General features: G+C 38.4%; 2 protein-coding genes and 1 long non-coding RNA gene across 4 annotated transcripts; 2 read left to right on the top strand and 1 right to left on the bottom strand.

Annotated features, from left to right (window-relative positions):
• Nucleotides 1–42,237: 42,237 nt before the first annotated feature.
• Nucleotides 42,238–52,478, bottom strand: LOC108963328 (uncharacterized). The gene is made up of 5 exons (XR_003945719.2): nt 52,213–52,478; nt 50,307–50,372; nt 47,465–47,609; nt 42,794–42,867; nt 42,238–42,648 (listed from the first exon to the last, which is right to left on the bottom strand). It is a non-coding gene; the product is annotated as an uncharacterized LOC108963328 (long non-coding RNA).
• Nucleotides 52,479–52,621: 143 nt separating this feature from the next.
• UFL1 (UFM1 specific ligase 1) lies at nt 52,622–72,119 on the top strand. 2 transcript variants are annotated; one of them, XM_030235517.2, is made up of 19 exons: nt 52,622–52,745; nt 53,423–53,568; nt 54,438–54,466; nt 55,204–55,301; nt 56,111–56,225; nt 56,456–56,586; nt 57,203–57,261; nt 60,535–60,681; nt 61,777–61,952; nt 62,626–62,805; nt 63,119–63,239; nt 65,498–65,620; nt 67,330–67,450; nt 68,349–68,512; nt 69,391–69,521; nt 69,663–69,743; nt 70,486–70,571; nt 71,010–71,190; nt 71,882–72,119. In XM_030235517.2, exons 1-19 carry the CDS (start codon nt 52,669–52,671, stop codon nt 72,092–72,094), a joined length of 2,379 nt encoding a protein of 792 aa, XP_030091377.2. In that variant the 5' UTR covers nt 52,622–52,668; the 3' UTR covers nt 72,095–72,119. The 2 variants fall into 2 exon arrangements, with proteins under 2 accessions (XP_030091377.2, XP_050828320.1); XM_050972363.1 differs by having other exon boundaries at nt 65,480–65,620.
• Nucleotides 72,120–74,048: 1,929 nt separating this feature from the next.
• FHL5 (four and a half LIM domains 5) lies at nt 74,049–100,362 on the top strand. The gene is made up of 6 exons (XM_009093488.4): nt 74,049–77,331; nt 89,657–89,838; nt 92,044–92,218; nt 94,463–94,632; nt 96,880–97,066; nt 98,291–100,362. Exons 2-6 carry the CDS (start codon nt 89,680–89,682, stop codon nt 98,440–98,442), a joined length of 843 nt encoding a protein of 280 aa, XP_009091736.1. The 5' UTR covers nt 74,049–77,331; nt 89,657–89,679; the 3' UTR covers nt 98,443–100,362.
• The last annotated feature ends 43,817 nt before the right edge of the window (nt 100,363–144,179 follow it).

Here is a 144,179-nt window from a genome sequence, read left to right as displayed (position 1 = left end):
ACTGGCAGGGGAAAAAAAATATTACCATAATGTTTAAATCTAAATATTCAGTGAATTCTCCATTGGTTACAGTGAATCACATTTTTCTGTTTCTCTAACATACACATGCAAGGTTACTGTGGTTAAAACTTCATGAAACATCCAAGATTATTATCTATCTGAGAGTATGAGTGTTGCTTTTGGACATTTTTTTGAAATTTTTGTCTTTTTGCAGTTTCTTTTTGAATTATTAGTTTGAGCAGCTTGAATGTGAAGATAGCTACACAAGTGCAACCACAAGTCTTCTTAGAACTCCTAAAAATCTTTGAAGATTTTGCTCCTTTGTGTGATGTATTTTAACTCAGCATGACCTGAGTGATTGACTTTTAGTCTGATTACTTATGTGGGATTCAAACACTAATGTTGCTAAAACCTTTAGACCTCACCATGCTACCATGCAGTCTCCTTACACGCTTTTTTTTCTGATCTAGATGTAAGAAAAACCCTTTCAAAGAATAAAAATCCCATCATTTGTTGCCATGTCAAACAGTCACGTTGTTAAAACTTTCCTTATCGAGCCATGACAGGAATTGTGCCTTTGTAAAAAGGAAATTGAGACCCAGAATGAAGCCAGAACTGCCAACAGAAATCTGGTATTTTTAAAGGGAACCTGTCATGAATTCTGACTATGCTGAATGAAATCACCTTCAGCCTCTCTTGCTTATAAAGCACTCCACTTACCCAGAAAAATACTTAACTGTGTTCAACAGGTGGGCCAGGTTTTTTGGTTTTTCATCCATCTGTCTTTCCATTCTAAGTAAACACATCATCTTGTTATTGCAGTAAACATTCTTCTCAAATGGACCCAAATCCTTAAAAAACAAAAGGAGTTTGACCTTAATAAATCCCAATAAAGGAGACTAACCCCAACTCAACTTTTGAAAATTACCCAACGAGTAATGGCATAGAAGTGGCCTGGAATAAAGTAAAGTCACAGATTTTTCAAGAGCAACTTTGTGTTACTGTAAGTTTTTACTGATATGAAAAAAAACTAAACTAAACAACAACAAGTAAAACTGCCCACAAACAAACAACTAAACTCCAAACCAAAAGCAAAACAGTAATAGATGTTGAACTTTTTAATTTAGCTCTTACATGGCTGGCTAGCTCAATGAGTTCATCTAGTATTAGATTTATTAACATTTGCTATTCAACAAATTGTGCAAGCACAAATCATTATCAGAAAACCTGAAATGATTACCAAACGGAGCAATTGCAAAAATATATTCCTTAGTTTTGTTTTCCAAATTCAAAATATAAGAACTCTATTGAAGTGCAAGATACATTGACTATGTTCTGGAAAGACAGTGAGGTTAAAGAACCTGCATACATGTGTCAATAAATAATAAAGAAAACTATTAACCTCTTTTGTATGGGTCATTTTTTTCTGCAGAGATATAATCTGTGCATTTTTATTATGGCAGTTATGCTATTGCTGCTGGATTTAAAATCCTGTATGCCTCCTATCATTAATTATTTTTAATAATTATATAAATATACATGAAGTTAAAATTACCAGTTTGTACAACCATAGCACTAACCATCCAAATTAAATAATTAACATTGTGAGTATGAAAATTTAAGCTTCCAACAAAGGACAAATCATTTATTTATCTAATTAATTCTCCCTCAGCTTTATGTGGGCATGAATACCACATAAGCTGTGCTGTCCTACCTTCACAGGTTTTTTTCTATACCCACTCACATTGTCCAATGTAAATAGACTGTAGCTTGAAATAATTATGGACAAGAGGCTGTAATAGCAGTCTGCTCATCACTGTGTTATTTTTGTCAAGAGCAAAGAAGTTGAAACTGAGCAGTCCTGAAATTGCTCGGAATGACTCATGACAGTGTGAAAGTAAATTATATTCTCCTCATCTATTGAAATGGGGGTAGTGATATTTACAGTGTCTGGTTTTGTTTATGAAGTGATTTGGAGATGAAAGGTTCAGTTTCACACGGACTCCTTCCATTGTGCCAAAAAAATGTCTTGCATTTCCTTTCTGTGGAGCCATATGTCCCACAAGGACAAGGATTTGAGTGTCAAAGTGCTCTGCAGATACAGTCCTTACCATGATTATTAGGTTAATAACTATCTGAAGCTGCTCTGACAAATTAGAGCACAAACTTTAGTAACAATATCATCCTGAATGTCACTGTATATACACATATTTCCCTAGTATTAATATTACCTTCCTGTCTGATGTAATGCTGTTGCTGTGTTTTTGTTTAAAGTTTTAAGAAGCATCAGAAGAGAGTTTCATAAAATCAGTGTCAGGAACATATCATGAATGTATATGAATTCTGAAGTATTTCAGCTTCAGAAACAGAAGTCTTCAAAACTATTTTACTTGAAAAACTTCCTGTAATTGTAAGTGACAATTGTCTCTTATCCCTTCTGTGGAAAAAACGCCAGAAGGCTACATAGCATTTTCAACCACATATCCTTAATTGCAACACATTACACAGTGGAAGTACTGGCAGCTGCACCACCTTCTCAGAAATTATGTAGTCCGTGTCTTTGTCTCAGCAGATGGTATTTTTATGACCCTCAGTTCCTATCCTATGCTCAGAAAGTCTAGAGGAGAAAATAGAAACCAAGAAAAACTGGGAAAATAGGAACCAAGCAAAACTGGGAATTCTCATTTTGCATTTCAAAAGACAGTAACCAAAGTTTTCCAATCTTAATAATAGCTTTCATGTTAAGAATTATGGGACTAAATGTTCTGATTTCAGAGATACACAGTAATGTGTTAAATACAGCGACGTGGAAATCCTGTCAATTTATGTAGGTGCCCTACCAAGTATTTGTGACTTAGGCAGAAGAACTTCAAGGAAACAAGTGTTGTTTGCAAAGAAAGCCTCTGTAAGATCCCGGAAAAATACACTACTTCCTGCTGTTTACTTTTTATAAGGCTGAGTTCCAGAAAGGGTTTTCAGCATCCCACATCAATTCCACATAGTATGGTCATTTTGCACATATAACAGATCATATCAGATTGTTTCACCTTCACAAGTATGGATTTGATCAATCAAGAATACCAAATATATACCTCTCTTTATTTTTATCTTATCTCAATCTACATGCTTAATCAAATTTCATTTCGAGCTCATTTTGCCTGGAGTAAATTTCCTTCATAGCAGGTAGCAGAGGGTACCATAGGGTGTCATGCTCAGAATATAAAGCTGAAAAAGGAAAAAGGAAGAAGGGTGTGACCTCCAGAGTGGTGGCATTTGTCTCCCCAAGTAGCTGTTTTAAGTGATGGAGTCTTGCTTTCCTGGGGATGGCTGAACAGCTGCCTGCCCATGCAAAGTGATGAATGAATTCCCTCTTTTGATTCGCTTGAATGTGCAGCTTTTGCTTTAGCTGTTAAGATATCTTTATCTCATCCCCCAAGTTCTCTTGCTTTTACTGTTCTGACTTTGCCCCCGTCCCACTGGCAGAGAAGCGAGAGAGCAGCTGTGTGGGACTTGGCTGTTTTCTGCATTAAATCATGACACATTTTGAACTGGTATTTTGAAAAAGGGATAGGTGATTCAAAATTCTTCATTTTTTATATACTCAAAGATACCCAACTGAGCTTAGCTGCAATAAACAGCAAAAAGACTTAAAAGTAGCTCCACATCTTTTAGTTCATTATCAGTATGTGAATACTCTGTTTCATACTGTACACCATTTAATAGAGGCCTTTCCCTACAAATACAGATGCACCACCAAATGCTCAGTTCTGGTCTTTGTACTGATGTAAATCTTCCATAACTCCTCATTGGCAATCTCTTTGGATTTCTGTCAGTACAACTAGAGGACAAATATGGCCACTCAAACTGAATATTTTATACAGTCCTCTAAAACTTCACTCAAAAAAAAAAATAACCTGTGGACAGATTCTACCCCTTTATCAGCTTGTGAGAAATAGAACATAGCAAACAAATAATTTCCCAGCTGTTAGAACACCTAAAGAAACTGTCATTCTGATAAATCCCAAAGTACTTTTTGAGTAAACAAGTGTTTATATTTAAAAGCCACAATGTCATTCTAAAGAACTCTTTCTATCCCACTCATTGCTCATGGTTAGAGCTAATTGGAAGCAGTTTCTCAGTCTATTGATGATTAATGAGCAGCATTTTGGTTTTTTAAGCACAGTATTCTTTGTCCAGTGTAGAAAGGCAGAAGAAATTAGTGGCTTCTTAACTTAGAATTTCAGAGCAGAGAATAGTTTACATGGTGAAAAGGCAAAGAAGGACACACAACAAGCCTTGTTTAGACAAATCCCCCACTGAGAGTTATGAGAGTTTGGAATCACAAGGAGTAAGCAAAATCAATTTATTTTGGTCTAACTGGAGTAAAGTTATTGATTTTATTTAAGGATTTGATCTTCTATGCTCATTAGTTGCCAGCATGAAAAATTAATCTCATTTGACAGGAGAGCATTGAATGCAGAGATTGCAAGACTGAGTTAAAAAAGTAGAGGGTAAAAGACACTCTGTATTTACACACTCAGAATTTCTTGGTGGTGTGTGGGATGTCTTTCATTCTTTCTTTTTTAAAAAATATAAAACCATGAATATCTATACAAAGTTTAGCTTTCTTGCCCAGCACTGTACCTCCTTTCATGCTGTCAGCACAAAAATTATGACCCATCCATGTGTTTGAATAGATGTCTTCATAAGCTCCTTAAAGAATGATGAATAATACCATTCACATTTCCGTAATCTACAACCAAACTAGAAAAAAATGGTCAAAAGTTCTGTCCAAGAAAAAGAGACAATAAAGAAAAATATAAGTTAAAAGAGCAAGATGTTAAGTGAACTATATCCTGATGGAGCTTCAGGGATAATACGGCTTCTAGCTTGCTCTGGAAAAAGACAGTCCACTCTAGCCTTTGATTTTGAAGCTACTGAAAGTAGCAGATTTCAGATCAAGACCTGGAATTTCATCTCCCAAAGATCAATAGAGATTGGGAGTAGTCAACCTTATCAAACAGATCCTGGTGTGGATTTTCTGTACATCTTATACTTGCCCTCCAGTAGCTCTGGATGATGTAGATTTTGAAGAGACGTCAGGAACGAGCTTGCCTTGAAGGAATCATAGATGAAACTGCATTTTGGTTCAGGATTGTGGAAGGGCACCCCTCCTCATTCTCTCCTGCCTTTCATGGTGTGAAGTCATCAAAATTTCACCTGTACAGAGCAATATACAAATGTTCATAAATAACAAGCACTGATGGAACTTGCCACTTGAACTAGGTATGAAAACAGTGAGTGGGATGAAGCCTTATAAAGTTTCAAAGATAATATTGTTGCAGACTTTTCCACTTTAATTCATTAGTTTGTATTTGATCCAAGTCTACTGAAATAAATAGGGCAGGAGATCTTTCTCCTTTTTAATACTTTTATTAAGAATCAGCTGGGGTGGGAAGAATCGACCGGTGGCACTCACGCCGCCACTGCTTCCAGGAGTGGCACGGCAGAGGAGGAAAAATGCAGCTTTGTCTGCTGGTCTGCAGGCAGAGCTGGGGGTTCTGTCCTCATGAGAGCACCAGGAGATTCCCACTTTTTCAGTTTGTCACTCAGGGTCCTCTTTCTGGCCGACATCCTTTAGGTTATGGTGAAAGGTAAAAAGGGTCTCAGCAGGCACTGGATTCTGTTCTTCACATCTAGACTTCACTTTGATCTCTTAATTCTGTGTTGGCTCGTTTTTAGGGGTTTTTGTTAGGTTTGGTGAAATATTTCCTCATTTGCATGTTAGTCCCCTCTCCTTCACTTGGGGTGGGGGGGTGCCATCCTCCAGGCAGCAGCAGTGTGGTACAAAAAAGGGGAATTCTCAACAATAGGGAGTTAACAACCGATTACAACATGAAACTATCAACAATGAACAGTTAGAACTCCCCCCTGGCAGCAACTGTCCCAACCTGTGAACTCTGCAACTTTTAAAAAATTGGGTAACTCTCCTACTCATAATATCTATTACTTGCTACTGTACTAACTTCCAAGGGTTTTTTTGAGGGCAGGCAAAGTCCTTGTGTCTTATCACCTGAAGTGTAGATAAAAGATTATTTGTTATCAACTTGAAAATATGAATTATAGCTGATGGTCTGAGAAACCACCATAAGGCAGATATTCTTATGATAAACACATTCCCTCAGCAACTAGATGACAGTGACACCAGAAAACCACAGAACCTAGTTTTCCCTCTCAATCCCAAAAGCTAGCTCTGCTTTCCAATGCTAGGGCAGGGTAACAGGCCACTGCCCAGGACCTCACATACAAAGCAACTGTACTGTTCCAATGTGAAGCAAAAATATCTCACACTTCATGCAAACAGAGCAGACCCAAGACCCCAAGCAGGAAGATGTCCCAGGCAGCACACTGCTGAGAGTGAGTTGGATACAGCTCACTGCTCACCATAGCTACTCCAGAGCCCTGAAAAAAACAAGCTCTCTTTGCTGCTGCCATACAGGAGAGGCTGAGAGGTGAAGGCCACTGCTTACAGTGCTCCAACCTCCATAAAGTCTTCAAACCCTGTGCTCTGCCATTGCCTCTTGTTTCAATTGAAACAGCAAGATGGTTTTTTCCTTGCCTCCTCATCCACCTCTGTCCCCTTTCTTCTGTTTCTCGTGCTGCTCCGGCAGGAGTAACACAGGGTCAGTCAAAACCTGAATTGTCTTTTTAGAGCAGCATATTAAATTTTGGAAATAATGCTGAAAATCACTGCACTGCCTCTAAAAAAAACATAAACTCAGAGCCATGACTTACTTCTGTGCAACACAGCACTGAATCCTGCCCTGACCTTAAAGTATCTTCTAAACCTCCTGTCTTCAAGCAGATTAGCTGGGATTGAGCATACACTTAATTGCTGTCTTGAGCTAGACTACATTAAACCTGCAGGTCTGTCAAAACAGAAATATTTTAAAGAGCACATGAAAAAATAATCCAAAAGAGGGACACTGTGAAATTCCATCAGCCAGAATTAATTTTTTTCCTCCTGCATGTAGAAAGTGAACTGGGTCATTCAGCATTCAGTGACTTTTTTTCTTACATGCTTTACCACACACAGCGATTACTTCTCTAGATTTAGATCACAGTCACAGGAGGTTTAGTAATTTAATATTTTAAAATGAAGTGGCTCTTCAAATTAAAGGGGCACAAATATGGTTTGAACATGGCAAATGCTGATCGTATAATTACATGGCAATTAATTTTCATGTGGTATCTGTGTGATCATGAGATAAATATATGGTTTTTCTGTCTTCCAAACAGCACAGCACTTTACCAGTTAATTACTTTTATATCTGCTTAGTGTAATTACACTGTAATCCATGAAAGTCTGTACATATTCTGTCATTACTTCTTGTTTACTAATAGCAGTACACAACTGCCTTAGGTCAGATCTCATCCCTTCCTCAGTATCCTGACACATTGGCAGGTAGCTCTACAGAGGAAAAGGAATGCAGGAATTCAGGAGGATTTCTTGGGTGCACCACATCTTATATACAATGTGCAATGTGCTCTGGTTCTGCTAGGATTTCTTGCTCTGTAGTGTAATGAGATTTCCAAGATTATTGCTAGAATTAGAATTTTTGTATTTTGGATGTAGGACAAAGAGAGGGGCTGAATAACTTTGCATCCATTCAACTACATTTTTTTCCTGAATTGCTTTATTTAAATACAACAATACTTAACATTTTCTATGCTTCTTCCAAACTTCACATATCACCAGTTCATGAAAGTATCCCAGTGTCTCAAACAAAGAAGTAGTTCAGTTGAAGAAAAATACTCTAAATCTCATCAAGCAACTTCTCCATGTTCAAGAGAAAGATCCTCCCACCTGCAGCTGGAAAAGTGAGGGAAGGGCAAGAATGTGCAGTTGTTCTCTGTTCTCACTGGTGTTCAAATTTAGCAGGCTGCTGTTGCAGTATGAGAGATTACAATGATAAGCATTATCCCACATGTGATATGAATGGAGAAAAGACATAATAAAACTACAGTAGCTCTATATAACTTGTGCCTTGTGGTTTGAATATCTGCTATGGGCTCAGTCTGTGTGTATTGTTCTTACTGTGCAAATGCAACTTTTTGTCAGGGGGTGAGAAAATGCTGCAAGGCACTTGCATTTCATTTCCATTTCCATTTATTTACTATATCCCCTAATTCACACTCATGCTTAGATATGTAACTTAAGCTCCCCTCACTGACTGACATCTTATCTAGAGCATTGTGCATTACCATGTTTTGGTAATGTTGCTTAAACATCATATGGAAAAAAAAAAATGGGCTGAAAGACAGCATAACTAACAATGGGAATATTTAACCTATTATTAAATCAAAGGGGTAGTGTTTAGGAGGTTCCAGATTAAAATTTTGAGGACTAGGAGATACCCTTCATCATGAAAGCAAATGCCAAGAGAACTGACTTTCAACAAGCTATGAGAGAGAAATTGTTTTTTCTAGGGTCATGATTCATAAATCATCTTAAAGGCAAATCATTGTGACTTCTCTGTGGTAGCAGTTTCAACATCATAAAATATATATCATTCTAAAGCAAATGGCAGCTTGCAATGTCTTTGTTCATGGCACAATAATTCTACATTTTTACACAGATAATGAATTTTCAATGTATCCAAACTTAGAGCATCAGACTTCAGAAAATCCTTGTTATTATGTTTCACTTGCTAAAGTCAACAGAAAACCCTTTTAAAATGTTAATTTGTGCACTGGAAGTAAGACATGATTCACCATCTGCCGCAGAGGTTCACTGGTTATATTTGGATCCATTAATCAGCTCATAGGTTGCAGATGAGTAAAGGTGAGCCACCCCCCCAGTGGAAGCAGCTGGCCCAAATCTTTGCCTGGTTTCATGGCCAAACTATTAGAGTTCATTCTGACTCAGAGAAATTGCATAGTATGGAAAAGATAAGTTAGTCACTCTGTCTGCAAATCACCCCACCCAGATGGATCCTTGTTGGATTGCAGGTCTGGCCCTGCCAAGCAAGCAGGATGACACCCTGCCTCCCTCTGCCTCTGGAGTTCAACAAGACCTTCAGGAGACTCAGAGAATTTAAAACCCTCTGAGGGCCTTTGTGAACAACTCTCCACTTTTTAAGTTTGAAGTTAAAAGGTTCAAAGGCGGCAGCATTTCTGACCTTTAGCAAGGAATTTACATCACTTGTGTCTCTCCCTGACTTTTCCTGATTGCATCATTGTTAAGCATGTCTGCTTCCCTCTGTGTTTCTAATTGGTTTGTCTGTTGGAGATATTTACAACAAAGGGAACTGCTTTTCAGCCTAGCATTGTCTGAGCAGCACAAGAGATCTCAGAGATTGCATTATCCTTACTCAAGCATCAGTTTTCTGGGTGCATTTCAATGACATTTCTGAAGCTTGAAGAAGAGACATAATCTCGAGATGAAAGACAGTAGAGAATCTGTTCAAAACCTTATCCTTTCTCCTTCAGGTCTACTGTAGCATTTTCCTTTAAATCAGGAATGCATTCTTTTAAACAAATCACCAGATTGTAGCCATTTACCATACTTTGATTCACAATGCAAAGCAGACTCAAAACACGGGAGCAGGATTTGTTTCACTATATGTCCAAAACAGGAACTTCTAAGTTTAAAGGCACAAGCTGACATCAGTCTGAGAAGGACTAAATACACTTAACAGACCACAAAAGCACACACAAACAAAAGTATTCAGATGTATTTTAAAGTATTCTTTTGTCTCCTGGTGGGAAAGAACATTTCAAAAATTGCTGGAAGCAGGAATAGATCCTCAGCTTCCATTAGTCCATTATCTCAGAGGAATTGTGCTCCAAAGTGAAGGAAACTGAAAGCTGAAGCCCATCAGTTAAGTAAACTGTAAAAAAACTCTGGCAAATTTCCAGATGATGGTTGTCTGTCAAGAATAGCTCATGAGATCTATCCCATAGTCTCATTACAACTTCAGAGAAGCATGATACAGTGTCTCAGGAGCTTTTCTGATTCCATATTGTTATAGATGGATAATGAGATGATTGGCTCTTGCAATTAAAAGATAACTACTGTGTGAATATTAAGAAAAGCTTTAGTGATGTATAGTTGTGTTATTGTAGTTTAGATGTCCTCTGTTCTCCCCATAGTTCCCTTTTCCCCTGTATTGTGGCCATCAGAGAGCCAGGGTGGTCTAGGACAGGTAAAAGAAGGTGTGCATGTGTGTCCCTTACCTGGGGCAGTTGGGAATGGAAAAGCTTAGGGGGTTGCTTAGGGGGTGCAGCATGGCAACACCTGACTTTAGTCAAGTTACAAGAAAGCAGTTTCCACCGATAAATGGCAAAGAAGAGCTGACTGACAGACTTTGGCAAGGGCCAGGGCTGGCTGATGCAACCCCCAGGGGTATAAAAGACTGAGCATCCACCTTGAACCAGCTATGTGGTGTGTATGAGGGCAGTTCCTAGTGCTGCAGCTTTTCTCTTATGTAGTCATTTGTTGTGTTTTTGTAAGGTTTAATAAACCTTTTACATTTTCAAAGTGAGCAGTTGTTTCTCACACATGCGAAGAATAATCTCTGTTAACCTTGTATTTAAGATGTTAAGTACATCTTTCTAGTTTATATTAAAAAATTACATTATGAAGCTTTAAAATTTGACTTTTATCTCCCTGGAGTTACAGATACTCATCTGCTTCAGTATCTGGAGACCTGTTTTTAAGAAAGCTTCAGAGAATCTACATGAAGACAACTTGAGGTTGAATATCTTATGAATAAGAATTCAGTTTCCTGTGATCATAAATGACAAATCAAATTTGGTTTTTCAATGATAATTTCACATGTTTGGGAATATCATAAGAAATAAGGATCTGTAGTTCCATACCATGCCTGACACTGTAGTGAGAATATCACCAGGATATCTCATTAAATATACACCTGAAAACCATATTGAATTTACTGTTATTACTAATAAAAAATTCAATAAAAAGACAAAGTGAAAATTCACAAAACATCAAACACTTTAGCTTAAAAGAGAATGAGCCAACATGTTCTTCATTGCTTTTCATCATCATTTTGCTTTGTCAGTCTTTAATGGCAATCTGTCACTGACAATAGCTGGCATACAAACACCTACCACACACTTAATGTAAGACTGTGCATGTGCATTTATTGACATGAGTGGGAAAGAATCTCTTACACCAAAAGCCATGTACACTCAGATATATAGGTAATCTGAAATGATTTGACAAGACTGTAAATAAAGTGTCATTTTCCTTCACAGGAAACAAAGAGTGGGAGAGATCCAGCCTCAGAAGTCTCTCTCACTACATTTTGTCTTCCTGGTGAAATTCTACCAAAGAATGAAGGAAATAATTTCAGCCACTTTCTCATTTGCCTTTTTCTCACAGAATATTTTGCAACCAGGGTAGCCCATCCTCAGAGTTCTCCTCTGTAAGTAGGTACTACGAATTCCTTGCTCTCAAAGCTCTCACGATAATTATCACATTGCAATTAGGATTATTCCACTCTTAATGATCAGTATCTAAGGGTAGGCTTTTCCTTTGCATCAAGATTCATCCATCTCTCAGCTTCATTTTCAGAGGAAGAGGCTCCTGTGATCTCATCTCTTTGTGTTCATCTGTGTACCTACCCTTGAAAAAATCTCAACTCAGAGGCCAGTTTCTACCAAACTTAACAAAGAGGCAAAAGTTCAAAGATATTCACTTCTGACATGCTTGAGGGTTGAGATGAGGACAAGGTAAGTAGAGGAGACATTTCCCATTTCCACTGCATTCAATTCATCCCGTATTAGATGTCAAAACAAAGAAAAAATCCATAGGAAATCGGGACTCTATTCTTACTAGGGAAACTTCTGTCACCAGCAAAACATAACTAATTTCCCTTACTGTGAAGCAGGGATTGTGGAGATTTAGTTCTGAGAGCATAAGAAAAGAGACAAGAGATTATAGCCTTTCTTTTCATGGTAATAAAACCTTTGTTTATCTTGGCCTGCTTCTGCAATGTGAATCTCAGCACAGGAATTCTGCAAAAACCAAGGACTCTACCGTAAAATTCAAGTTCATCCTGTTCTAGAGAAAGCGAGGTTTTATTTTATGGAGATGCAGAAGTTACAATATAAAAAAGTAGCTGGAAGATATACATGTGAGTCCACTGCTTACTTCTTTTATGAGTTAATATTTCTTCTTTGTACTAATCAAACAATGCAAATAAACCCCTCAATATATGTGAGTAATTTATCTTAGAGATTAAAAATAAAATTTTATATTGCATTGTATTCCAGATTATTTTTATATATAAGCAAGCATGGCTTAGCTAGGAAGTATACAGGTGCTGTGAGAGAACTAGGGATAGGAAAAACCTCAACAGAAAGGCAGGGAGAGGTCAGAGGCAGCTGAAGGAAAATAATACTTGGTTCATTCCTCATACCCACATGCAATGACAGTTTATAAGAAGGACTGTGACTGGCTTTACATCATGTGTCAGCTTTCCTGCCTGCTCAGTCTTTATTGCTGTCAAATTTTATTGTTCGGACTGACATACAACTGAACACGACTTTAAAGGGTTAGGGCATTGCATTCAAGTGCAGTTCTGGCTGATTTAAATCAGGAAGTTCCAGCAGCCCTGATTCCCCAACCTGTTGTTTCCCTAACCCTTACAACTCCCAAGCACCTGTGGCACCAGAGGCAAACATGGGAACTGCACAAATGCAGTCAGAAGATGGGACCCTGACATCCCTACTACAGCCAGTTTAAATTCTGGTGGAGACACTTCCCGTGAGCATGCTCAAATGCAGCTAAATGCAACAGAGGAGAAGGATGGCCAACATGCAAGGGCAATATCAGGTACCCAAGCAATTATGCTGAGCAGTATTCATGTCCACTGATCATAGTCATAGAATAATTGCTTTCCATCACAGATTTTTTTCCAGGGGTGTCTCATTCTTTTCCTGTACAACCGAGATCTTTCTTTAAGAAGCCCCTGCAATAAATAATAGCTCCTTCTTCTTGTGCTCTGTCTTCACAGTCACCAGGTCTGGCTGAAGGAGTTGTATGCTTTGATTGCCAGCCTCACCCAGACTGATGTAAAAGAGGTTTCCCTTACATTTACATAGAACCACCTGTGTTTCAGTTTGTGCCCCAGTGCCTCTGAGCACCACAGAGAAGAGTCTGGCTTTGCCCTCTAACACTGTCCCATCAGGTGCTTACACACATTGCCCAGATACATCCCTTCCTTGGGGCTGACCAGCCCCCATTGGAAAGATCTGGCAATTTCAATCATCCTTGTTGCTTCTTTCTGGACTCTCTCCTGCCTATCTCTTGCACTGTGAAAGCACACCTGGACAGAGCAGAGCTAAGTAGAGGGGAAGGATTGCCTCCCTCCTCCTGCTGGCAGTGAGGAGGCTGCTGGCCCTCCTTGGTACAAGGACACATTCCTGTCTCATGTTCGAGCGGTTATGCAGAATCCTTGTCCCTTCCCTGGAGAGCTGATCTCCATCTGGTCAGCTGCCAGCATACACTGGGGCATGGAGCTATTCCTCCCCAGGTGCAGGACCTTACATATCCCATCAAAGGATTAGAATGTAAAAGAATTTAGCACACAGAATCATTTAAAAGGCTGCTTTATGTACCTCAGAATATTATGTACTTGAGAGGGCAGATGCTGTCTGAATACGCACAGGTAATTTTCATACTGTTAAATAAATATGTCTCTTATGTTAGGACTCCTTCTCACCTCTTACAGAAAACACAGGAAGCAGTAGAAGTAGCTCAGATATTGCCTGTCCAGTCTGAGCTCTATTGCTTTCTTAATGAAAACCAAAAGTGAAAAAAAAAAAAAATGGTACTGTGTGACAAAATCCCAGTTTAGTTACTCGGTTAAAATGTGAGAATAGTTGCAAATTTAATTTAAAAATATAGATTATTTTTCAATTTTCAAGGCTTCCATTTGAATAGGCCTAAAACATCAGATTATTAAACAATTTTACTCTTGTATTTTCCCAGAGTAAAAGGTGGTAGCAGAACCAGACATCTGGTTCACTAAGATGGAGAATGCTCTCAGCCCCCACTTAGACAAGCTTCTTATTAGATGGAGTCCCAAATGCTTTACATAAAATACCACGGAGAGGAGCCCAACTCAGCTTGCTTTCCATATGGGAAGACACAGACAGGAGACTGACAGAACATGATACACAGGGATTCATGGGGTGGTTGGTTTATTAGGGTTTTTTTGGTTTTTTTCAAAATAAGAATATGGTCTCCAACTGTTTTTTTTATTTTCAGGAGAGCTTTCTTTTCAACTCTGTTTCTGTCAGTGGTTCTTCATTCAGGAGAGAAATACCCACAGCCATAGAAATGTGTAGTCTGAAAAGATAATAGGACAATTTAGATGGGATAAAATACCTTGATGCTTTTACAATGAGCCTTAGAAGCTCAGCTCTCAGTGCCTGAGACAGCAGCTGCTGAGCAAGTGTCATCCTCTCAGGCACTTGGTACTAAAAGTTTCACATTTAATCAGCCTTTTAAAATTATAGGCATGGAAGAATTTGTGTGTAACCATGGGGCACCTCTTGCAGAGTGGTGCTTTTGCCATGCAGACCCCCAGCTCCTTCCCTTGTTCCTTCCCCCAGTAGTACCCAGCCACTGACCAGGACACGCAGCATTTCCTGCCTCACTCCTTGGCCTTGGAGAGTTGTAAAAACAACTAGGAAAACCATACAGAAAATTCCTGAGTGTTGTCCCAGAAGCCTGAACAAAACATTTCCATGTCTTTCCATGTCAAGACAAACCTGAAGCCAGAAAGGGGAGGTATGAGCCTGGTGGTTTCCCATGAGTCTATGGCTGTCCTTGGATGACACAACATGTTCTGAAAACATGAATTCTGATAAAGGATTTCCCTGAACTTCATTCCTATATATTTGTCCCAGGTAGATCCTTTGGTGTCTTTAATAAAATTCATCTGTGGCTTTTACCTTTCCTTTACTGAAGAACTACTCTGTTCACTTTCTTTGTATCTTTCTATTTCACAACAACTATAGGGTATATGTTTCATATCTTTATCTGTCTGTCAAATTTAGTTAAAATTTGCCACAGAGATTATGTGGTTTTTTTGTGGGGGCTGCCAAGAGCAGCTGACTACTAAGCATTTTCTGTGTGGAATCTGGATAGAAATATCTAAAAATATACAGTACCCTCAGGAACCATGAAGCTTTACATATGCTAGATGATGGAATTATCTAATTTCTACTTTTTTACAATAAAATTAGAGGAAAATCCAAATGGTCCAATTAACCCATGAAAAAACAACTTCCTTTATTTAACACTTGAAATTTTTGAATGAAGCCTCAACAGCAGGTTCATTAGAAAAGAAGGGTTTTTTCCTTTTCTTATGCCAAACCACAGAAAGCTACCATTGTTAGAAACCTTTGTCCTTTTAACTTAAATACTGACCCAGAAGTCAAAACTGCAAATTGCAGTCTACTTACAAAAGCAGAACTGTAGATTGTGCAGGTGTTAAGTTTTTAATCTCTAGAATGTCACACTCCAGCTCAAGTCACTATTCATTAAACAGGAGCTGTTAATGTTATTTGTTGCCAGCATGAGTTGTCACTATTTGACAGTCATTATCTTGCACCAAAGCTCTTTAGACTTTTTTGGACCCTTTCTCTGTGATAATGTTGTATTTTTTTTTTTTTCTGTTAGCAGTAGCTCATTTATCATTTGAATTGGGAATTCCCACAGAAGCCTAGCTTCCCATTGAGTTATTAGTTAGGAAGTAAGAGGGATGTAGTAGTTTTGGATGAAATTTGGACCATCTTATCTTTGAAATAGGGTAAAAACTATATTCTCCACCTAGACTGGTAGTTCCCCTTAACAATGTTTCAAATATGGTTGTGTAACTTTCACTGACCAAAGATTTTTTTGTAAAAGTAAGAAGGAAAGGAAGGAAGGCATAACTCCTAATGTCTGCAAAATTCATCCCTTAAGCAGTAGGAGGAAGACAATGTTAAAAAAACATTTACTGGGATGATGGAGAAGGCAGGAATAAGGTGATATAAGGTAGTCTGTGACTCAGGTTGTCTTTTCAGTAGGGTTTTGTAGCCTGTGAAGTATCACATTATACTGAAAAAATAATATAAGGAAAATTCTGAATTTCTAATCTTTTAACAAAGCAATTTCTTCTTCCAAATTAATGTCAAAATATTGAGGATTTTTTCTCATCAAAAAGTTCATAAAATCCCTGATTCACAAATAGCTAAATATTGTGTTATGAGTCAGTTTGACATTAAATTGGATTATCTGTCATCCCACATGGTCTCACAGGAGCTGTACCATCTCCAGTTCATAATCTACTTCATAAGCAGTGCTCAGTGTGAGGACTTCATCTTTCACAGCACACTGACACTCGTAATTCCTCATGCGTTTCAATCAAAGGCTGCCATAAGGCACCCTGGGAGTTAAAATCCATCTGGGCAACATAGATTACAGAATGCCTGGAGGCAGGACTCTAACCACCTAATGGACAGATGTTATGAAATTTCACTGACAGGAGGAGACCCCAGGTTAATTCTGAACTGAAGCTACTATTCCAAATTTGACAAAAATTAGGCATTCCTAATGGATTTTTTTTTAATCATCAACATAAAAACATGGTTTTATAGAAAATGTACGTTGTGTAGAAGATGGCCTCCTCTAGCTGAAAGAAATAAACCAAAATTTTTTTGTCCACCTCCTGGTATGGTGCAAGTTTATGATTTTAGACTAGTGCAGGAGAATGTCAGACAGTTCTAAAGAACGGCAGAACCTTTTCCCTTTGATTCTTTGGTTGTGTAGAGACTTTAGACAAGGCACTGCCTCAGAAAGGCAGGACAGCATTAATAGCTGGACTATTTTTAAAAGTCAGATGGCAGGATATCAGGCAATGTCACTGAAGTATTCTGATGTTTGATAACTCTATAAGAGGAGTCATCTATTTCAGGCTAGATTACAAATTGATTGAAAGCAGCTAATTCATCTGAGCAACCCAATTATGTGAGCTACACAGAACCACATCAGCAAAGAACTATTACATATCAAAGCATAATAAAATTGAGGGCATGTTGAGAGCCAAGGGTCACTGAGGTGTTACCTTATGCTTTATCACCACTTTACAACAAAGGCAAAGAAAGATAATCTTCTAATCAGCCCAATATGAAAATTCAAGATGAGAGGTCTTTTTATGCTCTTTGATACTCTTCCTATGCAGCTGCTTTTTGAACACCAGATTTCTTTCCCAAAATGAATATACTTTACAGGATCTTTTTCCTGCTTGTTGTGGGGTTTTGTTTGTTTGGGGGCTTTATCTAATTGTTTTTGAAAATGTGGATGAGACCATGAAAGAATCGTCTCTTTTCTTACACAGCATTCTGTTCTAAGCAATATCACTCTTTATTGCATCACATTTCCTATTTGATCTAATAGTAGCTCATTATTTCTTAATCATGCCTCTTGCCTTTGCTGTTATGAAAAGGTTGGAACAAGATGCAGGTAAGAGAGAATTAAATTATAAGAGTATACTTAATGTCCCTTGGTGAGGCTAGAATGAAAACAGGCCTTGTCAAACAAATAAGATTTGAAATTGCAGGTTTGATTGATGAAGATAACTGCACAAGTATAATTGAATAGCTAAGCATTGACATCTGAAATACCAATTTAAAAATTAGCTGTATTTATGAGGAATGAATTAATCATCCAACTAATACACCTTCAAAAGTCAGTGGAGAACATTGCCTAGCACTTCTTCTAAAACAGACCAGGAAAAGCTCTCCTGTCCATGACAAACACAATGCAATGCAAAAAGCAGTAGCATTTTGTGGTAAAAAATGTTACAAAATTAAAACATCTTGTGACAGAGCATAGTGTCCTTCTCCCCCAGGGAATATTTAAGTCTATACATAAAACAAGAAACAGGTATTGAGACTATTAAGGTATTAAGACTGACTACAGTAAGGTAAGAGATTACATTTGGGATAGGGGTAATTTGGGTTGAAATCCAATTTTAACCTGAATAAAAGATATAAATCTGCACTTAGACTTTCTCAATTCCTAACAGGTGGATTTATCAATACTCTGGAATGCAACTCTTTAGTTTTTATTACATATTCCCGAATCTGAGAAACCTCTCTGTAATACTTACCAAAATCAGCACTTAAATATGAAGGACTTTTAATTCCAACATATTGGTAAAATCCAGTGAGAAATCTTTAAAAATACTGGCCTATGACTGCTTTCTATGGAAATTTGGTAGAGCATGACAATACCACTGACACTAATCAGTGATATGGAAATAACATAAACCTACTGCTGATAAAATTGTATCAACTGATGCAAAGATGAGTGGAAGGCTAAATAATGGTGATGAAACACCATCATGGTTGGCAAATTGCTCAGCAAACTGAGTCCATTCAGGCAGGATACATTACACTAAAATATGTATGAAGCACAATATAAGTAGTACAGAAAGAGGGACTATTCTGTGGCCACAGAAGCTGTGAACTCAGGATTCCCACTGAGTTAACTACTTCAGCTGAGGATGGATGCAGGCCCTGCTCAGAATGCAGATGACTCTTTCAGACTCTGTGAGTGTTTCTGAATAAAAATAAATATTAAAGATGTCTCAGACTGAACAGAAAAATTGAGTTATTCAAATTGGAAAAAAGTGTTACATTTGTAATTATATCAACAGAGGGGTAAAAGTGAATTCCTTTTCCTTCACTGTCTTCAAGTGAACATTTAATAGCTTCAAAAGAAATAATGTTTCAGCCCAACAATTTTCTATGTTTTCTTAGTAACATTTGCTTCTGTGTTCTTGTTGCCAGATGAAGAACTGTCTGCACACCTGCTGGGTTAACACAATGCTTATTCTTCTAAAACCACTGGCCTATGGAACCACACAATGCTTATTCTGTGGGATCATGTTAAACATTAACCAAGAAGAAGAATGGAAAGTAACCAGCTCAGTGATGCCAAATTTTCACCAGTGCACCAAGCAGCCAAGTATGACTTTGGGATCACCGACCACCAGGGACCACGAAAGAGACCCTCAGAACAGAAGAATGCATGCAAAAAGGGCAGGGAATAAATGTTGAAAATTTTGGGGAAATGATCATCAAATGTATATTTATTCCAGGAAAATCAACGAATATGTATGTAAAATATAGTATAAAAACAAAAGCTTTTTCTGTATTCAGCATACATGATATTCTGGAGAAAACATCCCCTCATGCATCCAGATAAATAAAGAATGCCTGCTTCCTAATGTTACATTGGTGTTAAGGAATTATATTTTTACTGATTTTTGGAAACAATCCCATCTTTGATGAGATTGCATGGGGACAAGTTATTGGCCTTCAATGCTTCCAGCAAAATGAAATGTATCCTCTGACACAAGAAAGCATGGATTCTCATGAACTTTTAAGCTACATCTTAGACTTCTGGTGTATAAAAAAAATCAAAACAAAACAAAACAAAAACCTGCCAACTCCAGCTAGAAATTCAAGCTCCTTCCCATCTGGATTGGCTGGTGGCTCCAATGGATACGCTCCTAGAGGTGACTTTGCTTCAGGTTTTACACATGCAAGACACTTTCCTACACTTTCCAGCTGTTTTCATGAAACTAGAGAACTAGCCAGCAGTTTAGGCAAGCAAATTGAAGCCTGGCATTTGAACCTCACTTTTAGATAACTAAGTGATTCTGTTTCCCTGCCTTAGTACAATAACCACTGAATGGAAAGCAATAGGTGTTTCTGAAGGCCTTCAGAAGTTATTGTCTACCTTAATTCTGAGCCTTAACTACAGTCATCAAGACCTCTCTTCAGAGAGATCTCTAAAGCACCCACTTCTCTGCCTTAACTGTATAGGGAATTTAGCCAGATGCTTTAAGAACACTTCTTTTCTAGGAGTGGAAGAATAAACACATTATGAGTTTTTAGTTAAATGGTAGTCAGCAGCAGCTATATGAAAAATTACAATAGAAGAGCAGAATCATGAAATCTGTATTAGCACTGAAACATGAATGTATCATATGATCCCAAGTATTTCTTTCCATTGCAAGCATAAAAAAATTATTATTAATAACTCTTTTATTTTTCTCCCTGAAAAACAAGCTTCAGAATATTTTAAGTTAGTTGACACCCAAATTTTTAGAACAGATTTCTATTGTAAGGAAAATTGTGTGAGAAGGTTTTCCCAAAATCAAGTTGTTGTTTGTTTTTTTTTTACATGAGATTATTATAGATTTCTTTATTTGTCTAGAGAGCAGGGTTTCATAAATATCAACACTACTTCATCACATTTTTAAGCTAATACTACCACTTATCATTATTGCTGAGAGGCTTTGCAGTTTGATGAACTGTCCAGCAAGAATCTAACTGATCATTGAATTGGTCTTAAATATGTCAGAAGAATTGCTGACAGCAAAGCCTGTGCACTGAAAACATATAGATCTGCTAGACAAGCACTCTGTTCATTATATAGCTCCACATTTTCATTTAGTGTACATAGAGAATTTCTTATCCTTGGGCTACCTGCAGTTTAGGATTTGACTTGGATTTGTTTCCTTCTTTCGTCTGTGCAATAGCCCAAAGCACAGTGCTTTTTCTTCCTGAATTTTTGATGCTCTTTCCAGCATGCCAGCCTATGAGGGTTATTTTCTCCATTATTCAATCTTTGTCCTATTTCTTGTCTTCCTTTAGCTTGATACACTTGTTCCAAACGGATGGCTGTTTTACTTCAGTGCTCTCACTGAAATTCAATAGGAGATATCTTTATAGAGATAAAGCTGTTCCTCTCATAAATCTCCCTAGCAAACTGGATTCACATAGTCCATGAGAGATTCAGCCTTGGATTAGGGACTTCTTTCTCTGATATCATATAGGAATATACAAATTCTTAACTGTGCATGTTTTTGAACATTTTTTAATCTGCAGTTTTTGTCTCAGAACTCATCAAATTGCTCTCTCCTATGTTCATACAGCATTTCTAAAATGGTGTCTCTCTTCTTTGTTTACTTTCTTTGTCTCATCAAAATATTTAAAAGTTATTCACTTTTTTAAAAACTTTATCACAGGGAGATCTGTATACACACATCTCTTTCATCCATTGCTTTTACACAAAGATATTTGTATCTATGGTTAGCCTGAAGCTGTGTGATTTATTTTTCCTTGGGACTGTAGTGTTCAGCAATTTATCAGTGTCTTCCTAAGTACGAACATCAGACAACTGAATATTGCTAGTGTTTTTCTTACACCACCTGTTAAGTAATGTATAAGAAGATTCTTTTTTTTTTATGCCCCACTGCCTCTTTATTAAGACTTAGATATATTCTAGAACAGTAGCCAGCATTCTAGGCACATGTTGTCTTCTCAGGCCCCTTTCCTTTTGCAAGCTGTATGGTTTCTTTCTCTAATGCCTTTCCAGAGTTTGTAATTATTGCAAAGTTTCCTAGAGGGTAAACAAACAAGAAACAGCATTGCCAGTGTTCAGTAGCTTTAGTTCTTCTTATGAACCAATAATTTAGTAATTCCATTAATATTCTCAGTACATCACTTCTTTTCTATAGCAGCTGATAGGGAAGAAAAAGTCATTTAAATTTTCTGGAAATGTTAAAAACTCATTTGGAAGTGTGAATTTCCAAAAAAGTTAAATTTATGATATAAGAATGAAATCAGTCTCAGTATCATTTAGTGGATATAAAGTTTTTCTTGCTATTTCTGTGCTTGGGACACAGATAACATGGAGAGATTCATAAAACAACTCTAAATTTCAAAAATAGTAGGAATATACAATGATTTATAATTACACCATACACCAGTGAGGTTTTATATGTAAGGTAATTAACTATTGTATGAGTGTTTGAAACTCATTTGACTGTTTGAAACCATTAACACTTTGAACCTTTACTATTCATAGCATTAACTAACAAGTGAAAAGTACTGCATGGCACTACAAATAAGTGGGAAACATCTTCAATAGTTTCTCAGTCCTTCTCTCAAGCAGACAAAACAAAGTGTATCTCAGATACCTGAGGAAAATTAATGGTAATCACAAACAATTAATAGTATAAAACCACAGTAGTACCTGTGGAAAGTGAAAGAAGGTAAAAATAAGAATTGACCAGAAACAGCATTTTTTTTTTTTCTCAGGTAGGATTTAATTTGAGTTCATTAAATGGTACTCACAGTGAGGAGGAACATGGAAGTCCCATTTGGTTAGTGATGTTTAATTGAATGCTACAAGCAACCACATGCGTAAATGGCAGCTTCAGCACACCAGTACCCTTTCTCAGGTTGATGCTGCTCATTTGGTTGTGAGACAGCAATGCAGTCTCCAAGCTGTTCACTGAACTTTGAAAAGAGTTATCCAGCACATCAGCTCCTCAGGTGGGAGAAGACACTGAGGGTCCTTCTCTTCCTTCTGTTTTCAAACTAGTGGCTGGAAGCCCTGGAACACTTTCATGTCCAGAAGTTAAAAAATACTAGGTTTCTTTTCCACCTCTGAGCTTTACACACTTCCCTGACTGAAGACCAAGACAATGAGGAAAAGGCAAAAAAATCCCTCCTTTCTTTCTATCTCTGTTCTCCTTAGGTTTGTTCAATGATATTTTTTGTTCTCTAAGTGAAACCACAACAGTGACCTTCCTTCAACAAGGACCACCAAATTATTAGCACTGGTGACAGAAATAGAGCCTGAGATTTAGGTTTTGGAATAAAATCAAGATTTATTATTTGTTCTGTTTCTCTTTACTCCATTTTTTATCATAAAATTGTCACAATAATGTGCCTTTCCTTGAAAATATTGTGTTTTGCCTCCAGCAACCCACAAATCACAAACACAGATTGCTGAGGATGTTACTATCTTTCTTTTTTTCCTTCAGAAGTAAACTTTTTGTCTGATATTCTCTCCCCAAGAGAAATGATCCTCTAGCAAGTGTGGCATGTATTTATTCTGAGTTAATATTATTCTATCATGCACTTTGCCCATGACTGATTTTCTGCTTTGTTGGTTTTATGTCTTTTTAGGATTCCTGAAGCTGATGGTAATGATTAGAACTTTTTCAGTAGCACAGATTTGGGTGGTGCAAATTCCATTGAGAATCTCCTGCCCAGCATTTTCTGTTTCTCACTGGTAGACCCTCAGGAATGAGTGACTATTAGCCACTGAACAATGAGCCTGAAGTGGAATTCAGGTTGTCAGAACCCACATCTCTACGCTTGCAAAGAGATGAAGTCTCTTCTACCTGAAGTCTCTGGGAGTATCTTATTTCTGTCTGAACTGAAAGAATTTTTATTTAAACAAAAAAGGTTACACCCTTCAGAGCTAGCTTTACATATGCCAGGAACCTTCACCAAATCATATACCTTTTCAAGCTTCTAAGGGAAATTAGCAAGGAGCCATAAATTGCTCTTTTCTGTATTGTCATATGCTACTGGACAGCAGAAACAGGACCCAGCCAGCTGGTCCTTTTTTTGGCCTTATGTGTATCCTTATTGTGAGCTACCTCTATACTTGGGCATCCTTTTAGCTTCTTAAAGCTTTCAGCCCATGAATGATGATAAAGCTACTCTGGTTGCTGACTAGTGTAATGTTCTGGGCAGGATTTGCTAGGAGAGAGAAACAACAGGCAAATCTTCACAGAGTGCTACTTCTGTCAGCTGTACACAGTGGATGACCAATCCTGTTCTTGATAGAAAGCCAGTGACCTGTTGTCAGTATTTTTTTACTTTTCATTCCTTGCCAAAACAGAAGAAAGTAACTAAAAGAGTTTAAATTAATGAGAGGACACAGGAAAAATGAATAGTTGTGATAACATTAGCTAAATTAATAGGATCTGCAAAACTTGTCACACTTAGTGGAAATTCGTTATTTCTTGTCACACCCAGCCATCTCTGTAGCCCATCACTGGACTCTCCATGTCTCTCTTGTAGGGGCAAGGCCAGAACTGGACACAGTACTATAGATGTAGCCTCACCAGTGCTCAGCAAAGGGAAGGATCACCTCACCTTGACCTGCTGGCAATCTTCAGCCTCCTACAGCACAGGATGCCATCAGCTTTGTTCCATGCCAACACTGGAAAATGTAAGAAGGGAATAAAATCCTTGTATTTTCTCCATGGAATACAAAGTGCTAGGTACTTAAATCTTCTTATGAAAAAATGAAGCATTAAGAGAAAACAGCTCATCAGTGGTCATTACAAGTAAATTAATCTTCTTTATAGCATCCATAAATATTGCTAATGCATTAGTGTTTCACACATTGAACTCAGAGATGAGAAAGTATAAATCAGTAATACATCCACTATTTTCCAGTCACCTCATAACAGAAAAAAAAAAAAAAAAGCCTCTGTACCTTCTGTACCTTACAAAAATTGTGAGACTCTCCACATCCTACGGAGTTGAGAGACACACATAAGGTTATTTGCAGCAGGCAGCAGGTGGTAGGAGGAATTGTTAGTAAATTCAGTTCTCAAAGGACAGATTCTCCAGTGCTCATAAGCCACCTGCCATCAAAAGCAGACCTGTTTGCTCTTCCACACACAGTATGAACTGAAGAAGTGTTCATACAGGTGCACTTGTACTCTCCTTGATGGGGACACATCCCAATCCCCCGGCAATGCCATACAGCTATCCATTTTTCACTTCATCTTAGGTCTCGTGCTGTTTCTGCCCATTACACACCCTTGATTATTTTCATATTCCCTTCCATATTTCCATAACATGTCCTAATTGAGAATTCCTCTCTCCCTTTTCAGTGTTTTTTTTTGTTGTCTTTGTGCAGCTGATGAAGCATGCAGATGCAGCCAGCAAAGATCTGTCTCTTCACTTTGGCTATAAGCACATAGCAAAGGTCTGGAATTTAAAAGAAATTAAACTTAACTAGAAACTCCTGCATGAATTTCATATCTATCCATAGTAACAGAGCTCACAGCAGACTTTTTCACTTGGTCAGCCACCCTGACAGTGGTTGCTATGGATGTTTTGATGGTTTCTTTGCAATTAGAAGGTTTTGTAGAAACTGATGTTTCTGACAGTACATTGTTTCTCTGAGGTGAATTTCACATTTGACTACCTGCTATTCCAGCATTCTACACATACACACACACAAATCAAACAGCAGAAGATGCCTATGTCATTCAGGATGTTTCCAGTGCACAGTTAATGAAAACACTCCACAGGTAGATAATAACAAAAAGTGAATATGGGCAGTCTAGTTCAGTGTAATTGCAACCCATCACTACAATCACTGTCTGCATGTCAACAAGGAATCACAGAGCCTTGCAGCAGGTCAGAATCTAAACCATGCCTTTGAAGATGAGAAGGAAACAAAACAAAACTAATTAATAGCATCTGATATTTTTACATTATTATATATCACAATGGGACATTTTGTGGCTTTTCACTCCAGTGCAGGAATTAAACTGGAGAATGCTAGGTCCAAGTGACATGTTTCAGATTTGAAGCACTTATAGATGAAAACCAGCCTATATGGTTTTAGGATAAAATTAATAATTCCAAAGGTGCAGAATACAATCATTAAACAGTTGATACACTAACATATTAAATAAAATTTGACTTTACAGGACAGACACCTTTTATTACTTCAAATTTAATTTGATTTTATTCACCTCTTTCTATGTAGCCATTTAAAATTACATAAGCAATTAATATAAAACAGATAAAAAATAATTATTCAATCAAACAAATCTTCCACATTTTTCTTCTCTCTAATAAGTTCTTTATATTGTATGTGTTTCAGCTCAAGAGCATAAGAATCATTTGGAATTCAAGCTTTGTCTCACTTAAAAGTCAAGAAAAAAATTATTCTTTTAATAATAAATAAATAAAAATTATTAGCATTTACAGATATGCAAAATTAAATAAGCAGTCATGCATGCTGTTATGCAAATCAGAATATTTCCTCCCCATTTATATTTTAATAATCCATGAATAACTAGAAACATATTATGGATATTTCAGACACAAAATACACAAAAAATTTAGTACCAGCAATTTTATCATCACTTGTGGTCATAGACTAAAAATCAAGATAGAATATGGGAAAAAGAGATTGCTTTGAGGAATCATTCGAACTGGTTTTTATGTGGGTTCACTAATTTGGTGCTAAGCTGGAGGGCAAGGTAGTGGCCTACTGATTGGCTTTGGACATCAGTTAGTGCTGGTTCTGGTCAGCTCTTCAGGGATGACTGAGTAGCTAGAGAGAACAAGACAGTCATTTGGAAACAGTCCTGTCGAATGGAGATGTAAAAAGCAATGAGTTACATGATATGATACAAAGAGATCTGGAAAGATCAGAAATCTGTGACAAAATGAAATGGAGCAAAACAAGTTTCTTCTTCCAAAAAAAAAAAAAAAAAAAAAAAAAGAAAAGGGTCAACCTAATAAACCTGAGAAAATCCAATTAAAAACAGAAATACTCAGTCTGGTGGAGAAGTGTAGGTAAGATTAATGATATAGAAGTCCCAGGGGCTAAATCCAAAAGTGAATGAGACAGTGTTTGGCCATGAGATATGGCTGCAAAACCAATTGTACTGGGGCTGCAGAGCTTGTGAAGGGCCTTGAGGGGAAGCCATATGAGGAGCAGCTGAGGTCACTTGGTCTGTTCAGCCTGGAGAAGTGAAGACTGAAGGGAGACCTCATTGCAGTCTACAACTTCCACATAAAGGGAAAAGAAGGGGCAGGCACTGATCTCTCTGTGGTGAGCAGTGACAGGACCCAAGGAAATGGCCTGGAGTTATATCAGGGGAGATTTAGGTTGGACATCAGGAAAAGGTTCTTTCACCGCAGGGTGGTTGGGAACAGACTCCCCAGGAACTGGTCACAGCACCAGCCTGACAGAGTTCAAGAAGTGTTTGGACAATGCTCTCAGGCACATGGTGTGACTTTTGGAGAGGGCTCTGTGTGCAATGAGGAGGTGGACTTTGATGATTCTAATGGGTGCTTTTCAGCTGTGATAGTCTGTATTTCTATGACCTATTTTCTAAAAATTTTTAAGAAATTGGAGTCATCATACATATAACCTTCTACAAATATGATCTAATTAATATTTCAGACCATGAGGAATGAATAGCACAGTACACACTGCTATATGAGCATAATTAGTGCAATTATAGTTTTCCATATTCTCATAGAAATCAGGGATTTACATCAATTTTTATAACTCATAACTTTATATTACCAGAAGGGACAGAATATAGATAGTTCAAACATATGAAGCTGTACTGATCTTTGGGAAAAGTTGAGGATCAAAATCAAATGTAGTGAAGGTTAAATCCTCTTTTGCCAGTTTACTTAAAATTATAATAGCAATGTGTGTAAAAAAGCATTTCATTAATATTCTCCAATAAGTTTAAGTAAAGAAGCAATCTTTTCTGAGTGAAACAATTGCTAATCAAAAGCAGCCTAAGTTTCCATCTCCAGGCACTGCATGAAATTCACAGTGTAAATCCTTGATATCAAGTGTATGAGGATACCATGATGATATGGAACTTTCATTACAATGTTGAAATATTTTACAACAGAAAATAATATACAGTTGTAATTCGTTGCCCTGAACAATGACTCAATACACAGCAAGTTTTCTGTGAGTTATTTCTATTTTCTGATGAAGTCACAACTAATACTGAAAGTATCAAAGCAAATATTCTCTTGATGAAATCTTCAAACTGTCTCTTTCTCAATAGCTCTATCCATCTTATAAATAATTTTTGAGACAATAAAGGGCACAGACATGTGCCTTCTGCTGTTAGGTTTTATTTTCAGTGGAGAATTGTTAGCAAAGGTGATTTCAAGATGTTATGTGAAGGGAAAAACAGCATTCCCAATTTCCAGTAACAAAACTCAGGCTTGTCTTGTATTCCTTAAGCTAGCTTTCTTCAGCTAATCACTAAAATATTTTCCCATATTTTCCTGCATCTTTCCATTAAGAAAAATGAACACTGTCTCATCATAGCTGAGAAATTGAACAGTGTATAGGGCTTGCAAGAATCTACATAATTCGGAAAAAAAACCCTTCTTGCTCAAAATAATCACCTCTGCCAGGAAGCTTATACCACCTGGGGGGAATCACATGCATGAAAATATGCAGGCATCTGAACAAGTTATGCAAGCATAGGCAGGGGTGAAATGACACCTGATTAACAAGACAACTCACAATTGTTGAAATGCTGGCTTCCTTATGACTATGGAAGCAGAATACTGCACTTTCAGGCAGGAAGATTGTATTTTGAAGGAATCTGAAGAGATAGGGAAGAGACAAGGAAGAGTGGCAGGAAAAGGTGAATTTTTTTTATTTTAATTACCAATATTCTCTTAAGAGTTTTGAACAAAAGAAGATAAAACTTAAACAAAACAATACCTCCTTTCAGTAGTCTTTACAGAATTTTATTCCTGCCAATGACTTTAACTAATAGTTAAAAGGAAAAATTCTTGATTATGCCATCTATCACTGCCAACAGTCACAGTCCACAATTCTCTTACAATCTTGAAAGCATTCAAACAATTTAAAGAAAATATTATATTCTAGTTCATTACGTAGCAAAAGAACATTCAAGTACTATCGATAAGAGCCTAACCAGAGAAGACAGAGTTATATGCCATTATTTCTATGCAATTCAGAAGAGAAAAAAATATTTGTGCAGTTATTTACTCTATGAAAAGCTCCTCCACAAGTCAAATTTAAAATATCATAGGTTCAAATTCATGGATACTTAATGTGCTTCTGTAGTAACAGCCTCACAAGACTGGACTTTCCTATGGATGTGCATGTAACTCACCAAGAGTTAAATGAAAAGTGCTATTTGCAGCAGTAGAGAACTACTCATAAACAGATAATAAATCTAGCAAGAACTGTCTTTTTATTGTAAGAAAACTTGTTTTGCATATTTCTCTATCCATATATCAATGCAGCAAGTAGTGTTAAAATTATTCAAAAAGCTGTATCACTTGACTCAACTCAAATGTGGTCCTTATAACCAAGTGCTGCAACATGATGGCCTCAGAACTGAATGATTCAAGGACCTGGCTGGAGCTGTCAAGGGCTCCCAAAACTCCCATGTGAATTACTGCTTTTCTTATAGAATGCAGCCCATTGTGGAATTCAAAGACCATTTTGCCTGAAGAGCAAACACACAAACCTAAACAGAAACCTATGTTTCGCTCTCAAATGTTCCTTTATCAGTCAGTTTTATTAACAACATGCAATATTGTTATAGTGCAACAGAAGTAACATTTAAAATGGAAGTAACAGCTTCAATGAACTAAAAAAACTACAAAAAATAATATTATATGACGGTCTGTGACAAGGCTGGAGAAAGAAATTATGAATACATGTAAAATCCATAGCTGAAGACACTGCACTCTGGGAAAGAGTACACACACCAGCTAACTGGTAGGGTAGATTAACAAGCTGGTACACATTTAAAAAAAAATACAATATACCAAGTTCCAGGTTCAAGGGGCTGAGAAAAATAAGCATGATCTACAAAAAAGACCTCTGTACTGAGAAAATTTTTTCTGGACAAGGGTTGAATTTCTTTGCCTATAAACTTCCTCTGTTCTTTGGGTTATGCTCAGAGTTAAGACAAAAAAAGAAAACTTGACAAGAAAAGGATCTTACATTTGAAAAAGCAGAGACTGGATGGACAGAATGGTCCCCAAATATTAGCACCTATGAGGTGAGATAGTGTCTCTGTACACAAGAACAAAGAAAGAGAGGAAGGGAAACCCTGGAGGCACAGCCTTGAGAGCTCTGGAAAATCTCCAGCAAACCAAGAAGGATGGGCAGCAATTCTCATATGGAGATAGTCGAGTCTGTGGGAACAGTGGTACAAAGGTCAGAATGCAGAAAGCTTTTAACCTGAGAGAAAGCTGATAGCACCACCTGCAATGGGTAGGGGTTAGGTCTAAGAAAGAGAGAATGGTTGCAATAGGGCTACAAAGGCAAAGCTAGAACAAAGGTGGTGGAGAGAAGGGATGGGGTGGTAGAGAAATTAGTGAATGCCCTGAAAAATTTCTCATCTTGGTCTTGTCTGGGACCATGGATGTGCCTAGGATTTGCATTATGATTCTCTTAGAATTAGGCTAAAGAGAAAACCTTGACCTCCCATTGGACTGCGGCTGCAAACAGGCTGAAAAAGTAAGGGCAAAACTGTAAAAATAATTGTCCCTGAGAACATGTTCATCTGGGCCAGGACACTGGGTCTCAAACAAAGGCTCAGCTAAGCCAGGACCAGTATTAAGGGTTAGGTTATTGGTTGGGAAAGGGACAAAATCTACAGCAGTGAAATTAGATAGAGGCTGCAAAGGGACTAAAAAACAAGGCTGTCAAAAGAATTATTCCCTCCAAATGTTCTCATCCCTGCTGTGGCACTGAGTGCTGAGCTAGGGTTCAGCCAAGGAGGAGGCTCAACTAAGGAAGAGAGTTAAGGTCAGGAAAGAGAACTGCAGCTGGAAGTGGGGTGGCATTGCAAAGGGGCCACCCAGAGAGGTGTAGGTCTCTCTCTTCAGCCTGTATCTTTCTTGTGGCAGCCTGTTGGAAGCTCTCCTTCAACTGGATTTCTGTGGTTATTTTTTCTTGGCTCCTAAGAATCCCAAGTGATAAGATGACTGCTCCAGCCCTAGTTCCTGCTTCCATCAGAGGCTCCAGGTTCCTGGGAAGAAAATTCAAGTCTCAGCTGTTCCTTTTCCTAGATTTTTCAGTGTCCTAAACACAGCTGTCCTACAGTTTACTGCAATTTTGTTCCTAAATATAATCCCGAATATAAAATAAGTATAAGCACTTTCCTTCTTCATTTTACCCAGAAAAGGATTTACTCCAGGGGTAGATAAAGCCTACAGGATTTTTTTTTTTCCAGACAGCCTTTCTTCTGCACCACTCAAGCTGTAGCTCTAGGCTTCTTCTCTCAATCATTAGAGTTGTAAAAGGAAGTGACTGGTGCAAAAATAATTGTTTCCTTAGGAATTTTTCATCTTCACTGGCCTTTTATTTTTTGAGGTTCATTTCAGGGTTTGGGTTAAGGTTATTTTTGACTGAAAGTCCACAGCTATGTTTGATCCCATCTGGACAGCAGATCAAAGAAACCCATGGGCAGACCCTAATATTCACCTAGGAAGAACAGAGAATCTTTGCATGGAACATTGTTTTCGGTTTATGCATCAGTCAAGCATTTATGTCAGTGCCAGAGGAGGTTTAGAGACAAAGAGAAATCTGAAATGAAGTTATAGTGAGGCTGCAATGCTTTGTTAAGTAAGAACTGATACTACAACTGTAGAATTGCATCATATCCATCTAATGGTTTGTCTGAATGGAGAGGGATTCCTCTCCTATGCTCAGGCCAGGCTTAGGGCACTCTGTTAATGTTAGGTGTGTTGAGGAGAAGAATTAGCTCAGAACTTTAGGGAGACTAGGTCTGGAACAGGGCTGTCAGAAGGAATTGTGAGTTCAAAAAAAATATTCTTTTGGCCAGTTTTCAGTATAGATAAAGTCCATCTAGTCTTTTGTGATACTCACGTGACATGTAGGATTTGGTGTTAGGGCTTTGGTTACTATTTTGAGAAAGAGAAATAAATAAATGACACTTTGGAGATATCTTTTACAGGTGAGTAAAGACACACATATAATTTTTTTTTTAGGAATATTGATTCTTTTTAGGGAAAAAAAATATTAGGGAATATTAGCCTTGTCCTAGATCAAACTACAGTTATTGCCTAAGACTAGAGCTGCAAGGAAGAAAATTCAGAACTCCACTGGCAGGGGAGCTGGTAATGGATAGCAAAAGAACCCTGAAATTCTCCCATGAGGAAATTTTAGTCATGACTGGGCTGCTATGCTTTTTTCTGAGGTTCCCCTTGCACTGGGCTTTTGAAAGAAATGTAGTAATTTTTTTGAACATGTAAGATGTTTCCATTTTTACTTGCCTTCAACAAGGTAATGGTGGATCCATGTGCTTTGCATGGAACCTCAAGTAAGGATTCCTTGTGCTAACCACTGACTTGCATATATGACTAGGCATATATTCACTTAGGCTAAGGGCAAAAATTGTGGAAGACAAAGTTACAAGGTCCTCTGTAAAGGAATGGCCTTTTCTTCCCCCCATTTTCCAACATACTACAACAAATATTCACAAATTTTCTTATCTTGTTTGCTTTATTTCAACAATGAAAATCCTACATGATCTTGTTTTGTATGACACTGTTTTCTTGAGTATCTGTTGCATTACATGCATGTTGACACACAAGTCTGCTCCAGTTTTCCATCAAGATCTGTAAAAAAGCCTTAGAACCAGGAGTAATGGTTAGAATGAACTGAATTTGTTTTCAGTGACGTTTGAGGAAATAAACAAATTTTATATAATTATTCTACACAATTATTCAATTGTATAATTTGACTTACACTCAGCATCACAGCATCTATGTGTTTATGTTTGTTATATGCTAAAGCAAAGCATCAAACCAACAGCTTTATGATTGTAAATCTAGTACACACAACATAGTTTATATCTGAGAGAACATAAATAAAATTTTTCTGTTGCTTCTGGCTGCATGGATAATCTTCCATAAACAAATTGTGGATGACTGAACAATGCTAGCCTGAACATGCCTGTTTAGGAGATTTTTGTAATAAACCCCTTCTTTCTCAGGGAGATGCTTATGCCTTAGGCTCTCTGCAGTAAGAAACAGAATTTAATTTTCTTGAGGGAAACTTGAGGGAACTTAGATTCTGTGTTTCAATTTAGTTCATGAAGAACAAGAGAAACCAGCATTTAAATATGATCATAAGGATTAGTGCATCCAGACCAGGACCTGACTGAGACCTACGACACCTTCCTGTCTACATATAAGCAAATCAGTATAAGTGAAACAAGGAATCTCTCTGAAAGGCTCTGATATAAATAAGAATGGTTATGGCAGCACTGGTTGTGGGAATAATCCTAACAGTATGGCAGAGACAAGTCATATTTGGTTTGCTTCTTGAGACTACTTTCCACAAAGCTGACCCAGTTTATATGTATGTTGCTTCCGCTTTATGAGCAGAGCATCTATTAATCAAGTCAGAATTCAGACCACTGTTCTGCCTTCTGCATCAGGCATTACTCAAAATCCTCTTTCACATTCTGCATTAAAATCTTTAGAACTTCACAGCCATATTTTGAGTAAAGTACAGGAGCTTGTATACGAAATGACTGCTGTTTTGTATGACACCATTTTCTTGAGTCTCCCCATTTAACCTATTTTCATTATCATTTAAATATATGCACATACAAAGTTCTTAACATCCTTATATTCAGTACTGAATATATTCAAAGGAAAGCACAATATACACACACTGTACTCCATGTGCACTGGTCATATCACTAATTATTACAATGAAATTATTACAGAACAAGAAAACATGACAGAGCAGCATTCAGCTAGATGATATTGAAAAGTTCTCCAGGTTGTTTTCTTCTTGTCTAGAGTATAAGACTGGGGCAAATGTAGATATGTGGTGATGCCTTAAAGACATAGAAATAAAAGAACAGACTTTGAAGACAATATTAGTATAGGACATAATATAAAGGCTGGTCTTTAATAGGCTGGTCTTTAATGGAGACCTCCATTAAAGGGTAGATATGGCAAAATACCCAGCCTGCACAGGGTGAATACAGTTTTATAAATTTACCAAATTAGCATAATTGACACGTATTCAAAATTAGAAGCACAGGTGATAAGGGAACTGCCCCTTATGGTTAAACCCTTTTCTGGACACGCCCTCTGCCCCCCCTTGGTATTAGCTGTACTTTGCTTATGAGAAAGTGTCTGGGGAGAGAAGTTCATGTTTGCTTACCAGAGAATTTATTCTTGGACCCCCATGGCTTGGAGCCTCTGGAGGATGTATTTTGTCTTTTGGCCTGTCAGGAGAGGAAAATTACTGGAGTTAGCTAGGAACTATGTAACTCTACAGTAATAGTCTACAGAGCTATGAATATTAGAGAGGAAATACAAAACCAAAAATAATTCTGGCATCACTGGTATATTTTGTTGTTCTGGCTGCACAGGAAATCTAAGTATTCTACTCTGTAAATGTGTGCATACCCAGCCATGTGCTAATCATAGAAGCAAGAACATCACAATGGAAATTCTAAACACATGTTAACAGCTGGGAAAAAAATTTTGCACCATTTTTTTTAAGTCCTTGTCTTTTTGGTATTAACGAGAAGTATATATACCTCCTGAGACAAATGACATTTTAAGGATAAATATGAATTTCAGCAGCTGTTATTTTTCATCTTTTATAGGTTATAGAGAATAACTTTCTATTTACAGAGATGTGGAGACAGGTGAGCAGGAGTGTTAGCTGAGGGCAAACAAAGGTTAATTGATTTTACTCACATATCAAGCTCACCCCCTTCTCAGTGCCCATTTTGGAACACATAGCAAGTAAGTTTTATCCTCAGTTTTAATTATGTGTCTGTATGTGTATTTACACACATAAGTAAGGGCTTGGACTGGTGACCTAGCTACTCATCTTTGGTTTTTTTTACCTTCCCTGAGTAACAACAGTGCTAGGCTGTATTGTAACACCAGATCATTACAAAATAAAACTATTTTGGGACTGTGCTCATTGCACTCGGGGATCCAATTGTTCAGGCCTCAGGCAGTATCTGTACAAATGATGTAAAGAAATTATTTAATCTCTACTGGAAAGTAGAGAAGTATCACTGGAAACAGCTGAAAAGAGCCCAGAAAATGGTCAAGATCATTCTATATCAGGGCATAGGTTTGTCCATGTACTTGCCCTATGGCAATGGGGCTATAATTAGAGCTGTAGCTGCTGGATTAAAAGAGATGCTGCTATGCTCAAACTCCTATTACGGGCAAAAAGGAACATAACATATGAATGAGGCTAAGAATGTATTTTTATTCCATTTAAAGTTTTACTAGTCTAAGTTAGATAATTAATTGTCATGGTCTTCAGCACATCAATGACTTTTAATTGCTTTGACCTCCATCCATGCCCGTTGGTCCAGGAGATGCAGTTAAGCTCCTTGCCTGAATTGTGCCACAGGTATGTTTGTGCTCAGCTCTGACCCAAGCTTGGTTGCTTGTTGCTTTGTGTCTCAGATTATCATTAGACTGCATTAACATCCACGACACCTATGCCTCTGTTAGAATGAATGCTGTCCCTCTGCACATTGTTGTACCCAGCTTGAATATTATTTTTTGTGGTGAAAAATACTTAAAGAGCTATGCCCTCAGCCTGGGCTTTAATAACCCTATAAGGCATCATCTGCTACAGCATAAGCAGCTGATGAAGAGCCAAGACACAGAGGTACACCTTACCTTCTATGGCAGCAGCAAAAATGCATATTTTTTACCCAAAAATTGTCCTTTCTCTTTCAGACTGTAATGGCTCAGCACCCTGCGCTGCTCTCCATCGGTGCCTCAAGCTACAGTAAAGCACTGAACTATCATGGAAGTTCTGTTAACATGCTGATATGAATTCTTTCAACACCTGTACATTAAGCACATTACTAAGTTTTATAGGTTGGAAAAAAAAAGAGCAGGAAGAAAAAAAAAAGTGCTTTAAGGAAGACTATTCTACAATCTTTGAAATAAGCAGTTTAGAAAACATCTAATATTCGCTCACAGATGCTGCCACCTAGAGTCTGGCATTATGACACAGTGAACACAAGGATTGTAGAGTAACTTTCAGGCAGGAATATTCAGTTAGTGAGGAGGTGGAAGTGTTAGTTAGGTGGGGGAGTAGGTAGCAGGAAAAGGTTAAAGAGAAGCCAAGAAAGCAGAAGGCAATTTTAGACCTTGAAATTTTTAAGTGTCTTCCTTCAGTAATGGTCAAAGTCAGATCTTACACTGAAAGGAGGAACAGTAGAACTTAGCATGGGAAAGGAAATTGGACCTGCTATTCTGTCCATTTATCACAATACCTAATAAATAGATTTATTTCCAGTTCAATTTCCAGGTCTGAAAAATAATGGTCAGCAGAATAAGAGATGTTCTAGTTGTGCAACCTCGCCTTCAATTTTGATGAAAAAGCCTGCCAGTTCTCAAAAAGTCATTGAGAAACCATATTTAAGCTTCTCTCTCTCCCCATCAGTAGAATACTGCAGAAGAGAAAATATCCCCATGAGGCAGCCTAACTGGAAATCCAAGGCAGCCTGGAAAATGAGCTATCCTGCTATGCTTTAGAAATTGCAAACAGCAGCAACCCAGTTTCTCAGCTAACCTGAAGGACTTGGCAGCATTTGCTACAAGATGCCTAATTCCATGTGTGGACTCTCACACTGTGTGTTATTTGTTTAGAAATGAGCTAGAAACCTGGATTTCAATTTGCTCAACAGGATATGGTTTGATTAAATGTGTCTGGGTGCATTTGTAATGGGATTATAGATTTCAATTAGGAGTCATTACAAAGCAATACTTTGTCATGCATACTTTAGCAAGCAGAACGGAGGCAAGGACTATGATGGAAAGGTCTCCCTTTTCCCTCCAAGACATTGTTACTGCTTCTTCACACTCTAGTACTGTTTTTTTCTCAAGCTCATGTTATGTTTCTTTCCTTTCTCTTTGCGGGCCTGTTGTCAAATTGATGGCTTCTAGTTCCACTGAGCTCTGAACATGGTCCCAGTAACAGGTTGATCTGCAATCCTTCTTCCTGCAGGTGAATGACAATGAATAGATCTTTACTGTATTTGATTGCAGAAGGGTTAAGCCAATTACCTCCATGTTGGTAGGGGTACAGCTTGACTGAACTAAACCAGCACTGCCTTACCTTGTGTCTGTGCTGCATGGTGGAGAACAGGCTTGAGAAGACAGTCTGTTCAGCGAGCCCCATGAAGCTCCCAGCTGGTGACAGCTGAAAGAGCCAAAACCCAACACCTACTGCTCAATAGGTGAGTAAGCCTCACTTACATCTGCTTTGCTAGGCTGCATCCCAAAGACTCCTCCTGCAGAGCCATGCACACAAGGATTCCCTCTTCTCCAGGAAGCACTAGAGCTAAGGCTGGTTTGGCCCCTTTGTGCAAAATAAAGGGTTTACAACATGGTTTGTGGTCAGTTCTCTTCTAAAGAGTGGATTCATATCTCTGCTGCCTGCAGTAGAGACTACTTTCACAGAGACACGTAACAAAGTGCAACTTACAACCATGCACCTGCATTTTCTTTCCACCAAACAGGATGACCTCATTCAAAATGGGATTGCTGTATAGCCTGTACTGCTCTCCAGACTATATCCTGGAAGTCTGAAAAGCTATTACCTGGCATGGGCTAAAATCATGCTAGAAAGAGAGTTAACAGTTCTGGACTTCACTTGGATCTGTGCTCTGGACTTGAATAGTCTTGTGTTCTCAGAAAGCAGGAACTCAACACAGCAGTGAAAATAGGTGTGTAATTGATTCTGAATAGGATGCCAGTTTAACAAAACACTGCTTGTCAACTATGGTTTAAGTACCCATATCCTCCTGCAAGAAAAAAATAAGAATGGTGAGTGGCAAAGGTGACAAGAAGACAAAGCAGCTTATTCTCCCGGGCTCCCCCTATGGGCATGGTCACTTAGGCAAGAGAGCAAGGTTCTAATGTGTTTTACAAGCATGATGTCAGGAAATCTATTCAGTCCCATACAATATTATAGAACCACAGAATCATAGAATGGTTTAAGTTGGAAGGGGACCTTAATAATCATCTAGTTACAACGACCCTGCCATGAGCAGGGACATCTCCAACTAGGCCGGGCTACCCAGAACCTGGCCTTGAACACCTCCAGGGATGGGGCATTCACAACTTCCCTAGGCAACCAGTTCCAGTGCCTCATCACCTTCTCAGTAAAGAATTTTTTCCCAATATCTAACCTAAACCTACTCTCTTTTGATTTGAAGCCATTCCCCCTTATCCTGTCACTACACACTCTTGCAAATCTTGCCCCATTTTCCCTTACTGGTTAGAGTTACCTTTTCTCCTTATCCATCATTGTAGTGGTTTGTGATGTCTATTATCAATAGGCATCAGGCCTGCTACTGTTATGGTCTGTCAGTGGATTGCACATGCTCAGATTTTATTCCAACCTACAGAACCAGTCTGCATCAGTTTGCACTGTACTGGAAACCCCATTTGCATACACTGCTGTGCACTGGCACAAATAGTATGGAAATGACTCACAGGCAATGCACAACTTATAATTTTGCCAAATGGGGCAGTGTATCGGCAATTTTGTGGCATCTGCCATGATATTCAGGCCAACTTTCTCTTCTGCAAGGGAAAGAAAACTGTCTTCCAGACCAGATGAATTTAAAAGGAAATATGACAAATTCTGCCCATTCATTCCACTAACTCATTTCTATTCACTAGTTACTACTTTATTTATATCCTTTAGCATAGTGAAGATCTGGTGCCTCTCAGTTCCAGTCTTCTGGATAGCTATTACCAACCCATGGAATTGAGTGTCCTACTAAGAAAAAAAACTCCTTCTACAAGAACAGCACAAAAATATGCAGTTACTTAGCCTGGGCTGATCATCTAGTTTCTTGTTAATTCTTTATTTGATGGAATTCAATTCTTTGAAATGTACAGCAAAAAAAAAGAAAATGTAAAAAACATGCAAAACATGCTGGAGTTTAGAGTATAGATAGAGAAATGGAAAACCAACCAAGGAAAGAAGAACAAGAGAACGTGAGAAACGCAAGTAACAATTCCAAAGGCTCACGGCAGACTCACACGATAGAATTATCATTAACTGTTTCAGAAAGGAGCTGACAATATCCTACAGACATATCTGATTACTTCAGCAAATGAGAGAGTGGGAAGTAGGATTGCTGACAAATTGCAGTAACCTGAGATTAAATTATCCTGAAAATGAGTACATAGGGGAAATGAATTTTAAAGCTATAGGTATGTTTTTGAAAAGCACCCACCTTTATACCATTTTCCAGGACCACAAAGCACGTGATGTTAGAGGTAATTAGACATAATTGTCAATGGTCATAAGTAAAACAAGTCTTAGTTAAATATAAGTTTATTTGACCAGACAGCATCACTGAAAATGTTTCCTTCAGAAGGTATTTCCCTTATGCCTGAAATTAAAACCTTACCTGCAGATCTTGCATTCTGCCCAACTTTTTAAACCCTCTCTAGTCCTCTTGGCTTACCGGTGGTCACCTCTAGGAAACCCTCCAGGAGAAGGATGTCAGAAACTTACAGACCAGGAGCAAGGCTGAGTATCTGATATGTAGGGTGGCCAATGAGTTCAGGGCAAATCAAGCAACCAGCAGATTGAAAAAAAATGCCTTAAATGGCCTGTGTGATTCTTCTGTTCAGGGAAAAATGAGAGTCAGTGGAGCCCACATGCACTCTTCATTTTCTCATCAGCCCCAGATACCCATATTTCCTAAGATTTTAATTTATATTGTAATACTACTTATAACAGTGCTTTTCTCTAGAGTTAAAACTAATAAACAGGGAAGTACAAATATGGTGGGTTTCAGACAGGTATAGGACCAACATGTATATGCCAAAAGCTAGCTGCCTGGGAGAATTAAATGCCAGCACTAATGAGCAGTGATAAATTCTTTTCACAACAGAGACAAGTCTTAATGCTTTAAATTGGAATACATTCAAGTTTTAGGTGAGGATTTTGGGAGGTCTTTAGGGGTTTCGGTTTTTTGCTTGCTTGTTTAGAGAAAATAGAAAGTATTTCCAAGACTGCATATTGGAAGAAATTTTAATTCCCCTCCATCTTACAGGATCAGAGAAAAGAGTATCAGGTCTGTGTTCTCAGAAACACTTGTCTGCTTCCACTGAGCAATGCCAGAGCTGCTGTATTCCACGTGGCAGTATAATGAAGTTCATTGGAACCTCAGAAGGCTCATATTTATTTCAGCACACCATTTTTTAGTGCTGTTCTAGATAACAGTTTTGATCTATAATTCCCTGGGTGGTTAAAAGCCACTGATGTTCTCATACTTTCCACCAGCAGGTGAAATCTCCTAAACCAACAGCCACTGCGGGGTGTTTGCTGGATGCATGGCTGGGGTTTTTCAGAAGACAGCCTTTGCAACCTACCCTTGATTCAATGAAGCTGAAAGACATCTGACTTTCAGCTAATAGAGCAAGGCAGAGAGCATTTTTCAAGGAATGGGAAAGCAATCCCAGCAGGATTGCAGGCACACAAATGAAAACATGACCGTGTTTTCTTTGGAAAGATAATTCATTATGTAGTGAGGACATTTCATAGGCATACACTCCTCCCACCCTATCCTCAAATGAAGAACTTCACTGCCCAAATGGTTGGAAAAGCAGAGGCAAATACTACTCTGGGTTTACCCAGCCATTAGTCCTCAATAAGCTGACACCGCTAAGACTGAGCTTAAAGTGGACTCATGCTCACACACAACCTAACTCCATAAAGGACTGTTTTCTTAGCGTGTCCTTATTAAAGCATTTTAATTGCTCTTTACCTGACATATCAGCTACTTGCAAAGATTCCAATATTTTAGCACATTTATTCTTTCCTTATATTCATATGTGTTTTGATTTTTTATTCAACTGAGAGCTGAAGAACAGGAGAACAATGTTAGTGCCTTCTGGGCTTGCCATAAGGAGAACTGAGATGATCAGTAAAAATTCCCAGTAAGCACTCTGTCAAGAACTGAAGTATATAAAAAAAGGATGACCAACTTTCTGCTCTAGGCCAGCTGTGCCTCTTCAACACTCACAGCTTTACTGCTGCTGACAATGCAGTACAGACCGGCAACAAACAGCACTTGCATGCGGAGCATCTCTTGGCTAACAGTAGACTGCAAGATCCATAACAATTCAGTCCCGCTGGGAAGCACAGGCAAAAGACACTGCTGCAAGAATTACAAATTCTGACTTTTGATTCAAAGGAACTTCTAGGACAGGTCTTGCATTTTAAAAGATCTGTTCTCTGGGGATGTGAATCTTTTCATTGTATTCATGTATCATTTTGCACAGCATCTGTGATCTCAGATTTCCCTTTCTATTCCTCTTATACAGTGAAAGTCCATTTTATTTGGCATTTATTCTACTCACCTCTGGAGTCATCCTAAGGCAGCTGGTTAGCCATGGAGAACGTAATAAAATTAAAAACAGCAAACAAAATCCCAGAAGGGAACAGGTTGACTACCTCAGGGATATTTCATTTTATATAAATAAGCTATGCAATTTAGATTCATGGAATGTGAGAATCCAAGCTTTGACTCCAATTTCAGATGTTAGTTCATGCAGAAAAGAAACATGTTTAAGTGGGTAATTCTCTTGATGTCAGAATTAACTTATAAATGTATAAGTTATTTGTCAATTTTCCTCTACTTTCAGTTGTCACTACTGTGAATTTATTTTCTATAAGACAGATCTCTGAGTTTCTGAAATGTTTGAGAATGAAAAGCTGTACTATCAGTGTTAAGCCCAGCCACACAAATTCATTGTGTAAATTTTTCTATTTTACAGATTTATTTTACAGATTTCTTCTCTGCAAAATCCAAGAGTAAAATAGTGGAACTTATTTGTAAATCATCCTAGATATTATCGGCTCAATGGCTATAAACATTACTTTGATTTCTGTGCACTCTGTTTTCCAGTCTTTTAAAAGTTATTGCCTCAGCTACCTGCAAGCTGCATTTTTTTTCATGAAACCTACACACCTCATAACCCATTGCAGAATAATCAGAAGTTTGTAACAGCATATTTAATCCATTGGCACACATATTTTCTTATATTAGGTATTTCACAGTTCATGCCATGAAGTTTTTTAACTATATGGAACTAGAATGACTGCCTTAAGGTCTAGATCCCTGATTCCATTAGATGAAATTTTTTGCAAGTAGAGGATGAAAGGTTGTTGATTTCTGAGACTGGATATATTTGAGTTCATTATATGGCACTTGGATTAAAATATCAGATTCTACCTACACAATTAAGATTCTGTGACATCCACTTCACTTTTCCCCCATTTTTTAAAACTCCATTCCCTCAAGATGATTTTTTCTCCATATTATGGTGGATTGACCCTGGCTGGATGCTGCGTTCCCACTGAGCCACTCTGTCACCCTGCTCTGCAGCTGGATGGGGAAATTTAACAAAAGGCTCATAGGTCAAGAGAAGGAGAGAGAGAGATCACTCAGAAATTAACATCATGGGCAGGAGTGACTTGACTTGAGAAAATTAGTTTAATTTATTACCAAACAAATCAAAGTAGGTTAATTAGAAATAAAGACAAATCTTGAAACACCTTCTACCTATGTCCTGGGTTTAACTTTAATCCCAAATTCTCTTTCTCCTCTCCCCCAGCAGTTAGGTGGGACAGGAGATGGGGCTGTGGTCAGCTCACCACAGGTTGTCTCTGCTGCTCCTTCCTCCTCCGTGTGGAATTCCTCACACTCCTTCCCTGCTCCAGTGTGGGGGTCCATCCCATGGAAGACAATCCTTCATGAACTTCCATGAAAACTGGTATATTACTTTGACTTTAATTCCATTACTTTAAATTTTGATTCTTGATAGAATATCAACTTCCATAGCTTCAACATTCATAGCTTCTCAGAACAAATAAGAAGTGAAGCAAAAAAGCTGTAAAACAAGGAGGCAAATAAAGAACTCAAAAAATTATTACTTTAATAAAAAATAAATTTAAAAATATAGACAGAAAAGTAAAACTCATAGTTTTAGATTTAAGTTCAAGTTCTGCTGAACACTAGGGACAACTATTGCTCACCCATTTGTCAAGGAAGTTAAGTGCCAGGTTTCTGTTTGTGGTTCCTGCCTGCAGCACTCCTGGTCACTGCTCTCCTGAAATGAGAGTTAAAAAGCAAACAGGAGCCAGGTGCAGGCCTCTCCCACTCTTGTGGAAGATGCCTTTCCCCTTTTCCTTCTTGTAAAACTAAACATGCCCCTCTTGGGGAGCAGGGCACAGCTCACACAGCTGTGTGCAACACCATTACTGCCACATGCTCATTCTGCCCATTCCAACCTCACAGCAAACTCAAGTAAAACTGTAACTAGATATTGGTTACCAATTAAGTAGACATTTCTAAATTTTATTTGGGGTGACAGTCTCAGTGAGTGATGAATAATTAAATGTATCACCTATTTTCACTGTCCAAAAATGCATTTAAGCTATTCTAAGCAACTTTGTTATGAATTCTCATGGCTGAGCAATGGACAAACTTGAACAATTTCTTCAATTTGTTGTTTTGGAGGCAAAACCAAAAGACCAGTAGACATATCTACTGCTAAAAAAAAAAAAAAAAAAAAAGCTAAATCTGAGTGTTCAGTGCAGATTTGATGAAAAGCTCAAGAGCTTGTTAGCACATTCACAGCATTCTACATTCCAATTAAAAAAGGGAAGATTAACATAATCAACTTTAGTCACCCTAAAGTTGACTATTTCAAAATGAGTAACTTTAAGCCCTGTATGTATGAGGAGAATGAATGAGGCACCTCCAGTGGGTAATTCATCTCACCCTAAATCTGGTGTTTTAGACAAGATGAATCACTCCATGCAGACACTCAATTCATTTCACTGACTCAAAACTCAGCGTTTAAACGTATACAACTTCCAAGATTATAAATCAGATAGGAAAAAGATTGCATAAAACATCTATTGTCTGAACTCTGTTATCAGATATCTACATAGGCATGTTCATTGGGAATATATGTCCATAAACACCTAGAAAAAATAGGTTTCATAATGACAGGCAGATTCTGAGTGCAAATATTTCAGAACTTAAAAACACAGTCATTATATAGCATGCAGTTACTAACATCCATCGACATGACAAAGCACTACAGTACATATATGAACCTTCAGTGAAAAGGTCCGTGACTTTTCAGAATTCTGCTAATAGACTTTTCAAATATCCTGCCTAAAATGAGCAAACTGAAATTTCCAAGGAGAGGACCAGCTGACAAGGCTACAGTAGTTAGAAAAGCTAAACAAAGCAGAAACTTGGCATTTAAAGGGCCCAAATAATTTGTGGTTTTACTATTTAAAATGTATTATTCATTTTAGTATCGTCACGCTTGGAATTCTGCATACACAATATTAGACACAGTAATTGTGCAGTTCTCTTATTCAGCAAATGCCAAAAGTACTGATACTGTGAGAATGCGTCATGAGATAGGGAATAAGCACATCACAAAAAAAAAAAAAAAGGGCACAGAGGTGCTACAGAAATAGTGAGGCATTGGCTCATGCATATCTCAGACTGAAGTTGTTAACTTCTCATGGTCAATTATCTGGTGTTAGCCTTTCTGTTAAAAGGCTGATCACCACCCCCTGCCCCCCGGTCTTTCTGGCTCTGCAGGAACTGGAAATTCCACTTCTGATCACAGCATTTTGGGGCTATCCTAGGAAAAGTTTTTGTGTAAGCTGAAGATAATGGCTGGGATTCCACATGAGGTTAAGTAAGCTGGAGAAGAAGTACAGACATCCAATGAATATAAAATGTTTTCATTTTATATTCATTGATTTTTCAAACACCTGCATAGGGCTGGTAAACATGACACAATCCTTGAGGAAGACACATATTTCTACAGGGGCTTTGAGAGAGCAGAAGAAACATCCCACAAAACCTAAATGACACTAGACATCTACATACACACAGCTGAATCCTTCCCAAAGGTAGGTGCCTACAATCATGATGCTTACTTAGGGTCTCACTACAACTAATAAAGATCTAACCAGCATAATGCAAGGAGCCTAGAAAGCATCATCTTACTGAGTATCAGATATTGACAACTTGATTTCATTCCCATCAGTAGACACCAAGTATTATTTCTGATGTCATAAGCTGTTCAAAACTCATGACTCCCAAATATGATACAGGACTTGGGGAAAAGCAGTGTCCTTCTGGAGTGGTGGCTAGAGGCCAGCAGGATAGCTCTTTAATATCTCAAACAGCACTCAATATCTGTACAACCACCTCTCATAGCTGGTCACCTGAAGCTTCCTCTGGACTCCACTGACAATATTGACTAGATACTTATTTTAGTTGACTAAGCATAAGAACCTAATACCATCTGAGACATTTAAAAGTCTTCCACATGACTTTCAGAAAAGCTAATGACTCCCTTAGGCCTTTTGTTATACTTATCAGACCCACACAGGTGGCAAATGTTAATCTCAGACTGGATCCCAAGCAAGATTTCTTATCTAATATTTAAAGTGAACTAACTAGGAGGTTGCTAGAAGAGATCAAAAAATAAAACAAAAAAAAAGAGCATAAAATGCTCAGGAACTTTCAGTTGAGGGCATTAATCAAGAAGACTATTCTATTACTAGTAAGACTAAAATTTGTACTTGTGTTATGGAGCCAACGTCATGCGCAGTGTTTCAAATGCATATCAATATAATTGCTAGTTCTTCCTTAGGCAACAATCTAACAATTAAAATCTCTAAAACCCATCCTAAAAACTGAGGATGTTTTGCTTCTTTGTACTGTTGCAGCTGTTTAGGTACCCTTTCCAGACTGAGCCTCCATTTTATTAAGTTATATATGTCTCCAGTGAAACCATGACACATCTTTATGTGTCAAGAGCTCTCTGCACACTGGCAATCAGTTAACTTCTGTAAGAAAACAAAATTTCTATGAAAAGTTCATAGGTGGCAAATTGATATAAAAGCTTTTTCACTATTTGAAATGAAATTTAAAAATCCAATCTCAGAAACAGAGTTAAACAGATTGTTTTTTTAAATTGTAGATTGTATCTCAATTGGACAATATACTAATCTTGACATCACCTGCTAATTCACAGTGAAGGGGTAAGATGAATCCATGACTCTATGATTTTTTTTCCCACTTTTTTCTTTTTGGCTTTTAATTCTCCTATTACTCACCAGCAGCAGTTTCGCTGTGCCCTTTAATTAAACTGGCATTAAAAGATGGTGACTTCTATAGGGAAAGAGTGAATTACTTATCCAAAATATTGAGACAATGTGACATGCGGAGAAAACAGAAGGGGAAAATCTCTTCAAACTAATTTTCTGAGCTTTAACGTTTACATCAGTCCTGAAAAAAGCAATGCAATAATAAATACTTTGTGCAGAATGCCAAAATCTAAGGCATATTTTTTGCTCCAAATATCTGACTCCTTAGGTTCAGTGGTTATCATTGGAGCACTTAGGAAGATTATTCTACTCAATTTTTGCAGGTGCACAGGAAGACTTTTTTCCTCAAACCTAATATCTGCAGATGTACATTTTGGAGAAGGTTTGAATTTAATTTTCTTTTTTTTTTTTTTTTAAGCTGTATTGTTTCTCATAGAAGGATGAATTTGCTTCTCAGTTTGCATTGGCATTTCATAAACATCCATCTAAAAGATCTATTTGCAGTGTGCACAACACAAACACACCTTCAAATAAAACAACATAGAACACAGAATTAATATGTTGAACTAAAATAGAGTTGTTCTGCTTCAGCATGTCTATAATTTCAGAGGTTTGGTGCTGCACTAAACAGGAAAAACAAACAGGAAAAAAAAAATCCATCTTTGAAGGTCTTTTCTGAAAACCTTCTACTTCTTTGAGTCTGTTTAATTAGTTTTCTATAAAGATGTTAAAATTAGGTTTTTCAAGAAATTGTACTGTTCAGTTCACAAAAGAAAAGCCAAAGTGTAGGATTGTTTATTTCACTTACAAATTTAAACAAATTTTGGTAAGAGCAGACAGGAAATGGATTAGCAAATAGTATACAAGAACACAATCAGAAGCATTTGGGCTACTGCAACCTGGCAGGTTACCACACAGGACATATCTCCTACTGTGATCCACACCCTGGACATTTTAGGCAACTGAGTCTCATCTCCCTTGGAAAATTCCAGCTAAAGCCAGTTCAGTTGTTTGCTTCATAACTCACACCCTGAAGTAGTTACAGAACCTCATTGTTCTGTTGAACCAAAATTTGCCTCTATCTTAATTACAGCTTTTCCCTATAGATCAGTTTTTTACCTTCTCATTAAAGGCTCAATCATATTTCAGGCTTTTAAAGGCAAAGACAGATCATTTTTTTAAAACAGACCCTCCATTCCTTTGTCATAAACTGTACCTACACATCTTACAGGTTGTTTTTCTTTTTAGCTTGGACGGTTGGAATTGTACATGATTCTGATAAGCATTGTCTTTCACCAGGGCATTAACACTCCCATCTTTATCAGAAATATCTGACTTCAAGCATCCTGACATCATAGTAATCCTTCTCACAATATTATACCTTTTCAGGCCATGCTGATTCTGTGGACTAATTAAACTAAAGTGCTATGGTGACACAAACACTAATGCTCATTAAGTCAATCTGGAAATAAGATTAAATCATCAAGATAGACTGATTCCAAAACAGCTTTCCAGATGGAAGAGAGCATGAGGGAAGACAACAGTTACTACTCGTACTTTGAAATGAGGAACATCTGGTCTCCTGTGAAGTGATATGAGTGAAGGCAAAGCAGTGATCTGAAGTTTCTGTTCTCATTCAGGGCTGAAAACATCCCAAGGAGGACAGGAGAGCAAGAGAAACTGTAGTCAAAAGCCTTCTCTCCTGTAAAGTGATGGAAACCACATGGTTCAAAGGGGCAATTTCAGAGGTCAAGGCATGACAGAGAGACAGGCAGGCTTGAAACCTGGCTCCTTCCTTTCCATTAAAATTCCCCCTCCTGTGTGAAATACAGAATTCTACGCTTTTATGAAGTTCTGTCCCATTTTATGGCAATGGATTTCCAGCACCTTTAGTACCTGAACCCACGCTGTGCTCTGAGCTGGCACCTCTGCTGATCTTTTGATACCTGTCAAGAATATGCAAAATCTCAGTTCCCTGCTTTAGGATGAGATTAGTGGCAGCTCAACTACAACAAATCCTCATACAAATTTGAAAATATACCGCTGGGAAAAAAAGCACTCCAGGGATAAAAAGAGTTTGGTTTTCTCCTTTGTCCACACTGCATTTTTAAATTACATTACCAATAAATCTGTACTTCCCTCCTGCCTTTAAGGGCTTTTATTTTAATTCTCTGGTTTTAAGTGCTACTTAAGTATTTGCTTGCCATTGGATTTTGAGACCTTCTGTCGACAAACTCCTTAAAATTTTCTCTGTTCCCTTTGATAGCATAAATGGTTCTTTATTTATGAAGCAACATATATTTTGTATTGTTGCAATACTTCACAAGGACTTCCACCACACTATGAATAAAAATTTTATATACTACTTCAGTGCTTTGTTCCATGATAGCTCAGTATATCAGAGGAAGATATATTCAATGTTTGCAGTTTCTCACTATGACATGCTATGCTATTACTGACAAATTGATCCTCTTTTTAGCATTAATCAAAACATTCAGCTGAATGACAAAATGTGGGTATTTACAGTGGCTTTTGGTTTTTTTAATTTTTAACTGGGGATATGGCTGAAAACTGCAGGAATACATGTCTCTTCCCTTGAATCACGTTCACAGTTCAGGTCAAACAAATGATTACTCTAAATACTGCTTATTATGTTTAACCATTTCTCAGAAAAGATCAAAGGCAGTTTTGTCAAACACAATGTGGGAATTTGCTCATTTGAACACTTCAGTACATTTAGTCTTCTAATCCAAACAGAGAGAACTCCCTGTCCAAACAAGGATATAAACTGAAGTCAGTACTTCAAAGCTTAGAAAAACTCATTAGCTCTGTACATATATTAACAGAAAGAGCTACTTAAAACAGTAAAAAGAACATGGTACTTATATGAATATAATTTTATGAGCACATGTCTGAACCACATTAATAAAGTGTATGAATGAGGCAGGTGCTGATGCATTTAGTACGCTTACTTGTGAGATTTTCCACATACATGTGCTGTTTAATACCCTGTATGTCTAGAAGATTTTATTATTGATATGAATATTCACTGCAAAGAAAGAACCAAATGAGTACCAAATTTCCTCTACCTACTGTTAGGTAGGTAATCACACTAATTAATTGAAAGTGTGTTGTTTCCTAACTGAAGCAATTATGCAGAAAAAGCTGCCTGAGGTTGAGCTAAGCACAGTCCCATTAGCACAGCTACAGTGCAAACGACAGGAAAAGAGAAAAGAGTGCACCGAAAAGCAAAACATTATGCTATTTATAACTGTGCATTAAAAAGGGAATGTGTAAATGAAAGCCAAAGCTACACACAGCACAAACAGCCAGGGTGACAACCCTTCTTCTAATGGAAGTCCAATAGCCAGTCACCATTTAAAAAAAGCTTGTGCTTTATCCTGCCAGCTCTCTCTGATAAAGGAAGGGGTCATTAGGCACCTGTTCCCTTATCAGGGAATCCTTATGAGTCAACACATCAAAATTGTTACTAATATTTTTTATACAAGAAAAATAAAAAACAAATTAGATGAGAAATAACCTTTTTGATTGCTAAAATCAAAGTAAACACATTAACAAGCAAAACATGACAGCTAAACCATCCAAATTCACAAACTCACCTGTTTGGTAAGAAAATATGTCCAGCAAGTTATGAAGATAGTATAATGACATATGCAGAAGGAAATAACCATTTTAAAAAATTCTAATTTATACTCCATTTCTTTCAGTTTACAAACCATTTTCAGACATCCTATTACACAATTTTTTATTCATTTCCACCTGCATCATTTCTAATTTTTCATCAAAACAGTGGTTACACTGCTATTTTTCTGTCTTTGTCTTAATAAATTCTCTGTATCAAAAACACAGGCTGCACACAATCCAATTCCCCTGCAAATATCAGGTAACATTCCATTATGAGGCATGACACTGCTCTTTCTGAGGGAAAGGAAAATATACTGTGCATATCAGAATTCCTCCAACTCATTTTTTATGCCAAGCAAAAAGGTTTTTTTGAAACTTTGTTCTTTATTTTGCATTACTCATTTTTTCTATGTATTTTCTACATACTAAAAATACCTGCTACATTACTATTATGTTATTACATGAATACTAGAATACCAACCTTCATAACGTACTTTATGTCATACAGACAGCATTGATTCATTTTGACAGGAGTAAGAACCTTATCATTTGCTTTTACTGTCCCAATTAAGACAGGGTAATTGATATTCCTAGAGTGAATCAATGCAATATTGTGCATGGCTTTCATGAGAAATTAGTTACTTTGTGTCAATGGAATATAGCCATCAATCCATATTATAATAACCATGTAAAAGTCTATTTAAACTTTTGCCCTCATTATAGCTACAAAACCTTTCATACTTATTTTATATACCTGCATCAATGAAACAAGAACATTTCTGCTATTGTAACAGTTCTGGAATCAGTTAACTCAGAAGAACTGCAGAAAAATAAATGGTATCAACTTCATTTTTCAGCATCATACCCATGCATAAAAGAGATGCTAATAACATTAGAGCTCAGTTAACAGCAAGAGGTTTGTGCAAGTATAGTAAAAGGAATCAGTTACTCTATTTTTGAAACAAGATTTAACTTAAAGGCTGTCTGAAGAAAATGGATTTCTACAGAAAAAATAAATCTGAATTGCTACCTGAATAGCAATTAGGTATAGAAAATATTAATGAATCTGTCGTGCATGTGTACATACATCTCAAAAGAAAAGGGTCCTTATAAAATTTCTTTGATTGCGGACTCAAAACCTGCAATTTGGAAATATCAAATGCTTGTAACAGTTGTGTATTTATGATTCATCTGCTTCTTCTTTGCATTCTGGTGGAACATACCTCTGAGCTTAATTAAAAAAACAAACAAACAAACAAACAACATCCCCCCTCAATAACCCAATTCTATTTATGGGTTAGTATTTACAAAAATCTGGGAACTATGGCTTGAACTCAAGTCATACACAGACAAGTCAAGGTCCAGCCATCATACATCACTTTGGAATCTTAACTACAACACTCAGTTTGGCCAGTCCAGTGATTCAGATTTTAGCTGAAAGGGATTCTCTATTTCCTGGCAGAGTATACATATAATTAAAGGACTTCAAAATCCATTTAAGATTAGGTAGGAGGAATACAGGTTTAAGTCCCTAGTTCTTTTTCCTGTTGTCCCCTATGGTAGCCTATTTCTATACAATCTTCATAAATACTGTCCCCATAATTGCTATCATATTTTTTCCCTATTCTTCCACTACACTATTCATTCACAGAAATATGCCTAAATCAAGGACCTGGCTAAGCAATGTCCCTTGCTGTCTTCTTTGCCTGCGGTGGAGAAAAGACACCTCCCTGATGTAATTAGTGAGCTTGCTTTAGAGCTGTGTTTTAGGAAGAGCTGCCCTTTGGGGAGCCTGTCTCGCTGCTGGCAAAGGCTCCAAGACCAGACCTCAATAGCAAACCTCAGATGCCCAAGCAAAATGAATTCTGCCCTTAATTTTTTATCTCAAAGGGAATGACCAGTAAAACTGAAGCCACATATTTATCTCACTATAAATGCTGTTACAACTTACTATGCCGGTTGCAAAGTCTTTGTTCACTCTATTTAAACCGCACCCCGCACATCAACCCTGCCAGAGACATTTTCCTGTGACTTTTGGAAGGCACAGTCACTGAGTGGCTGTCAGGGTCAGTGAAAACAGCGGCTACGCAGGAAGCAGCAAGAACTATGGAAGAACAAGGACAGAGCCTCAGCAGCACAAACCCCATTCCCGGTGCTGGGCAGCTGGCAGTGTCCCGCTGCTGTCCCGCCTGGGATGTGCCCGGGCACTGTGTCCCGCTGCTGTCCCGCCCGGGATGTGCCCCGGGCACTGTGTCCCGCTGCTGTCCCGCCCGGGATGTGCCGGGCACTGTGTCCCGCTGCTGTCCCGCCCGGGATGTGCCGGGCACTGTGTCCCGCTGCTGTCCCGTCCGGGATGTGCCCCGGGCACTGTGTCCCGCTGCTGTCCCGCCCGGGATGTGCCCCGGGCACTGTGTCCCGCTGCTGTCCCGCCCGGGATGCGCCCCGGGCACTGTGTCCCGCTGCTGTCCCGCCCGGGATGTGCCCCGGGCACTGTGTCCCGCTGCTGTCCCGCCCGGGATGTGCCCGGGCACTGGTGGCTGAGGCTCCCTCTGTTCGCCCCGCGGCGGGAGCACTCCCTGTGCGGGGGGCTCTCTGCCATCGCCACAAGCGAGTCAGCTCCAGATAAGCGCCCAAAAGACCTTTAGGTCTGTGGAGCTCACCTCTGGTCTGACAGCTAAATAAATTCAGCTTGCCCTCGCTGCGTAACAGCGATCCGGCTAAGTGGCGAAACTATTGACCTCACACCCAACTCGCGGTCTAAATTTCATTTCAGGTTTCGGTAGTGGCAGCTCTTAGTGCAGTTCATGCTAAAGGCTGGGCTCACAGCCCAGGCCCCGCTGCGATAGCCCCGAACGGAACGGCCGCTCTCGGGCCGCCACGGGCAGCACAGCAGAGCTGCCGCCGTGCCCGCACCGCTGTGGCCCCGCTGCTGAAGCCAGCCCCGCCTGCGGAAATCGCTTTTTATTCCTTTTCCCGTGGGCAGCTTTTGTTCCGTTTTTTTTTAATGACCCGGCCCGCGCAGGAGCGCCTCGGTGCCGCGGGGCGGCGCTGCGGGCGGAGGCCGGCCCCGCTCGCTGCCCGCCGTAGCCCGGCCGCGGCTGACGTGTCGCTGCGCGATGGCGGCGGCCTGGGAGGAGATCCGGCAGCTGGCGGCCGATTTCCAGCGGGCGCAGTTCGCCGAGGTAGCCCACAGGTGAGCAGGGCGGCGCCGGCACCGCCTGCCGCGCCCCTTCCCCGCGCCGGCTGCCCCCTTTCCCCGCGGCCCCCGGTCCGGGCACCCCGCGGGGCCCGGCCTGGCCCGGCACCTCTGCCGGTCCCTGTGTCAGTGATGGAGCCCCGTGTCCCTTCTGGGACCCCAGAGCACGGACAGGCCCAGGGAAGCGACTGAGTGTGTAGTCACAGCTAAGTTCGAGTTCCTCAAAATCGTCACGGGTCCAGTGCTCGGTTTTTCCCTTCTATCTGCCTGACTAGTTGAGGCTGTTGCCCAGAATTTGTTTTTGTTAAAGAAAAATGAATCCGAAATGCGCAAAAGTAAAATAAAAGCGCACAGAAGTGTCATAGACACGAATTCCTTAATTACAGGCGTTCCTAAATTCACCAGCAGGTGCGTTCTCACAGCTGACAGGGATGAAAGTTGTTCAGGAGGAGAGTAAAAGTTCTGGAGAGATGACCCGCTCAAGTGAAACCATATGGATGATTTGGTGGGTGATAAGGAGGATACAGACATTAACTTCTTAGTCTGAAAAAGTATGTTCGCAAAGAACTGCAAGCAATCTTCGTTGTACTTCCCGTGTTTAGTGTGTTTGAAACTTTAAAGGTAATTTTAGCAAGTACTTGCTTAGGATAACTGCTGACTCCTGCTTCTGTTAGATTGTCAGAACGGAACTGTATAGAAATTGTCACAAAGCTGATTTCAGAAAAGCAGCTGGAAGTAGTGCACACACTTGACGGCAAGGAGTATGTCACTCCAGCACAGATTAGTAAGGAGATCCGTGATGAGCTCCATGTTTCTGGTGGTAAGTGGGGCATTTTCCTTCTTCCTTTGGATTTGAAAGTTAATTTTGAAGACTTCAGAAAGATTTTGAAAGTTTTCAGTAGCCTTAATCTTTCAGAAAAAGTGAGTTTGCTTCATCTACTCATTAATTCACCTACTAATTTATTTGCACTTCAGATCTGTGTCAGGCTTTTAGGTAAGCATATCAAGATAGGCTATTTGGTTTATTTTCACCCATATGGAATTTCTGACATAAAAGTTGTACAAAAATCCTTTTGAAGGAAATTTGGCCTTTTAATGCAGTTAGTATCTGGCCAAGATGTTTGGCCTTGTCTTGGAATTTCAAAGTCCTTCTCCTCTCACACCATTAGTAATAATAATATCTGTAAATTGTAATTGATAGGTTCTTTTATTTTACCAATGAGAAGAGCCACTTGTGTTGGAATATATGACTTAGATATATAAGGAAGCAAGTAAGGAAGTTCAGATAGCTTTTTGTTGATGGCTTTAATAAGCAGGCAGTGTATTGTACTTTGAGTTATTCTAAGGGTGAATTTCACAGAGTCATATGTTCAGAAAAATTATCTTCTTATTATGTCCATACAGATTAGCCATTTTCTCACTGTTACCACAGGTTTTCCTCAGTTTGTGTTTTGCCATGGTGTATCATACCAGTGGGACAGCTTGGACTGAATTAAAATTTGGTGGGCTTTTTGTTAGTAGCATCATGCAAAGGTAGAAAGTTTTAACAATCTCTGGGTACTCATGGACTAGTTTAATTGGTCTGCAGAAGAAGTAGTTAAATATTTTGTGCAGAATGATCTGTATTTCATTCTAAATCTGTTCAAGTATGTTTCATGTACTAAAAGTGTGTTTTATCTTTCCTTGAAGGTCGAGTTAACATTGTCGACTTACAACAGGTAACTTTAGTAATAAGCACTTTATACTTCTTTATTTTCTTCACCATGTATAGTGTGAATATGGAGTTCATTAGTTATACTCCAGCTAAGTAATTTTTTTAAAACAGAACAAATTTTATGAAGAGCTTGTAGCTCATGTCAGGGTACTGCAAATTACTTAATCTGTCAATTTATTGCTTTATTGAAACCTTTCTGCTTAGTGATAATCTAGGACTTGGAAATCACTACTAATATATACAGTTTTTGTTTATTAACTCTTTCTTTGTAAACTAAGAAGGGCAGACAGAAAAGAAATATGTTACCCATTTAAATTTAAAGCTGCAGGAGCCTGCATAATGAACTTTGCATGCCTCTTTAAATCTGCCCTCTTCCTTCATTATTCTTTGTCTCTACTAATCATTGTCCTGCAGTAGTCTTCCTCTGTGGCTAATTTTTAGTTCAGGCTTGAGCAAAATTACTTGGAAACAGAAAACCTTTCTGAAAGCCAGTTTCATATTTTGTCTTACTGCTTTCTGTTATTTTTTTATTATATACGTTTCTTTTAATCTTGTAACAGTTGCAAAGAGAGATTTTTTTTTTCTCTAAAGGATTGCTACTTTATTCCAAAACACAGATCGAGTGTGTTTGTATGCAATAGTATAAAGAAATAGGAGCTTTCCTCAAGATATAGAGATATATCTCAATGTTTGAGAATGATTTTAAATTAAAGTTCTGATAAGAAATTTTTTTTTTTTTAGGTAATAAATGTGGACCTTCTGCACATTGAAAACAGAGCTAATGACATTGTTAAATCTGAAAAAGGTATTCAGCTTGTACTGGGACAGCTTATAAATGAGTAAGTACCTTTAGGAGCAATATGTATAATTCATACTGTGTTTATTTTTTAAAATACAGACCAAAAATAATGTCCAACCTTTGTTGCTTCTGAAGTGAAATACATTTTTCTTGGCTGATCTTAGAGCTGCTTGGTGGTGATCAGTGCTACTCTTGGCAGGTGAGACCTATCTCAGCAAAGCATCCAGTGAATCCACAGTGTAAAGGCCCTACTGAACATCTGTGTTCAGTGTCCTATGTTTAAGAGGCTTCATTTCTTACTCAGTGTCTCTGTGTACAGCAGCCAAGATCTCATTTGCTCTCTGGCTTTGCTTCTACCTCTTGTTTTACCTCACAAACCTAAGATGTTTGAGCTAGTTATTTCATGGCTTCCAGCACACAACCACTGAAGTAATACTCTTATGGGGCTGTCCTTTTTATTGATTGAGCTTCAGGGTCTGTTCTTGTCAAAGAATATGAAGCACCTGGCTCTCTTGAAATAGTTAAGACCTGTCTCGCATACTTAAACTGTTTTCCAATTTTCATTGACATAATGTTTTCCTCTTTCTCTTGCTTGAAATTTTCATACAAGTAGATAAATGCCCCATCTTAATACTAGCTACCTGCTTAGCAGGCTTTTTTAAAAAAACACACATTTTTCCTTACACTGTTCTGCTTTATTCATTTAAAATAACTTTCAGTTTATTTTTGCAAAGATGTAATAGAAAGAGGTATATTAAAAGCGGTCAGTTACTCAGTACATGATCTTGAGGTTGACTTTGAATGTCGCACTTACCGTGTTGTCTTTTCTTTTTCTCATTTTTACTAAAGGAGTTATCTGGATCAATTAGCGGAAGAAATAAATGATAAACTACAGGAAACTGGCCAGGTGACAATATCAGAACTCTGCAAGGCATACGACCTTCCAGGAGACTTCCTGTTACAGGTGATGAAAGCCACCAACCTGGCAAAGGTTGTGGCCACCCTCTTTATCTTTACAATATCCATGGCTTTAAGTCACTGTTTAGTACAGAGTTAATACTAAGGTTACATCTTTGTTTTCATGGTGCATCTGCAAACCATACTTCTGTTTTCTGCAAAGTTTTCTGTCATTCAATACTTCTATATCTGATGGAAGAAGGCATGCTTAGAAAAGCTCAATTCCTCTATTTACAGGCATTATCCAGGCGTTTGGGCAAAATTATTCATGGACAGCTAGACCAGGAAAACCGTGGGGTGATTTTTACAGAAGCCTTTGTGTCCCGCCATCGAGCACGCATTCGTGGGCTCTTCACCGCGATTACTCGGTAAATTGCAATGCCTGCAACCGCATATTAAAATATTTTTGTGATAGGTCTTTATGGTCCAGATTTACTTGTGATTGAAAAAGAAAAAGGACCTATGGATAGATTCCCCTAAGTGTAATTCAATTCCTGGGACCAATTCTCAGTTACGTTAGACTTGCTTTTTAGAAATGGGGACTCTCTTTTGAAAAACAAGGGAAGTACAACAATATTCACTACACAACATACATTAGTGTTTTGGCTGAAGAAAATGTTACTCTGTAGTTCTTTTGTTACTCTGTGGAATATCTGTCCTCTTGTCAGTCCCATGCTCCTTACTCAGTTACATATTGAAGTGGTCGCTACATATGATTATAGATAAGCTTTTATTATTAAATCAAATTTTTGTGTCACTTTGTAGGAAGAGGAAAACTTAACAAAGCAGAAGTTTCCTTACAATAATTATCCTAGCTTTTGTGTTACTACTTCACAGTAATTCAGAATTAAAACCTTGTAAGCTATTTTAAACATGTGTCATACCCTGAGGCTATGTTCATCTATAGTAACCTCTCTTATTTCTGGATTCTCCAACCAGTTTCATATCATTAATTTATATTTTGTTTTTCTTTTTCTCCTCGAGGCCTACACCTGTAAGTAGTTTGATCACTCGGTATGGATTTCAAGAACATTTACTTTACTGTGAGTTTCATTCAGAATATTTTGTGTGTTTGTTAGGAAATCTGTTCTTCATTATTAAAAGTGTGCTTTTAAAGAAGCTTTTTAGTACATTGACTTAATTCTGAAATGCAGAACAATGTGTTTCTCTTTAGTGTGAAAGTATTAAACCCTTTGTGCTATTCATAACTGAAGGGATGTTCTCTGTATCCAAAGCAATGAAAACATTTGTTGATGAGATGCCTCTGGGGACAGAATGATGCAAGAAGTACAGTACTTATTTATACATCTCTTTCATTTTTTGCCCTTAGCTACTAGCGGCTTTATCAGCGAAGCACACAAAAGAGGACAGATTTTATGTAGCCAAATAGCATTGATTGCTCAGAATTTTATTTTCTGATTTTTTTTTTTGTGATAATGGAGGCTAAGCTTTTGTTATACTCTTAGGTAAATGACTTTATATACTGAGAGATAAAACATATCCTTAAACCGTTTGCTTTTATTTTCCACAGTTCCTTTTCTAAGTAGAAATGCATAAAGATTCCTCTTTCAGCTGCTCAAATCTTTAGGCTCTACTTGTTTGTCACTTTATGTGCCCTCTCCTATCTCTCAAAAATGCTGCTTCAAGCATCATTAATCTTCTGTGCTGGCTGACCAAGTGGTCCCAGTCTTCTAAAATCCTTTAATGGTTTTCTAACTTCTTGTGAATCTTAATGCTTCTCTTGATTGGGTCTTTTAGCCTTCAGAGCATTGCTCACTTTAGGTACACTGTAGTATCTCTCTGCTTATTCTGTGGTTCTCCACCACAAGCTTATTCATTAAAAATTAAAATCCTAGCACTTAAATAAAGTCATATAAACAGTCTACTTCCACATGATCAATTTAAAATTTCCACCTTTTTTTGATGTGCCATACAAGTTTTCATAGATTAAAATCTGTGAAATTGCATTATCGTAATGTCTCAATACCCAGCAGATTTCAATATTTGGTTACAGTCTATTTCAAATAAGTCATTCAAGTACATTGTCATGTTTTGATGATGGACAGTGTTAATTGGAATCGAAGTTCTAGTATTTTCCTGACACCAGTGAGCATCAGTGCAATACATACTTCTAGTACTTCCATGGGGTTGTTTTAGTGCGTTTATTCATCCTTTTCTTTAGTTTTTCTTACTTTCTCTCATTACCTCTGCAGTTTCTAAGTTTCAAAGAGCTTTTTATCTGTTTATTCACTGCCAGATTTTATTGTGTTCATTTGCTGAGATACCATTTCTATTTCACAAGTGTTGGAAACTTGAAAAATACCTTTTTAAGATGTTACCTTTTAGCTTTTTATGTCTGTCACTGTTATTAATGTGTTTAAAAGTGGTCTTCATCAGTTTTCTGTCTCTTCCAGAATAAAAACGTAAGTTCGGTGTAATATTTATATTATTTACAAACAGCTAATTATTTAATCAATACTTGGGTTTAGACAGGATAAATATTATTCTTTGGTTCTTTCACATGGGTGTGCTGCTATTCATCTTAATGAATAAAGTTGGAAAATAAAGTTACAATAAAAATAGTTTTAGAAATGAGAAGCTCTTCAGCTTAGGACACTAATTACAGAGCTTAATGCAATGACAGATGTTATTCATTTCTGGGCATTATGTTACTGATGTAGGACTGATATAGAGGGGTACTTACCATCTTTGTCAGACTTTGATAGACACCTAACAGGACACTACAAACTACTTGGTCACCTTTAAAAATAAATGTCTGGCTAGACATAATTGTAGCAATGGTCTGTGAAATCACTGAGCACCTCCTGTGCCCTGGAGTTTTAGAACTGGCACTTGATAAAATACAGAATTTAATCGATGTCTTCATTTGACTTCTTTTCTTCTGACATCTTCTTTCCATAAAGAACAGATTTTTTCTTTCCCTTCATGAATAGATTTTTCAACCAATTTTGTGGAGTTCTAGGAAAGTCTAATTCTTTTTCCTAAAAACTTTGTATAAAAAGAAGTTGAAATTGCAAATAGAGAACCATTCTGTATTATCTGACAATTGCTTAAGTGGAATAGACACCTTGACTCTGTTTTCTAGGGCAACTAAAATATTAGGATGTATAAAAAACTAATTTTATTTCCAGAATTGGTCTTAAAAGTTCCATTTTATTCGATGTAACTGAACCATGGCAGAACATGATTTCTGGCTCTTGTCTTAAATTGTGTAAAGTTATATCTTGTTTAAATCAGTTCCTCTTTCTGCTGCATTTTTTCAGTGTAAGTATTGTTCAGCTTTGCTAGTGGCAAGTTGTGTTCAATAGCTGCTAGCTTATAGAAGCTCATCTACACTATGGGCATATCTGACAAAAACTGTCATGATTTGCTGTGCACTGTTTCTTCTGGAACTGGGCTTTCAGGTAAACTTTCCTGCATAAATGAGCTAAACCTCTGTGTGCTGTACTAAGCATGTTGAAGTGTTGATTCCTGCTGCTATTTAATGAGGAAGAAGCCTTGCCATGTGATACCATTTAATGTTTTGTTCCAGAGCAAAGTACATCTTTTAATGAAATAGAAATGAACATAAACTGAGTATTAAAAAAAGCCATCTGGCAAAGCTCTGAAAATTAGCAGAGCTAGCAGCTGATGACACTGATTTTTTTAAATGTATCTCTTGTATTACAAAAAGGCAGAAGCAGATCATAGAAGGCAAATCAGGTATTCCTATGCAACTTAAATGGATTTAAAAAATCCTATTTAGCATTGAGAAATGCATAGTACTTCAGTACTACCAGTTACCAATATGTTTTTTGTTAGCAGTATTTGTGTATTCTCAAGAGGTTATTATTGGCAACTCTGTTATGCAGTTTAGGTAATGACTTTTCATGTCATTTTCTGTGTTCAGATTTTTTTTTTTTCCATTTTGGTCAACATACAAGCAGTGAATTCAAAGAAAAATTACTAATAAAATGCTAGTATATTTTATTCTTCTGGCCAGAGAAAGATTCTTCTGTGTCTGCGTTCTTTAAATTAAAAGCTAAAAGTGCCCAGGTATATATTCAATAAAAAACGTTTTGATCCTGCCATTGTGGCTCACTCTTTAGAAACATTGTCTGATTTCCAGGGCTTTTGTGAAGAAATTCTCATAAGTGTTAAAAATAATTGATAGAGCTTGGCAATATTTCACTAGAACAAGCACAAACTAATTGGTGGAAAGAAAGAAAAAACAAACCAGGGAAAATAATTACTATCTTTTGATTAATGGATATGCTAACTTAGGAAACATGTCTTCATTTATTTTCTTCTTGTAGCTTTGCTAGAAGAACTTGTTAATGCTGGTCGTCTAAAAGGCACCGTGGTTGGTGGGAGACAGGATAAGGCTGTGTTTGTTCCAGACATCTATTCCAGAACACAGAACAAATGGGTGGATTCCTTTTTCAAGCAGAATGGTTACTTAGGTAATTAATCTATATTCTTACAGATAAAGTAGCTTTCTAAAACTGGTGTAGGTAATAGCTCTTACCTTATATAGCTAGTGTTTAGGGTGAAGCCTCTCAAGAAGTGGAAATCAATGCAGTGGCTGATGCTCCTTTGCTAAAAGACCATCTTGCTCATAATGATGTGTGTTACCCTTTCATGATGAATTGTTTTCAGCAGAGGGTACTGCACTGCTAAACAGTCACTATTTCTCACATACAATTACAAATGCTGTTTTTGTTACTGCTCTGAAGACATTGATTAGACTGCTCATTGTAGACTTTTCAGATCATCATGGCTGGAGTTTCAGGCCAGGTATCCAAATTACAACCAAACTTTTGCTGCTAACAGTCCAAATATGCAGTGCTCAGGAAGATTCTTTTTCCAAAATGATATCTGTAGAACTGGAGTGAGTAGCACTAGGGTCCTGATTAGAATCCAAACAATTATATCTAACTTCAAGCTGAGTGATGCTGGATGATGGTGTTTTTAAACACCACAAACTGTGGGAAAATGTGGATCTGAATAAAAAGAGGAATGTCCCCTTATGGTCCCAAATGGTCAGGCCCTAAGTAGCAGTTATTCTTGCAGATTTAAAAGGTTCACCATAACTTAAAATGATAGTATGAAGTGTTTCTGTAATACTACTTGACTGATGGAATGTCTGTCAGTCTTTGAATGTTTTCCACACATCTTAAGCATAAACTGCTAAATAGTTGAAAACAAAACACTTGGACACTGTATGTATTGTAAATATTGTTCATTATATATTAGAATATTTGCAGTCATATCTTTTCAAATTATAAACTTAATAGTGTAAGAATCTGAAAAAAACCAATTTTCTAAATTCAGATCAAAGTCACATCCCTGATTTAATCTGCATACTTCTATTAACAGCATTTAGATGTAGCTTGTACTGAACTAAGTTTTAGGTCAGCATTAGCTTAAGGCTACACTGACTTGTATAGAAAATATGTTTAACTTTTCGTTTCCTGCTTTCAAAATAAAGTCATCCCATAAGATCTTGTATGTATATGAAGGAACTAAATTTTAACAGACATCTAATTATTTTGTAGAATTTGATGCATTGTACAGACTTGGCATCCCTGACCCAGCAGGCTACATTAAAAAAAGGTACAAGTCCGCACAACTCTTATTTCTGAGAGCAGCTTGTGTTGGTCAAGAAATTGTGGATCAAGTTGAAGCCTCTGTGGAGGAAGCCATCAGCTCTGGAAGCTGGATAGATGTAGCAGTAAGGAATCCTTTCAATTGCTCTTGGATTTATTTATTTTTTCTTATTTTTGTGTCAAATGATACTTTATTGAAACTTCATATATGTAATGAAATTCTATGTTGTCAAAGAAGAAATTTCAGTCTAATTAAAATGACAAGTCAAAGGGCATTATTTGCCTTCGATTTGATCTGAACAAAAACAGGGGAAGGACATACTGGCATTCAGTTTACATATATGTAAGACTAACTTTCCTTTCAAAACTAGTGCTCTGCTAGAGAGCAATATATTTCTGTTGGGGTTTTTTTTTTGAGAAAATGTCTAAACTAAGTGCTTGCGACACTTTTGGTGAGCAGAGTGATCTTAGCCACTTTGTCCTAAGTCCTAATTTTGGGCCTTCCAGCACTACCTTTGTTGCTCTTAAGTGTTGCTGCTGTTCTGTGTTTGGTGTTGCTTTGTCACTGTTGAGCTTCATTTTGAAGAAGTTGCCATGCATTTGCCTAGAGGTAACACATATTTCTAGAGCAATATGGATTTGCCTTGTTAGCAGATTTAAAATAGTGTATACTCTTAAATCAGTAGCTTTATTTGAAAAATGCAATGCTTTCTAAGTAGTTAATAGGTTTCAAAAGGCCTGTGTCTATTCTGTTTATCAACTTACAAGGCTGTTGTATTTTAATTTTCTTTACCCTAGACTCTTCTGCCCAGCTCATTGTCAGTGGAAGATGTTGGGATTTTGCTACAGCAAGTGATGAGATCTTTAAACAAAAGCTCTTCAGGTTTAGTCTTCAGTGACACCATTGCAGTCAGTGAGAAATTTCTAAGCAGCTGTGCTGACCTCTTTTCTGATCTGATGCAACAGAAAGCAGAAAAGGTACAGTAGGTTTTTTATTGGTCAAGATGTATATTGAGTGTTGGAGTAAAGCTCATGGGACTTTGCAGTCACTGTTCTAATTTCTGTACGTCTCATCTGAAATACAACTAGAGAAGAGGCAAGACAAGTGAGCAACAGGTTTCTGTATTTAATGGGTGTAATTTATAATCTGGTGCACTCAGGAAGTCCAGTCTCATGTGTTGCACTTGGAAAACGTGATGTTTGATTCGTGTACTTGAAAATGGCCAGCTGGCTTAAATGTTTCTTCCATTGCTGTATCTTTTTGCTATGATGTGCATGTTTTTCATTTTAGGAAATTAAAAACAACCCTGTTAATTTAATCACTGAAGAAGATTTAAAACAGGTGTCTTGTTTAGAGAACTCATATGCTAATAAAAAAGACAAAAAGGATGAAAGAAGAAAGAAAGCAGCAGGTAAGATAACAATATTCAGCTTAAGCAAAAAAAAAAAAAAAACCAAAACAAACTTGTTTTATCTTTGAAATTCTCAAATCTAAAGTTAGTGTATTTTTTAGTCCATTAAATGCTTCCAGTCTGTTGCTTAAGATATTCAAGAAATAATCCAACTGCTTACCATTATACTGTGGATATGCATACTTGTCAGCTATGCCCATGAGAACTAATTTCTGACTTAGAAATGCAGAGGAAGTACTATAAAGGGCTCTTGAGTTAGTTCAACACAAGGTAACTGTTTTTACAAGGAAGGAATCCTGTGATCATTTATTATTTTTTACAGTATAATCACCAGTATAGGTAAAACCAGTATAAAACCAGTATTAGGTCAGGGACCTCTGTACCATGTTTTATTATACAGTTTAGAGGAAATTTTAGTATCCGTTTTTCAGGGGTCCAGGAAAATTAATATGTTTCTTATTATTAGTCTTTGGATGTTAATTCCAAAATAACTTAGTCTAAATTGAGAATACGTTTTTGGTGGGGGGGTTTTTGAAGAATACTTGTCATCTTTTCTGAGAAAACCATACCATGGAATTTTCTGGTTTTGCACATGTAACAGTTACTTGGAGATTAAGACAGTTTACTTTGAGGTATATTCTAGATTAAATTAATCCCAAACCTTATTCCATGTCTGTGGTGACTGTTTGAAATAGACTTCAGTTGAAGGAAGAATAAATACATGTGGGTTTAACCCTTTGAAATCTTTTTGATTTTTAAACCAGTATTCAGTCTGAAGACTGAATCCCAAAAACTTTGTGATTCTTGTGCTGCTGCAACACAGCTGAGCAGTCTAAGTTGAACTCACTTGCAGAGTGTTACTGTGCTACTGAAAGTAAGAGAATTAGAGCACTGATTCATCTGACTTGATTGAATATACTCATCTGCAAAATAGAACGTTCTACTCTTTAAAAAAGAGCATGAGTTGACATGGAAATTAAACTTATTTTTGCCACAAGAGATGGCAGATTTTTCTAGGCCATACCTAAGGTAGAGAAGCTTGGATATATAATTGAACTGTCATAGTAGAATGACTTTGGTTTCCAGCCCTCTGAGGAGTGAGACTCTACTGAGCCTGTACTACATATCTAGAGAAATTCATGCCCACAGGTAACCTGCTGCTTGCCAGCAAGCACTAGCCTGAAATGTTTTATTATGGACTGTTACGTGCATTACCTAAAAACACCCCAACATAACAGTTTTATGTAATGTAATTACTGTAATGCAGTCATATTTCAAATGAGTTTGTGAAAAGCACTATTTTTTTGGCTGTTCCTTCAAAGTGATGCTTAAAAAATCCATCCATGGCATGTAACAGGTGCAGGTAGCTTTTTAAGTAAGAGCACCATGTCTTTGTGTTTCCTTTTCTTAAACAATAGTAGTTACATAATGTAATTACTTGAAACCTTGGGCCATATTTAAATGGAAAAAACACCCACTTTCTCGAGGCTTAGTGTATATATGTCTGGCACCATGAAGTTTAAATTTCTTCCAAGTGAAAAAATAACAGAAGAGGCTGTGAAAAAGGGAAGAAAGACCAGAAAAGCTTGGCTTGTGGAGGGACTGTATAGCAAGTTGAGATTCTGTCTGCAGTTGCATACATTGATTGCAGGACTTCTGAACAAAGTAATTTGTTATGCGTGTCAGAGCTGGAACATCCCATTACTCTAGTCATCTAGGAAAAGTTGAAAAAGACTGAATGCTCTAGTTAATTGAACGTGTGCTTCCAGTAATATTTTGGGTAAATGCTTATAGTGTAGGATTCTTTCTCTGAAAATTAACCAAGTTGCGTTATCTAACGTAGTTTTTATAAACTCAGTTATTTAGCATCACTGAGTAAAAATGCTAATGCTTACTAAAATGCTGTTTTCAGCCAACTGAGATCCCCCATTACATTATGGACCCTGGTATCTCATCTGTTTTTAGCTGAAGCAAGATACTGCTTTTTTTTTTTTTTCTTTTTTTTATTAGATGTGCATTTGATGTTTGTGTTTATTAATGGCATTAGCTTAAACAAGGGTTTGCTTCAGTTAGTTTTTTTTCTGAAGAATGAAACTTATGGCATTAAGATTCTGAAATACATGTTCTAGGTTGTGTTTAGAATCAAGTTGTGGTTTCCAATCCAGCATTAACAAGTAACATAGATAAATTACTGTGGTATTGTAAACTTTTTAAGTGTTACAACTTTCCTGTGTACTAAGCAAGTAATTCCCCACCAGAGGGCAGTGGAAGCGTGAGAGGAGGAGGTGGTGGGAATGCCAGAGAGATAAAGATCAAGAAAACCAAGAAGAAAGGAAGAAAGGATGCTGACAGTGATGAAGAGTCACAAGGGACTGCCACAGGTTTGTCATTTTATTTTAGGCACTATCTATTCATATCTGTTCAACATGGTTTTACTACTTGCTTTCTTTTCCTACATGTCTGTTCTTCCCCCACTGTTTAGATAGAGTCAGCTAAAATGTCAAGAAGATGAGAACACTATGTAGTTAAAATTGTTTCTGTGGATCTGGTGTTGCTATGTAAATGAAATGGACATGACATATTCACTGAATGGTATAACTTAGTCTTTAAAAAAGAAATTTAAGTCAAGGAAATAATACCATTTTATATTCATTCTTTTATTTTATGTAGGAAATGCTGTAGATTTTGGGGTGAATGTTAACACTTGATTTTTTAACACGTGCTGCATGGTCTATGATAAATGAATGGCTTAAATTAACAAATCATAGCAATTGAACAGGTTTTTTTCTTCATAGGAATAAAATATACAGTCAAAACTAATGTTTTGATAGTTTTAATATCATTGGTGACTGTTTTTCTACCTTCACTATTAAAAGGAGCATGAATGGCTTGCTAAGTAAAAGCCAGCATTGTTAGATTTAGAGCAAACAGTGACTGCAAATGAAGCAATCATGTTCTTCTGTTTGATGGAGAACCAGAAATTGCTTCCATTTTATATGTAGAATCAAGACTTTCAATACTGACTGAAAAATACTTTGAAACATGATATTTGATGTGTGAAATACAGTGTAGTAATTTTGTTTGATACTATTCTCACAGAGTACAGTAATTCAGGACTACTCAATTACTGAGTAAAGCAGTGTTCAGTCACTTTCAGTTTTGGTGTAGGTTTTCTTTTCTGCCCTTATTGCTGTTTGTGTTGCTGTATTATAATAAATAGCTTGAATCACTATCTCAAGGTAAAGTCAGATGAAACCATTCAAATGTAAACAAGATCCTTTTAAAAACCTGATTTAACCTCCCTTGTCACTTGTTTATAAACCTTGTATGTTCGCTACTGCTGTGGAACAACAAGGAACATCATTATCTCCATACTTATGTGCACAATAAGCCTGTTTTAAGGTGCATCTGGAACATGTCCTTTTCTGGTTCTCTGTCATTATTCTGATCTCATTCTTATATGTAAAAATTCTACAGCACCAGGGAAAAGTTCATGTTTTGTGCAGAACCAAAATAAAGATGCACTAAATTGTATGCATGTAAATTGCTTTTATTACTGCTTTTATTATTTTATTTTAGTTTTATTAATTTAATTTTATTAAATTAAACCTTGTCTAGTTTAATTTGTCATGTTTCAGATTTTATGTTCTAACCTCAAGTTTAGGACACTGTGTTACATGATTGTCTATCTTACTAAATGGAGTTTAAAAAAATAAAAACATCTTTGTGAAATTCTTCAAGTAGGAACACTCAATTCAGTTTTGGCATGTTATTTGGTCTTGGTGACATTATGGTTCCTAAAATAATGGGCCAAGCAGAAAAAAAGTATCACCAAAAATGCATATCCTCATACACTACTTCAGTTGTCTCCTACAGAAACTTCTAAGTGATTAGAAGAGAAATTTTGTCAGTTTTTTGTATGTGTAAAATTCAGCTATCATGTATAATTATCCCAGTTTTTCTGTTGTTGATAAGCATTTCTTCTATGGTGTTTGGACTTTGAGGCTTTCCAGTGCCTCATGCCGCAGAGTAGTTGTAGCAATACTAAATAGAATGTTTTCTCAGTGAGTGTTGTTTATGGCCACTACAGGTAGGCATAAGAAGCTGGAGTTCTCTTTCATGTCACAAGAGGAAATTGAGGATGTTTTAAAGACCCGCATGCAGGATTGCCCTGAAGAGCTTATTACAGAAATTGCTGAACATCTAAAAAGGTAATTTCAGTAGTTCAGCTGGAGTTAGAAAATTTGTGATTCACTTCAGATGAATCTGTACTTCAGTCTTTTTTCTTGCTTAGAAAAGAGGGCCTTGTTGATAGACGTGAACCACAATATTCTCTGTCTGTGCAACACAGCTCTGTGTTGCACATCTTACGTATTAGAAAGCTGTGCTGACACAGGAATGTGCTTCTGCTTAGCAGTACATAGTCCTGCAAGCTCATTTTCAGCTTCAGGAGTGTATTTCCACCCTCTTACACTGATCCATGCTGGGGTTTCACCTGTCCCATCTGCTGGACAGCCTTTGGTATATGTTTGTGTTTCCTGGCATCTGTGTCTCCACTAGTACCCATGAGAGCTGAGTAGTAAGTTATGTTAGCAAATCAAGTATGCAAAGATGAGTAACTTCTTTTAAAAGATGTTCCATACCAGACAGAATGGGAATATGTATGTTCAGAGCAAAAGGAACATGAGATAAGACTGTAATGGCCAAGCTTGAATAAACCTGGAGTGCCATAGTAACTGCATCTTAGGAATTTCTCCAGAGGCCCCTGAAAGTTTGTTAATAGCATTGCTTCTGGAAATCCTTTTATCTTTCACCTTTTTCTCATTTAGGGTTGTGAAAACCTTGGCATATATTTGCATACCACATATACTATAACATTAGAACATCTGCCATTAAGTATATTTTATTTAATATTTTCATTTCCTCGTGTGGTTTTTTTTCAGATTTTCGTAATTGGCTTTTTGTTTATCTCACCATTCTGTAGCATTCATGTCCCCGTCATTTACTACACAACGAGGTCATTTTCTTTGTTGCTGATATATTTGGGAAAACCTTGTACAGTTTCACACTTTGCTCAGTGTTTTCTCCTTTCTTCTTTCCTGTTCTAAGACCTTTGACAAAAACTTACCAAGAGGTTGTGCGTTCCGTTTTTACATCTTCAACATCTTCCTCTGGAGGCAACAGAAGACAGGCTATGAAGGACTTGCAGGAGGAATTCTCAAACCTGTACAACAACATTCGGTTATTTGAAAAGGGAACAAAGCATTTCACAGGTAAAAAATATATACTTTGGAAAATGAATACGTTCCTTCAAGGATGTTAAATTTATTCCAGAATCTACATTAAAGGTCAGACAGGAGTAAGAGTTTAAAAAAGAAAACCTAGACAGTGAAGAAAAAAAGGGAAAATTATTAAGCTCATTTTATTCTGTCAGCTGTGCTACTAATGAAAAAATTGAATACCACCTGATTTTAATAAGCTGCTGTTTAAACCTCATAGGTTTGGTACTGAAAGGAGCTGGTGCTTCAGGATAGTCTGTCAGATCTGTTTTGCACGGGGTTACTCTGTAAGGTGTGACAGAAAAGTTATCATTAGGAAAATACTGTAGACATTTCCAAGATTCTCTGCTGTATTCAGCTTTTGCCTAGTGAATTGCCCGTGGAAATCTTCTAGCAGAAGGAAACAATAGCAAAATGACCTGATACTCCTGCATTTTGGAATATATAGAATTATTTCCCATTAGCCTTTGTTCTTGGACATGTATTCTGTAGCCTCTTTTTATTTTTTCCAAATTCCAGTATTTCAGTCTTAAAGTCACTGCTTGTCCTGCAGAATTTTCCTTTGTATGCTCTTGATCAATAGCAGCGTTTCAAGAGGATTGTACAGGGTTGTTTACTGCTTATACAAATACGTCTTTGAAATACTAGCAGTGCATTAAAATGTTCTTACAGACCTGAAAGCTCACATTTTTCACTGAACAACATTCCATAAGAATGTCTCAGAAAATGAGGGATGTTATCTTCATGTATCCAGATAACTTTCTCATACTACTCATGGCTGATAGAGTCCACAGGTAGGAAGGTGCTGTGATAACATTACAGGAATCTGATAACTGTAATAAGTTACTTCAATCACATATTTGTTTTAACAGATGATACTCAAACTAACCTTGCCAAACACCTGTTGAAGACTCTGTGTACAGACATTACAAATCTGGTTTTCAACTTCTTGGCGTCCGAGTCAATGATGACAACAGAAAATTACTCTGCAATCACAAGTGAGGTACAGAAATAAGAGCTTCTTTCTAACAGTCTCAAGTAGATCAGTGATATTTTTTCAATAAGTAATTGCTTCACTTGAAATATGCCAACATCTAAAAAGATTAATAATATTACAGATGATTTCCATTTTTGTCCCATACAGGGCAGAATCAAGATTTTAGGTAAACTGCCAGAAGATACCAAAGGTCCTTTAACTAAACTGCATACTTCTCTGAATGGCAAGGTAAAAATCAAGTTCAGATTTTCTGTTTTGCTGATAGAATGCTAATAAATAGCTGACACATATAGTTTAGTACATAATCACTGCTGCTGTGAGGGTTGAAGGCAAAATAATCTTTTGTATTTATGTAAGGCAGTAAAAGAAACTGTGTGTTTATATCTGTGAATGTTATGAGATGAAATGATCTTACATTTTGATACTGATAGTCACCTTTGGCTCCTTGCTGCCATGTGGAATCCAGTGTGCCTTTCATAGGCAGGTGAGAAGAGTGAAATGTGAGAATCTCCAGTCTAAAGGGGTTGGTTTGTATTTTGTTCCCAGAGTTCTTGCTTGTTCTCCCACGTATTTCTTAATTAGTAAAATTACGGATATTTAAAAAAACCCCAACTGTTCAGATTATGGCAGTGTAGACACAAGGAGACTTATTTATTAATTCTTTCATGCAAAAGGCCATATAGAGGTGTTTCTTAATAAAAAATATATCTTTAAATAGTTGTAGAACATGTATTCGTTTTTAATTTTATTTCCAAGACCAATGAATTACAGTTTGGGTTAGTATCTAAGTATATGAACCATTGTAAGATGAGCAAAGGTAATTTCTACTAAATACATGCTACTTTCTCTTTTCTTCTGTAGTTTAATTCAAGTGTATTCACAGTCATCTTTTGTGTGATTAATGGTGAAGAGTAGTTAAACTTTTTTTATAATCTGCAAACAGAATAAATATTTATATTTTTTTTAATAGAGTATAGAAGATTTTCTTTCATGCCTTGATTCTGCAGTGGATATTTGTGGTGTTATGGTGAAAAAAGGAGACAAAAAGAAGGAAAGGTATATTAATTTTATTTATTCTATGAAATATGGCTATATTGCTGCACAAATGCTGGATGGTTAGTATGGGAGCAGTCATACTCAATGTGTAAGAGGCAGTCCTTCTTTCCAAACTGCTTAACTGAAAAATAGAAAGTCAAGCAGTTCTAAATCCATGGGAGAAGGAGAAGAGGAAATTCACATTTAGCTAACTTTGTTGGCTCACTACTTTCTGTGATATAGTGTATAAATTGCCTAGGGATCTTTGAAAATCTGAGCTATACCAGTGTTAGGATTTTTGGGTTTATTTCAATTAGCATTTTGGAATTCCACATAAATAAATGGTCAAAGGAGAAAATTAAAATTAATTGATGTTAAATAAGTTTTAGCATGTGTGATCAACTACTATATGATAAAGCACAGAATCATATTTTTGTTTAATATATTCTTGCTCCCTAGGCAAGTCCTGTTTCAGCATAGACAAGCTCTGATCGAACAGCTCAAAGTCACAGAAGATCCAGCTCTTGTTCTGCACCTGACATCAGTATTGTTATTTCAGTTCTCAACTCACTGCATGCTTCATGCACCAGGAAGATCAGTACCACAGATCATTAATTTCCTAAGTGGCAAAATCCCAGAGGTATTCTTTTCTAGCTTTTTAAGGGGAAATTACCATTTTTCTATGACAGAACATGAAAGTTGTGCCTGACACTATTTTTGCTTTATAAACCTGACACCGTTTGATTTCATGCCTAAACATTATTTTATGTGCAGAATATACAGTTCCTCTTATCTGTACTGCATTGCAGATCAGTCTCTTCAGGAATCTGTCATCAATTTTTTTTTATAAAATTAAAAATCATTCTGTTATTAGTCCTTTGATTTAACCATAGAAGACAGCTCTGTCTTGGAGGATATTACAATTCTTATAACTGAACATTTTTCCTCTGAGCTAGAGCATGGTTGCTTTTAAACTTTTCTAATCCACTTTTAAAGAAAGATGTACCTCTTAAAGAGTGAATACATTGAAATTCTGTATTTTATACTTCTGAAACTGGTGATGTTTACTAACTGCATTGCTTTCATGCTTCAGTGGTTTATTGTCCTGTTTTTGCAGCACTTGGATGCACTTTCAGGTTTTTGCCTCTTTGAATGTCTCTCAAAATTTAGGTTGTCAAGTACTTTGTTAGAAATATATTTCTGTATCATTAATTCTCTTTGCCCAAGAATGGGAGAATGCTTTTTAAAAAATTACATCTTTAATTATAGGTCTGTCTACCTTTTCTGTAACATTGACATCCCCTGGGTTTGTTTTCATTTTTTGCCCTCAGGATCAGTATTCGCTGATAGTCAAATACCAGGGATTAGTGGTGAAACAATTGACCAGCCAGACTAAGAAAACTGAACACGGAGACAGTGACACAAAAGATAACATGGAAGAGGAGGAAGGAGCAGAAAGCATTCGAAAAGAGCTTCAGGAAATCACTACCTCTATCAAAGATCTTGTTCTCAGACCTAGGAAATTTTCTGGAACAGAGGAATAAAACTATTACTTAGTGCATCCACCTCCATGATAGAGTCGGACTTAATTTGCTTCTATGCTGAAAAGAAGGGATAACAGAAAATGCTTGAGTGACTTTAAATTTGGCCTCTAGTAATTTGCAAATTACAGCCAGGGAACACAGTTGCTGGGTGATGGAATTTTGTTACTTCTACAGTATACTTCTAACACACATTAATGTAGATGTGACAGAACACAGCTGTGGGCGCTTTGGGTAAAAAACCAGTGGGTTTTTATTGGCATCCTCATGTAAGACCTCAATAAAATTACTCTTCAAATAACAATGTATTTTGTTCCATACACACACAGGCTGATAGTTTTACTTCTCTGATTTGGATTTGTAGTGTGATAAGGATTGCATATAAGCCTGTCTAAATTTCAAATACTGGTTTTAGAACGTATTCTGATACCTAACAGCGCACCAGCAAACGCCGTCTTTACTCTGGTATTAGTGGATGTTTTCAGTCTCTGTTCATTGGACTGCAACAGTAAAAACAATTTGAGTATGAGTGGATATTGATAAACTGAAGGGAAGTGACCTACTACTAATACAAGTTTCATGAACATTCAAGTTCATGAACATCAGCACTCTGATACTACTGATGTATTCTGCTAATGTCTGAAGTAGCTGTTCATTTAAAACTTGTAATTCAGAAAAGGTGACTCTCTTTTGCATTGGCGTTTTGGGAGCAGATAACTCCTGTTACACTTGCCATATTGTACATACCATGTGTTTATTCAGCAGACTTGTTGAGTGCTTAGTCCAGTTCCCATAGCGGATAGAAACATTTGCATTCTGTCAGCTCTTGAAAGAATTTATGGTGTTCTGTTTATCCTGAGTTTCTTGAAAATAATTTAGTTCATGATCTTTCTACATAAACTTCATAGACAGAAATAGTGCTTCCCTCAAGTTTTTTTGTGAGCCTTATATTTACATTAACAGCACTGGGTTTTCAGGAAAGTACAAAAATGTTAAAAATTGAGTTCTATCACTATTAATGCCATAATTCTTGTATGGAAAATATACTTCTAAATTTACTTTGGAGAGAAGATAATTTTCAAACTTGAAATATCTAAGTTCTGTTACTTCAGTAATACCCATTGATTTTATGTATGTAATTTCAGGGGGCTTGCATAACATCGAGGTTGAGTAATAAGAGTTGAAAGACGTTCATCTCACTAAAAATGTTGTTCACCCATCCTTGCCAGAATTAATGCTCAAAGAAGGCAAATTATGTGCAAATTCTGCTCCATTCAAATTTTTCTGTTTTCCAACAATTCACATATCCTTGTGAGCTTAATCATAAACATACCCAAGCCTGAAATTGCAACAATTGAAAGTTGAAGAGGCCTGGTATGGAACCCCAGTAACAGAGTAACAAACATTAAGGTAATTTTGGTGATGTACACAATAGAATATTACACATATTTAAAAGGCAGTAATGTTTAACAATGTGCTGAGCTTTCATCAGCCATGAGGCAAGAACAGTTTGAATTGTAAGGCAAAAGCAAAGGCAGTTGTTTCTCTTTCCTTGGCAGGAGGTTATAACAGCTGACAGCAAAAGACAGTGGGGAATAAAAGACAATAAATATTCAGATTGTTGAACTTTGTTTAAGAAATGGTTTGTGTGCCAGGAATAGGTTTGATTTCCTGGTATTTAGCCAGAATAAGTTCCTATAATGAATGTAAACAATTTTATATGACGTTGAGCTCTTTTGTAAATAATATGCTATATGAAATTCTGTATGCAAATAAGAAATTATTTTAATAACATTAAATGATGAAGTATTTGAAGAGCATTCTGTTGACATCACCAGTGTTTGATCATCTTGCAACCTGCAGCTTTCAAAGAGCAATAGGTAATATGCACTGTTAGACCTAACACACTCTTCTGAGTGTCCCTGTATTTTTGTTTGGTATAAAAATCAACTTACTTCAAAATTTACTTTATCATGTGTTCAACTTGCTATATTCCAGCCTATGTTATAAGAAGGATTTAAAAAATAGATGATTTGAAGTAGATACATTGGAAAAACTACAGTTTAGAGATATCTTCTGGCTACTTAAGGAATTCAAGGAGACATGGTTGGAAAACTGTCCCAGGTATTTTTTCTTGATTTGGGAATTCATTTCTAATTTATGATACAGAAGTATATCTTCTGAAAGAGAAAGAGAAGTAATTTTGCTAATTCACAGGGGTTTTTTCCTCTCCCTAGGAAGAAGGTATGTGGGAGGAAGAGTAATTTTGTCTTACAAATCAGAGGTGCAGGTCACAAAACAAAAATGCCCTTGGGAATATCTAGGAAAATGAAAGGCATTACAAAGTTTACAAATTAACACTTTTACTCTGATTTCAAGTGTTAGTGTCAGCCTCTCACCTTCACTTATGCTGTCTAAATGCCACCATTATATTTTTAATCTCATAAACTGACTTGTATAGATGCATGTATGTGTCTATACACAACCACTTACAAATGTTCTCATAACCTTGTTTGCTGCTACTCTGATTGCAGTAGATGCATTAGCTATAGGTAAAGTAATGCCTGTCTCAGCAACAGCCTTGCCTTTCCTTCTTTTTAAGTGGCAAATGATGACTCTTGTAGTTGGTTACTTCCAGATCTGCTGGAACTGAGCAAATTGTTGCTCTGTTAGAACTTTCAACTCTTCGTTGAAACTCTCTTGCAGCTTCTTAAAAAATTTGGTACAGGTTTCTAAATAACATCAGCGGCTTTTGTGGTCAGCATGAATCCATCTGAGAGCTTGTTCAGATAAAACTGCAGTAGTTCTGTTCTCTGTAGGCTCATGAGTAAGGCTACTCAAGCAGTGGTTTTTCCTTGAATGTTTTTCCTAGTAAGAAACAATAGGCCAAGAAAACAAATTTCTACAAATATGGGTAGATTGGGGTTGCTTGTTTAATAGGAAGTTTAGTACTCTTGCAGATGACAGAAGAGTGACTGTGGTGGTCAGACTGAAGGTGAGTGTAGCCCAGTATTGTGTCTCCAGCAGAGGCCAAAAGGGAGTGCTCAGAATATAAGAACAAGACATGTAGTATTTCTCCTTTGAATGCTTTCTGGGCCTCCAAATCCATGTTGCCCAAACTTTTTGAACAATTGTACTTTATTATAGATACTCTCTGCTAGCCCAAATAACATAACATATTCAGTAAATGCCAAAGATATTTTGGGGTCTTTAGGAATTGTTAAGGAATGTGATCTCTGAGGTTTTGTGCTTTAAACGATGAATATTCTAAATTGGAACGAGTAACCTGAGTAGTTTAAGGAGAACCATCATTTGCTTGATGAATGAGGAAGGTAGGTCAAGACAGGTCGTGTTGGGAGACAGATAAAGTAAGCTGCTTTGTATTTCAGGAAGTTCAAGAAGTGCTGCGGGAGCTGCAAGAGACATCATCTAATTGATAGTCTGAAGAAACAACAGGATTTTGCTGACCTCCTCATTTGTACATAATTTGGACCTGTTAGGGAAAACCCTGATTCTGTTTTAGAAGTTTCTCTGGGCCTGTCTTCTATTAATACAGTTCTTATCTCTATCTACAGCTTAGAAAAATTTGAGGGTGGTCTTTGAAACATAAGAAAAGTGATGTGCAATAGAATGTGTCTGAACTTCTCGTCCTTGACAGCAAGAACATATTGTGTTAGTATCTCTAAGTGTCATTAGCTCTCTCAACAGATCTGCTTGAGAAATACTTCTGTCTGGATCTGATTTATGAACTTGAAAAGGTACTTGGTTAAGAACTATACTATTGGGGTTTTTTTTCTTTCTGGAAGGAAGACAAGAGAAAACTATTTATGATTCTCATTCTAGACTCAAATTCTTACCTAACTGGTCCTCTCTCTCAATCTGCTAAATTCGCAGGCTTGAAATGAAAAGTCCTTGGTATAAATAAAGCTTGTAGAACAAATTAAAATAGGAGGAAAGAGATCAGTCTTGTTTAAGCAATGACTGCATGTCTGGAGAGGTTTAACAAGACTGCAAGCAGAGATCATCAGGTCTTGGCAATAGCAGTCAGAGGATCAGTCTTAAATGTGAGATGCTATTTAGACACAGATAACCTGCAGAACATGTCCAGATTTGGCAATTTTACCAAAGTCCTCAGATAACATCATACATATTTAAACCATTCAAACATTTCCTTCTATCTGTGATACTAAACAGCTCCCACCCACTTGACGTTGTAGACTGAGTGATTCAGATCTATTGGCTCTTGGTTGTGGAAAAATCTGCCTTGAGGTCAGTTGTGGTTCATACCACAAGCAGCCATCCTTTCTTCATCCTGCCTAACTTCAGCCTGCTTTTTTAAATGGACACAATATCCTTACTTTCAGCTGCATTTGGTTAAGGGTCTGCATAGAGTCATGTGCAAAGAATAATGACCTCAGAATGCTGAATGCTCTGTGCATGCAGGAGCCTGTCTGTGAAAGCTGGCCCCTATTGGGCCCAAGCAGAAAGGAAAGGAGGTGGCTGTGACTCAAAAGCTAAAACACTGGGAAATATTGAGAGAGAGCCTAGAGGAGTCCGTTGCTGATGGTAATCCTTGGGAACACCTTCCCACCTGGTAGAAAGCAGCAAATTGTAACAGCCCAGAAAATGCTTCAGGCGTGTCAGAATTTTGAGTTCTGCTGCGTTCCTGAATGTCCCCTGAAACTGGAGGAGGTTTTTTTCCTGCTCCCCCTCCCCCAGGATTGTTTCCTGTACACAACAATCAGACTTTAGTAATTGCAACTTTTCTTTTTCTTTTCTGATTTCCAAGCCCACATGAGGCCTTTTGGATTCATTATGCATGAACCAGTTTGTATCTGGGGATGAATAATGTTCCATCTTACTTTCTTTTTTGCCCTTGCACTGAACAGTTTTGTTTTTTAACAGAAATGCCTTTTTCCTTTTGAGAACTCTCAGAAATATGTTCCTTTAAGAACCTCCTACATGGTATGCATTTGCCATTTGTAAACACAGTATGTCAAAGAATGATTTGATTCAGTGGTGAGGCAGCCAGATATTTGCATGTCATGAGGTCTAAGGGAAACAAACTGACCCTCAGCCTTCCCCCATCCAGGCAAATTCTGATGGGACCCTCAAATAGCTCTGGCAAAGGGCTCTGTTTCTTTTGGACTTGATGGATGCTTGTTTCTGTGAAGACGTGTAATTATTTCTTCCTTTATTTTGCTGCGCAAGTTACAGAGAGAAGCAGCTTAAAACTAACTGTGAGTATTGAGGCTTTTTTCCATTATTCCTTCATCTGATAAGTTTTAAACTTGTTAGTATAGAAGGTACTTAATTTAATATTTTGAGCAAGTATGCAGGAAGTTTTTCCTCACAAAACTGCTGAATAAATTAGATGCAGACTTCCGCATATATATTATGTTTTTAACTTTTGTGTACCTAAAGAGATAGAGTTTTTAAAAAAATTAAAAATAATTTTTTATTAATTCTTTTAATTGTAGTAATTGGCTCACCCACTAATTTGCGGAAAGATTGTCTGGGGTTTCCTTTGTAAAGAGATGAGGATGAGTTTTGTTTACCCCAAAGAACCATCCAACAAAAAAATGGATGGTTCATTACATTTTTATTTCCTAGCAAGATTTCACTTGCTTTTGCAAGGAAAAATTCTAGATAGTGTCTCTTCTGTTAAGTCGCTTGTTTCTAGCATGAGTACTTTTAACACCTAATGTGGATTGTTCTTGATTTTGGAAGTAAAACCAGCTTCCAAGCTGGCTTTTATAAGAAGTCAAAATATTGCTGTAAACAACAAGTATCATCTCCACATTCTCCCTCCATAAGACACTTGGTGTTATCTTTATTTTTAGGATCATAATTTTTCTTTTTTTAATTTACATTTAGAAATTAAGTTTTGGATGCAATTTTTTTTGTGTTAATATTTTTCTTCTCTTTGTGCAACAAATTGTTATTTGTACAGTAGCCTAACAAACTATGTGGATTTGATACATTAACATTATTACAGATTGTTGATGGTCAATCCATGTAATTTTACTGCAGGATTGGGATAGTCACTTTGACTCAAGGGTGTTTAATTGGTAGAATATTGAGATGATACTAAGTAACTTGCAGGATCAGAGAAAAATGAATTCAAAAGCTGCTTGAAAGAGATTCTGGTGTATGGCGTCTCCACATTATTTTCAGGCAGTCACAATTTATAAAGCATGTATGTTTTGGTTTACACGGTAAAACGTGGTCCATTGGCTCCCTACCGATAATCCCAGCTTTTTTCATTTCTTTTCCCTACCAGAGCTTTATTTCTTGAAAGAACAGTTAAAAACTTTTAGTGTTACCTAACCATGGACAGACAGAAAGTAATACTTTAACCAGCATGCTTCCAAACATCAAGCCCAAAATCAGAGGGTGAAATTCCAAACCTGTTGGAAGGAGCAGCCCTCCTGCTGACTGAAGCTCTAGGTGCTGTCAAGGCTTTCAGATCTCCTGGAGAGTAAATCCGAGAGGAGTTTTGCTCCACACTTCCCTGCCAATTTAGGGTAAATGATGCTCATAAATTAATAATTTCTAGTTCAACTGTTCTATTAAAATCTCTAGAGCCCTAAGCTTGGAAGCTGGTGTGCTGAAAGGCTGCTGATGCTCCACTTGGGCTGCTGCAGCTGAATTCATTCTTTTGGGAACGGGGCATGCAGCTCTTATGAGAAAGGAGGCTGTGAGCTCCTTGTTTCATTTATTTGTGTTTTCCTGTAAAATGTCAGAGGGATCAAGTAAGGACATTTTTGTGGAAATATGCAAACATGACTCCAAGAAAACAAAATAATAAAACCCCGTGACAGAAATTCTGTAGCAAAGATAAAGGGAAGGACAAGACTCACAAAGGGAAGCTACACTACCTGAGTTCCTTCATAATGATGGCTAAGTTTAATTTCTGCTAGAAGGCACCCTGGAGAGGAATTTATATCTGTCCTTTAGCTTAAAAAAGTGCCTTACTCATTAGCTTCACCAGGTTTAAGGAACTTTTCGTGAGTATCCCCATTCTCTGTTGCCATGTAGTACGTGTATCATCCCTACTTGTTCCCCTTTCTTAAACTTAAGAGGTTTTTTTGATTCTAGTTCCTTCATGCTAGTATGCTACTTTTTTCCCAGCTATGGTTGCCATTGAATTTGTTCAAGGTCCATGTAAGAGGACTGGTTAATTCTTGCACATCTCAGCGTAGTCTGGGTAATGGAACTGAACAGGCTATCCAGCTGGTCGCTGGCCACACAGCTCTGAGAGGCTTTATCAGTCAGAAAAATATTAACCTTCCTGTAATGTGTCTTTGTGCATAGGCAGCAGAATTAATAGCAAGAATGGCCAAGTGCCAGAGTATGGTGTAGCTGTTGACAGAACTGTTTGCATAAGAATATTGATCATAATCTCAGAGTCATAAAAGACAACTGCAAAGTACGCAACTGGAATTTTTTACCATGGCTAAATTTGGAAGTGTTTTCTACCTCTAGCACTGGGAGTTGACCAGTTGGCAAACTTTGCACACTGCTTTGAACTATCCCAGGCCAGTGCCATGGATACAGCCTGATGAGCAGACCTATCTCATGGCAAAGGTGCAGTGAATGGCTTCTTGTGTTCCCATTCCCAAAGGTTTGCTCTCTGATCTTGAGGAAGTCAATTACTTTGCTTTGACAAGTATTAATCTTTTCTGTAGGCAAGTAACTCACAATTGTGTTTTAGGGTTACTTTATTACTGTTGTTAAATCATTCTGAAACCTTTGAAAGGAAAGCTGTAAAATACAGAGTTTAGGTTTAATTCTATTTATCAGAAGCCTATAACAGTATTAGCCTTAAACTTGCTTATCAAGCTCAGTCTTTCTCAAGTGAGCTCTTCAAGTTTCAAATTCAGCCACATCATGATTCATTTATGTATTAAACATGCAAAACTGTGGCATAATTAGAGTTCAAAAATCTAACTTGCATGGGAAAAAAGGTTTAGAGTAAAAACTATTTCCTGCTGGTTGGTCTTCCAGTTGGCAACCTTTGTTTAGTTTAATGCTTGAAAGTTAAAGGGCATTGAGAAATATTTCAAATTAAAAGCTCAAACAGTCTGGGTTTGTTGGATTTTTTAAAAATACAGTAGAAGAATTCTTAATTTGTTTGATCACTTTCTTAGACTTTTTACTGAAAACTTTTAATAACTTTTACATAAATTAGCAGAAAGGCTTTGGATTGTAATTGTTCCTTGGTGCAGTTTCTGCCACTGTGTTCTACTCTCCCCCTCCTCAGATGAACCTTTTTCACCACAGCTGGTCAGAATTATGGGCTCTGAGCACCATCCTCTACCAAAATCAATCAAATCCATTTGAGGTTTACAAAGATGGCTGTTGCTACATTCTTCACATTGTCACTAAAATAAGTCCACATCAACCAGACTCCACTGGTATCAGTGGGCTCACTGTTCCACAATATCCTTGAGTTAAATTATGTATTCTTAAAATGTTCCTTAATGTTAGAAAGGAATTTCTTCATTCTTACCAAAGTTCCTCTAGCATTCTAAGATTTGGTGATGGGTTTTATTTGTCTGAAGCAAATGTTGACTGTCTTGGGTGTTCAGACAAACTTTAGCCTTAATTTTTCTTCAATCAGATAAGGTCAATCCTACACTGAGACCAATTTTTAGATAGTGTGTATTTATAATCATGGAAATAAATTCACTCTGAAGTCATGGTGCCAAAAACAAAACAAAACAACAAAAAAGACTTTTTCACATATCAGGACGTTACAAAAATCCCAGCAGGGCAGTTACTGAAGGGTCAGTAACCTCACATCATAATAAAGAAAGGCAGAATACCATGGTCTAATAATTTTAAATCATAGCCACTTCTAGACTATTTTAGGTAGAAAATGTTTAATGGGTGGTGCAGAGACTTTAAGGCTTGAGGGAAATGTTAGGATACCCAGTCACATAATTGTTTTGCAGATTTTATCTCCCAAGAAGGCAGAACAGGTAATGTAAGGGTCACAAAGGCTTCACATAGGGGGCAAATGTCACTGGTGGGAACAGGGCTGAATCTCTGTAAGGACTGGTTGTTGTTGCTGCTACAGGATGTGAGGATTCAAGTTAAAACTGACTCAATGCCATGTTATCCCCTGTCTTGTTTGGCAGCACATTATCTACTCAACTGCTCAAGACGCCAGAGGTCTTTAAGTACCATTTTTTGCCTGCTTAATGGATGATGCACAAAGCCACATATTTAAAGAGCAAAAAAAGGAAAGCCACCAACATTTTTTTCCTATATTTGTCCTAGTGACACTGTTATTTTTCCTCCCTGGTAGAGGACAAACAAAAAGTCAAAGACCTCCACTCCCTGCTCTTTTTTCTGCCAGCCCTGCCCCTAAAAGTGTTCTCCTAAAAATGTTCACTGCCTTCAAAATTCCTTTTGTGAGACCACTTCTAAAAGCTGTTTTTACATTGTGAGTATACATATATCCTTTGTCTGTGCTAGAATGAAATGCACTGGATAACTATCAAGAGTGATCATAGGACATGATGTAAAAGAATGTGTATATCTGAACATTTAATTTTTTTTTTCCCCAGCCCAAAAGCCAGCAGCCTGTCCCTGATGTACCTATGTAAATAAACTAATAAGGCTTTCCTGTCCATAGTGTGTTTAAGGCACCCAGGGCAGAAAATAAAAGCAAAAAGCCACCCTGACATTATTCCACATCCCTGGTGGTATGCACACACAGCTGAATTGCACTGTTTTGTAACTGCAACCATAGTGCAGATGCTGAGACTTCATAATAGAACTGTGCATAGCACTGCACAATAGATGATAGCACACCAACTCTAAACTGCAGAATTAAACCCTAATCCAGAAAATATTAAATCACCTAATTTGACATCCGAGAATTGAGATAAATTATTCAACTACATTAATTTGCACACAGATGCCAGTGTTCCAAGTGATATGTTGTAAGAGAAGACACAGCAGGTGGTCACGTAACACGTAGAGGGATGCAGAAGGAAGGTAAATAAGTCTGTTAAAGAGTACCCACAGCATATTTTCATGTTGGTTGTTTGTTGTGAGCTCTCCTAGAAACCTTTCTCGCCATCTGTCTCAGTTATATCATATTATCAGTTCATTACTGTAAAAATGGTAGAATACAAAGAGTGACACTTCTTTCAGATTTTCTTTACCAGATTGTATGCTTCATTGTCTGCCTACCTAGCAGATGTAATATATGCATATGTGTTTTATGCTGTTATTATTAAATCTCTGTATTCCAAAAACAGTGCAACTGCAGAGCATCATTAATGCTAAAGATCATAACCATACCTACTGTGTTAATTGTCATCAAAAATCCAGAGTCCATAGGAAGAGATCAGGCTGTTTCTAGCTCTCTTCAATGTTTCTGTGACCCCTTCTCTCCTTGTTGCCTAGAGAAGCTGTGGATGTTCCACCCCTGACAGTGTTTAAGACCAGGCTGGATGGGCTCTGAGCAGCCTGGTCTATCGGGTGGTGTCCCTGTCCATGGCAGGGGGGTAGGAAATAGGTGATCTTTAAGGTCCTTTCCAACCCAAACTATTCCGTTTTTACTTGATCTTGCCTCTTGGAATTGCCCATCTTGAAGCCTGTTTTCCCTTGGGAAGGATTGGAGAGTGACACAGCAGTGATCACCCCAAACATCTCACAAATAAGAAGACATTTGCAGCGCTATGTTTGCAGTGGCCAGCATTTCTTACACTGTGCAGCAGTGGCTCTACAAACAGTGACTCCTGATGGTCACTGTTTGTAGAGCCACTGGAAGCTATAATAATTGAAGCAGTGCTACATAGCACTGCTACTGACAATAGCCTTTACTTTTCCTAAGCTGTAATGCCATCTAACTCATCATAATCTCTTAACAAGGCTGAGACTAGAAAATTATAGATTTGCTTCATTTTGATAACGTGTCATCCTTTTATTAAAAGAGTGCTGTGTCTCGGTTTATATTTTTCCTCAGGAAATTAGGTCAGGTTGGCATAGCACAGCTGGAGATAAGAGGAAAAACCACTGCAGCAGATGCTTGATTATCGTTTGGGGGATTTATGTTTGGGTTTGGGGAAACAAGTATTTCTTTTTTTAAATCAGGTAATGAAAATACTTTCCAATTTTAGCTTGTTGCTAACAATGCTGCTGATGATGATCTTTATATTTTTGTTAATTTTATTTCTTAAAGCAGTTCTAAGTAGGTCACAGGCTTTTAAATAACCCTTCTAGAAAAAGCTACGCTGTGTAGACAGTTGCAGTTAATTAAAAAAAAAAAATATTGTAATTCATGTGATGCACCCCTTCTCACACAATAGACCTTCCTGAAGTAAAATGCAAGGGTAGGGAAATCTGGTCTCTACAGCTAGGAACTCTGCAAAGATGAGAAATTATATATTTTTTCATTAAGATCTTAGAGATTATTATAAGAATCAGCATTCCCTATTGAAGTTCTGTTACTTCTTGTTAGGAGCAAGATTGGTTTGTTTGGTGACCTCCGGGCACTCCACTCACCCTTGTCCGACAGGTATCATTTGTTGTAACTACTGTTTTTCCTGGGAAAGATTTCAGTCCTAAAGGCAGGCTTGTGTCACTTCCAGGGAGGTGTGTCCCTGCCGGGTGCTGTCAGTGTATGGCTGAGATGCTGCTGTTTCCTTGGGGCACTTCTGCCCAGCTGTGCAGGCTTTTTGTGCAGATGCTGTTCTAGCAGAGATGGTTCCAAACTGCCCCTCTGATGCTGCTCCCTACCAGTGTCCAAAGGGGGCCTAGAAGGAAGTTGGAGAGGGACTCTTCATCAGGAACTATAGTGATAGGACAAAGACTAATGGGTACCAACTGAAAGATGGGAAATTTATTATAAACATTAGGAAGAAATTCTTCACTGTGAGGGTGGCGAGGCACTGGAACAGGTTGCACAGAGAAATTATAGATGCCCCACCCTTGGAAGTTTTCACAGCCAGACTGGATGGGGCATTGAGCAGCCTGGTCTAGTGGGAGGTGCCCCTGCCCATGACATTGGAGTTGGAACCAGATGATCCTTAAGGTTCCTTCCAACCCTTAAAATTCTATAAGTCTATGATTTGCACAATAGGAATGAACTGGTGGAAGTCTCAGATCAGGATTTCAGTGCATGTCTTCATTTGAAATTTCCACTTTCTATTTATTTAAACACTTTTTGAAGTATCATTCATGATTCCCTAATAATGGATTGTAGGGTACTTGGAAAAAACAAGCATCTACAAGAGACCAATTTTGTTGTTATGAGAATGCCCCCACTCCTGTTCTAATGCCCATAAGAGAATACTGAGGGATTGTGGAGATGTTTACCCTCCCTCTTTTGCCATTCAGCAGTGACAAATTTTCTGTGATCCATCACAGAATCACTTTGCAACTTCCCCTGCTGAACCTTGTGAGCGTCCTGTCACCCCACTTCTCCAGCTGTGGGAGGTCCCTCTGGATAACAGCACATCCCTGTGGTGTATCAGCCTCTCCTCCCACTGCCAGTGGTGTCATCTGTCAGTTTGCTGTGGGTGCCATCTAACTCACCAGTTTGTTTGAATGTTCTTTATCAGATGAGCCCTTTCTAACAGATAAAATCCTCAAACCTGTTTTCTCGTTCAATATGGGAAGTACAACAACAGAATTTCATATTAAAAGTTATAACAGTGCACAGCTGAATAATTTCATCACTTCATTTTCTTCCATACATTTGACAGTAATCAGAAAGGAATGAGGTCCATAATGACATAGGAGAAAACTCTGGCTCTACCAGACTGTGTGAAAACCTGTAAAAAATGTGGGTAAGAATTATTTCAGAGAAAAAAAAAAAAAAAAAAAGGAAGAATTTAGATGACTACACCATTTGAGTTTGTATGGTGTAAACAAAGCAGACAGCAATACCAATTAAGGAAAAAATTACAAAATTCCTGAGATGCTTGATCCCCTAGTTAAGCCATAGCTCTTGCCCTTTTTGCTTGTAGTCATGGGGTGTGTAAACACAGTACAATTCAGTACGAATTACCAAACCAAGCTCTAAAATATCTGCTTAGCCTTGACACCCCAGCAAAAGAGTGTCCCTTGTGGCATCCATCCTGGCTGCTTAAAGGAGAATTTCAACAGTGAGAGCTCTGCACTCACTCAGATGCTTCCAGGACCTGATGCTGTATTACTGTCCTGTGCCACAGAGATAAGATAGTTCAGAGTTATTATCTGTGTCTCCTTTCCTGTAGGTTCTTGTATTGACTCGATCTGTAATACATGCTCCTAGTTCCTATTGCTTCTCTAGCCATTTTTAGAAAAGCAAATATTACAGAACCCTTAATGTATGTAAATGCATGAGACAAAAATAGAAATAGGGAAAACAAAGTCAGCAAATTCATGCAAATAAGACAAATAGCATTAGAAGATAAAACATGCACTTACCTGAAAATGAATGAGTGCCTAGGGCAGCTTGCAGGGGTGTTCTCGTCATACAATATCAAATTGTTTTTCTTATCCTTCAGTGCTGTTCAAAATATTTTTTTCCCATCTTTTTTTTCTTTATGCCTCTCTAAGAAAGAGCCTTATTCCAATAACTGTTTGTCCTTAAAGAAAAAGATGATGAAGTTCAGTGGCAGATATATTTAGATTGAGAAACAGTCCATTAGAATTTCCACAAAGTGAAAGACAGAACATTTTTACATACATGTTCTTCTCTACATCCATATGTATATACTAATTCCTTTCTGAGTAGTATGAATGTTTCTGGGATTTTTATTCTTGTATGACGTGAGGGAGATTAACATATATTTATGGAAAACATCAAGATTAATTATTGAAAGGTGTATTAACCTTCTGGCTCTGGTTTTTAGCTCCAGTGAGAAAAAAGCATTCTTTTCCTGATGGTTCCATGTCTATCAGGATTCACAACCACGTTCTTAGAGCTTTCTTCACTGGAAGTCTTCTGTGCTCTGCATTTTATGGGAAATGTGACAATTTTATAATTTGACTCTCCAGAAAGTCCCTGTCCTAATTTGTGGTAGCTAAATTCTATCTTAATTTGCTAAGCAGCAGGCTGACTAGCCTGCTCTCTTTTTGTATTTTCATCTCTTTTATCATTCAGTCCATGAAACTGCTGCATTCTCAAAGCTGACCCCAGGGACTCTAGTTACAATATCCTCATGTCCTTGGCAACATCTCTCTGCACCTCCTTGGAATATTCTTAACATTAAAAACGATACCTCGTATCCCTGCCTACCAGGTATGTAAAAATCAACAGTATTTAGCTTCCAATTTAAGATGTTCCAATTTAAATAATAAAATCATCTTTTCCCAAGGAATGGCAACATTGCAGTCTTTCCCTGTGCCTAGGACTTGAGTTAGCAGCTGGAATGCTGGAGTCAGCGTTTCATTCCATGGGAGTGAATAACATCAGATCTCCAGAGATTTCTTAGCTGACCTTCAAAACGCAAAGTCTAGCTTCCAGCAAACTTAAAGTCAACATTTTTCTCTAGAGATTAGGATCAAAGCACAAGAAAAACATTTTACTTCACTGCATGGCAGTCGTACCATTACTTATTTATTGGAGCAAGGATAAGTGGTGCTGGGAGAGATGAGATTCACCTTTTTTGTGGCATTTTCTAATGGTAAAAGTAGTTCTCAAAAGTTACCCACACTTTTGCCAAAAGGTTTGCAAAAAACCTTCATTCTTTTGCATACCATTGCTGCTTCATTTCTAAACATGGTCTTTTATGATGATTCATGGTCAAACTCTGAAGACAGTCTGAAGAAAAGTTTTGGGCAACTTGAGCATTTTACTAGAGAAGCAGCCCAAGGACATCTTCAGGCTTTGACTCTGTTCTTGGGGGTGCTTTATTAAGTTCTCAAGCAACAATTCTCATCTGTAGAACAGGATTAACAGCACTTTGCTCCCATATCCGTATAGGGGTTTCTGAGGATAATTCCCTATCTCAAATTCAGTAGTTCTGAAGTATTACTGTAGTGGGTCTTGTTTGTGCCCACAGTCAGGGCTTCCTGAACAGTCTGAATTCCTGGGGTAAAAAGACAATAACCAAGAGAACCGCTTTTTAAAGAAAATTACTTGGAATGCAGTTTTTGATAACTTAAAAACCTGATTGACACTCATTAGAATGAAAAAAACAGAGATGTTTCTACAGATATGGGAAGCTATTTGTTGGAGAGCCTTGTGCAACAAAAATGCTCGATAAGTAACAAAACTTTTCATGAATACCTGTTTGGATTTTGCTGTTGCCACTTTTAGGCTGAGATGAAACTCTGTCAGGAATCAGGAGTACTGATCCAGCAGGCACTTCTCTCAGGGTTATCCTCCGAGGCAGTTTCATAACTTTAATTCCCACTAAAAAAATAAATGAAAATCTTCTGAAGCTCAGTTTTAAGCCTGTCCTGGGACCTTCACTATGGAGCACAGTTAACCACAAACACTCCTTGATTGTGTCCTTAGACCCCAGTTTACTTCTTCCCCAACAAAGAGCAAAATGCGCAAAACTTCACCTTGACTTTGGTCATGACTGTGATTGTGCATTAAATGCACTGAGCTCTTCCTGGGTTTATAGGTCATGTTCTGTAAATGTACAAGCTGATGGATGTAATTTTCTCATATAATTATTTGTTACACATTCAAATCTCTGTTTGATCTTAAGGAAATGGAAGTCCTGATTCAAGCCCTGTTATATTATTTTTCCAAGGATATCACATAAAACACATCAGAAATAGTTTTAAGAAAGCATGCTTCCCACTGATCTGGGATCCAGATTATTTTATTTCCTTACTATACCCTGTCTTGGCTGACAGGGTGTAGTAATATTAAGGGTAGTAAGAAGTGAAATATATCAATTAAATTCTAAAGATTTTCAGTTTACAGGAGCAACAAGTTTTCCAATCAAGTCATTACATTTTGTCTGAAATTAATATGACAGCCTTGCTCCCTGCCCCCTTTCCACTGTTTTACTACTACACCTCCCAGAAGAGATTAATTAATAAATGCCTGACCTTAAGCATTGCTGCCAGTGGAAACCTGCAGTAATTGTTCTTTTCTCACAGCTCAAACAACTTTTTGGTTTAGAGCTTACCAAAGCAGAAATGCAGAAAAAGATTTTATGCCTTTTTAAGCTGAACCATGGGTATAAGACAGTCAGTGAGTGTGTAAAAATAAAGTATGAGGGTGTAACTCTAAGTGGACTAGATGTAGGCTTTGTCATGGATAAGAACTCCCTCAAATATTGTCCTCTGTATGTTCTTCTTTATTCTCAGGGTGTGCATCTGGTTAAGAGAAACTAATTTGCCCTGTCACTCAAAGTGCATTAATTTCAGCTGCCCAGAGTTACTGACGTGTAAATATTTTAGGAGACCTACCCCAGTCATTTTCAACTCCTCTAAAATTCATGATTGCTGGTGCTGGCTGCAGCCTCACCCATTGAGTTTAATGAAGAGTGCAACCCAATGAGACCAGCAGATGGTTTTGGGTTTGCTTCACTGTGAACTTGCTGGTTTCTTCTTCCTTCATTTCTAAGAATCAAGACCCAATTTAGCAAAGTGATTATGATCCAACCAGTAATAAGAAGACTGAAATTGGTCTTCATCTCCACAATCCTTAAAACACTCACCATTGCAGATCTATAAGCAGCTGAGGTTTGGATGCTTGTCCAAGCCTCTTTAGCCTGAAAAACTGAAGGATGGGAAATTCATACAACTGACTCTCAATAGATTTGTGGTATTTCCTGCACTTGTCTAGCACAGAAATATAAACTATTTCACAATATTTTGGTACTGCCAACATGGAATCCAATATAGAAATAAAGAAATATGTGAGAAAAAACCAATCTTTTCCAATAACAACAAGGAAAACCTTCTTTGAGTTTTGATTTTGTTTGACTTATTGTTTAGTTTATTTTTCTTTATATTTCACTCTATTGCTCTCCAGGAGTATTTGTGTGACCTTACAATGCCACTGAATATTAGCAGCGCAGTTGGGATAATGCAAAAAACAGTCATATATCCTGGAGTCCCTTGTCTTCCTTCCACTGGGTCAGGTAGATGTGGGGATATTTTGAAAAGAAAGGAATGAGAAGTAGGGCAGGAGTATCAAGAGAAAGTCAGGAACACACTACAAAGTGCCTGCCTCTTCTCTTTGGCCTTTTAACTCCTCAGCTGGTTTCATTTCTGAATTATTGCTTCTATCTCTATTACCCAATTTCTGGATGAATCATATCTCAGAATCCAGTACATAATGCTCATAATACCAGTAGTTTTATGTAGAAAATGTGAAGTTGGCTTCATTTTCAGGTGTTTGACCTGAAACAGTGTTAGAATAAGCTGAAGCAGCCCTCTTGCTCCCCATCATGTAGGTGATGCAATTCACAGTATGTGTTGTTAAAGGCTACCATTTTATTGTTGAACAAGCCAGCATTAAGAAATCCAGGGCACTGCAAATGACTGGGAAATGCCTGTCCAACTTTCACAGGTGGAAATGCAGCACTACTTAGTATTAGAGCAAGCACCATGCACTGAATTGCACAATTTTTCCATCTTTTGCAGACCACGTGGAGGGCCCCAGCAGGATGACCAGCAGCCAGACAGACTGCCATTTCTGCCTGCAGCCTCTCCGTGGCAGGAAATATGCACTGAGAGATGAAAATGCTTACTGTGTGCCGTGCTATGACAGCCTGTATGCCAACCCCTGTGAAGAGTGCAAGCAGCCCATTGAGTGCAGCTCCAAGGTAAAGATTTAGCTTGTGCTTTTTGTTTCTTGTTAAATTATACACAAACCCAGTTCCTTTAATGGTACGTGTGATACCCACCCCTTTGCACATCCCTGTGTCGCTGAAGAGACTTAAGCACAGCTGTTGTACATCCACACGCAGCAGAGTGAAACAGTGCTGTTTTCCCTGAGTGGGAAAGCTCTGGGATCAAAGATGAGGAAATCTGCACGTGCATATACCCAAGCATCCAGTAAGGCTGTGTGGACCTCAGCTCGGCTCTATCCTTCACCTCCAGCCACTCACTGGCTGCAGAGGCTGCACAGTGCTGGAGGGGTGGTAGGGTGGGTGGTGTAATTCAGTGTATTACGTTGACTGACACCTTGGAATTTCCGAGACGTGTTCATTGAAAAAATATTTTGAGCACTGAATAAATTACTTTTACTGTAGGTGTTGACAAGCAGATGCCAAGCTGAGAAGACAACGTCTTTATAGTTTGCATATTATCTCTCTCCCTCTTGGAAATGGAGTGGTTTTTTTTCTGCTCAGTTCTATGCTTACCTTGTTCATGTCACAGATGGTGTATTAGTGGCAGTGTTTCTGACCTTGTCTTTCACCTCTCCATTTTTTACAATATTAATTAATAATTCAAGTTCCTCTGTGGTCTTTGACAGGGTTTCTAGTACCCCATACTTCAATTTAGAGGACGTATATTTGACACTGAAATTTAAGGTCAAATTAAACCTATCAAAAAGTATTTGTTTTGCCAAGTCCAGTGTGTACTGGTCACCTTCTCCCCATGCTCTCTTTGCCTATGTTCCTTAGAAATAAAAGGACACAAAGATATTAAAATAAACCTCTTGGAAGGATTTGCCAGCCCAAGCACTTCAAGGCACATAGTCTGCATACAGGAATCATCCAAGGAAAATGCTCATCTGGGTGAAGACACTCCTCAAAGTCTCATCAGCATTTCACCCACAGCAACATTAAACACGTAGCACCAGTCAGATCCACCAGAACACATGCTTTGAGCTCACTTAATTTCACCTTTAATATCAAAAATTAAATCAGTGACAGGATTACTGTTATTGAAGATCATAACAAAAAGCTATGCCTTTGGACTGAGTGGAAGGAAAAAATGGGAGAAAAAAGCAGACAAAGGAGTGCCCCTGGCTGGGGACATCTAGAAAAGTGGCACAGAGAGATCTGTAGCTGATTGTCTCACTTCTGCCAAGGGGCTAGAGCTTGGTTTTCTTCCTCTCCTCCTCATCCAGTCTTTCCGTCGGGCTGCTCTGGGCTGACAGCCTAGATCCTGCAAGGTTCAGAGTGCTAACTAAAGCAAATGGAAGTGCTAAGTGCTCAGCACCTCCTGAAACGAAGCGTGGTATTTCTTTTCTTTTTAGCTCTTTAAGAGGCAGGGGCATGGTCAAGGAGAACAATGAGATTGGACTTGCACCCTTTTATGTTTCTTACTTATAAAAGAGGCCTGGAAGGGTTCATTTTTTAAGCTGGGAGGGTTTTTTGGAGGTGCATTTTCCCCTTGCTTTTCTAACCGTGGGAAAATTAAATCTGCTGTTTGGTCTTTTTTTTTGAATTCTTAGTCAGGATCTCATACATATACATTGTTAGCTCTTTCAAATACACATATGTTGTTAGCTCTTTCACCCCTTAAAGCCCACTGACTCTTAAACAAACTTTTTTTCTGTCAAGCTTTCAATTTATATTGGATGAAAACAAAAGCAATGATTTTTTTTTCAATATTACTAATAATCATTTTGTTCTCAATGAGATTTTAATTGCTTGTTTTCTGACAACTATTAGAATTATGTAATGTCAGCTAGAAGAAGTAGCAACATTTGAAATACAGAAGGTTCATTTCAAATTCTATAGAATATGGGCTTCCTCTCCAGTGGTCTGTGCACATTGAAAATGTTGATCACTTGTTTCCCCTTGAAAGACAACTGTAATATATAATGTGATTCTTCCAATGAAGGCACACCTCTGTGTTACATGAGGAAGGACATTGTGCCAAAGCAGTTCCTAATGGCCCCTGCAAGAGATCTGCACAGCAGTGTGACACTGAGTACCTGCACCTTTCCTGAGCACGATTCTGGCTGGATCCACCACTGCAATCTTCTTCCTTTTTCATTTCAGTTCTGGAAGGAACTGAAGGATAAAAGCACTGTAAATAAATGTTGTCACTAACATGAACTTGCTTTCTCCAAGGATCTGGCCTACAAAGGCCGCCACTGGCACGAGGGGTGCTTCAGGTGTGCCAAGTGCCATCGCTCACTGGTGGAGAAACCATTTGCTGCCAAGGACGAGGTCTTGCTGTGTACTGAGTGCTACTCTGATGAGTATTCATCCAAGTGTTTTCGCTGCCAGAAGACCATTATGCCTGGTAAGAGAACAGGGGCCCTTTGCTGAGAAATGGAACCACATCTTTAGTGATAACCTCCTCCTGGAATAACCAAGCTACAAGGTCCTTGACTTTCAGAACAGCTTGGAGGTGGCTACATTTCCTTTGCATGTAGCATTCTCCTAGCAGTGGGGACAAGGCAGGCAGACACTTCTGATCTATCACTGACAGGTCTTATGAATCCTTCTAAAAATATTGAGAGTTCAATGCAGGGTAAAATGTGTTCATGTGATGTCCTTGATTACATCGCAGTTCTTAGGAAGCATAACTTCCTGTGAGCATAGGTTCAGACAAACTGAGCTATTGTGAGCAGAAGTGCCACATTAGACAAGTCATCTGCATGTTTTCCACATTGACCAGACCCTGTGCTTGTGTTCTTTACTCTAGTGCTTTCACTCAGAAATACGTTTTGTTTAAATTGTCAAAACATGGCAATTTGCTTTCAGATCATTAGCAGCATTTTTAATAAAAAAAATACAAGTCCATGTTACAATATTGTCCATGTTTACAACAGGCTTACTTCCTGCCATTAGCAATCTTGAAAATTCTCCACTTTCCACTAAGCTGCTTCTCAGCTTTTGATTGTGTCTGTTCAGGACACACTCTAGACTTTTCATTTCTGCCACATCAGTAAAGCTCATAGAGCAGAGTGATTACCCAAAGGCTGCCTCCTCACAGGCATCTGAGAGAAGCCACAGCACCATTTGTTGCAAAAGGAAGATGCTAGCTTAGGAAAGTGCATCCCTAATTTTTGGAACAGAGAACATCAGTAAATTTGGCAGTGACATTAGAATTTTATTTTTCAGTATATCTTAATGTCAAACAGTAAGATCCAGGCTGTGCAAAATTATAGTCTTACTGTTGGTACTAGATTAATCATGTTGTATTCAACCTGTAGCACTAATTTGTATTTTTACAGTTTGTTTCATTTTCATTACAAGTAAAATCTGCATTAGTAAAAACAAATATTGTAAAAATATAGTTGTGTTCATTTAAAGGGTTATAAACTGCTTAAATTGTACATAGTTTACAAAAATATTGTCAAATAGGCATACCTCACTAGATGTGATCCAAAAATTGCCAGAATGCACTCAGGTTTGCATCATTATCTTCTGGTGTAAATCCATGCTGCCTGTTTTGTCACAGAGTCTAAATCCTTGCAGCAAGTGCCCAAAGGTGTGAGAAACACTGCGACAGAGGCATGGGAATGCCAGCCAGCCTCTCTATCATTAACTTCCTTCTCATCAGCTTGCTAGCTCTGTGTTGAAAAGACCTGGTTGTGAAAGACAGTGAAATTTGCCTTCTGATGACTGGGATGAAGCTGCAAGCCTTTTGTGTCCAAGTACAACCAGTAGTTTCTCCACTGGCCCAGCAGTTCAGGGAACAGGTACAGTGGGATTAATCAGTTATGGCAGCAATCCTCTTCTTCATGTGGAAAGGATGGTAAAACACCTCTCTGTGCAGTCTTATGCTACCTACAGATAGGAAGTTCAGGATGGAGATCCACTGGATAATTGCTCCCAGATATATGTACATGTCTTAGATTTATGTTTCTATATCAAGATAGGACACCTGTACACAGAGATAAAAGCTCTGAGACTCCTCTGACAAACATTTAACTAAACAACTTTCTGTCCTTTTGCTGTATCAAAAGCATCTAGTTAAACATGATGAAAACAATTGTTGGTCTAGTCAGAAATGGTGAGCTATAGGAGAAGGCAGTGTAATGTGTTGTGTCATAGAAAAAATATTTACTTTTAGGAAGTTGCCAATTTAAGCTGATTAAGATAAATAATGCATTTATAAGTGAAGGAGCCTTAGTTTAAGAAAGACAGAAGACAGGACAATAATAAATGTACTGAACATCCAACAAATTAATTTCTAATTAATAAAATTGCTGTGCACCTGAACATCACTGAGTTGGCTGGTTTGAGAGAAACTGAGCAATTCAAGCAAAATCACAACCCAAAAGATTCATGTAAGAACAGACTCTAAAAATCACAGCTTAGGCAATTCAGCACATCTTTTGCCAGATGAATATATGGCACTCAATGTGTTCTTGAAATTTGAAGTGCATTCTTAGAAGCTCTATTGACCTGAAGATAACTGTTTCCTTGGGTAATCCAATGCTGAGGGAGAAGGTTCAAAAACAAGAGCATTCCCAGCATTTATAACTTATATTACAAGGCTATATCTGAGAGGATTGTTCACTTTGTTTTTTTTCAGGTTCACGTAAAATGGAATTTAAGGGAAGTTCCTGGCATGAATCTTGTTTTGTTTGCCAGCATTGTCAGCAACCACTGGGAACAAAACCATTAATCACCAAAGACAATGAGAATTACTGTGTGCCCTGTTTTGAGAAGCAATTTGCTCATCATTGCTATGCTTGCAAAAAGGTAATTAAACACACAATGCAAATGTGCCCTAGTGGGGCAATGTTGCTCTTGGGAGAAAGGACTGGATCATGTGAAATGTGGTGAACTAAGAGTAAGATCAGGATCTTCCCAATGACACTGGACACTGAAAGGAAACTGTGAGAGTGTCTGCTGTCCACTCTTGTTAATCTAAGACTGATTATATCTGAAAATATATCTAAAAATTATTATATCTAAAAATATATAAAAATCTAAAAATCATATACTATATTAAAAAAATCTAAAAATCTTATACTATTATATCTAAAAATCTTTATTTGGCAAAAAATATGCTTTGGACTTATTTAACTATTGATTGTGATTTTTAGCAAACATTAAAAGGAAAGTTGAATAAAACCCTTCTTTCCTGAAAATCTCTGATTTTGCCTTTGTAAACATGCCTCTCTTTCTATCATTTTTCAGATGTATTCATATGCATAATTAGCCACCTGAACTGAGAAAATCATCCACAATCTTGCCTATTTTTTCTTGAAATGTCTCAGGCAGTTAGCAGATCAAGTGACATTCAATTGTGATAATACTAGTCAGGAGTCCCCCTGATGCAACATGTGATGATACCCTTGTGGGTACCAGAAAGCTTGATTTGATTTCTTTTTTCCCCCAAGTACAGATAAATCAGTTCTTCCCTTCCTTGATTTCTCATGTTTTAAGATTGTCTCTTGTTGACAAAAACACTGAAAGCATCATTCTATTCTAGTGTGATACTTTATACTTTTCTCTAGGGAACTGTTTTAAGCCATTTTATAGGCCAGAATCTTACTTATACTTTAACACCTGCATCACTCTGGATTTTTTTTTTTTCCACTTCATCAAATAACTTATAAATTCCTGTAGTTGTGTAATGATTACCTGTAAAACTCTACCTCTAACAAAAGCTTTTAATTTCAGGAAAATATGCTGCCTACTTTTTTCTTCAGTAGATAAACTTTAGAAAGTACTTTTATATATTCCCAAGTCTCTACATCTAGCCTTTAACTTGTATTAAAGGAACACATGGCAATTATAGTAATTATGCTCAATGTTTATTACAGGCATTGATATTAGCACCACCTACATAAAATAATGAGGATTTGATTCTTAAAAATTCTAGAAATGCAAACGTTCCCCCTACATAATAGCTAAAACCATTTTATTTCTGCAACTTGCATCAATTCCCATGCATTAGAATTAAGCCCAAATAGATTAAATTGACAAACTGAATCTTGAATTTTTCTCAGTGATTTTTAGATTTTAATGGAAAAGCAAATGTAACCACAAAATAGCCCAAAACTGGAATGTTAAAGGTATTGGAGACTATTTAAATCTCTTTATTTCTTGACATGACCTCCTATTATTCATGATTTTCCTGAAACTGTATTCACCAGGGAAATTTGATACCACTATTTTTACTTAAGTTTCTTCAACTTTTTTTCCTCCAGTTCCAACAGTACTCATTCATTCATTCATTCATTCATTCATTCATTCATTCATTCATTCATTCATTCATTCATTCATTCATTCCCTGTCCTGCATGTGACTTGATAGTAGAAACACTATCTTACAGCTCATCTTTATAGAAATTTCTCCGTACAGTCTGTCACAAATTCTGTGAAATCAGCTCTTTGCCACACATATGGGAGCCACAGAACAACTGGAAATTTCCCTCTTCAGAAATAACCTGCAGAGCTGTGAGTGTATTGCTGGCAAAGAAAAGTTGATGCCACTGATAAACATGATTTTTTTTCACCTTCTGACTGTGTAGCTCTCCTTTCTGTCATATTTCTTTTTCTTTACTGTCTTTCTTCCTATTTAAAATACTGTTGCTCTTGGTAGACAGCAAAATACTGGTTGGAGATGAACTATTATCTCAGCATCAGTTCTCTCATCCACTGCCTATCACTGAGAATTTCTCTTCTGAGAGCATGCCTGATTCTAAACACTTATCTACAGTATAATAGAAAAATTTCATTTAAAGATAACATATTTATTACAAATTATGAGGTGATACTGAGGTAGAAAATTGAAAATAACAAACCAGTAGCATGTGGAATTCAACTGCAGATCAGTTAAAGGGATAATCCAGATGAAAAAAACTTGTTGTGACCACCCTCTCTTCTCTTGTGCATGTTGGAGGAGAGAAAACATGTGGAAGTACTTCTGAAGTATTGGACAATCCTTCATGATTTCCACCTTTTTTTCTTTGCTCTGTCCTTGTTTGTCAATGGTTAGGTTATAACTTCTGGAGGAGTGGCCTACCACGACCAGCCTTGGCACCAGGAATGCTTTGTGTGTGCTGGGTGTAAAACTCAGCTGTCTAGACAAAGATTCATTTCCAAAGATGAGTACCCATACTGTGTAGACTGTTTCAGCAAATTTCATGCCAAAAAATGTGCTGCTTGCAAGAAACCTATTGCAGGTGAGTCTTGTCTTCTAGAGGGGACCAGACAGAAATGAATCATCAATCTCCTCTCAAAGATGACTTTCATTGTGTGAAAAAACCCCGTTAAAATTATTCCCATCATAATGAAAGACTGAAGGAGTTTACTATCAGAGATAATTAACTATCTCTGATAGCTGACTCTGTGTCACATGTCCTGTATCTTGCTAGGACATACTGATCACACATGTTCCCTAACACATGAGTAGCTGTTTTATGTGTCCAAACGAGTTCCTCCTTTGTTTGATGTAGTGTTTTCTGTAATAAAATTCCTCCTTAAGAATATTTTAAAAGCTGGGTTTTTGCGGGTCCCAGGACACTACACACAAGCCCCTCTGTGATTTCTTCAGTTTTTTTTTTAAATGCAAATATGATCAAACTGAACACAGATTAACTGCCTGCTGGTAAGGCACACCTGTCAAATTAGAAAGCTTGCCAAATGCAGCAGGGCTCTATTTCATTAATACTTGTATACTTATACATGATTTATAATTAGACATGTATGTCACTGGTCTATGATAGCTGGAGTTTTCTGAGAGAATTTGCTGGTATTCTCCACTTTAATTCTATTATGTGTAAAGTCAACTGTTAAAAAATACTTCCTGATATTTACAGGTGCATGCTGCATATGTCATTGGACAAAGAAATCAATGAATACCCAATCACATGTGCATGATTTAAAAAATACCCAAACTACAAAACAACAACTACAAAAAAAGCATCCAAACTATTCAAATTCCTCCAGTCTTCAAGATTTTATTTCAGATAATTCTGCTAGGAATCCCATTACCTGGTAATTTCCAAAAGAATCCATCTTGAAGAAACTTAATTATAAAATTTCATTCAGAGTTGTATAGAAACTATACACATATTGCAAACAACTTCCATGAGAGTTTGTTGGGAAGATCAGCAAAATGGAATGGACATTCTGATAAACCCACCATGTTCAGATCTCATAATGGGATATGCAAGCAAATGAATTGTGACCTTGCTTTAAATATTTCCCACTGCTTAAATTCTAAAGACATTTTTCAATTCAGCCAATAAGGAATATTTCACACGATGGACTTTTGTTCATATTTCCATTCTCTACATGAATGACAACCTGATCACACATCAGAAAGTCATCTGTTGCATTACTGAACCATGTCCAGAAATGCTGGATTCAGATCTTCTTCTTCTTTTTTTCCTACTCTCTTTCAGCTCTCGGAGGTACCAAATACATCTCACTTGAGGAGCGCCAGTGGCACGGGGAATGCTTCAGCTGCACAAAGTGCTCTGTCTCCCTGGTGGGCCAGGAATTCCTCACTCGGCAGGATGACATCCTCTGCCACAAATGTGGCTCTGCTTCATAGTTCTGTGGGAAGCTGTACAGCTGCATTATTTCTCACCCTGTAGCAAGGTAGTTTATTGGTCTGCTGTAAGAAAACCAGATAAAAGGCACTATAGTTATTTAGTCATTCCAGTAACTTTCCAACAGCAGTTTAATGCAGTCATAGTTCTCAACTGTTTATAAACAAACATTAAACAACTGCCCCATGCTGGTTAATAAAACAATGCAGAAAAGATTTGTATATATATTAAGCCTAACTCCAGTATGTTTTCCTTGTAACACACTGCACTCTGCTGTTAGAAGCCTAAGAATTTATCTTTTATCGCCTCTACTGTGAAATGTCTGTTTAGCAAATGAATAATGATGAGGCATTAGCACTGATTCACAGATGCAGGTCTTGGCATGGACAGCTGAGAACAAGCATTTTTCTCTTGGATCATAACATTGAAGAGAACACCTTGTAAATATTATATTCTTCCATACTTTGGGCAAAAAAAGATGCTGACAAAGCAGGCAGAAATTGTGAATAAGAGATGTTTTCACATTGAGGAACTCAGTCAGAAAGGCCCATTCCAAGGGCCAATTCAATGGAAAAAAAATGTCACTTCCCTTACTGGGATTGCTATCCAAAGAAGTCACCCAAAACACTAAAGCACAGGTCTTTTCCCAAAACTGGGTAACTGTTCATAATTTTTTAGGCATAGCTGCTTTAGAACATAAATAAACCCATATTTTCAGCTACTGCAAGAGGTAAGGAATGCCTAAGACTGAATAGTGCTGATGTACATTTTCCCACAGCTAATATGCCTTAAGACTCTGTTTCCACTGTTTTTGCTATGCCTTCAAATACAGGCCTAAAACATACTTTTTTTATTAGTTGACTCAAGAGCCAAGTCATAGTGGTCCATTTAACCTTGTACTTTCCTTCGTTTAAAACTGCTTTGCCAGCAATTGAAGCCCCGTTAAGAACCTTACATGTTTGGTGTTTGATTCACAGTTCATTCCTCTGCTTGTAAATTCCTGCCTCTGGACAGCAGGCTATAAACTCCCCAGAACCAATTCCTGATTCATTTCACCACTATCCACATGGGGTTTTAAACAGTATTTCAAGAATTAGTAATTGTCATTGCAAGCTAGGCAGCTCTTGCTTGCAGTACAGGGCCTTAGTTTCTAAGTAGCCAGCCTTTATATCTGCTTGCTGAGCTCCAGCACTCAAATGTCTACTATTAAAGGTCACCTAGAGCTGAGTTACAAACATCCATCTGCCTCCTTCTTCTGCAGTGTGTGTTGCAGTGGCCTGGTTCCTGTGCTGGGCCAGTGTGGATGGAGCAGTGATGTTAGGAACGGCAGGTTCTGCCCTCTCCAGCAGAGTTTGAGTCTTCATCTCAGATGTCTTCAAGTCATTCTTCTTCAGACTCTGACCTTGAGTGCATAGAGTTATTTGGCTGACTTGAGCAGCCTTTACTCACATTAAAGACAACCCTTATTTTATTTTTCGTGTGCATGGCTAAGCCAGAGCCAGAGTGCAGTGGCATAAAATCAATATGGATAATGACTGACCAATGAGTACACAGCAGCATGTTGTCAGTCGATAAAATATTGATCTTTTGCTCTATGTGGTGTTAATTTTTGGTTTTCATTTTCTTCTTTCATGGCAGCTTTTATTGCAGTCTAGAGTTTGATTAGTTTATGTTTTTCATTTTATCCCAGCTGCTTCCTTTTCTATTTACACACCTCCCATGGCTGACACAGGTTCTTGGTAAGGCTTAGATTCCCATAAATAGAATATGCTTCATTGCCTTATATCTATGAATATATATATACACATAAAACATAGTGGTTCACAGTTATGTATGATGTTCTAAAAATTTGCACTGAGATATCAGATATTAGTAAATGCTAATGGTCTTAAATTTTTAAATTAAAATGATGAATCACAATATTCAGGCGTGTCTGTGGGGTGTACCTTTTGTTTGTTTGTGTGAAATTACATCAGCACACCTCAAGAATGTAGTTTGGGCCCTTTATTCAATCTCCTCTGAAGAATCATACATCTTAATTACAAATTGATGCAGGAATTACCAGGCAGCCTCCTAAGACATGAGAGAGTCACAGGTCAGACACACTGATCATGATAATCCCAGCCTTCCAGCCTTAACATTTATGAAAATTAAATTCTTCTCTGACTCATCAACTAATTATATTTTTAGAAATGCCAACTGAATTATTTCTTCTGCAGTAAATGCAGTGCAGTCAAACCTGACACTGAGCATTTTCACTTCAGAAAAATAGTAAGAAATAAATGTGATTGCTATAAATAGTATGAATAAAAGTTATATCAGATACAAATTGCTATTTCCTAGTCTCTGTCACCAGCTACCAATGCCTGAATATAAGTACAGTGATACTCTGGTGGTGGGCTGGACACCTGGCTGGACACCAGGTGCCCACAAAAGCCCCTCTATCACTCCCCTCTGCAGTTGGACAGGGGAGAAGAAACACTACTCAAGGCTCGTGGGTGTAGGTAAGGAGAAGAGAAACATCTCTCAGCAATTACTGCGACAGCAAAACAGTCTTGATTTGGGGAAAAGAAATTTATTACCAATCAAATCAGAGTGAATAATGAGAAATAAAACAATATTTTAAAACCGCCTTTTCCCCCAACCCTCCTTTCTTTTCGGGCTCAACTTCACTCCTGAATTCTCTACCTGCTTTCCCTCCAGTGATGCAGGGGGACAGGAGATGGGGGCTGTGGTCAGTTCATCACCCTTTGTGTCTGTTGTTCCTTCCTCCTCAGCAGGAGAACTCCTCACACTCTTTCCCTGCTGCAGCACGGGGTCCCTCCCACGGGAGACAGTCCTCCATGAACTGCTCCAACTGGAGTGCCTCCCACAGGCTGTAGTTCTTCAAACACTGCTCTTGTGTGGGATCCCTCACATAGGGGTGCATCCCTTCAGGAAGAGGCTGCTCCAGTGGGTCTCCCATGGGGTCATAAGTCCTGCCAAAAAACCCGCTCCAGTGTGGGCTCCTCTCTCCAAAGCTCTACAAGCCTTGCCAGGAGCCTGCTCCAGCACAGGCTCCTCACAGAGTCACAGTCTCCTTCAGGCACCATGTCTCTGGCATGGGATTCTCCTGGGGCAGAAAGCAGATGCCAGCTCCACCATGGACCTCCGTGTATTGCAGGGGAATCTGCTCTGGCACCTGGAGCACCTCCTTCCCCTCCATCTTCACTGACCTTGGTGTCTGCAGAGCTGTTTCTCTCACACGTTCTCACCCTTCTCTTTGGCTGCTGTTTCCACAGCCATTCTCCTTCCTCCCCTCCCCACCCTTTTCCAGTCTGTTATCCCAAAGGCTCTACCACCATCCCTGATGGGCTTATCTGTGGCCAGCAGTGGGTCCAACCTGCAGCCAGCTGGCATTGGCTCTGTCAGACATGGTCCTCCTGGAGTCTCTTGCTACCAAAACCCGCTCACACAAGCCCAAGGGAACTCTGCACAGTTTGGGTCTTTTATACTTTTTGTAGATGAAAAGACTTGAGTAGGTGCAGAGAAAGGCAGCAGGAGGAACAGTGTGTCTCTGTGGAGGACTGCAGATCATGAAGGGGATAGGTGGCTAAGTGAAGAGAATACGTTTGGTTCTAGAACAACAGCAACTAAACTCCTCAGTGCTGGAAACTGGACATTAGAAGGTGATGTCTGCTGCTTTCCAGAACAGAGAGGCAAACAGCCATGTGGGCAGTTTCAAAGTGATGCCTGGTCTGTGTGTTAAAGGCCATCTAGATTGCCTGGTGTAGAAAAACAATGAGAAAAAAATCAACATGATTATCAACTTCAGTCTGTGTTGCTAACATTGGATTTACTGCAGGATGACCAGGACACAGACTCCAGCACAATTCAATTTTCTTTAATAAACTTTGGAGGATGGAAAATCTGAGAGATTTAGTTTTAAGTAAATTTTTAAATGTCATATGTCTTTCTTTAACATTGTACTGTTTAATTTTAAAATATATCTACTTCTTCCCTGTGTATGTAGCAGCCCAGCTGTAAGATAATTACATTGCTTTTGTTACAATCAAGCTAAATTATCCTGAGGTGATGTCTCTAGTGCCCTGGTCACATCTCTGCTGTGATCATAGTTATCCCAGGGGACCAGAAGGGAGGCTGCTCTTTGGGGCTAACTAAGAGTGAATAGGTTACCTATTACCTCCCTCAGTATTTCAGGCTAAATTTTAAGTTCCTCAGCCATTGCCTAATTGTCAGAGAACTCCCCAAGAACAAATGTGCTTAAAATACAGAGACAAGTCCTGAGGCATTGTTATCTAGTGACCCTTCTCTATCCATATTTCTGAATGTCACATTTTTTACTCTGAGGCAAGGTCATATTATGAGAGCAAGGTATCAGCCTTTTCCTGGAAAATTACTTTTAAAATCCAGGCGAGTTTTTGGTAGATGTTGTGGCAGGCAACACAGAGCTACAGTAATGTTGGAACCCAGGACCACTTCTGCATTTTCCAAACAAAGGCATGCACTTATGGCTTATGTCATGGCTTATGTCTCTGATGAAACCCAGACATTTTTTATTCTCTAACCTTGTGCCCTAGTTCTCCAGAGAGAAAATGTGTGGGCCTGGACTGGAGAAGAGCTGGGACATAGCCTGGCCATGTCAGTGAAGTGGATGTCACACCTCAGTTTTTCTGCACTATCTCATGCAAGTTCAGCTGGCTCTTTTTCTCTGCCAGTGGACGGGTACCAGGTTTTCTTCATGCTGACCATGGCTCAGTGCTACCAGAGGAGCTTTATGAAGGGGGTGGTGATGTATTGCAAGGAATTCTAAATTTGTGGTTTCAAACACTTCCTGGGCCAGGCCTGTCACAAGGAGGGCTGATGGAGGAGTGTCTGTGGGTGTGCACATGTTCAACCTCAATGAATTGACCAGCAATTTCAGCATCCACTCCAAGGTTTTATGAATCTCACTTGATTCATAGAATAGAATCGGTGTACAGCCCTGTATTATATTTTAGAAAGTAAAAATAGTGATTTTTATACAATGACAAATAACAGTAGGTGTAGGAAAGTAATGTCAAGTGACTGCCTAACTGGAAACTGAGAGATCATTTCTGTAAACAAAATGTTGGATGGAATCCAAATGTATAGCCAGAACAAACTTGTTTATCAGTCAAGCAGGAAAGCTGCAATAAATCCTCTACATTCTCATTAATAATATCTGATAGAAAACACATGTATGTTCATCCGTGCTCGTTCACCCTGGAACTGCCAAAGCTTGAATGCACTGAGTCACGGGAACTTGGCAATTTAAACCAAAGTACAAAATACCTGGCATGGCTATAGATTGCTTTAACCACAAAGTTTCAGTTCAAGTACCATTATCTTGAACAGAAGTACCAGGTACAAGTAGTCCCATACAAGAGATAAAAGTATCAGGTATAAGTTATTCAATACAAGAGATAAGTGGTTTGGAGGACAGGCATGCTTGCACTCAGGGACACTGCTATGTTATCCAAATGGCAACACACAGCTGCAGTGCAGGATTTAGAGATATCAGCTTTGGCCTAGATCATTAGGCTTCTCTTAGTTTGTTTGCCAGAACATTTCTCCAATAGCATCCACTTTGTAGGCTTTCATCTGCATTTTTCCCCCAAATCCTTATAATAACCTAGATTTTCTCAGTGTAGACCAACTCCATGTCAGAAGAGCCATTGCACAACATTATATGCAAGCTAATAAACCTTATCTCTGTCTTGGATATATTCAATATATGGTTTTATTTACTTGACCCTCTGCTGTACTTCTTTTACTGTCCTCTCCAGTAAGATATTCAAGACTGTAGGCACTCACCTAATTCACTGCAGATTTTTCATAGCACCAACTGAATTTTAAGTCATTGAATACAAGAAGCTGCACTACCATCACTACAGGAGCCATAAATCCCTTTCATGCATGATTTGAGAACAAATCACTCTGAAACAAACAAATAAACCCCACTCACCTCTTTTCTGTGGCCTGGGCACAGATACAAAGGCACAAAACCCCTCAGATAAGATCACTTATGGAGCAAGCAAAGGAGCATGGCCTCAGATCGTTCAGGACTGTCAGGCAGAAGATTACCTAGCAAAATCAGGAAACAACTGAGCAAGTTTTTTTGGGGTTGAGATGTTTCACTCCAGTGTCTCAGTGCTCTCTCAAGTCACTTCTTAGCTCACACCCAGCACCTCATGTCCTAACTTTCCTCAAGGGCATTCTCATAATTTCCACTTGTGCCCAGGAGAGCTGACCACTGCGAAAGGATCTCAGCCTGGCACAATGACTCAGCCTCAGGAATCTCATGGGTGACTTACTCAATAGAGGATAGGCCCAGCTGGAGGTAACAAAAGTCCCACCAGCCTTAGATAATTGCTCACATTTAAACACCAGTGCTCATCTTAATAGTACTTTCAGAGCAAAGACATACTTCAGGTAGGTATATCCAAATTGTTCTTGGATGAAAGTCCTCATTTAACATCTTTGTTTTCACCTTAGATTTTGGAATAGCTTTTGCTAGACTTAGTATCAAATAAATAAATAAAATCTCTTCCATCCAAGCCCAACTTGCCTGGATTAAAAAAAAATAAAATTACAGTGTAAAGTAATGCAAACAGTTTATCCAGTTCTGCTGAGTTGCATTTTTTGTTGTTGTTTCCCAAAGGAGAAGAAAAAGACTACTTATTTCTTGAGAACAAGATCTTTATTTATAAAAAAAGCAAATCAAGCTCTTAGTCAAACATTTTTATTGGAAGGACAGCAATCTGAGTAGAAATTTATGGCTATGAATGCAGATGACCGTAAAAGGCTACTAACATGAAGAATTTCTCACAATAGCCATCTTATTCCCTGTTACCTTGATTGTTTTTTAATTTCTACAGAATTCTTATTGTAATCTTAACTCTCAACTCACTGGAAAGTAAACCCCCTTGACTGACTGGGGGGCAATGTCTGTGACTGGTTACCAAGGTCTTTGATCCAGGGTATGTTTCCACTTGCCCATAAAACACTGTCACTGTTAAACGCTTTGTGCTGAGCCCTGTGCCAGACTTTCTCAGGCCAGGTCCTGTTTTCTTCTTCACATTTTTGCTTTTCATACTCAGAAGTTTCAGACAAAACCGTCTTACCTTTCACACACACACAAAAAAAAAAAAAAAAAAAAAAAAACCCAAAAAAAACCCAGGAAAAATGCAAAGTTTCCCCTACACTAAAGAAGCCTGACCCTTTTCTTTGAAGCATTTAGGTGCTTCACTTGATTTTGGCACAGGAACCTAATTGAAAACATAAATGAAAAATTTCTTTCATGGAGGTGTATCCTGCCAAAAAACCCAGTTGTCCCAATTGTGTCTCTTCTGCATTAAGGAACTACATTTGCACATTTTCCAGGGCAAATGTGGGGTCCAATTATTATGTGCTCAGTGACAGTCACTTTGTAACATTTGATATTGCATACATGTCTCAGTTCCTACTGTGCAGGAATCTAGCTAGATGGCTGTGAGAAGTGATCCATCTGAAGCACTGCCACAGCAGGTTGCTGGTGAGCAATCTGATGAGGTCAAACTCAGTTGAGCTCCCAGTTCTGTCATTAAAATAGTGCTCAGCATGGAGCCACACAGGAAGCAGTGCTGAGAGTCCCAGTGAACATGGCCCCCACAAATGTGAAAAACTCTCTCCTTTGTCCAGTTTGAATTGAAGATTTGAGCTTCCTTAGGAAACTCTCCTGTCCTGAGCACTGGGTATTTGTGCTTTCTGAAATCAAGAAAAGCACCACACTTCTTGCTGAAGAAAATTTCCTATTCCATAGATTAATTAAACATTCTACCATACACAATGTGAGAAGACCTCTACCATACATAATCATGTTGCTCAGCTGGAAATCTGGGATATTCAATTCCAGCTGCAGCAGCTGACCATTCTCTATGTGACTGTATCTACCAGCCCCAAGAATCAGACCTGGATTAGTTGGGATGCCATTTTCCAGAAGAAAGGCTGCTTCTGCAGCTCCCACTAGGGTGGGGGCATTTTTAGCCTCTCTCCTCTCAAGGCTGCACTATGGACATCACGGTATGGACTTAGCTGAGAAAATCTCTCCAAAAAGAACAAAGATGTTTCAGCACAGTGGTACACAGCCATGGTTATCCAGTGTAATCCAGTATTGCTGTAATTATCTGAGCAATTTGCTTTGATTTCTCAGAACAGTAAACAAGGGAAGCAAGAAATTTAGCTCAATCATGGATACTATCAATAACACCAAGATTTCAAATACTGGTCCTGATGGGAACTGTCTCTCTCCTGAGCAGCAAGAGAGAAGAGGGTTTGCAGAGATGCTGCAGGACTCCCAGAGGCTGGGACAATGACAGGACAAGGGGTGGTGGGTCCCTTGAAAGGGGTAGAAGGTTGTCATGATCTACCTGTGACAAAAGGACCTGACAGCTCCTTTTGGACCAAGTTCCCATGTGCACTCTGGAGGTGGAGAATCATACATTTTATCAGACAATTGGGAAACCTTTCAAACATATTTACTTTCTGCTTTCCATTCTACGCAGCCAGATGGGAATTTTAAAATGATACAGAATGAAAACTCTCAAGAAAAACACTCAATTGGCCTATTCCAAGAGGAATTGATGGGTTGAAAAGGATTCCTTTTACTCTGTTGAATGATTGGATAAAAGAGACTGTCTTTACCAAAGTCCCTGATGGATACTAAAGGGATAGAAGTAGTAATAGTTGGATGAAAACTTCCCAAATGCAAGGATGTGGTGTAAGCAACAAAAGAAGGGTGTATTAATGAAAAAATAAATGCAGCAACAACTATCAGAATGAGACAGAAAATAAATAAATAGGTCTGTTGCAGCTATCTACAGGTTTATTTATGAGAATAATGCCTTTAAGTACTGAACCAAAAACAGAGGTGCAATTCCTCTGAATATCAAATGTTAAACATGCAGAACACATTCTAAGAGTGACAAGCATAGTAACATAAAAGTGAAAGGAAGCAAATGAAATATAGGAAAATAATAATAATGCATCAATCAGTATTGACAGCAGAACTTTCTTATTTTAAAATTATGTAGCAATTTAGTCATGGAAAGATGATGTCAAATCCAAAGACTTTCCACATGAATCAGTAATCTTTAGCAAAAACCCAAACAAACCATAAAAGATTTTAAAAAACCAAGAAAAGTCTATTGTATTGTTAGAACAGTCCCCAGCTGGGTGAAAGTTAATAAATTGCCGTGACAATTTAAATGCATTTCTCCTTATAAATAATTTATATATTTTCAGCATACTTAGTATTTCTGCCACTTAGGCCACATGTAGCTGAGTCTGTGTAAAAGCCTATTATTATAATCCATGCTAGCTGAGATTATTTTAACTTGATGAAAACATTTTGTGTTACCACACAGATTTCCTTACCTTGTTAACTGGAGAAACAGTAAATGTACGCACATATTTATTTCTCACTTGTCCCATAGTCTTAATCAACAAAAAAAGGGAATTTTCTTTGTTGAAGTGAATCTATGAAAAGCAAATCCTTCAAGGCTTTTTTAGTCCTGTCCAGCTTAATTAGGACAATATTTTAAAACAGTTTGGCTACCCTATCTTATGGCCACTCTCACAGTTAGACACTCAGTCCTGTGTGACATGGAAAACAGCAGAAAAGTTGGTTTTGCACTCACACAATTTAGAAGAGCTGGTTTCTTCATTCTGATATGGAAGATCTCAATCAGATAGCAATAGGCCTGCCTTACCTCACTGCACATAAGAAAGGCTCATCGGGACACAAGCAGCTTGAACAGCTTCTCTGCTGTTACACAGCACCTAGAAAAGCATGAAAGTTGGTAGGACAGCTACTTTTAATCCTGCTTTGCAATCCATCCTCTGCTGTGCTCAAACAAGTCTGTGATAAATTATTTACCACTGCAGTGACAGATGTAGTCTGTCACACAGTTTGTGCCAGCCACATGAGATGGCTCAGAGATAAGCACACCCACCCTGACCTGCTCAGATGAAGCTCATGCAGCAGCCCCCCACTGTCCTGCACATCAGACTGCTGCTGAACAAGCCTTCAAGAGTGCATTCTCCAGTGAACTCAAAACCCTGAGCTGTCAGGTCAGGAAAGAGAGGTGGCAGTTCTGACAGGTTTAATGAAAAACCAGTGCAAGTGCCTTTTATGCTCAGCCCTCTGGAATGACCGGAAACTCAACTTTCAGCATGAAGAAGCAGAAATGCAGCTCATTTGCCATTATCCTTTACAAACGCAAAACTTTCTAAAGAAAGCTGTTGAAAGGATAGTCTATCAGAATTGGTTAAACATCACCTGCAGTGCAGTACTTTTCTTTCCCACCACAGGAATCTGTCATTCATGTGTCAGTCACGTCAGCCATGGTACTTCTCACAAAGGGGTCCTCATCAAGGCCATCATTTAAACCCATACAGCTGCCAGAAACTCTCACTAAGTTCATAATTAAGCTCATCATAAAACACACTCCACTTCCTTGGAAATAAGAAGTTCAAAGTTCATACCTTTGCCATTTCTACATTTGGTTGAAAGTCGTCCCTTGCAAAAAGTAGTAGCTTAGTGTTGCTAGAGGTTCAATGGCAAGAATAGAGAAGAAGAGAAACTTTCTGTCAGAGAAAGTCCATCACCCCCAGAGCATCTGTAATTAGTCAGTACAATGCCATGACAGGTTTACTGCATGAGATTGTGTGGAGAGGAACTACAGTATTTCCCACTTCCCTACCGACTGTCAATGCAGCCAGTGGCTGATCACAGGTATCAATAACACTTGGTGAGTAACATTCACCCTCTCTAGTGACAAAAATCAAAGCTAAATCTATCCTGAGTCTGGAGCTCTGGCTCTGCCCAGAGGTAAGGTCTTGCTAATACTGACTAGGAGTACATCTCATCTTCAAGGATCAACTCTCACTGACAGTCTGTCAGCACACCTTTGATCTAGTTGCGTGTTCTGCTTGTAAAGGGAAAGATACAGATGGAGACTGTCTGCAAAAGCTGTGGATTTGTGGCCATGTGATGAAAACTACTCAAGATCAAGAGAATTTCTGCATTAGGACTGTCAGTACTGGCTAGCCCGTCTGGGGTTGTTTCTGAAGATCATCAGCAGCAAATGCTCATGAATCAGTTTAACACCAGGACAGGAGAGAAAATGCTGAATTAGGACCATCATAAGAGAGAAGATGGAGGCTTTTCTGACATTGATGCATTTAGAATTGGGGTAATACAATTACAGAACTCTGATTTTTCTTTTTTTCATATCTGAAACATTAGGCTTTTATTTTTAAATTCCAGAAGCACAAATCTTTACTTAATGACATTTGGTGGTTTTTCACCACAGCACTTCACAGTGCTTTAGAAACATTAACCACATTGTAAAGGTACAGAATAGCAGCTAAATAAAATGATTGATGTATTTATAGTCATGGGCAGTGGGGAAGCAGGGGAAAATGGGAATGTAACTGCAGTTCTTTATTCTGGGGTGAAACAGAGATCTCACCTTCATAAAAACCTCAGCAAGCAAGACAAAAAAAACCAAAAGCTTTGGAAACACAGTGGGAATAAAGCAACATGTAAAAATACAGTTCATTTAACCATGTAGACACATTTTGAGACACTTACTAGAACTGGTATTGCTTAACTTTGCTAATGACCCAAGCAGCAGGAGAGAAAGTACCCCAGGAAGCTCTGGACCACATGCAATTGGAGGGGGTAATTCACATGCTAGAGGGCTGGATTGCCATCCAGAGAGCCCAGAGGAGCTGGGAACATGGGCCAACAGGAACCTGATGAAATCAAACTGTGGGAATGCAAAATAGACCAGAAGAATCCCAACCCACCCAGTTCAGTATGGGGTGAACTGCAAACTGTGGTTTGTAGAAAAAGATCTGGGAGCCTGGCAGACATCAAGCTGAACATGAGCCATCGATACACCTTTGCAGAATAGGAGGTCAAACACATTTTGGACTGCATTAGAAAGACTACTGCTAGCAGGTGATGGGGTGTGATGTTTGCCCCAGCTTCAGCACTGGTGATGCTGCATCCACAGCCCTGTGCCCAGGATGTCTTTTTTGGGCTTCCCAGTCCAAAAAAGACCATGCTGTTCTGGAATGAATGGGTCAATATCCCATTCTTATTTCTGAAACAGACACTAGAAATGAAGACACTTGAAACAGCATGGAAAAATTCCTTCAATTCCTTTCCTCCACATACAGAAAAAAAGCTACTCTGTCACGTAATGGAATTAATCGTCTAAGGGAGAAAACATAGAAGAAAAACGTAATTTTAACCAGTGTTCTCCAGAACCTCCTCTTTATGTTCCTCTCTGTTTGTCAAACTCAAGTTGCTATAGGAAAGCTTAGACAAACCAATGACTATCACACAACATTCTGCTTACAGACAGGATGAATCATTTCCTCCAGTAGCTCATTCCAGATACATCTCAGAGGCAACAGCCTCCCACCACTGATACTTAATTAGGTCAGCTTGGGGCTGATTCTTTCATGAGAATGCACTGAGAGAGGCAGGAGCACTACATGGCCCTCAACAAGCTGAGAACAAGGCCCACGATTAGAGAAATGGCTTCTGTGTTTTCAGCCCTGCTGCATTCAGTTTGCTGCCAGACAGCCTGACTCTGACCCAGATTAATCACTGTACATGTGCACGTGGTCATGCACAGCAAGTGTGAATGTGCAGCACCTGTCTGATGACCCTCTTTGGCAGATGGTATTAGCCTTCAGAGGCTGATGCATTACAGTCCCATATTTTTTGAAATATATTGCTCCCCAAGATGTTGGTGGAGCTTGTCAGGTGCCATTCAGTACAGAATATTCGCTGGGTTAAAGCTGCTTGAATATCTCTGACTTCTAAGCCATGAAAACTGCTTCTGTGCTGAACATAATCCACGGTCTTCTCATTACAAAATACTTAAATATGTACAATGTAGAGTTCCTATGTTTTCAAGAGCCACTTCTGCAAATCTAAATCAGTCAACATCATTTAACACCATATTTGTGACCTGTTAGAATAAAAATTTCCTTAATACCATTGATAAAGTTGAAGTGATGTCATTTCGTGCCCATTAATACAGACATTCCTTTCTTCCATGATTAAACTTTTCTAGTTAATTTCTACTGGTGTATAAGGCTTATCCTTGCCATTCATCCATACAGTGAAAACCTTACCCTGAATGGGACCTCAAGCTTGTGTTCCAACATCTTTAAAATAACCTTTCAGACAGTGATTCAGCAAGGCAATGTAACTTTCCAGATTTATTTGATCTGTATCTTTGGAGCAAACAGTTAAGCTGCCTGTCTCGGAAAGAAAATAAATCACTTGAACTCTTGCCTTGGCCCTATTTTAGAGTTCTGTTTGCATGTTTGTTTTAGCATCTTCTGGGAACATTCTGTCTCCTCAAGGGCTATTCTACCAACATAGAAACAAAATTTGATTGAGATTTTTTCCCATCGGCTTTGTCAACTTGATTTTGTCTTAAATATGCAAAACACAAGGATATGAATTATGCTTGGCATGATAAACATATATGGCCATAATTAGAAAATCTCAGCAACAGTTATACTTCCACTATATGTGAATACAGTGTTCGGCTGCAAAATAGAATATCAGCAAGAGATTTTTATAGAAAAGCTGAAAGATGACCAATTTCTGCTTCACAAATAATTTTCTCCAAACTAGCTAAATACCTGTGAGACATAATAACTAAGTGCAAGATCACATTTTTATGGACTTCTCACTTCTGTGTGTTTGTGTTAATCATGCCTCATTGAACTTAATGGTATTTTGCCTTTTTAAATTACTGCTAAAGGAAAGCAAAGGGAGCAGTTCTTTGGGTTTTGATAATCTGATCAGTAGCCTAAAAGCAAATTTAAAGCAATTTCAGTGAGCTGTAGCATTATAGTCATATCAGAGTACTTTATAGCACGAAAAAAAATTTGTCTTTGTTGACGTGAACACAGCAAGTGTCTGCCAGAATTAGAATCATTGTTCTGCATACATTAACATCTCTGTCACATTGCAGAATCATGTAAAAACTCACTGTAGAGTGAGTCAGTTGCACAAACACATGGGAGAAAGCAATTTATTACCAAAGGTTTAAACTTCAGTCAAGAGGCTGCTTGCAACAACCAAAATGGGGCAGAAGTAAAATAGGATTGACTGAAGAATGGGGCAAGCTATAAAGTGAATAATTTTGGACCACTGTTTACATTGCCATCCTCAGGATAATCTCAGTTGTAGCCAGTCTGTCAATATGAGGCGTTTGCTTTGCAGCTGTGCCAGCCTCTGAGGCTGATCCTCTGCACCAGCCCAGAATGTCAAAACTGCACTGACACTGCTCCACCAGAATTTAGGGAGTTTTAACCACTTGTTTTCCCATTGCTGAACAGCACCTACTAATGCTAATTCTGGAGCAATAAAAAAAAAGTCAAGGGAGAAAACAGTTTGTAGAATCATAGAATCACAGAATATTCTGAATGGGAAGGGACTCATGGGGATTATCAAAGTCCAGCTCCTGGTCCTGCACAGGACAGCCACAAGAATCACACCATGTGCCTGAGAGCACTATCCAAATGCTTCTTGAACTCTGACAGGCTTGGTGCTGTGGCCACTTCCCTGGGAAGACTTTTCCAGTGCCCTACTACCCTCTTGGTAAAGAAGATATTCCTAGAATACAACCTAATCTTCCCCTGACAGAGCTTCAGGCCATTCCCTGGGGTCCTGTCACTGGTCACCACAGAGAAGAGATCAGTGCCTCCTCTTCCCAATATGAGGATTTTGAAAACCACAGTGAGGTCTGCCCTCAGTCTCCTCTTCTCCAGGCTGAACAGACCAAGTGACCTCAGGTCCTCTTCTCCCCAGTTTAGCCATTCCCTTTCTGCTGTGGTGAAGGAGCTGGCTGAAGCAAGCTCAGCGTACAACATCTTCCTTTGGGTGGCAAATACTCATGGGTGAGGTAGTGGTAGATTACAATGGGACAGAAAGCTGTAGTATTGCACAGGTGACAAATTGCCTTTGAGAAAGCCCAGCTGGCTCTCAGCTGGTGATCCTCTGGCCCACACAACATCACAAACCTGATCAGTAGGACATACAGAGAGCCAAATGACAGCTATCCATGGCAGTAATTATGGGTGGGGTGGCAGTGTACCCATGGGAAATACAAGTCAGAATAGCAGCTGCCATTGTAAGTTTGGGGAAGAAGAAGAAGAAAAGGGAGGTTTGAAGCATAAACAGCTTTTTTAAACAATCATTTATATCTAAATATAGCAAAAATATATAAAGTAGAAGTAGCAAAAAATGATCATCCCAGAATACAATGCTTCTTAAGCCTGTATGAACAACAACAACAACAACAATAACACCACCACCAATAATAAAAACCTATTAAGTAAATATACTTGTGTTAAGACATTTTATTTTAAAAACAAATATCCTAGACATAGGAGAAATTCTGTGGTAAGAAATCTGTTGGTATGACAACATTGCAAGGATTTAGATCCAGCATATGAGCTTCAATTTGGCTTACCAGCAAATATGCTTGTCTTCCCTCCTGTTTTTCTAGATAACCTGAGTGAAAGACCTGTGCTTCTTCACCTACTTACTCTCTTGGTGGAAATAAGCCAGTCACACTTCTCTTACCTTGGTAGGTCTGAGGACTGAAGCAGATAACAGAACCAGCTGTTCTCCATTCCTCTCTTCTCACAGATTTTTCCTGGCAGAACATCTAATCAAGTTTTGCTTGGATGCAGTTTATGTGGTATTGAGTAAGCAAACCCTTACATTTACTAAAGTAAAAGAAAATTCCCATTGTGTGGCTGGATCCTACTGTTTAAACCACAGCCTGGAGCCACTGCTATATCCCATGTAAGACTGTAGGGAAATAGACAGCTGAGGCCTTGTAGATGATGGAGCTAAGTACCTCTACCTAGCCAAAAAACACAACATACTGAAAAAGTAGAAGAGAAAAATGTAGTCTTGCTGGACCTGTTGGGAGGACACTTGTCTGTAGCACAGAGAAGCTGAAATGTATCTTACCTTTTGTAAAATATCTGATATTCTCACTGAATCAACAAAAATTGGTTAATAAGGAAAAAAATCAACAAAAATTGGTTAATAAGGAAAAAAATCAACAAAAATTGGTTAATAAGGAAAAAATACACACCGCAAGCCAGGTAGGAAAATGGGAATTGTGGCCGTACTGACGCCATTTCTCTCATCCTTCCCAGAAAGGCACAGAAACCCTGACAGTGAAAAGACAAAAGGAAAGAACCAACAGCTGCAAAGAGTTGCTTCTTTTTAATTTCTCTGAAAGTTACACTTGCCAGAGCAAAAATGTCCCTAAGAGCTGATTTGGTACTAAAGTGCAAGCTTTGGATACTCATGTTTTTTGTGGTCCTCTGAGCAGCAAGGCAACCTCCCTTGAGGTGTAGGAGGCTTTGAGCTGGTTTGTCTGAGCCTACAAAGGAACAGCTATTGTCAGGGTGGCAGCCTGAGCAGAGTCACCCAGCAGCCTCACAACCACCTGCCTTTGGAATTCCGAGAGCAATCCAGTATCCAGGTTGGGTGGCCTCATTAGAAGCATCCAGGGATTGCTCCCCATGTTTGTGTGCTGACTCCCTGTGCCAGCATTAGGTATTGTGTCTAATCCTCAGAACTAATGAGGTCTGTCTCCAGATCCAAGGCAGGCTCATCATTCTCAGTCTTCCTGAACTGACAAATCTCCCAGGGACATAGCATGCTGGAATAACTAACTAAGGTGCTAAACATTACTATAGCAACTGGGGGAAAACACAGGCTCAGAATATAACTCAGCTACATTTTCTTCTTCTTTTATCATTCATACTCAATCTTTAGACAACTGTAGCACAGTCCTTTGGCATTATAAACCTTCCTATTTATTACAAATAAAGTAAACTGGTGTAACTCAGCATGATTGCATTTCCTTCCCTGGAGATCCACCTTGCACATTCATTGACAGGCTGGCTCCCTTTCTGTGTCAACAGAGAAAATTAAACCTTTCTGGCCTAAAGTGAACTGAAGAAGAGTAGGAAGCAGCATGACAGAGTTTATAATGAAAACAGTATTTCAGTGTAAATCATATAGCTTCTTTTTTAAAATGAAGGGTTTCATAGTTTTTACTGTAACTCTCATCACGTTGTAAGAGGCATGAGGGAGATCTGAATGCCGATTTTTTCTGGTTTTCCAGCTTTAGTATTTCCCTGGTAGGTGTTGGAAGGAGCACAGGATGTGGAGTTTTACTTGACAGCAGGACAATTTTTGTATGTATGTTAAAGCCCCAATAATTTTTTCCTCTGTCATTCTTTTATCCACCTAAATGTACAATGTTCAATGAAGAAAATTTAGTCTGTCAAAGAGTGAGCTAAAGGGTACTCCAATACCTGGATTCCAAAACTGCCTGGGGCTGTGGACCAGACTCAAGATTTTCCCTTTATGTGACAAAGATTATGCCAAAAACATAGCACTATCTGTCTGAAGAAAAACATCTCCCTTTTCTCCATTATTACTGTGTGGGTTTCAGGTCTGGATTCCACTCACTGTTCTGGCAATTCCCTCTAGCTTCATAACACTCTGCTGAACTTTGCCATAAAAAAGCCAGAAAGAAAATTCATTTGCTTTCCAAAAATATGAGTTACATCCTTTATTTTTTCTGTCAGCCTTCAGATCTCAGTAGAAGACAGTGATGTAAATTCCACATGTGCGCCCTGCAATGACTTCTTGTGTAAAAAATACCCTTTTAAGGTTGTTATTATTAATTCAATGTTTAGAGAATGTTTCATGGAGGTGGGTATATTTATCTCAGATGGCCTTTGATGAAACAACTCCATTTTTTATCATGCATTTTATCTGAGATTTGGGATGGTTCTAATAATTTTCAGACACCTCAGATTAAATGCATATTCTAAGATATTTTGCAAATCGTTATTTCAAATTATTAATCTTGTACCTCCGTATTTGTAGTAATCAGAATTTGCTCCACTGCATAGACTTTTCACTTTTGTTTAAGGTGGTCCTTTTAATATTAATCCTAGTAATGTCCTACCCCACTTAAGAGTTCTCATATTTGAGTAACTAATTTGTTAAGCTGAGTTAAACACAATGAGGGCTTTGATGTGCATAAATTTTGATTATTTTTAATCAATGGCTGGCAAGATATGACTAATTTATTTAATAAAAACAATGCTATAATTCATATTCATTGTCTACAGTATAAATCTGGAAAAAGAACATAATAGGTCCAGGAAAATTTTGAAAAAATCTTTGCAACTGGAAATGAGTCATAAAAACTAATATACCTTGACTATTTGTAAAAAACTTCAGCATTTTTCTATTTTAAAGGCATGTGTGTGGTATATGTCAGGTAAAACTAAATCATATAGCAGTAAGGATAACTTAGGTATTACTTAGAAGAACTCTGAGCCTGCATTCATAATCAAGTAGTTGCTTCATCATCTGCATTTTTGAGAGTAAATTTACATTTCAAATCATTGAAAACATTCACTGTTTATAAGTAAATACAGTATAATCTGAGAGAGAAAAAAATTTATGAGAGTAACTGCTGAAGCAATAACAAAAGAAAATGCTACATGAACAGAGAGACAGAAGAGGCCTGGAAATATCAATCTACACTGTTTCTCTTCCCCCTGCCCTGCTTCTCACCCCAGCTCATCCACGTGCTCTGGGAAACAGAGATCAGTTAATATGACTCACCTGGAGCAGGGTCCATGTGGATAGGCCAACCTGCTACGTGCATGCCTGATTACCCAGGAGGTTGCTATGAAATAGGAATACAATGACTGAGCTGTGTCTTCCTCAGAGGAGTCATAAATTTCTCCTTTATCCTGATATTTGTTTCCATTAGACTAGTAGGAAAACATCTTTGAGTACACCACCATTTTTTAAAGCTGGTTAAAACTATCCAACATCAAAAATAATGGGGGGAAGGGACTTGGCAAAGGGATCAATGTGAAAATTATAGAAAAGCCTTTTTAAAATTTATTTTTTATAGAAATTCAGGTCTAAAAGGATTGTAAGTTGAAACATTCATGCTCTGTTTTATTAGTAGTAGTTCTTTACCCATCCCAAATGCAGAAAAATGAGATGTAGATTGATTTCTAAAGTAAGCAAGTTTTTCACAGTTCATAACTTGAGCCCTGACTTGCAGAGAGAGCTGAGTCTGTTGCACACCCCACGGGACGGAGTGGGGTTGAAAAGTCTTGGATAGAAATGTGGAGCTTCCTACCTGGGTTGTTTTAATGACAATATTTACTCAGCCAATATTTCTTTGGTAGCTCAGCACCTCATAAACTGCAAGTTCTTTATTTTCATCTCTGTGAAGCGCAGAGGCTCCTAGTTTACACATAAGATACTTGTTAAAGTTACCTCCACCAAGGGAGATGAGTGAAAAATCTTTCAGCACTGTGCAGTAAATTTTCAGGTGTCAGGTGCCTGAAGAGACATGATTCTTCAGCAGGTCCTTGATTTCTTTGTTCTGCAAAGCTGAGCAATTTAAGTGCCACACTGGGGCAGACAGTGTGCATCTAAATGTGTTAGGGTACCCCACCTTGTCTCCAGATGCCACTGTAGGAAGAAACACACCTCCAAACCTACTGTGCTGTATCTGTCTGCTCCACACTGACATCTTGGTAACCAAGGCCATCTCCACTGGCACTTGGCACCTATGTTTATGCATCTATGTCCCACCATAGATGGAGGAATTCACAAGAACCAGAAATTTCTGCATAGGTGAGATTAAAACATCCCTTAAAAAATTAGGTCCAGAATAGGCAGGAGCATTAGAAAAAGTACTAAAGGACTCAAAATTTGTGAAATTTTAGAGGGTTTGGGCATGAAGTGGGCATGTTTTACCCAACGTTCACCAGGAAGATATTGCCCACACTGAGAGCTGTAGAAGAATTGAATGAAGAATTTTATAAGACTTTGCTTTATCAATGACAAGCTAAGGAAGATCTGTATACTTGAGCCAAAATTACTTGATTTGTCATAAAGAACATCTGGAGGAAAGGAAGAAATTGCACCTCTCTCTTCTGTCACCTAAAGCACTGGCCCATCCACCCTTACAGCACACTAGCCTGGAAAACAGTATTGTAGCAATACCAACCCAATCCCTACTTGTTTGACTCTTTATTTTGATTTTATATTTCTTGTCTTGGAAATGATTCTCAGAGAAGTCTAACTATATTAAAGAGGTTTAAAGAGAACAAAAGGGATACAGACTTTCTGGGAAGTGAAAGACAAAGCTTGAAAAGAAGATTGGAATCATTTGTGCAGTTGGGAAGTACCACTCAAGAAAGGTCTTGATTCCTTTAGTTCCAGTACCAGAACTGATGAGTGCTAAATGCACTGGCACTGCAGAATGATTGGTAAGAGAATTGAAAAGGAAAATAAATGGCAGCCCTTACTTTCCCTAATTAAAACAGTTTAGTTCCAGCAATTGACTGTCACGACTAATGCAGCAGCAGCCAGGCAGATGTGGTCTATTAAATAGTTCTGCTTTTGCCAAAAGGAATTAATTCAGTACAATTGGATTTTTTTAAATCTTCTTTGCATCTAAACATCTGCATCTAAATCTTCACAACTTTACGGCATTTTTTACATTCTTTTTCTGAATGTTTTCTTACCAGAGCATATTCTGTGCTTTAAGGTATTTATAAATATGCATTCCTTTTTCTGTGTCCTCTGTTGAGAACACAGTTACACTGTAAGGCTTTGTCTAGATCACAGCAGCAATTATTTCAATCTCACCAAGAGCAGGGAAAATCAAGAAAGCTAAGGTTTAAATGGCACTGGACCTCCATCTAGTGAGAGGAAGAATAGTACATGTTTTTATGTTAAAAGATTTTCATAAGGGGAATTGGGCTTAACTGCCAGAAGCGGTGTAGCTACATTTCCATAAAATACAAAGGAAAATGCTCTATATTATGCGAAAACCTTTACAAAATGCATAATTTCAGTTTAAGTGTCAGTGATTGCTCACACATCTTAGTAAAGGAAGAAGACATTGATAAAAACCTGCTGCAGTCAGACACGTGTGAGAGCTGATTTGATATTGCAATGCCTTGTCTATCCAGTTAAAAGACTGAAAAGGCCTCTCAAGCCCCTCTTCTGAGGTGGGGAGGTGTTACCACCCCATTGCACAGACGTGGGTGAAACACAACAAACAAGGGCTGGATTTTACAGGTTTGAAGATAGGCAGGCACCTGCTGATCTTTCCAGATATGCCTAAGTCTGAATTGTGCCTGACAATTCAGGTGTAAGTGCCTGACTCCTCCCAAGCATCGTGGCAGATGTCTGTCTGCATTTTTGCCACATAAATGCCTGTAAAACTTGTCCTGAGGTGCCAGACTGATGCTCTGCTCTTCTTCCCATCTGGAGGGGAGCAGAACTGCAGAGTCAGTATCTGCTCAGTGATACACCCCCAATAAAGACAGTTCCACAGGGGGCTGCATCAAGGAAACCTTCCAAGCATGACTCACGACATCACTGTAAAAATTTCATCATCTGATTTCATAGCCTGGAACTCACTTCACTACAAAAGTTTTCGGTGTCATCATAAAATCTAAGGCACGACACAAGACAGTCTTCAAAGCAATGCTCAGTCCTTGTTTTGAAGTTGGTACCACTACACAAACAGGAGCTCTGCATTAAGCCAAAGTAAAACCCAGGTAAGGTCTATAAAGAGAAAAAAACCTTGTTCCTAAAAAAAAAAAAAAAAAAAATTGGTACATGTCATTGGAGAGTGTTCATGAGTGGCAAATTATAGAACACTGAGATATGTTTATCCAGACTGAAACTCTCTAAATATAAAGACACTAGGCATTCAATGAATTACATCCAGACATCCAGACAGTTACCAAGGCAGCTTAAAATACCCTTTAATGTGTTGAGCTGTTAAATTGCAGGATCTGTGTTTGACACACAAATCTAAGTATCCAGCTTAGCTCACATGGATGCCTATTGCAAAATCCTGTCTAATAACTGTGTGCCTTCTTTTTCTGCATTAGCAAATGGGAGTCTGATGGATTAGACATTGGTCTGTTTATTAGGATTCTCTAGACTGTTTTTAAGAGGACTGGGAAATTAATTTTCCTTTTTCTATGGAATTACCTCAGGATACCAAGTGAGTATTGGCTTTCTATTAATCCTGTCTTATAACCTTACTACAGAATAAATGTATCTGTCCAAAGATAATGTACATCAGCTATTTAAATCCATGTCTTAAACTATGTAAAGAAGATTGGTTTCAACAGTAAAGAAGACCATGTCTGGGAGGGATGCCCAAGAATATTAGAGGAGTTTACAAAAATTCAGACAGACAGGAATGGTTTATCTGCAGCTGTAATTATAAACAAACCATAATGAACTCTAATCAGTTACTCAATAGTAACTTATTATAATCAGGGAAATCCATCAATAATTTGAAATATGTTCCTCATACAATGCAACATTCTGGAAATAGAAGATGAGGAATTACTGTAGAAATAATTGAGAAGAAAAGGAAGAAAATCTTAAATTCTTCTTGAACACTGCATATAGTTTTTGTCACTTCATCTTGAAGATAACAGGCAAGAGTAGATGAAAGTATGACCGAAATGATGGAAGATAGGAAATACTTTCCTAAGAGCTTTGGAATAGATTCCTGACAAGGAAATACTAACTACATTAGGATACTTTTATTGAAAGGACACAACTGAGAGAGGATACAAACAGCTCTACCCAACACAGTGCCAACAGAAAAGGGAAACACTATTCAGGATCATGAAAGCTTGGCCCCACCTTTGCTCCCTCCTTTTCTTGTGCCATTTTTGAATTGGAGGAAAGGCTTCCTGTGTCCTTGGGGGTCACAGGGGCCTGGGCAAGGAATCCACTGAGCGGGTTCTTCTTAGGAGGGCCTTACAACAACAGCCAATGCCTTTGACAACAGGATGAACCTTTAACAGGAGGGACATTGAACAAAACCAAGGTTCCAGGCTGCGTACCAAAGGGCAAGGTTTTATTGAGGCTTGGCCCACCACATCTCCACAGACTCACCACATCCCCAAACTACAGCTGGATTTCCTCCACCTTTCCTCACTCTACTGCCACCTGGCTTTAGAATGTGCTCACTTCTTAAGCCCTGAAAGTGCTTTTCCAGGGCAATGGTATTTGTGCTGCCTCACCCTCATCTTCCTTATGTAGAAATAAAGTCCAGGTGCAATTCATTAGCTCCTAGTTAGTATAATTTTCCATTTTGAAGACAATTATTACAAGAAAAAGATGTAAAATCTTAATTTTTGAAGAAAACAAGGTGGCACTTCTCTTTCTGACTCCCTAAAGTTTCCTGGCTTATCTTGGGACCTCAAGAGCTTTTGCAACCCTCCTGAATTTCAGGAGCAAAACACAACCACACAGGATAAACAGAACCATTTCAGTGAACTTAATTCAATTTCTTCAGGTGTTAAAATGTCAAGAATTTATAAAACATGTCAGAGAAGTTTATATAATTTCCTTATGTACAATAAAAAGATATATGTATGTATATGTCATTAAAATTGCCTCTGATGAAATAGTGACAGTAAGATTAAAAGCTATTTAATGAATATTGAGGTTTGCAAACTGGACATAGGAATGCATAAACAAATGTCAGAGGCATCATTAAGGGCATGTCATTTTTTTCTTCCTCATTCCTAACTCCCTGAATACTGTGAAGCCCACATAAGCCTTAAGAAACTTCCTGTATGATTGTCAGCCACAGACTTGACACCTCACTCAGAATAAAAATATCAAGGCAGTGTGCTTCTTTTAGTTGAAAAGATTCTCTTTATTAGCAGGAGATTTTCACTACCAGATGCCATTTATATCTTCCCTTCTTCCCTATCCTAATTTAAAGCATTACTTTTCAAGTCTGCACAGAGGTAATGGATGGAGAACAGCTTATTAGCTGGCGTAACACAAAAGAAATCCAGGACTGGAAATGAAACAGAAGGGTTGCAAGAACAAAAAAACTGTGTTCATGAAACTACTGATTTCCTGAGGCTCATTGCACCTTGCTGTCCTTCGCTTTTAAGCGCCTTAGCTTGTCTGCAAACACCTCTACTTGCACATAAAAATATTCTTGTACACTTAATAGAAGAAAAGTGTGCTAAATTCTGATGGCTTTGTGTCAAAAAAATCTATTCAAACTTCCTCTTGAAACTCAAAATCCTATGACTGCAAGAATAACTTCACCTGGATAAGGTATCTGAAACATGGCCATAAGATCACAAGGTTCTGCAGCCACACGTACAGGTGCCTTCCTCTAGGTATGTTTGGCATTCAGAGTTACCTCATTGCTTTGTTATCTTGTGAGGAAGCAAGCAAGGATTGTGCATTCATACTCACACATAAATACTCACACAGAAACTTATCATTGGTGTGTATATATCCTAGTTATTCTCTGGTGTTTGCCCATTTTTAGTACAGCTGTCATAATTCATTACTTAAATTCAAAATGAAGTAAATTATTATTCCTTTGTTCTGGTCTGCATGTTTGTTTATTTCTTTGAATTCATTCTATGTGAATGTATTATAACCCTCTGTGGTTATCATTTACTTTTAAAATTTAAATTCCCCAAATATTATGCATGTGTGTATTTAATTTAGAGATAAAAATGGGGGGGGAGAACATTCTGAATATGCTATTACTTTGTTCCCAGCACGTGCAGTAACTTTTTGTCATTTTAATTTCTTATGTTTTTAGATTCCTCACTACATTTCCTTTTGTCCAGTTCAGAAAAGCCACTCTTAGATACAGCAGGCTCAGGTGTGATTCTTCACAACTATTTTTAGGATGCCCTTGCACTAAGATTTATACCATTCTCTGGAGGCGTCTGTCTCTCTACCCTGATTAAATTGGCAGGCTGTGTGATTAAGGTTCTAATTTAGGCTCCTCGATGCTGGGTTTAGGCACAGGCTGTTCTCAAGGGTCCTGGCCACATCACCTGAATATCTGGCATCATTAAGAAAAGCACTTCCCTTCTTACAAAAAATCTTCACTGCACAGACAGTGACAATTTATTAAGTCCTTGGCCATGGGAACAGCAAAATTCAACAGTGCCTGACCTTCCTGAGAAGGCTTTGGCCAATTCAAATGGAAATCTCAAGCCAGCTGCCTATGGTTTTCTAAGTCCAGATCAACATCTCAACACACAACTTGAGCTCAGCTGATGAAGACTGCACATGTGAAGAGTGAACATGTACAAAGCCCACCATGCAACGTGGAGCTCCCGTTCAGGCAGTATGAGTCAAGAGGATGCTGCTGTCAGTACTGCCAGGAGCTGGTTTCTGTTCCTGTTCCCTCTTTTTATCCCAGATCTTGCCATAAGACTCATCATCATTTTTCTCAGTTTTCTTCTTCATAACTGAAATATGTCACGTATTTTCATCCTGAATTTCTTAGATGATTGTCAAATATCACAGAATTTTATAATTCAGATAGGGATGGAGAATTTTAAATATTTCCCTATTTCAAATTTGGAAACAAAAACATTTCTGACCCCTTGATTCTTAACCATCCATTGATAGTACCACCTAATGTTTTAGGTTTGAAAAAACTTCTTATATTATTGAATCTAACATTAACTCAGCACTGCCATATTCACCACTAAACAATGTCCCTAAGTCAATGTCTTTTTAATATCTCCGGGGGTGGTGACTCAACCATTTCTTTGAGCAGCCTGTTCCAGGGCTTGACAATCCACCTTTGTGAAGAAATTTCACCTAATATCCAATCTACACCTTTCCTGGACCAACTTGAGATTGTTTCCTCATGTCCTATTGCATGTTACCTGAACAAGAAGGTCTCTCGTGAGCCTCCTTTTTCCCCTTGGCTGCTCCTCAAAAGACTTTTGCTCCAGACACCTCACCAGCTTTGTTGCCTTTCTCCTAGCTCAGAGGGGCTGGATACCCAAAGAACAGGTGGTCTTGCTGTTAAAGACTGAGGCAAAGAACATATTAAGTACCTCAGCATTTTCATCATCCTTTGACGCTACATTTCCCCCCCACACCCAATAAAGGATGGAGGGTCTCCTTAAGCCTCAATGTGTTGCTGATTCATGTATAGAAACACTTCTTATTGTGTTGTATAGCAGTGGCCAGACTAAATTCTAGTTTGGCTTTTCTCCCTGCGTAACCTCACATCATCCTTGTAGTCCTCCTGATTTGCTGCCCTATCTTTCAAAGGTCATAAACTCTTGTTTTTCCCCTAAGCTCCAGATGAAGCTCTGATCAGCCAGGCTTGTTGCCCCTGCTGGCTCATCTTTGAGCACATGTGAATGGCCTGCTCCTGCGCTTTTAAGATATTCTTCCTGAAGAACGTCCGGTCTTCTGAACTCCTTTGCCTTTCAGGACTGTCTTCTGACTATGTCAGCCAGGTTCCTGAGGCCATGCCTGCCCCACAGTTCAGCTGCCATCCACCCTTCTCTGAGAATTGCAAATGACCATTTTGTGATCTCTGCGCCCAGCATCACCCACCAGTCCTTCTCTGTTCGTGAACAGCAGGTCCAGCAGGGAGCCTTCCCTAGCTGACTCCCTCACCAGTTGTGTTAAGAGATTATCTTTCACACACTCCAGGAATGTCCCAGACTGCTTCCTCTCTGCTGTGCTGTGTTTCCAACAGACATTTGATAAGCTGAAATTCCCCACAAGAACAAGGCTAGTGATTGTGAGACTTCTGCCAGCTGCATAGAGAATACTTCCTCTATTTTTACATCCTGTTTGGGTGGCCCCTAATAGACCCCCACCATGATATCTGCCCTGCTGTCCCTCTCCCTGATTCTTACCCATAAGAACACAACCCTGTCATCGCCATCATGGTGGACTGCCATGAAATCCTTTCCTGGTGGAAGAAACCCTGCTGCCCTGGGCAGGAATACCTTCCACTAGACCAGCTTGCCCAGAGCTCCATACAATCTGGCCTTGAACTCTTCCAGGTATGAGGTATCCCCAGCTTCCCTGGGCAGCCTGTTCCAGTGCCTCACCACTCTCACTGCAAGGAACTTTTTCATATATCTAATCTAAACTCATCCTCTTTCATTTTAAAGCCATTGTCCTATCACTACATGCCCTTGTAAAAAGTCTCTCTCCACCCTTTCTGCAAGCCCTCTTAGGTACTAGAATATGCTATAAGATCTCTACAGAGTCTTCTCTTCTCCAGGCTGAACAATTCCAACTCTCTAAGCCTGTCCTCATAGGGAAGGTGCTGCAGACCTCTGATCACTTTTGTGGCCCTCCTCTAGACTTGCTCCAGCATTTTCATATCCTTCTTAATGGTTAATTTTTGTCATCTGCTAGATCCCTCAGGACCTGATGGGTGCATCTCATAAGTCCCATGGGCTTTTGCACCTCCAGGTTCCTTAGATGATCTCAAATCTGACCTTTCCCTGAAACAGGCAGTTCTTCATTCTCCCAGTCCCTGACTTTGCCTTCTGCAACTCAGGTGGTGTGGCTGAAGCACTTGTTTGTGAAGATCAAGGCAAAAATATTGTTGAGTACCTCAGCCTTCTCTACATACCAGGTAACCAGTTCTTTCCTCTCCTCTTTCCTTACAGAGAGGGCTCTAATTTTCCCTAGTCTTCCATTTATCATTGCCACACCTATAGAAGCTTTTTCTTGTTGCCCTTGATGGCCCTGGCCAGAATTATTTCTGTTACAGCTTTAGTTTTCCTGACCCGATCCCTGTCTGCTCAGAGAATTTCTCTGTATTCCTCCCAAGCTGGCTTTCCTTGCTTCCATCCTCTGTGGGCTTCCTTTTAGTGTTTTAGTTTGTCCAGAAGCATCTTGTTCTTCTCTTTAGGAGGAATCTTCAGGATGTATCAATCCTGAGCTTGGAGGAGGTGACTTTATTTACCAGCTGTCACCGACATGTTTTATGAAAAACCCTTTCCTTAGGATTTTTCCCCTCCTGAGAAGCTGAGAGGCCTCAGGAACAAACTGTAAACAATTCTTATCTGCTGCTGTGGAATGCACCAGGTGGATCTGTGATTGGTCTCATCTAGTTGTTTCTAATTAATGGCCAATCACAGTTCACCTGTCCAGACTGTCTCGGTCAGAGACAAGCCTTTGTTATTCATTCATTTGCTATTCTTAGCTTATCCTTCTGATTAAATCCTTTCCTCTATTCTTTTAGTGTAGTTTTAATATATTATATATCATAAAATAATAAATCAAGCCTTCTGATACATGGAGTCAACTTTCTCATCTCTTCCCTCATCCTGGGACCCTTGTGGGCTATACCACAACCAGCTTTCTCAGGCTCTTCTTCTTCCAGGGTTTTGTCCCATACTCTACCAAGCAGATCCCTGAAGAGGCCAAAGTTTACTCATAATAAAGTGAAAATGAGGCCACTGTATGCTTATCCTCTTTATTTTCAAAAGTATGAATCCAGGAGATTAGATGTTGTTTAGAGAGAAAGGCAACATTTTTCTTCCAAGTGGTTCTCTTTAAATGCATCTTTGTTTGGTGTGTGGGATGGGGCTGTGCTGTAACTATTACACAGCAAGAAATGAGAAAAGAAAGTTCATTAAATGAGCAGAGAAAATGAACATCAGTCAGACCAGCTTGATCTATTTCAATTTAGCATTAGAGGTCCACAGAAATTAGTGCCTCAGGAAAGTAAATATGTGGATTTCTCTGACAGAAAGAACAGTTGCAAACTGTAACAAATGTAATAAGAATAAAAAAAAATGAGTCACATGGTGAGTTTGAATGAATCACACACAACTGTACATAGCGTGTTCATAGCCAGGAAAGGCATTTTTCTTAATATAGCCCCTTGCTGACTCCTTTAAACACTGTTATTATTTCTGCTACTTAAAGGTAAAAAAAAACTAGCACAAACTGAAAATGGCTATATCATTCTCCTCCCCCATCAGAGTTTAAAGTTATCTAAATTTTGATAATTTTTAGATTTACATTATGTTTGATTACAGCATATTTTGGAAACTTAAGCCTTAGGATAAAACCTATGGCTGTGAAGGCTAAAAAAGCCTCGAAATAATAAATCCAGCTCCTGCTGGAACACAGATTCACCACTGCAACAGTGAGGAAGCAAATCAAATAATCACTTTGGATTGCCAGAAGATCAGGACTCCCCAGCAGCTGCCTTTTTAGTTTCTTAATGGACACCAACAGATGGAAAGAAGCTGAAGAGAGCAGGCTTGTTTTCTCTGCACGCTGAATTATTTCCTTCTTATGCCTTTTTGTCTCTCTATAGCTTACAGCTCTATTTATCCAAAATGATTAGAGCTTTCTGTGAAACAGAAACTTGGAGGAACACAGAAGGTCATGTACATTCTTGCTGATACAGTCACCTGTTGTCTTGCCACATTCCCCATTTATTTACTACAGACTTGCCAAATGGAACCTCGATCTCTTCTTTTCACTTTTGATGTAGCAAGGTAACAAAATTACAAAAACTGTCTGCCCAATTTTGTAACCTTTCTCTAGTGACATTTGTCCTGCCTTTACCTGCCTTTTTACTTTAAAATCATGATGATTTTACCTCCTGACACTCTCTCAGCCATACAAGGGAGGTGATGGTGCCATGGGTTTCCAGACATAGGAAATGGTTTGAGTCAAGTGCACAGTCAAAAAGGCATGAGAGGGGAGCAAGGCAGAATATTCATATTGAAATCACTTCACAATGGCAAATCAACTAAGCCCCTGGGTTATTTTCCAAAGCAACTCAGCTCTGCTAGAGATTAATTTTCTCTGCAGGACTTTTGGCAATGTTGTTGTAGCCTGCTGAGACACTCTGGACTGCCAAAATCCACTAGTAAGGGTCTCCAATATACTGGTATTTCTAGGTCAATCTGGTTCTGAGATAAGATTTTTATAAAATATCCTACAAGGCATTTAAAAAAATGAAGCACCTTCTCTGCAAAATAGGCATTGTCTAATTATGTCAAAACTTTCCCATAAAAAATGTACATCTGGCCACAGCTCCACTCTACCTGGCAATTTTAGATGGAAAATACTTAAGTAAAAAAAGAACAAGAAAACTGGTAATAGTTTGTTCATTGGATGAAGATGAAGCAGACAGAATTAGACTTAGAACAGAAGGCAATTCCCATTTTATCTTTGGATTTACTGTACAGCATCTGTAATTTCACCTCTTCTCATTTTGTAGGAAGACAAGGAGGAAAAAAAAACAGGGTTGGAGATAAGTTGAAGGAGGCCATGGGCACATGGCTCTGACTTAGGAGCATCCAGGGGCAATTTTTATAACTACTTCAGTGGCCTTTTGTCAAAATCACTGTCTCTGCTTCTCTGAGAAGCTGGATGAACCCAGGAACATATTTAGGAGATTTTCCCAATTGCTTTCAAATTTTGATTGACTAACCCTTTAGACAGCTCATCTATCTATCAGGCTTCTCCTATGAAGAAGCAATATTAGTTTTTACTTTCAATCACAAAGGTCTTAATTCAGTGTTTCCAAATGGTTTTGGGATGATCTGAGATCCTTTGGCTTCTAATGAAACCAGTTAACTGCATGGACTGAAAGAGCAGCTGGGCAAGCACCCTTTTTTGGGATAAACCTTGTTAATAATTCTTGCAGTGGGAAGTATTACGCTGCCTTAGTCAGTATCAACATTTCTTTTCAGAAATTCTGTTACATGATCTGTCAGATTATATTCACTGTATGAGATTTTTTAGGAAGAAGCACTCAAATTAGAGTTGGAAATATTGCAAAGCAATGAAATGTGGTAGAGAAAGGCCCAGGAAAAAAAAAAGAGACCCCACTGAAAAGAGAATGAGAAGAGGTTGGATGTGGTGTGTCATATGGGCTGGTAGTAGCTACCTGCCCAAAGAGCACATGCACACCTCTAGGCTATTCAAGTCCTGTTCTGGCTGTCATTGTCATTTAGATCCTAAAAGGAGGCTTCAGGACCCAAATAGCTTGAGCTGGCTCCAGCAAGCTTCACAGTTTCACACATGCTTAGTTTCAGCTACCTGCTATTTGGGTAGAGCCATTTCTTCTCCAGTACTACACCAGTTGCCAAGAAGAAACCCAACAAGAACACCTTTTTTTTTTCCTACTCAGAAAGTGTCTGGAATGGAGTATGAAGTTACATCTTGGATAAACTGAAGTAGGGCACACTAGGACCGAGTGACAAAGGAGATTTAAGTAGTAAAAAAGGAATAGGTCCCATCTTGAGGGCTAAGATTGCATTGCCTGTTCTGAGTTTGGACAGTGTATCCTACTCTCCCACTGAAAGCACTCAAGAAGTCTGACAGGAAATCTGCTCATCTAAGCTACAAGATCATAGATTGTTAAGGAATGTAAGGGACATTAAAGGTTACCTTGTTCAAACCCCCTTTAGAACAGGTTACTCCAGGTCTTATCCAACCTGGGCTTAAAGACTGCCAGTTACTGAACATTCACATCCTCCACAGGCAACCTGTTCCCCCCTCAAAAATTTCTTCCTAATATCTAACCTAAATTTCCCCTCTTTCTGTTTGTACCCATTACTCCTTGTCCTATCCCTAACAGTTTCTAATGAAGAGTCTCTCTCCAGCATCCCTGTTGGCCCTTTCAGATACTGCAAGGTTGCCATGAGGTTCCCAAACAACCTTTTCTTCCCCAGGCTGAACAATCCCAACTTTCTCAGCCTGTCTTTGTAGGGAAGGCACTGCAGTCCTCTCTTCAATTTTTTGGCCTCCTCTGGACTTGTTACAACTTTTCCATGTCTTTCTTATACTGAGGACACCAGAACTGTACACAGAATTCCAGGTGGGATCTCATGAGAGCAGAGTGGAGAGGGAGAATCATCTCCCTCATGCTGCTGGTCACGTTTCTTTGGATGCCACCCAAGATTCCCTTGATTTTCTGGGCTGCAAGCTTATGATGCTGGCTTATATCAAGGGGTTTTTTTTGGTTTTTTTTTTAATCCCTGTAAAATTTTAACTATAGAGCCAAGTTTTGGTCACTGTAGCGCTTCTGGACACCACCAAAGCTCCCTCTCCTAACCAGACCTGAAACTGATATAAGGCAACAACAAGAGAAATTTTAGGTGCTTTTTTCCACCAGCCTCCTGCACAGTCAGACTTCCACCAGCCTCCTGCACAGTCACCTGACCCAAACTTTAGGTCCTGAAAGGATGTTTCTGTGGCTATATGTGGCAGTCAGGGAGCAAAGAAGTGAAGAGGCTGGCTCTGCCCCAGAATATCACTGGCAGTGATAACAGTGATTAATTCTGGAGGCAAGGACAAGATTCTTGCCCTCACCTTGCCCTTGGGTGATGCAGACAATGGACACTCATGGGATAGTGGCCCCATAGGTGCTGGTTCTGTGGTGCTCAATGTAATGTTTAGGCCATTCAGGAATCCAGGACATTTAGGAAAATCCATCAAATGTCAGGTAAGCGTCTAAATGCATGCTCTATCCAGACAGAGAACATGGAGACCCTCTATTTTTACAGCAGGAAACCAGGGAAAAAGGACAGAGTAGCATGTGTCACATCACAAGCTGATAGCCTGGCTTTATTGGTGTTACTCCACTAGAAGGAAGAGATTGTGGGTCTGGCACTGAAAAAGATGGGACTCATATTTGGCCAAAGGATGTTAGTGCTCATAAGCAAGATGATCCTGATGTTTCTGCTTGCCTCATTGAGGCATCTATCCACCACAGGAGACAGGTTTGTGACTCTTGGTCCTCTACAGAAGCCCTGAACAACTCTTCCCCTTGTGCTGAGGGATAGACACTGAGCTCCAGACAGCGAGGGCAGGCTGAACAAGGGCAGGCTGCTCAAAGTTTGAACAGATGTCCCAAGTTTAGGCATGGCCTTTTTCCATTGCAGATGGGTGCCCGCCCCTTGAGCAGTGAGCCAAAGAGAGAATTTTGCAACCCTTGAATCCCTGCCATGAGAGTAGGCAGAGATGATACAAGTGACGCTGGAGAGGTGATGCAGACAAGCTGAGGGAGAAGTGTGGGTAGAGAAACCAGCATTGGGGAGACAGGAGAAGTCCATGAAACAATGAGATGGGATTTGTTTCTGCAGGCTTTGCATACAACTGAAGCAACCTGGAGGTAAATGGCTGTGATTAAAGCAAGTGGAGACCAGAGCGAAAGCCAGGCAACCTGTAGTGCTCTCTTCAAGAAAAAAAAAAGGCTTTTTAAGGTTTATGTCTAATTTCACTGCTAGAATAGCAAAGCACCCAGGCTTCTCAGAAGACAGAGAAAGGAAATTGAAGAATTCAAGCTGTAGTGTAATGAAATGCGCTTTCCACCCACTTAGATTACAGACTGTGATTCAGTACTGCATTTATGCAGTTTCTGGAATGGAAGGGCATTGTGATGCATCTAAATAAGATTCCTGAGCCAGGGCTAGCAGATGGACCTCAAGAAAAAAACCCCACACAGTCAGATAGCTAAAATAAGGAGAAATTTTTCACCACAGCTATTTCAGTGATGGTGTCACCCTCTGTCATTGCCAATTCCAACAAAACTAATAACCTCTTTAAAAATTGAAACACATGGGAGATAAAAATATCAAAAGCAGAGATTAGTCAAATTAGTAACCTCACATATTTTCTGCACAATTTGGATCATCTCTATCATCTGTCTGACACTTTGACAAACAGTTACACACAGAACTTTTACTTGCAACCATTAAAAGTTATTCTATGAATATTATTGGAAAAAAAAACATTAATAGACATCTTGAGAAAATGATGGCAGCCATACTTGATAATTAGCTTAATTTTAAGGAAAAGTATAACAGACTGTAAATTTGCAGTTTTGTTTTATCATTAATTTGCTTTATTAAAATACAACTTTAAAATTAAATAAACCAATGAGGCACTGAAAATCTTTTAGGTCCAATCTTAATCTTAACAGAGAAAAGTTCCTTCTACTTTAAAGTCCCACAGCCATTCTACAAATTTTCCTTAGTGTTTCCCTGCCAAAGCAGCAGTTGTATTTCTTATTCCTTCATTGGGAAGTCCTGTACTATCACTTGCTGTTTTAAAAAACCCAACAAATGAAAAATGAAAAGTCAACCAACTAACTAAACAAACAAAAACAATACAACCCCCCCACCAAATTTCAGGACAATGTGATTGCTTCTTATTTGATTTGGACAATCCAGTGTTCACCCAAAATATTCAGTTTAAACTAAGGGAGATAAATCACTCCAGCATTATGCCAAACACTGCCTGTGGTTTCAAGCAGAGGAATAATTATTGCATTCCAAGTCTAACCTAGGTGGGGATATTAAACCAAGTAAATTTAGACTAGCATGTAAAGCAGAAAAGTTCAGTCATCCTGAGGCAGTCCAGAATAACTTATAAATTAGGAAGACATAAGCACTGATTTAACATTTTTTGCTTCTGAGACTTTCGGTTACAGAAATTTCCGTACTTAAATACGTCATTACCATTTCATTCACTGCTTAAGATAAAGTGTGGCCAAAAGCATCCATCTGTTCATCTTTAGCACCCACCCAGACAGAATCTATAGTGCCAATTTCTACTCAGAAGTACACTGAGGTAAACCAGTAATAACCACTTTGACAGTAATGTATTCAGGTTTAATATAGAATAAAATTTGTTTCCTGTTTGGCAGCTCTCAAAAGACTAAAAAATCTCCTTGGAGCCCTACCTAATATTTCTTCTGAAAAAATCTCCCTAGAGATTTACCTAATACTTCTGGAAAAAATAATGCTTATCTACAATAGTGTTTAAGTCATTGTTTGCTAGATCAGTGTATGTGCTCTGACCCTTGTTTAACTCTGGGCAATCTGCTTTAAGGCATCATATTTTAGAAAAGGATCATATAATGATGCCACAGTATATTGAATATGTAGAACAAAACCTCCAAACAACTTTTTTTTCTCTAGCATCAGGTTCTCTAATTAAACAATAAGATATCTGTGGGATATTATAAGTTTTGAAAGTTCTTCAAACATCCAGTTTCACCCTGCATGGAGCAAAGCTACAGAGGGTTCTGGTTAGAACAATCTTCAAATCAACCCACTCTGTGTCTCAAATGGCTTCATAAGCATATGAAATCTCACATGAGACTCTGCACTGTCATGTTCAATGGAGATCACAAGTGAAATAAATTTGAGAGACCTTAGAGGGCAGCTAAAGAATCTGTGATCATTCTCAGTCTCCAGATAAAGCTGGAGTCTGTTTCTTAGTACAAACATTAAAGGGTGGAAACAAGATGAGTTGATTCTATTGTCCATATCAAGGTCTGGGAAAAGCCATATGAAAATTCAGTTTTAGGATTTTTCTGGTAGGAGTAGTTGGAACTCACTATCAATTTCTGAGAACATTAGTGGTTTCTGAAAGCCCTCCTTATCTCAGTCTTTCATGGCTCTAATTGAAACTATTCATGTAGGTTAAAATCTATAATCCTAATTAGAGTTTTGTTTCACTTCTGCAACTTTCAAGCTCTCTCAAAGGCAATGGCATTTCTAAATGTTAAGAAATTAATGTGTTTGTAGTAAATGAGTGCATCTCAAGTTCACTGCTGTACTTTCTACTTGGCTACAGAATCTATATATGAAATGAGTATTAAAAACAAATTGATGTTACATTTAGAAGGCCCACCTGTTATTTGATAACTTCAGAAATCTACTTTGAAATCATGAAATGTATCCAATAAAATTAATTAAAAATTTATTAAACTCTGTTCAGCCTGAGTATTAGAAACACAGTCACCATTTCCTGATGAGACTATGACCAATGGAAATGTTTGCCATGACACAGTGTAATAAGTGAGGTTAAAATGGTAATGTCTGGAATTAAGAAACTTTTCTCACTGCATTCCTGTAATGTGACTTTGTTGGCTTTAGTGGGAGTCATGCAAAAATATCTGGCAAATGGGTTTGTCTACACATTCCCATGGCTGACACTTACTAATAGGATTGTGCCCATAGAAACATCAATTATCCTATTTTATTATGATTGTCCCATATAGCAGGGTAACCATAACATAACCTCCATTTCTGGAGAAATAATTTCCATTTTCACACTTACCTTTTCTCAGACAGTAAAGCTACACTGACAAATCAGAAAATGCTTCCTCATGCACAAGTAGCTTTCCAAAAAATTTACTTTCTGCAGCTTCCACACTTTTGAAATAAATGTACCAGTTCTTGCATGAGCTAAAACCAGTTAGGCCTCCAGCATCTCTAGCAAGGAAGAAGCCTAGTCAGTGACCCCCATTTTGACCTCTAACCAACAGATGAAGACCTATTCAGTGCCCTGGACAGACTTGGCAGGAAACCCTCCTGATGTGTCTGCAAATGTGCTGACAGCATCTTGTTAAAGTTTAGAAGGAGTTTTTGGAAACTCATCTTGCTCACCCCACACACTTGCTGGGAATAACACTCTCTGCTGTGACACTGGGCAGTCTTTCTCCTTCCTATTTCAGACAGCACTAGGTTAAAGTAACCTGGGCTGTGCACCACGGTCCCAGAGTACATTACAGTAACTATTATGGTACTCTTGTACCACAGTGCATCTCAAGCTGTGTTGTAGCTAAATTTAGGTCCTGCATTGTGAGGACAATTCTCTGTAGGTGGAATTGAAAGACTGATTTGCTGAAGATGTTAAAAATATCGTCAGAGAGGGTGGATGAAAGAGAGAAATGCTGCTGGACACAGCTTGGAGCTAAGAGAGAAACTTTTAGACAAGTTTTCCTCTGTGCTGTATTTTATATCAATACTAAAAAAAATTAAAACAATATCACATAACTGTACCATAACAGGGAGTGGTATAAAACAACCTAACTAAATGTCACTAACAATACAGTTATTAGATACAGAATATGATAGTAGCAACATTTTTGTTATTATTATTATGCTGAAATATCTGCCATAACAGATATTTTTTTAGCAACTGAAAGTCAAAATCTTGAGGTAATGATGCAAAGATACAGTAAGTTAGCTACAGTTAAAATTAATGGATTGAGTTACTGTAAGAAAGTAAAATATGATGAGTCCTAAAAAAGGGAGAGGGTGAGTGCAAGGCCTGTCATAAGAATCATACTGAAGAGTTGGAGAACTCTCACCTAAAAATTTGAGGGGTCATTTGCAAGCTTTAAGTAATGTCATACAGGAGAAAAACAAGGTGCTCATTATTTCTGCTGCTGACACAGAAGCAAGAAAAAACAACAAGGAGATAACACTGGTCAGTCAAAATTTGAATAAAACAATCTACTGCCTCTTTATGCCTCCAAGTAGAGTGGACTATTGTATATATTCAAAAGACAGTGGGAATGCCATATCAGGTACCTCATTTGCCTGCTCACACAGGACTTGATTCAGTAAAACTATTAAATAAGTACCATGGGATAATCACGGTGTAATTCCGTGCTTCTCTCTTTTTGAAATGAACATGGTGATAAAATAAGTCACAGGTGAAGAGAAGCAAACTCTTAACTTTATCTCCACTTTAACTTTTGTGGCTCCACTTTGGAGCCACAAAAGTTAAACCCCTCCAGTTTAAGCTTACCTTGCTCAAGGGTCCCTGGAAGCAGGTGGACATTTCTGAATAATGACTCATCCTCCTAAAATAAGTTTCTTGGATAGAAGGGATGATTCACTACCTGAAGACACCTAGAGAGCACACAGGAGTTGTTTAGACTAAATGCCTAATCTTGTAGTGCTGCAAGTTAGGTAAAATGAATCAGTAATACAGTAACTATCTGATATTTCCAAGAACCCAGTAATTAAAAAAAAAAACACAAACCCAAACCCACAAAAGATTCATTAATTTGCCACACTCTCCTAGACCTACATTGTCTTTCAGAGCTGGCAAATAGTTACAGTTCATTCTTGACAAAATTCAAAGCAAATGCTGTTAAAAGACATGTATTGAGCAGATAAATGCAGTAACAAAGTTACATTTTACTGTTTCTTTTATTCTCACATTGCTTTTATGGAAAGGAGGTATACAGTTCAGGAAACCATAATGAGTCCTATTATTAACTTCCAAATACAAACCTCTTAATGCAATGTGCATTTCACTGAAAGACATAAAAACCAGCACAAAATCATGCTGGTCCAAGACACTGGCACCAAGAACTTCAAGCAACATCCAGCCTGTTTGTAAAACCCACCAGCCTACATTGACTGAAGAAAAAAAAAATCCAAGTTCAATTCACTGCCTTGTCAAATGAATGTGTCAAAGTGATAGAACTGAATATACACCCTGCAGGTTTAGCAATGGTGGATGTTTTCCTGCTCCTAATCCCTACTGGAGCTAGAGGGCCTTTTTTTAATCAAAGTATTTCATGATATAATATACAGAACCTGGAAATAATAGGCCCTTATTCCCAAAATGAAGCATCCTCTGTATAAGGTCCACATGAGGATATTTAATAGCAATGTATGTCTTGAACTATTTCTTCAGCAGGAAGAGATTTCATTCCACATGCAACTCTTTTCATGGGACAGGATTGAACTGGCGCCAAGAGGCTGCCATAGTCCTGGTGTCATACTAGTTCTGGTGGCAAGAGAAGATCAGAGACATTGAAAAGTCATGCATTTGTTGTTTTTAATATTCTCTTGAAAGACTATAATCCAAATTTTTGGCAAAAATGTTTAAACTAATTCCTCAGATGCGGAGGAATATCAGGGAACAGCTGGAAACTCTGGGTAAAAGCATGTTCTGACAGGCATACTTAGAAAAAAGTTTATTTTTCCAGAAGTTCAAGCACATTACTACCTAAGCCAAAATTGCTCTTTGCATTTGTCAGGAATGGTTGCATCCTTAGTATTGAATTAAAGATTTAGAAAAGCAATAAAAGCACAGATTTTGCTATGCATATTTTACTATTTTACACACTTGTAAACCAGAGTTTTCTATTGCACTCAGAGCTCAGCAGGGTATCTTACTGTTTGAGGCACAATTCATATAGAAGCCTATGATTAAATATTCCTGACTGGAAATGAGTTAAATTAAAATAGCACTGGCTAGATAAGTTTATTGGGAAAAAAAAAGTCAAAATTCGATTTCTTGAGACTTGTTCACTAAGAAATTTTTATGAAGTCTGGATAAGAAAAGGGATACACGGGTCATCAATGCATTCCAAATATCAGGGTTTTTTGTTCTACGAGACCCAATATACTTCCATGTCAGAAATATTCAGTCAGGTTTTTTCAGCATGCTTGCTTTTAGTCTCTCTTTCTAGGGCAGGCCTCAAGCAGAAGATTGGTTCTAGGGGTTGAAAGCACAGTGATCATGCTATGATGATATATCGTGATATATGTGATAGCGATTGATATGATATGATATGATATGATATATGATATGATATGATATGATATGATATGATATATGATATGATGAGATGACTCAGGCTCTTAACCTTCCACCCCAAAACAGCTTGAGATTTGCAAATCAGGTCATTTGAAAATAGTACCACCTTCCTTGGGCAAGACATGCATTTTACATCACCATGAATGATGGCTTTGTCATTTTCAGCTCCAACTGGGAAGAAGGCCAGTACAAAGGACTATAGCAATCTCATTATTTTTACATATTCAAAATGCAGCAAGAAATGTGTAGCAGTAGAGCCTTCCCTTTTCCATTGTGGCTGTACCTATCTTTGAAGACCAATTCTAAATTATAGGATTCATTTTATGGAGCTTAGTGTAGGTAAGTCTATAAACATAAATGACAGTGATGACATTGATGACAACAATATGAAGGTACACTCAATCACAGACCACAGAATATTCTGATTTGAAAGGGATCCACAAGGATCATCAAGTCCAACTCTTGAGTGAATGGCTGATGTGAGGATTGAGCCCACAATCTTGGTGTTATTAGCACCATGCTCTATGTACACTCATCCAAAAAAAATATTTAGTCCTGGAGAGGGTCATACTTTTTATACTGGCATCTGCTTAACTTCAGAAAACTAGGACCTACTGCAGAAACATAACCCAAAATCTTCCGTGCCAAGTCATTTTTGAGAATAATTACTCCACCAGCAGCAGAACTAAGGAATTCTTGTTTCCCAGTTTACAGATTATGTATGCTTATGCACCTCCCCCTACATTAACTACATATTTCTACTTGTTTCTTATAATTCTGGATATAACACAATGTACCAAAGCCAGTAAAAACAATAACTGCTCTATGTCACTCTAACACCAATTTTAAAGTAGTGCTAGTATCAAAATTTTGAAAACCAATAATTTTCTCAACATTTTTATGAAATATAAGAATCATTCCAGATATATAATTGAGCTGTGAGAACACCCCAAAATCTTTACTGTTGTAAGACTGAAAGCTATACTTACTGTAATCAATTGATCAGACTTCTCACGACTTATTTACTCCAAACCTTTGCTTAGATGATTTACAGCCAACAACATAAAATGAAGATACAATTAAAGAAGAGAACTTATTTCTAACTGCACATTCATTTTTAAAAGCCATCCAGTTATTTGATACACAAAATAGAAGCAGAGACAGTGGTGATCTTTAAACTGAGCTGCAAAATTTCTGCATAGATTGGGGTGGGAGAGATATAATGGGTTCAGATTCCCAGGCATTTTGTCCCTGATTATTTTTACTTCATATACTCTCACAGAGAAGTCATGGGGAAACAGATTGCCCTTTCTAAAATCTCAATCCCTTTAAACTGAGTAAGGTTTAACATTCAGAATCTGTCATCTGGAAAAAATCCATCATGCAAAAGTTATGTACAAGATATAGAACGCTCTGGAAAAGGTGTGAGCCAGTTCAGACCTGAAATGAGAGCAGACCTGAAGCTGAGCATAACCCTTATCTGCAGGGTCAGGTCAGTCCAATTCTATTTTCAATTTATTTACCTGTTTGAGTACTGAGATAGTGCTTCATGGTGGTATCATCATTCTCATGTGATAAGGCATCTCCCAGAAGAGCCAGCCAAACATGAGCTGCAGAGTATTCCTGGGGCAGTACTAAAGTGTGCTGAGATACTCATTAAGCCCATAACCAGTTATTGCTACAAGGTATGATGGCTGCAGGGGCTTTCTGTGGAAGGAGAGAGACCTCTATTTAAGTCCTTGTGTAATGAATACATGTGTTTTATAAAAGTCATGGATTCTTGAGGAAAAGAGTGGGCATGAGATAACTGTACACCCTCCGCAGGCAGGAGTTGCATTAAATACCTGGACACTGGCAGGGCTTTGGTGTGGCTTAAGAACCTCCATCACAGCCAGATGAAGACATAGCTGCTCCTAGAAATTTCCGAGGAACCTGCTTCACATAGCTTGGAAGTGTAAACACCTGCTGATCCTTAGTACCTCCAGGGACAAGGAAGCATCTAACTAAAGGTTATATTTACTTCATTTCTCTAAAATTAATGTTTCCTGTGACTCACTGGTCACTTCATAAAGCTTTGGATAATAAGAAACCTTTCTTTCATGGCATCAGAAGATACATTTTGAAAAGGAGCTGTGAATGTAATAATCAGAGCAGTTAGAATAGACTTGGATTTCTCTGCTAACAACTGCTTTGTATATTCTGCTCCTACCTTTGGGGAGATATTTTTAACTCAAATACTTGGAATGTTTTACTTATTTCCAGATTGTACATATCCTACTTGTACCATGATTACAGGTTCAAGTTGCATGACATTGTAAAGTTTATTAATTCTATTAATCAAATATTGAAATTTGCAAATTCTACGCCAGGAAACTACACCACTTACAGAGTCACCCAAACTGAACACAAGAAAGAGAGAACAAGACCAAATGAGCTCACTCAAACATTTAAAAGGTTATTGGAAGTAATCAAGGGGTTTGGGGTTTTCCCCCCTTTATCATTTGTACCTTGTATTTAGCTAAGCTGGCAGATAAAGGCAAATTAAGAAGACAGAATGAAATCTCTATCCTCAAAAAGCTGAATATCCAGGTGTGCTTTATTACTTAAGCAAGGTGCAAATACATATTTCTATTCTGTCACAAAGCTGCATAGAAGATGACACCATCTTTTGTGACTCAGGAAAGCACTCCTGCATTTCATTTTCCTCTGCTCTCACAGCTGGAATAACCATTCTTCTTGTAATATCGCTGACAGTATATTAAAGGTGATTGCTTTTCTCCAAAGAATTATGGATGCTGAAATATATTTGGGACTTGTTCCTTTTTCCCCTTGGTCATGCTCTGGTGTACCTCTACATTTGAGTACAGGCTTAACCTTGCATTATGTTCACCACAGAGGGTGATATAGTTCACGCTGCTCTTTTGCTCCTGCAGGAGCTTTCCCATTGGTCAAAAAACAGCTTTCAAGGAAGGAGACTCCAAAACGGGCCCTGGCCATGGTACTATTTGTCGCCTCTGTGTCTGGGGATAGTATTTCATCATTTTTTGCGCTGTGTTTTGCTTTACTCTTTGTACATATTACAATTTCAGCCCCCCAGGAGACATTCTGCAGAATCTGTTGCTTAGTAATAGTAACCTTCATGGCAATTAGCTTGAACTTCAAAAGAACAAAACATCTTTCATTAGTCACAGGTTTTCAGTTAATGAATTCCTCTGAGAAAGTTGATTAGAAAAGCAAACTTTTCAGAATCAAGTGCCACCAATGTTGACCTAGGATGAATTAGCCTCTTGAAAGTGCAATTTCTTTGTCCACTTTAAATTATGTTTAAGATTGTTTCTATCAGTAGCCAGGCTTACCTTGACAATGGCTCCAATAAGATTAAGTTTCATGTAAGTGGAATCAGGCTCTCAGAACACAAAAAAGTTACTACAGTCATGTAGTCTGGCCTCCTGTGCAATATAAATCACGTGAATTAATTATTGTGCTAACAAAAGCACCTCTCAAATTATCTCCATATAAAATACTTAAAGAAATTTTCTTTTTTCTTGAAGACCTGCTTCAGTTTAAAAAAAAGTCTCCTGTCGTGTGATAAATAACGAGGCATTAAGGACCAGAAGGGCACCAGAATTGCTGCAGCCTCCTATTGAGAGGGTCGGAGGTAGGGACCTACACCTGCTGCCCTGTGAGTGCAGTCAGCCACCTCTGCAGGCTGTCTCAGGTTGTCCAGGTGACAGAAAAGCAGCAGTCCAGTAGAAATACTTGGCAGGACTGACACCTTTCTGCTGAAGTCCTGGTTTACATCCCACAGAGCACCTGCCTGAAATCCTACATTTCCAGCTCTTGTGGAGGAAGGCAGGGATCTATGATAAAAAACTCATCTCCTTTAAAACACAGATGCATGGAAAAGGACTTATCTCTCAGCAGGATGGTCCAGCACGTGCTGCTGAAGAGGCAAAGTGAGATCCAAGGGCCTCTCCCACCACTTACCTGGGAGGCACAGCACAGTGCAAGAGGCCACAAACTTCATGGGGACAGAACAAGGGGAACAGGAATGAATGAAATGCTGGTGCCTGGAGAGCAGGACATGTAAAGCTTCAGCTCCCACCAACGTTGACAGGATTGCTCCTGCACTTCACACCAGGTAATACCCAAACAAAATCTGAAATCAAACGGGCAGTTAGGGCTGTCTTCAAGGATTCTGACTTGCCCAAATTAGTAGGCTGCAAAAGCAGGTCCTCTCAAGAGAGTCCGTCGGCATCATTCTTACTTAAATTTACTTCCGCTGCTTCCTCTATCTAGTCTAACAAATTGAGAGCAGCTCAGCCTATGCAGTGATGTCTTCTGGATTTCTAAATTTGATGTAACAGAAATGGAACAATTTAAGAACTCATGCTAGAAGGCTGGGTGATTTTAGAAGTGACTATTTTATAAAATCTTGCCTACACTGGAACAGGAGAAATCAAAGACCAAGTAATTAAAGGTAGAAGGGCAATGCATTCTAATTGAACAATACTAATACTCATTGTAGGGGTTCTCACATAGAAGAAAAAGGCTCTAATTCCTTCTGAAAAATTGGAAAAAAATGAGCCAAATTTAAGTTTTCAGGAGAAAATCCACATCACGGTTAGAAGTAGAGGAATTTGCATCTCATCTACAAAGAAGTACTAGAGAAAGTGAATCAAGTTCTACAATGCCCAATCTTTTTTCCAGTGGAGTCGTCATCAGAAATAAAAAAAATTGTTTAGGGCTTTTTCATGCTGCTTCTCTCACTCCTTTTGGAAGGTAGCCTTCCAGAGGAGCTCCTAAAAACCTGAAAGCATCCACTCATCTCCACTGGCTGCAAAAGAGCTTCAAGTGATTGGTGGAACTATCTATGCTATAGATAGGTAAAGTATCAGAGATGTATCTCATCATATACACCTGCTTCTGAGTATGTCCTGAAGTGCTTCAGCACTGATGGCAGTAAGCCATGCCCATCCCAAACTAGAATTTACAAAACAGGCTTTACATTATCTATGCCACAGAAAAGATCCAGCCATAGGCAGATTCAGAGCTCAACCAGCAGCTTGCAAAAAAAAGGCCATAAATGAAACAGTAAGCCTTGGTAGACCACTCCCTTAACCTAATAATTCAGTAGCGAAAATATTAGGAAGAAGATGTAGTTTCAGTTCTTCTCAGGATCACAGGAGATTTTCAACAGTCTCTCCTCACCTCTTGACTCAGTGGATTACCTAATCTCAGCTAGGAACAGAAAGGGCAGCCTCCCTCATCTCTGTAAAAGCTGTTTCACTTCTAAAGACTAATAAATGTTCAGTAGAAGGGAGACACCTGGGCTGGGGTAGTTACTGCACTACTGGCTTCCACTGCCGCTCTCCCAACAGCCAAACTGTGAAACTCTACATCATCTGGTATCAAATAGTGGCTGGAGCACATCTTCCCACTTCCTTCCCACACTCACCCTTTCTTTCCAGCCCAAGGAGTGTTAAGTGTGAAGGAGTTCACAGGAGGGGCTGATGTACCAATCCTCTCCTCTAGATCAGATGCAGAATACAAGCTGATAAATGACAGCTTCAATTCCCCTTCAGTGAGGAAGGGAAAGAAACCCAAGTCCAGGGAACCAAACTCAAAATTACTATTCTCAGTTTAACTGTCAATAAAGAAGTAAGGAATTACTTAAGAGATGCCATTTCATCTCTCTTCCTTTTAAAGGAATTACTTTTACAGTAAGTAATACAGAAAAAAGCAGCACTGACACCCAAAAGAACAGCGGGGCTCAAACTATAGCACTGAGATTTTAACATAGGCTTCAGTGGCTCCCTCTTGCCATCCTGGGTGTTCAGGCAATACCCTCAGCCACCAAAAACTTTCCTCTGTCTTTGACACAGAGCCCAAGCCAAATAAATCAAAGGAAGATATTGTTAAATTTATTACAGCTGTGATTACATCCCCTCTGGAGTTCAGATTAACTGACTCTTGGAGGAACTGTCATTTATTTCACAAGACCTTCTCTTTCAAAAGACAGGGAAATGTTAGTAGAATTTCTACTCATGATGGCAAAAAGGCTTAATTTTATTTCAGGTCAACCACAGAGGTTTGGACTGCAGTAACCTATTGAAGGCAGGGCACCGATTAAATGAGGAGAATATCTCATTACTGCTATGTTCTGTGCCTGCACATTGGCAAAGCTGGTTATGTAGTCAGGATAATAATGTAAGGCAGGAACAAGTTCTACTTTGGTATTTATGAACACTATGTTACTTACCAGCAGTACTGTAAGGATTTGGTATCAAGCTGCACTCACTGTCACACAATAAGGCAGAACAACACAACCCTAGAGTCTGTGCATAAATACCCATACAT

The sequence above is a fragment of the Serinus canaria genome, chromosome 3, assembly GCF_022539315.1.
Source record: "Serinus canaria isolate serCan28SL12 chromosome 3, serCan2020, whole genome shotgun sequence".
Lineage (NCBI taxonomy): Eukaryota > Metazoa > Chordata > Aves > Passeriformes > Fringillidae > Serinus > Serinus canaria.
This window is presented reverse-complemented; position numbering and strand designations above follow the sequence as displayed.

Excerpts from the sequence above, each read along its gene's own strand:
- UFL1 (XM_050972363.1), top strand. The coding sequence starts at position 52,669 with ATGGCGGCGGCCTGGGAGGAGATCCGGCAGCTGGCGGCCGATTTCCAG. Across the intron at positions 54,467-55,203 it reads ACATTGTCGACTTACAACAG|GTAATAAATGTGGACCTTCT; the intron begins GTAACTTTAGTA and ends TTTTTTTTTTAG. Across the intron at positions 60,682-61,776 it reads CAAGCAGAATGGTTACTTAG|AATTTGATGCATTGTACAGA; the intron begins GTAATTAATCTA and ends ATTATTTTGTAG.
- FHL5 (XM_009093488.4), top strand. The coding sequence starts at position 89,680 with ATGACCAGCAGCCAGACAGACTGCCATTTCTGCCTGCAGCCTCTCCGT. Across the intron at positions 94,633-96,879 it reads ATTGCTATGCTTGCAAAAAG|GTTATAACTTCTGGAGGAGT; the intron begins GTAATTAAACAC and ends GTCAATGGTTAG. Across the intron at positions 97,067-98,290 it reads TTGCAAGAAACCTATTGCAG|CTCTCGGAGGTACCAAATAC; the intron begins GTGAGTCTTGTC and ends ACTCTCTTTCAG.